At 36.9% G+C, this 144,179-nt stretch overlaps 4 protein-coding genes across 5 annotated transcripts; all 4 read right to left on the bottom strand.

The window, feature by feature from the left end:
- Positions 1-6,331: 6,331 nt before the first annotated feature.
- LOC131159363 (probable glucan 1,3-alpha-glucosidase) lies at positions 6,332-26,743 on the bottom strand. Its single transcript, XM_058114225.1, has 6 exons — positions 24,875-26,743; positions 21,018-21,291; positions 20,810-20,945; positions 19,140-19,350; positions 18,807-19,013; positions 6,332-6,841 (listed from the first exon to the last, which is right to left on the bottom strand). The coding sequence occupies exons 1-6, from the start codon at positions 26,483-26,485 to the stop codon at positions 6,473-6,475; spliced, it is 2,808 nt and encodes a 935-aa protein (XP_057970208.1). The 5' UTR covers positions 26,486-26,743; the 3' UTR covers positions 6,332-6,472.
- A 6,296-nt stretch (positions 26,744-33,039) lies between these two features.
- LOC131159362 (probable glucan 1,3-alpha-glucosidase) lies at positions 33,040-60,366 on the bottom strand. Its single transcript, XM_058114224.1, has 6 exons — positions 58,455-60,366; positions 54,548-54,821; positions 54,327-54,462; positions 52,659-52,869; positions 52,327-52,533; positions 33,040-33,558 (listed from the first exon to the last, which is right to left on the bottom strand). Exons 1-6 carry the CDS (start codon positions 60,063-60,065, stop codon positions 33,190-33,192), a joined length of 2,808 nt encoding a protein of 935 aa, XP_057970207.1. The 5' UTR covers positions 60,066-60,366; the 3' UTR covers positions 33,040-33,189.
- Positions 60,367-74,174: 13,808 nt separating this feature from the next.
- On the bottom strand, positions 74,175-88,117 carry LOC131160348 (uncharacterized). 2 transcript variants are annotated; one of them, XM_058115956.1, is made up of 11 exons: positions 87,520-88,117; positions 85,323-85,420; positions 85,167-85,212; positions 79,369-79,451; positions 79,203-79,267; positions 78,842-78,903; positions 77,560-77,619; positions 77,195-77,227; positions 74,635-74,700; positions 74,468-74,549; positions 74,175-74,385 (listed from the first exon to the last, which is right to left on the bottom strand). In XM_058115956.1, exons 1-10 carry the CDS (start codon positions 87,967-87,969, stop codon positions 74,505-74,507), a joined length of 1,008 nt encoding a protein of 335 aa, XP_057971939.1. In that variant the 5' UTR covers positions 87,970-88,117; the 3' UTR covers positions 74,175-74,385; positions 74,468-74,504. The 2 variants fall into 2 exon arrangements, with proteins under 2 accessions (XP_057971939.1, XP_057971941.1); XM_058115958.1 differs by lacking the exon at positions 77,560-77,619 and having other exon boundaries at positions 74,332-74,549.
- A 4,463-nt stretch (positions 88,118-92,580) lies between these two features.
- Positions 92,581-137,199, bottom strand: LOC131159215 (beta-galactosidase 10). Its single transcript, XM_058113941.1, has 19 exons — positions 136,839-137,199; positions 135,407-135,502; positions 135,177-135,289; positions 134,963-135,029; positions 134,735-134,827; positions 128,900-129,043; positions 128,226-128,314; positions 122,089-122,194; positions 121,849-121,936; positions 121,598-121,716; positions 115,601-115,765; positions 114,635-114,843; positions 102,524-102,633; positions 98,391-98,500; positions 95,515-95,622; positions 94,713-94,823; positions 94,379-94,590; positions 93,276-93,609; positions 92,581-92,966 (listed from the first exon to the last, which is right to left on the bottom strand). Exons 1-19 carry the CDS (start codon positions 137,007-137,009, stop codon positions 92,856-92,858), a joined length of 2,556 nt encoding a protein of 851 aa, XP_057969924.1. The 5' UTR covers positions 137,010-137,199; the 3' UTR covers positions 92,581-92,855.
- Positions 137,200-144,179: the final 6,980 nt, after the last annotated feature.

Below are 144,179 nucleotides of genomic sequence, written 5' to 3'. Positions count from 1 at the left end.
TGATAACAAATGAAGGATGTTTTGACTTATGTTATTGAGTGGCTTTATTTAAGGTCTAAGTAAAAGGACACTCATGGTTAATCATGGAAGTAAGCTAGAAATCAAAGTCAATCAAGTGAAAGCTTCTTAGTATATTGAAGCAATGAACGACAAATGAAGAGCTTAAAGGTTAAGCAGGTCTTGAAGTAAAGACTGAACCTCAAGAGGCTGCAAGACTTAGTGATTAAGGAGATTATGCTTAGAAGGATATGTGTAAGTACTTCAAGTCATTACTATTTAGATACGTGAAGCTCCTTAAAATACATGGACTTAGAGACCTATTTTAAAACCCCGGAAAATATTTTATGAAAGACCAAAACAAGAAAGCAAAATTAAATTTGAAAACCAAAAATGTAAAATCATAAAAAGGACTAGTCAGCCGACTGACCAGAAAACACTATAGGTTTAGTCAGCCGACTGACAGAAAACCTACAGCAAAGTTAACTGTCCAGCCGACTGACTCAATGAACTAAAAAATCCCAGCCGACTGACAATTATTTTTTGAAGAGTCAAAATGATGTCAACCGCTTGTCCAGCCGACTGACCAGTACAAAAATGACCCCGTTGTGTGAGTCAGCCGACTGACTCTGTGGAGATTTTTGAATTTTGAATTATACGAGAAGTTTTTCAAAAGTGATTATATGATTTAATATCTTTTGAAAAGTTACCTAAATACTCCATGTTAAATGAGGAAACTTTTATTTAAGAAGTCTATAAATACCTCCCTTGCTCGATGAAAAAAAGATGCTCAAGTAATACACGCTTTCTACGCTAAAGTTCTCCTAAAGCTCATACTTGCTCACACTTTTGCTGGGGGAAACTCTACGAAATTGTAGATTAATTAAAAAGCTTTGGTTTTGAGTTGCAACTAAAATCTCTATATCAATAAGAAAGAACTATTGGTGACTTCTAAACCTTGAACTTCACATTTTCTATTTAGTTTTGGTTTTGAAGTACGATTAGTGATTTAACTTGTACAACTTGCTCTATTTTTTAGAGTATTTTTGTACGCAGATATCTGTTCCTTTCTATTAGATCTTTGACGGTTCAAGGTATAGTTGGATCATTGCACCAAGCATAGGTTGTTGCTTGGAGAGGTTCCTCTTCCTGAAAAAAAGGTTGGTTGTTGTAAAGGTTTTTGTTCCACCCAGAAGGAACAAGGTATAATGAAATCCTTAGGTGGTTGACCTAAGGCGAGGATGTAAGCTTGGGAAAGCCGAACCTCATTAAAACAGCGGTGTCACTCTCTTTCCCTTACTCTCTTTAAATTCTAGAAAAAATATAAACTGTGTGGATGTTGTTATTCTTTCAATTATAAAAACAACGTATATTGGAAATTAAATAAACCAAAGCCCAATTTGTTCTTGGGCTTGCGGAAACCAAAAGAGAGTACGTTGGTTAATCAATATTTTGCAGAAATCGTAAGGGAGTACGTTGATTGGTTAACAACCCAAACCTATTAGCTGAAGGTTTATTTGAATTCTGATTTTGGAAAGAGTGATTGAATGTTATTTTAATCTTCAGTTCAAAGGCCAACTACAGGACTTACACATTCATATATAGGGCAACTGAATATTGCAAAGCAAATATTGATTACTTGTATTGTGTGTGTTTGGTTTGAACAATTAATCAATTGGTTGTGTATGTTATGGTTGTGGATTGAATAGAAGAAGTAAGTGTTTGTGTGGATTGTCTAATCAAAAAGAATATAAGAAGTCTTTAAAAGATTGTAAAAAGTCAAGAACTCATAAAAAGACTCTAAGGAATTTTAAATAACCCAATTCACTCCCCCCCCCCTCCTAGGACCGGAGTGTTACACCCAGCATATGCCGCTGGTTGAGTTTGCGTATAATAATAGCTACTAGGCCAGCATCGAGATGACACCTTATGAGGCATTATATAGTCGGAGGTGTCGCTCTCCATTATATTAGGATGAAATGGGTGAGAGACGAGTTCTGGGATCAGAATTGGTACAACAGGTGTATGATAAAGTCTGACTTATTAAAGATAGGAACAATGCAACTCAGAATCAGTAGAAAAGCTACGCAAATACTCGCTACCTAAAGTTTGAGTTTGATGTGGGAGATTAGGTATTTTTTAGAATAGCACTGCCGAGAGGAACTATGAGGTTTGAGAAGAAGGGAAAGCTGAACCCTAAGTTTATTGGCATATTCGAGATACTTGAGAGAGTGGGTTCAGTCACCTACAGGCTAACTTTTCCACCAGCTTTATTCAGGACTCATGATGTATTCCATGTTTTCATAATGAGGAAATACGTTCCAGATCCCTTCCATATGATCAGCTATGAGGAGATAGAGCTTAGAGATACTTTAGCATATGAGAAAACACCAGTGCAGATTCTAGATAGGAAGGAACAAAAGTTGTACACCAAGAAAATTCCACTAGTAAAAGTCCTATGGAGGAATCATGCAGTAGAGGAAGCATCGTGGGAGCTTAAGGAGGAAATACAACAGAGGTACCCCCATCTGTTTAGTGGGGATCAGTATTAGTCAGGGAAAAGAAAAGGTAATAGTTCAAATAAAGTCAGTATTGTTTAGTAAAAACCATTATCGTTTATACAGTGCAGGGTAATTAATGTATAAGTTGTATTTTATATTGCAGGATATGTAGTGTTTTTGGTTTTGGGAGAATTTTATTTTATGTGTATACTTGCAATCTCCTAGAACCATAATTGTAACCACGGCATTCCTCTGCCATAAGTGAGGGTAATTAATAAAATAAGTAGCAAATTTTTCTTAAAGGATGGTGTATATCACAAATAACAAATTTCGAGGACGAAATTTTATAAGGAGGGGAGAATGTAGAGACCTAAAATATAATAGCAATTAAATAATAAAGAGAAAGGGTGATAAATGGGAGGGAAAGGAAATCCAAAAGAGACAAAAGCAGGGTTCGTCAACGAACCCCCTGGTTTCGTCGATGAACACCCTTATATGATTTGTGAACGAGTTTCAGTGTCTCATCAATGAAAAGATACCGAGAGGGGAAATTCAAACCCTTTGGTTCGCCCACAAGCTCATTATCTTCGTCGACGAACTCCCTTCATAAGTTCGTGGACGAGTCCACGTGTCTCGTCGATGAAGCCACATGTCCAGCCACCTATAAATATGCAAAAATCATATTTTTGGCGAGAAAACCTTCCTTCCTCCATTTTTTCTCTCTCTAGAATTCAAATCCTCTGCCTTCTCTCTACGATTTCGGCTCCTTTTCTCCCCATTTCAACGATCAGAAGTTACCACGTTGATCCTGAGGAGATTCTCTACAGTATAATCCGAGCAGAATTTTGGTTTGAGAAGTTCAGGTACCATCTCAAAATCAAGCTAAGTGGGTTATTTTATGGTATATATAGTTAGTAGGCTTTTCTGAACCCAAATCTTGTGTTAGATGAAAATATACTGGAGTAGAGTTGATTAAATTGGGGTATTGTGATTTCAGGGTTTGGGTTTCCAAACACCATAAGCATGGGTTGAGGATCCTAGCGGGTGTTTTCTCAGGAACCCAAGTAAAGATAATAAATAATTTATAGTTTAGGAAAGTAAGAATATGCATGTTCGGGAAAAATATGAATATGATAATTATTCTGGATATTCAGTTGATTGACAGGGATACATACATATGTGTATAATTTCAAGGTCATGGAATCACGAACGCCGCAAGCGTAAGTTAGAAAAAATTGTAAATTGACTTCAGTTAGCCAGGTAAGGGAAATATGTTATGCCAGTTAAATAAAAAATTTTTACCAGAAAAGTGTACTATATGTTTATCGGTTTTCAGAGTAAGAAAATATACAATTTTACAGATTATAGTTAATGAGCTTTATTTATTTGTGTGGCATAAGAAATATTAGTATAGCATAGAATTCTACTCAGCTGTTATAGAAATACGATTATACAATTTTATAAAATTATGATTTACACAGTTTATTCAGATATACAGTTTTCATAATATTATGATATACAGATTACAGAACCATGATATACAGATATTACAGAATCATAACATACAGTTATTACAGTTTATACAGATCAGTTTATTACAGCATTATGGTTACAATTTTATAGAATCATGGTTATTACAGTTGAACAGAATCATGGTAAACCAGTAAAATATATAACAGTATTATATAGTATCAGACCCTGATGGATCAGATCAGATTACAGAGCACGATACTGTAACTATTACAGTATAGAGTGAAACTACATATCTCATATAGTGTGTGGATTTTATGGGTAGTCGATCGTGCCTTGGGAGAGATTGTAGGCTCCCCGGTAGTCCGGGTTGAGGCAGCCCGATTTAACGATAGAGGTTTTAGTTGACATATCCTGGTAGGCCAACCAATGTTAAGTCCCGCCTACACAACCCTATCATGAGGGGTCAAGTCATGACATATAGTTATCCATCCAGGAAAGTTTTCATAGTTTTATATATATATATTTACAGAAAACAACAGATATACCTATAAATACTAAAAATATGATTAAATAGAAATTTCAAAAACAGTTGTATTTTAAGCCACATAGGTGTGAGTTATACTGTATTTTATTTTGTGTGTTATCTCAGCTTCGGTTGATTAAAAGTATATTGTTCATGTAAACTCAGTTGTCATATACTGGTAATAACATATTTCGCCTTACTGAGAATTGTCTCATCCTAGTAATTTAAACATTTCAAGTGATCCAGTTAGATGAGTAGATCGGGCTCGAAGATAGAGAGGAACTTGTACTACCTTGTCTATAGGGTAAGTGGATGCTGGAAGATGTATTTTTGTGTAGATTCTAGATGATCTGTAGGAGAATACTGGAGAGATGTGTATATATATGTTTTGGGAAAATACTGAATTCTGGTATTGTAATTATGGTTATATGATTTTATGATTTTCGCTGCATAGGTGTGTTATCTTATGAATAAGAATTTCCCGGTGCCCACTTTGGGACCGTGGCATTATAGTAGATATTACAGGGTATTGGAGTAATATGATTTTACAACTCATATAAAAAAAAAAAAAAAAATGGTATGAATTTTTGGGTCGTTACATTAATAATCAATAGAAAATGAATTTGGCATACGGCTAATGATGAGAGCCATAAATAAACGTGGTGCAACACGTTGTAAAATAATAAGGATGCTCGATCATCGTACACTCAAGAACCTCTCCTGAGCTGTGGCAAAAAGATTTTAAAATTTTCAAAGACCTCTTTTGAAATTTAAAAAATATTACAAATACCTCCTACAGTTTATTAAAAAAATAGAAACTTCCCCTCATATTTTATAAAAAATAAACTTTTTTAGACCAGATATGTGTCTTTTTTACAAACCTCAAGAGAGGTCTAGGAAAATCTCCTACTAAGGTATAAAAAGTAAACATGGAGGCTGTAGCGCAAAGAGCAATTTTGAACAATCAAATATGCTTACTTTGCTTTTAAAAAATATACTCTCAACTAACAGTTTTTAATTTTTCAAGTAATTTAAGTATCGTGTGCTTTCTTTAGTTTTCCAATACCTTGCATAAGAACCCCATAAAATACTTTTTAAAATTTTTCATATAAATGCTATACAACCAAATAATTAATTTATAATTTAGGTATATTTGGTAATGTTGATGATGACAATGAATGCAACCGCGGGGAGGCAGTGTGTTTGGCTAAGAACCAATTCAACTGTGGGATGATTGGGTTGGGCAACCATATGCCCTAGCTACTACCTACTTTAGTCCTATCCTCTTGAGTTCTTCTTTTCTATCCAACAAATGAAAGTTCCCATCACTTGGGACTTCGATTCCACTTTGTCTTGAATTGGTTTTAATTTTTGCTTTTTTTTTTTTATTGATATTTTGATACGTTAGTGGGATTTCCTATATTATTGTTTTTGGAAAATGATGCATTTTAGGGTTACAAATCAAAATGAATAATAAATAGCTCATATGAATTATGAGAAACCTTTCGCATTAATAAATGATGATGTTCGTAGAATGCAATCTTTATTATGAAAAGTTTAAACTACATCAGGTACAAAATTTTATCATCTATCATAATCTTTTATCATCTATCATAATCTTGAAGATTTAAAAATTACAAAATTTCACGTAGACTTCTCTTGGAAATTGGAATCACACTGCTTGTTTAGTAGATGGGGGAACTTTGGAGCATTCTCCAAACGATTCTAGTCCAAAAACAATGAGTGGAAACAAGGGCATAAAACTCTTTTTTCGAAAACATTTCAATCGTTCAAAAAGGTATAGAGATTTGATTGGAAACAAGATGCAGAAATCATCGAACTAAACTGACTTCAGGCATGCTCAATCTTATTCAATAAGACTCCCATTGGCATTTTAGTTCCACTAGGCATGACTCTGATTTTCTGTTTCTCAAGAGTTCTCTAATCGTATACATTGAACAGAAATTTCGAGTGGTTCTTACAAAATTTTTATCGTCCAGTCATCTGCAATTCGAACATTAGGCTTGCGGATGGTGGGAACAGCTGCAGTGTTCCCGCTTATAAGCCAGAGTGGCCCCAATCCAATTTCAACCTTCTGATTCGATGGTTCAATGAGGGCGTTTTTTGCCCTATTAGAGTGTCCTAGCAGTATAATCCTCTCGATCACACAATCTGTGGAAAATTGAGGTTTCCCAGATGTGGTTGCTGCCACGTTTGAGGATGTAAGAATGCCATTTGAAAACACAAAGCGACGATGAATGTAGGCCCCTTGCCCGAATTCAAAACTTTTCCCATCATCAACATACAATTCACCTTCAGCCACTTGGGAACCATTAAGAGCTATCACCTAGAGGAGGCAAGAAATATGTGAGTAATAACCTTATTTTTCAATTTAACAACAGGGAATCCATCACTTAACGCATACGAGAATAACATAGCAATTCTGAAGAAAATTCAGCATGCAAAGATAAAAATGTTGATATAAGACCATGTAGCAAAAGAAAATATAAAGAGAGAGGAATTACAACCTAGGAGAGGACAAGATATCCTCAAAGCAAGAACAGGCAAAAAAAAAAAAAAGGGAAAGAAAACAAAACAAAACAAAATCAAACAGGTTCAACGAAGAAAATCTCACTTTAAACCCTTCCCGTCATAGTCGACTGAGCACTGCATATTTGATGATGCTGCCCTTTCTTCACTTTACTTTCACCATTATCCAAGCAAAACTTCATTGCCTCCAAGATCAGGCAATAACAATCCCATCTTATCCAACTCTTGAGCTCCAACATCCTTTGCACTAACCAATTCCATGGGGGTGGGTAAAATCCTGTCCCTATATTGATTACTCACTGCCAAGTCTTCACCCAAGATCCCTTCCTCAAAAATAGATACATCCTGACATAAGCAATATTACATCAGGACAGTCGGAAACAACCAAATTGTTCACGGAACTCATTGACAACAAACCATTGTCACAGAAAAAATCACTGACACTCGACCATTTTCCAAAAATATTGAACCATGTCATTTTCTCAATATGACTTCCTCCATTATCCTTCTTTAAGCTGGTCTTGCAAAGCCTAATCATCTTTTAAGAGTTTGCTCACCCACATGGTAACAGTTCAATGATTAACAAAAGGGATTTCTTACCTAGCCTCCCCTGCCACACTGGACAACACTTAACACACTTCATATCCACAGCCTTGTTACATCACTTGCCATCCCTGCTATCCAGGGGATTAAGCACCACCTCTGAAACTTCTGCTCTCTCTCTCTCTCTCTCTCAAAGGAATGAGTGCAAGAAGCAGGGCAGTTTACACAATGCTTCTAATGGTGGGAAGATGTCTTACAAAGAGGAGGTAATAGTAATACTAGAGAAGGGTCTCTGGCCGTGCAGGGGAGGCTCAATGTGCTGCTGGTACAGCTAGGTGATCTAGGAGCGATGAATGTTCTTCGGATGGAGACAGAGAGACAGAGAGAGAGAGACCCTTCTCTAGTATTAGTATTACTTCCTCTTTGTAAGACACCTTCCCACCATTAGAAGCATTGTGTAAACTGCCCTGCTTCTTGCACTTATTCCTTTGAGAGAGAGAACTGGAGAAAAGGGAAGAAGAAGAAGAAGAAGAAGGAAGAAGGAGAGAGAGAGGGAGAGAGAGAGAGAGAGAGAGAGAGAGAGAGAGAGAGAAGGATGATGCTGGGAAGCAGTGAACAAAGCAGAACTGGAGAAAAGGGAAGAAGAAGGGAGAAGGAGAAGAATGAGAGAGAGAGAGAGAGAGAGAGAAGGGAAGAAGAAGGAAGAAGGAGAAGAATGAAATATGATGCTGGGAAGCAGTGAACAAAGCAGAACTGGAGAAAAGGGAAGAAGAAGAAGGGAGGCTGCATGGGAGAAAGAAACTGCAACTGATCTGCCTAATACAAACAAAGAAACTACATATTTCCAATTCTATAACTAACACAGATAATTACAAAACAACCCCAACTAAAATAGAAAATAGACAAAATAACCCCAAACTAAAAAAATTTCTAAAATAAGCAGAAACTTCCCCAAACTAAAATAAAAATTCTAGCTACATTCTTGTCTCAAGATTCCTAAGGATCAACAAGCTTGTTCGTGGTGCGATTGAGTACTCGTGTGTTTTGGTGTTTGACATTCCGAACCTTTTGGCAAGCTCGTTTCAATTCCTTGTCTGTGACCATCAAAAACAGCCCCTAAAAGTACCTTGTAAGCCTTGAAACTCTACCCAAAGCCTTGATTGAAAAGCCTTGTTCGTTCTCTTTTAATCTTCCTAGAATTTCAACATGAACATGCTTGCTAGTACCATGCTTAGGGATATTTGATTTGTACGCTAGGACTTGTGATCTAAGACTTCTAATATAACAACTTTTAAAGTGAACTTGATAGCTTGAATGAAATGATCAACTAAGGGCTTTTGAACCAAATCATATATGTTTTCAAAATCTCAAATCAGTAGAATATGTTTGTGATGTTCATGCTTAGTTAATTCAATTCTTCTAATAGATTGTGATCTTGTGCGAGCGTTACAAAGAGGGTTAACTGTAGGACTAGGGCTACTTAGAATCGTCCTACATCATATTGGTATCAAAGCCTAGGTTCACATTTGACCCTACTGTGTGACAAAACACCACTCCAAAGGGTTGCCCTAGTGTTGACTGAATCCTTCCCCAACCCCTAGGATGTCTATGAAAGTGATGGTATAGTCCCAAAAGGGGGGTGAATTGGGTATTTTAAATTTTAATGTGCGGAAGCTTAACTTATTTTAACACTCATTTATCACGTCCCCTTTAAATAATCTCAATCACCACAAATATCTAATCACTGAACGGTTATAGCAATGAACAATCCTAAATATATATATATATATATATATATATATATATATGTAAGTAAAACACAAGCTTTATTTTATTTCCAGCAGATTTAAATAGGTTACAAGATATGCAAATATTAATAGTGTATTTAAACAATGAATATTTCACTATCAAAAAATCCCAACAAATTTAACCAAGCAAATATCCTTCTTGTATTTGAACAATTAATCAACTAAAATGAAGTTATCTCAGCCGATTAAATCAATTCAGAATTTGCAAGTTCATCAATCTCTTCAAATCAATCTCAGCATTCAACAATTCCCAACTCAATTTTCATTTCATGCAAGCAGATACTAATCAATTGATAATTGTAGAAAAGTAAAGAGGTCAAGGGAAAGAAAAACACCCAAATTTTTTACAAAGTTCGGTGGACTACCTACGTCCTTGCCTCAAGCAACTTGTTATAAGGATTTTCCTTACTCTCTCCATTCAATAGGAGGAGTTCCCTCTCTCCATTCAGTAGGTGGTGTTCCCTCTCTACAAGAATACCCCTCTGGCTAGACAGATTCTATCCCCAAATCATCAAGTAACCAGAATACTCTCTCAAATAGAGCGAATTTGTACAATATAAAATCACTATAAACCTCTTAATATGAAGAGGTAATGAAACTCATAAGATTTGAGGGTTCTCTAGACTGGGATGATTGAAAAACGAAGAGCAAAACCAGAGTTTGATTTTTCAACAAAGAAGAATGGCGCAGAACAGCTTTAGCAAGATGAAAATGATTTGATTTGTGTGATTCAATTGATTAGAGTTGCCCTAATGCGATTAGGGTTGCTCCTAAATAGTAGGTTTTGAAATCTGAACGCTTTTCCAAAGTTTGGAAACAATATATTCTCAAAACGATAAGAAATTGCGCTGTTTAAAAACTCAGCTGCGAACCTTCGGTTGCCCAAACCATTTAAAAATTAAATTTCAAAAACAGACAGTAACACTTCGGTTGCCCGAACATGTTCGGTCACCTGGACTATCAATCTGGTAGCCCGAACTTAGACCATCTAGATTTTTTTCACAGGCAATACCAGTTCGGTCGCCTAATCCTTGAGTCCGATTGCCCCAACATACTAATTCCAGACCAGTTTGTTCAATTTGTTGTGAAATTCAATGTTCTTTATTTCAAAACTCATTTGTGTTCTTTTGAAACATATTTCAACATTGAAAAGACATTTTCCGAGTTTTAGACATAGGCCTCTCTAAGTCCAATTGTATCCTAAGAGCTTCATACACAATCTATATATAGAGAAGTACTTACATGAGACTCCTAAAACAATACATATCAAATAAAAATGAAGTCTTTACGTCCTTGAAGCTTTATCTTCATCCAAGCTTCAGCCAATCCTCATTTAGCTTTTGTTCCTCATGACTTTTAAGCTTTAAGTACGATCCAATGTGCTTGTGAGTTATAATACCTGTAAATTTACTTGAAGCACAATTAGAATTCTTAGTTTGTCATCATCAAAACAGAGATGAAGCCTTGTTAGGCCAACAGTCGATTCGAGCCGAGAATCCTTACCCAGGTCGTAGGACTGATGTTAAGAGAGATGCCTCAAACAGATGAGCTTCAAGATCAAGTCCGTGACTTGAATCAAGAGCGAGTTGAGACCCGCCAAAAACTAGATAGGATGGAAGTACAACTAGTCCATAACCCACACCAAGACAATTTAGAGCTGCCCATTAAGCGAGGCAATGATGATGAACAACCTAGAGAGCCACCTATGCCTCTTAGAGAAAGACCTCCTCTTCCTCCACAAAGGTGAGTGAATCGCCAAGATGACTTTGTTAGGACACCCCCACGTCATTAGCCCTATGCCCAACATTGGGGTGATGAGGACTATGGCGTTGATGACTTTCAAGGTAGGAGACCTTACCATAGGGACCATTGTGATCCTTCCGAGGGTGTGATGAGGGAAGTGAAGATAGAGGCCCGACAAATGGACCCTAAAGCCTTCCAAGATTGGTTGACTAAGATGTATTCTTATTTTGACTGGTATAGGATGACTGACCCTCATCGGGTTAAGTTTGCAAAATGAGGTTGACGGCGCAAGCCAAGCTCCATTGGTTGAATGTCGAGAGGCAAGAGGCGAGGTTAGATCATAGGCCCATTGAGCATTGGAACCTAATGAAGGATAGGTTGAGGGAGAAGTATATACCCCTTAACTATAGAGAACACCTTAAGGATCAGCTCTACAGTTTGCGTCAGAGTAGCATGACCGTGTCAGAATACATGAGTCAATTTGATGAGATGTGGTGTCTATGAGACCGTTAGTCAACATATCTCCCGATTTCACATAGGATTAAAGCCTAAACTAAGGAGAAAACTATTTCCCCATCACATTGAGTCCCTTGAACGGACCTATAATTTAGCTTATGACTTTGAGCAAATGAATAAAGGGCCCATGGGAAAATGGTGTGGTGCCTCTTCAAATGAGTCATACTCTCGAAAGGTACAGAGTTAAGACAAGTCCCGACCAACGCAATCAAGTCAAGTCACCTCCCGAGGGAGCAATCCCACAGTCCAGCAACCTATGGAACAAGGGAAAAGCACCCATGACTAGATCCTTTCGCCGGAGTTCTAGCAATGCGGTGTGTTTCAGGTGCCATAGACAAAGACGCTTTGCCAAACAATGTCTCACCAGGAACTTGGCACTTGATAGGGAGGATGGTGAGGACGATCCTGAGGAGGATCAAGTATATGTTCCTAAAGTTGTATGTAGTGAGGATGAGTTGTCAAGTGAGCCAAACGAGAGTACTCAGTTGAGTGTGATAAGACGCATTATGATCATTCCCAAGGATCAGGAGGACTGGTGTCGCACTTCTAATTTCCATGCTTACTTCAAGTGTGAGTAAAAGTTTCAAGATGATCATAGATGGTGGTAGTTGTATGAAAGTTGTGTCTAAATCCACAGCTAAGAAGTTGGGATTGAAGGTTGAGCCACACGCACAACCATGTAAGGTAGCTAGGGTTGATGCCACTACCATGCCCCTGAGCCATAGATGCCTAATCCCCATTAAGATTGGTGATTATGAGGACGAGCTTTGGTGTGATGTCCTTCCCATAGACGTTTGCCCATATTTTTTTAGGACGACCTTGGTTATATTATTTGAATGTCTCACATAATAGGCGTGCCAACACTTATTCCTTTAGGTGTAATGGAAAGAGAATTGTTCTGAGTTCACTAGAGCCGAAAGGTGAGAAAAAAAAGTAGGAAAAGACAAAAACTAGTGGAAAATAATTGAATATCATGAGTAAAAAGCAGTTTGAGCAGGAGAGTCGAGATACACAGGTAGTGTATGTGCTTGTTATTAGGGTGACTGAGGTGCCCCTTCCTGCGCATGAAATGCCACTGGAAGTATCACCCATTCTTTCCGCGTTTGATGATGTCATCTTTGAGCCACCTAGTGAGTTACCGCCCATGAGAGACATTCAACATGTCATTGACCTTGTTCCTAGTTCATCTCTGCCTAATCTACCACATTATAGAATGAACTTTGAGAGAACATGAGGAGTTGATGAAACAAGTGAATGAATTGAGAGAAAAGGGCTTTATTCGGGAGAGCATGAGACCATGTGCCCACCCTGCTCTCCTCACTCTCAAGAAAGATGACACTATGAGGATGTGCATCAATAGTAGAGCAATAAACAAGATCACCATCAAGTATAGGTTTCCCATACCTAGACTAGATGACATACTTTATCAAATGGTAGGATCCAAGATTTTTTCAAAGATAGATCTTAAAAGTGGATACCATCAGATTAAAATCAGACCGGGAGATGAGTGGAAAATTGCCTTCAAGACCAAGGATGGGTTATATGAGTGGTTAGTCATGCCATTTGGGCTAACTAACGCATCAAGCACTTTCATGAGAGTTATGACTCAGGTATTAAAGCCTTCCATTGGACACTTCCTTGTAGTCTACTATGATGATATATTGATCTATAGCCAGATTAAAGGAGCACGTCGTCCATTTCAGGAGAGTGTTTGAGGTTTTGAGGGGATAGAAGTTGAATGCCAATTTAAAGAAGTTTACTTTCATGACTACACACGTCATCTTCCTTGGTTTTGTTGTGTCTGAGCATGGCGTTTCTATTGACCCTGATAAGGTCAAAGCCATTAGAGATTGGCCTACTCCCCGAAACATGCATGATCCAAAAAGTTTTCATGGGTTAGCCACATTCTACAGGAGGTTCATTAGGAACTTTAGCATCATCATGGCCCCCATTACAAACTGCCTCAAGAAAGGAAAATTTACATGGTTGAAATCTACGACAAAAGCCTTTTGGATATAAAGGATTTGATGACTAAGGCACCAATGCTACACCTCTCAGATCTCCAAAAATTATTTGAGGTCGCATGTGGCGCCACAGGTGTAGGCATCGAAGGAGTACTTAGTCAAGTGGGACACCCCATAGCCTTCTTTAGTGAGAAGTTGAATGAGGTAAAACAGCGGTATTCTACCTATGACAGGGAATTTTATGTTGTAAACAAGTCACTGCGACACTGGAGACACTACCTCCTCCCTCCGGAGTCTGTCTTGTACTCAGACCACTAGACCCTTAGGTATTTACATACTCAGAAGAAGCTAGGGCATAAACATATGAAATGGGCTAAGTACATACAACAGTACACCTTTGTACTCAAACACCGAGCTAGTCTTGAGAACAAGGCTACTGATGCTTTGAGCCGAGTTGTTGCCACCATACAAACTCTTCAGGTTAAAGTTGTTGACTTCGATAGCATCAAGCAACATTACTTTCAATGTAAATACTTTTGTGATATCTTTTCTGATTTGCTGCAAAAAATTCCTAGATCTCACCCGGACTTTGAGATTCATGATGGATTTCTTTTTAGAGGGGCCAGACTCTGTATCCCATTCACATCTCTACGTGACCAGCTGATTTGGGAATTACATGCTGGAGGTGTTGCGGGTCACTTCGGTAGAGATAAGACCATAGCAATGATTAAGGATAGGTTCTACTGGCCCAATCTGAAGAGAGATGTTGCTTGGATTGTTTCACAATGTCGTACTTGTCAAACAGCGAAGGGTAGGAAACAGAACTCGGGATTGTATACCCGTTTACCCGTGCCACAAATTCCATGGCAAGATATGGACTTTGAGTTAGGTATCCCCATGACTGCCAAGGAAAATGATACAGTGTTTGTTGTTGTGGACAGAATGTCAAAAATGTCACTTTTTATTCCATGCAATAAAACACGTGATGCCAACAAGATTGCCACTATATTTTTCAGGGAAGTAGTGAGACTTCATGATCTTTCCAAAACCATTGTTTCTGATAGGGATGTGAAGTTTTTGAGCAATTTCTGGAAAACCTTATGGGCAATACTAGGTACCAAGATCAAATTTTCAAGTGCATATCAACCACGGACTAATGAGCAAACTGAAGTGGTAAATAGGAGCCTTGGGGACCTATTGAGATGTTTGGTAGGTGAGAACATCATAGCATGGGATTTATGTCTTCCTATGGTCGAGTTTGCATTCAACAGTTCAATGAATAGGACCACGAGACTTAGCCCATTTCAGGTTGCTACAGGATATAATCCTAAGAAGCTTGTAGATCTCATTCCATTACCACCTAAGTCTAGAGTGAGTGAGCAGGCTGATGCATTTGCAAAGCACATACATGATTTACACTCTCAAATAAGAATGAAAATTAATTTAAGCAATGAGCATTATAAATCTATTGCTGATGTACATCACAGGTTACAGGAATTTTCGGAAGGTGATATAATTATGGTTTGAATTCGCCCCTAATGGATTCCTTCAAGAAAGTTAAGAAAGCTTCGTGCCAAAAATATGGGACCATTAAAGTTCTCAAGAAAATAAGTTCTAATGCTTACATGTTAGATATTCCTTATGATTTTGGTATAAGCAATGTATTTAATGTTGAAGATCTAACGCCTTTTCTGTAAGCTAATTCTTTTGCAAAACCCAGCCATACTAACCCTTTACATGAACCTACTCCATTCATTACTCTAGTTGCACCAGAACAGCCAAATTTACCTTTGCCACCACCATTAGTCCCACCAAAGAAACTTGAGCAAATTGAAGACATTTTAGATGTTAAAACAACAAACACACAAGCTGGAATGTACCAAAAGTTTCTGGTCAAATGGAAAGGGAAGCAGCTATCAAAAAGAAGTTGGATTCTTAAAGATTATGTCCGATGTCTCAACCCGGAGCTATATAATGAGTATTTTCGACATAATTCTCCGGAGGAGAATTCATTTTGGTTGGGGAGAGATGATAAGGATCAACATGCACCTCGAGTATCTTTCGCGGATATTATGACACGTGGACGACCACCTGAAGTCCACCATTGATGTGAACTTTATTTGCAGCAATTAAAGCTTCTCTTAGAAGCTAGCTTGGGAAGAAGCATGACAACGTGCAAGTCAAAGAGTCTTGGGTTTTCAAGAAGCATTTATTTCATTTTAAGTTCCTAGACTCCACTATCATATTTATTCTAGTTCCTAGGCACCTATTTCCTATGACAAACAATTTCCTAGGAACCTCATTACTTATGTTTTAAATGTTTTATTTTACTTTTGTATTTTCTTTAATCTTTTAAGAAGCCATGTGCAAGTCAAGCGCACGTAATGCTATAAATATGCCACCACTTGTATTGTAAAAGGCATCTTGCATTATCAATTAAAAAAAAAAAAAGGTTTTTTCTTGAACTTGTGAAACTTGTTCCTCTCCTTGCGAGTGTGTAGTGTGAGGCTACGTTCCGTCTCCCCAGAGATTGGGTGGGGAGAGACCACGACAACATCAACGTCATCATCAACACTACACACCCACACCTCTTTCATAGCTCACAACCACAAACACCTCAAGCTTCATTCTTGTCTCAAGAATCTTAAGGATCAACAAGCTTGCTCGTGGTGCGATCGAGTACTCGTGTGTCTTGGTGCTTGACATTCTGAACCTTTTGGGTAGCTCATTTAAATTCCTTGTTTGTGACCATCTAAAACAGCCCCTAAAAGTACCTTGTAAACCTTGACACTCTACCCGAAGCCTTGATTGAAAAACTGTGCTCATTCTCTTTGAATCTTCCTAGAATTCCAACATGAACATGCTTGCTAGTACCATGCTTAAGAATATTTGATTTGTACGCTAGAACTTGTGATCTAACACTTCTAATATAACATCTTTTAAAGTGAACTTGATTCATTGAATGAAATTATCAACTAAGAGCTTTTGCTTTTGAACCAAATTATATATGTTTTCAAAATCTCAACAACTTGTGAACATTAGAATATGTTTGTGATGTTCATGCTTGGTTGATTCAATTCTTCTCATAGATTGTGATATTGTGTGTGTGCTACAAAGAGGGTCAACCGTACGACTAGGACTACTTAGAACCGTCCTACATCACTAGGAATAGGTATTCCGTGAACCAAATGTAACCTGGCTTCCTAGTTATTCACATGTGAAGTGGGATTGTAATCGAGCCTGCTTTATGATAAAATTGTGTTTCTTGCTTCTGTGGGCTTGTGCAACTGGGGCCTCTGAAGGACTCCGTTTAACTGATATTCAGAGGGATTGGAAGTCTTTTCTGTACTGACAGCTTTCTTCTTCTAACCCTTAGCTTTTGCTGATCAAGAGGATGTCTTATCTTCCTTTTTTCATACCGTTATCTCCCTCTACTTCATAATAAATTTCTTACTTTATCAAAGAGAGAAAGAGCCAAAGACCCAACCTAATCAAAACTAATTTGTCAGTCATAGCCCATAGGGATATAAATCTTCAAAATAAGTTTCAATAACACCATCCAGAAGTATCAGAAGCCATAGATTTTCTGAACTCCAAGAATTCCTAACGTGGAAAATCATAGCAACAAAAACACAGTGGACCAACAGCACTTGAGAAATTCATAAGCCATGTTGGACAGCCTTTTCTCAATTGATCAAAGTTTCTAGACTGGGGCTTTAAAAGCTAGTGAACAGCTTGAGAAAAACATTCTGGAGCCTCGAACACACAGAACTAATGAAACAAATAAAAATGTGCAAAGGAATATCATTTTTATGGGCTTTCAAATGTGTGGTTTATGAGTCGCCTATCTGCTGTAGTAATCCTCTATAGTATTGTTTATGATCAGCAAACAAAGTTTCATTAAAGGGAATCAAAGGGATCCCACCTAAGTACAAACAACAAGGGAATCACCTGCATTGCAGAGTCAACCAAAAACAAACCACTATGCTATCTGCTAACGATGGAAATCCAATGTTCTTTAATACGTAACATGTAAGGACAAGGATTTACTCCTATCCTTGCTAGAGCAGATACCTTTCGAAGCCCATAACTCTCCTTCCACTGTTTTGGCAGTAACCCACAGCTGTCTGATCAAAAGACATGGCCAAGTCACAAAGAATTCTGGTCTAGGAGCAGTGCAAGAGGACGCAATCAATAGTTTCAGCACTTTCCAAATAGAAGAAGCACCTATTCACAAGGGGCAGCCCCCTTTCTCTGCATGTTATCACGGTAAAAATTTTCCAAGAATTGCCCGCCGCACAAATAAAAGAACTTTTGTGGGGGCTGCTGTTTTCCAGATGAAAAATTCTAGGGGCAGTTGTTGCTAATTCCTGTTGGAGGAGTGAGTTTCCAATAAGAGGGAACAGGGACAAGGTTTTTTTTCCAATCTATACAAGTATTTATGACACTTCAAGCTCATATATCCAGCTACTGCACATGTGTCACGAACCAAGCTTGTCCAATGCTTATGCTCACTTATGGCTACTAGACTCATGTCTTTTGGGTGCAACCATCATGTAGATAGTAATATAGGATTTAACTTTTAAGTTTATTAGCACCTTAGAAAGAAAACGGAGTAAAAAAATGAGAGTATAACTGCTCTGAATAGTGATGTTTTCTAGTACTAGTATGAATTGCACAGAGAGCTCTTTAGGGATGTGGGTGCCATCAGTCACTGACTAGTTATAGTAAATGTTTTTAGCCTATTTGCTTCTCTTGCCCGTCTTTGAAGGCAATAAGATAAATTACTGCTTTGCTATTCACCTTATGACTCCCTTGTTACTTCATGCTTATGACTTGTCATGTATTTCTTATTCGACACTTGTAAACATGTTAATGTGGTGTATTCATGATTGACTCTCCGTTCATTAGTTAAGCTTGCGTGACACAACTAGTGGCCCAACCTTTCACACAGTATAAGCGTTTGGCCTGAAGTATCAAGGGATGACAATAAAAGAAAGACCAACTCCCACAAATTTCTAGTCCAAAGGCAACAGAGAAAATGTGATCTGCTGCATCTTGAGGGTTTCATTTTTTATTAATTTGCTTAAAAAAAAAAAAACTATGGGAGATTGTTAATATATGCATGATAGTCCCTCAAGCTTGCATAGGATAACCCTATTTTTTTTCTTTAGAATCAAAAGCATACCAGAGTGTAAGGATCGTCCAGCATCTGTGTAGAGCTTCGGCGAAACCGGTCTTTCCTTGCAATGATAGTTCCACCTCTTTGGAAACTAGGAATGGCCTCTTCAGAAACATCCAACTCATGGGTCATACCTCCCCTATATGCAGCTCCAGTTCTCAAGTCATACCAGGATTCTTCACCAGGCAAATACACTGAAGCACGTTTCGCATGCTGGTTGAAAATTTAACATCAGTTTGTGAAACACAACCAAAAAAATTGGGAACGTAACAAAAGACAGAACAAAGAAACCAAAATTAAAATATATTAAAACAAAGGAAATGATACAGCTGCACTAACCTCAGTATAGATCCCTTGCACCAAAAGGCTATTTCCAACCATGAAAGCCTCATCATTGCCAAAAGTAGTTTCATCATAAGGGTACTCCATCCACAGTGGACGTGCCACTGGAACACCACTTGTGTTTGCTATTCTGAATGAAGTGTAAAAATGTGGAAGCAAAGCATAACGAATATGTATGGCATTCCTTATAAGTTCAGTCTTCCGCTCCCTGTAACAAACATGGTGTGTGTTTTTATCATGAGTTAAAATAATTGCACAAAAAAAAAATATATGTAGATGGTTGATGCATGTACAGTGACAATTGATACAAAAGAAAGGCCAATTGTTGAACATGTTCCAAAATATCTTCAATCGGTTTTACAACCAGTAGAAAAGATTAAGTAATTCTGAAGCGCACAATGCTCACATATTGTACCCATAAGTTGACAATAACCAATGTTATGGCCTTCCTACTCAGTATAATACAGGCCCAAGACTTGCAGTTTTATTTTGTCTATGATTAAAATTTCAAGCATAATGTACGGCATACTAATATATCATCAAATTGAACAGATAGTATCAGTTAATTAAAGTCACAAGAAAGAAACTTTATCACACTACAGACTGCTCAAGGAACTAATTACCTTTTTTGTATGATCCAAGGCAGAAGCCTCTTGATTTTTAATATCTTTGTATGGAAAGTAAGATAATAATTTTTGTAATTAGGCCTGCAGGGTAGTAGGTGTGATGTTAATAAATGGTTGGGATGTTCTTGCGACGGTCCAGGGTCTATGTGACATGTCCTACTGATGAATCCCTAAATAAAATCATCAGTGTCCACTGGGTGGTATCATTCAGCTGTTGTTAAAGTGGTAGTCAATGGCCATATAATACGGTCATTGAAGTAAATGCTGCCTCTAACAAACGCACATTCCAGAAATAAATTTTGTAAAGCCACAAAAAAGTTTCACTCAAACTGAACAAGAAAAGAAAAGGTTCACTAAATTCGAACAACTAAACCACTTTTTTTTTCTTAAAATCCGTAGTTATTGAAAAATCATTAATGAAGCAACACAAATGTGGGCACACACACAGACGGGGAGTACAACAACAACAAGCCTTAAGTCCCACTAAGTGGGGTCGGCAACATGAATCCTTCTCTGCCAATTCACTTGATCCAAAGCATTTTCCTCTATTAGATTAAGGGCTATTAAATCCTTCCTTCCTTGATACCAAAAACACAAAATTTTGAAAATCTAAAACTATACAAATGAACACATGAATCCCCCTTTTCTTTTTTTCCTACAGAACTCTACAGTCATATTTTTCTTTCAAAAATTTTGGCTCAATCTCATCCATTTGGATTGTCTCAGCCCACATTCTATTCTTCTTATTCTTCCAGCAATGATTGGCACAATTAGCAACAACAAACACTTCTATCTGATAACCACAAACACTTGCAAACGAGGAGGATATATTTACCCTCCTGGTTTTCTTCTTCTTCCTTTTGTTGTACCACTCTTCTACCTCTCAAATAAATTTCTGTGTTAAACAAAAAAACATATATTATAATTTTTATTATAATAGCAGTAATCTAATAATATATGAAGATAATAAACCTCAATATAAATTAAGGTAGTTATGCTGTTGGGCAATCAAGTTCACTTCAACAGTATAGAATATCCTACCCAAATAGCCAAGGTTCCCGCCTTTTGGTATCTTGATGAGAATGGGCCCTAAAGAAAGGATAGTAGGCAGCCAATTGATACCAGCGAACTAACAACTCAGGCTTAGGGTTTCCAAAATATCCACCAACATCCGCACCTGTAGAAATCATATTCACCATGACTTTTGGTAGCATAATTAGAAAATTAAGAAAGGGAAATATTTACTCACCAGAGAATGTGATTCCAGTTAGACCTAGTGTCAAAATCATAGGAACAGAAACCCTTAGATGATCCCAATCAGCTGTGTTATCACCTGTCCAAACTGCTCCATACCTCTGAGTACCAGGAAAGACTGCCCTTGACAAAACAAAAGGCCGGTCCTTCCCATCTCCTCGCTTCAGAAGCCCATTAGATGTAGCCATGTGGAAGTAGTACCCATAGGCATTATGTACCTCTCGGTGTTCTACACCTTCATAATGTAAGGCATCTCTTGGCATCGTCACCTGGTTCCAAGAAAAGAGTTGAGCAAAAACACCAGGATACGACCTTTTAGCTCTTCCTAAAATCAGACTTATGATCTTAACATTTTCTTTTCTGGTTGAAACAATTCTAGTTTCTGTGTAGAATTACATTAAGATAAGAAAACAGGGTACTAATGAACAATTGAAGAACTGAAAAGTAAATATGCAAACACACACACATATACCGGATAAAAAAATGTATCAATGGCTATCCAAAAGAGTGCAACAGGGCGAGGAAAAGAGTCCTCCAAACTACAAGAGTAGAGAAAAGAAAACAAAGATGAAAACAAAGAATTACATTCATGCTGCCTTCCAATCCCTAACCAAGTCGGGCAGCGGCACCCTCCTGGAAAAATCCAATGGAATGGGCCCAAAACGAGGCTAAGTAGACAGCTCTATCCCACAACAAACAGGGAGAGATAGTTCGATCCCTCAATATACTCGCATTCCTCTCTAGCCATACGGTCAACAACTCTGCATAATAGAAAAAACTCCGTTGCGCCAAAGAACTCATCCCTTCATATTCTTCCTTAAATACCAATACTCTCACCAAAAGGAAATTGCTCACCGCCCATGGAGATGCTCAAGATTCACCAGAACCAAAAAACAAAGCACCTTAGAGATGAAATACCACCTAGCAATGAAGGAAGAGGTGGCATTTGTTTCATTAGACTCACAACACATCACACAAATGTCAAGCTTGAGGGCCTTCTGGATTGTAACAAACTGAGTGTTAATCCCATTCAGTTTCACTGTCCACAAGAAAGTCTGAACCTTGAAAGGAACTTTAGCCTCCCAAATGATGTGGTTCCAAGGGAAAAGGCCAGGGAAAGAAGATTTAAGGAGATGAAAAAAGAATGATTTGGTGGAAAAAAGGCCTGAAGAATCACGCTCCCAAACCCTCTAATCTCCCCTATTTGATCAGAACAAAGTGGTTCAAAAAGGTAAGTAAGATGAAAAGCTCATTTATCTCCCTTTTATTGAGATTCTTGAACTAGCTAAGGGAGACGAAAAGACATGGAACTTGGGATAAGAACTCCAAGGGCTTGCATAAGAAACATTGCCACTTCCGAAAGAATCCCACCTATTTTGATGAGCCATAGTACATACTTTTGATCACTTTGTGCATAAAGAGTTAACTTCTAAGCGGAACCTCCACAAGCATTTTCCAATCCAGGACATAGTATACAAGTTATGAGATTTCAGTTTTTATTTTAAAAAAGAAAGGAAAAAAGTTACTTTTGGAACCCAATATTCCACATATATCAGACATCTTACAAGCTAATTGGACCTGAAACCTATCATAGATGTATAGATATATATACACATCATTAATGCAAAAATAAAGAAAATTACAGTGGAAGGAGGATGAGGCATCCTCCAAAAAAATAGCAATGCTGCCTTCCAGTCCCTATGGATATCAGACAGCAAAAGAGCCTCAAAGACCCCAAAAGAATGAGTCCAAAAGGAAGCAATAAAAGTAACTTTCTCCCAAAGTAACTTTCTTACGCTCCTTCTTGTAGCTCTTCTTCTCCTTAATAAAATATATTCTCTTTCCCAAAAAAAAATTCGATACCACCGCCCAAATTTTGTGTTAATTTTTTTAGGCTTTGATGTTTGCCTACAGAGAACATATACTCCACTCCAACTCAAGTTGCTTCATTTACTGTTTAATTCTCTCATATTTTTATGTGAAATAGACATGCCTATTATAAAATTAAATGATTAAAATTTTGCAAATCAAAAATTTTGCAGAAAGTTTCAACAATTTTGTGGGAATTTAAGACCATGGAGTCCACACACACACACAAAGAGAGATTTTTCTCACACAATTGCTCAGCCGTAACTTAACTATGGCTTTTTTTATATTGTGATTTTTTTTATATTGTCAATTTAAAATATGGTGCTATACAATACTATAGTTGATTTTCTTAAAATATTTTTTATAACACATGCATACCACATAACAACCTATTATCTCTTCAATCCACACACGCACAAAGAGATACAATGAGAAATATTTCACTCAAATAATCAGTCAGCCCTAAATTTGACCTTTTTCATATAGGTAAGGATGAATGATCATCTCATATAGTAACATACAACTTTTTCATTTTAAAATTTTATCTTAAGATTTAATATATAAAATAAACAAAAAACTTCCCTACAATTTAAGAAATATTCCTATTTTCAATATAACTTATAAATAGAAATAATCTAAATAATATAGAAATTAAATAATTTAAGCATATTCAATATATTCACTTGCAACCACACAAGTAACACGGGAGAATTTGCATCTATGAATGTGTGTGTAGTTACTTACACCCAGTGCATGGCTAACAAGAACTGTAGCCATAACTTAACTTTCTTTGGGACCTCAATACCTCATTTGACAACAAAATAGGATTTGGCACTAACTAGTCATGCTTGCCAACAGTAAGTATATGTGTATTAAAAAAATTTACCAAACTGTAATTCTAAGCAGGGACAAGATGAAAAAATCATTAATCTTAAATCACTTTTATATTTGACATCCATGACAAGAATAAGAATAGTAGCATCAGATTGACTTACTTTTGGCGATAAGTACAGATCTGCTTCTTTTTCAAATCAGTACAGATTTGCCCATATACACCAACTTACTGATCCTAACACCCCCCCTCCCCACCTTTTTTTTTCATGGATGCATCATCAATGCCACTACTGTGCGATTACCGAAGGAATTTTATAGAACTGTCAGAGATTGACAATAGATTCTAAAATACAATTTGTAGCAGAATATGATGGCACATAAGGCTTTTATCCCCCAATCTTTGCACCATTTGTTATGATGATAGTGCTAAATCCACTACTTATCCTGTCTAGCACTGTTCTATTTCTTAGAATTTGTGGAACAAAAATTTGTTTGGCATGGTTGGAGAGCATTGGGTTGCCCAAACATGATAGATACATTCTTGCTTACTAATTTTTGGGGTTTTGGAAGAGGCAAGGATGCTAATAGGTTGTGCTGCTATTTTGTTTTCACTGTTTTTTGGTGTTGTTTGAGAGGAATGCATGCATGGGAGCTTTTTAGCTTTGTCACTTTGGTGTAGAATAAGTTTCTTGGCTTCTCTTTCGGCTTTTTGTGACAGATGCATCAATGGGACTTGTTTTCCAGATTTTCAATGACATTGGTAGGTAGGCACTATTATATTAATGTTGCTTCTATTTATAATTTTTTTTCTTCCCTTCGAATATTTTTTTCATTTCTTCTTATCTTAGGAGGATATCTCATCTTCCACTTTCTATGTCTTTTCACCCTTAATGAAAATTTTTCTTTCCTCAAAAATAAATAAATTTAATCACATTTTACAGCAAAGGGCTTGGGCCTAATGGCTCGTACAGCCAGGATCTGATTCTCCAACCGAGAGTTTTTGAGCGCTCGTGTAATCTGCTAGTAAGGGGAGGAAAGTGCACACATCTAGGGCATGATAAAAGGCGTCCAGAGTATCTGCCAAGTATGAATGTCCAAAGGAACTTGGAAGACAGGAAGAAATCACACAAATGAAACATAGCTACATACCTCAGGACCATTGAAGACAGAAGGTTCGTTCATATCATTCCAGATGTACAATGAAGGAGTTGATCCAGCATAATTCTCGAATGAGAATTTCTCAGCCCACCATGACCTGATATCCGGGTTTAACATGTCTGGGTATGAGGAGGAACCAGACCAGCACCACCCATCAAAATCATTGCCAGTTGCATCCTTGACATAATATCCATTCTTAGCAGCCTCCTTGTGGATGTGGTAGGACTCATCCCGCTTGATATGAGGATCCACAATAGTAACCATGTGCCTGCCCTTTGCCGCCAGCTTCCTCTGCATCTCCTCAGGGTTAGGAAAAAGCACACTATCCCATGTAAAATATTTCTTTCCATCCGTATGCTCAATATCAAGCCACAATACATCGTATGGAATATCGTATTCATCAAACTTGGAATCCACATGCTCAACATCTTCTTCATCCCTATAATTCCACCTACACTGATGACAAGCTGTGGCAAATAGCTGCGGCATTGCTGGCGTACCAGTCACGCTTACATATTGCCGAACAACATCCTTAGGCCCCGGACCTACAAAGAAGAATGTATCAACAACACCAGCCTCACTCATCCACAATGTATCGATCCTTTTCCGTGAAGAAGGCAGTGAGATCCCCGATTCAGCATCCCAACCAGACCCCAATACATCAATCTGCATCTCAGCTGCATTCAACCAAAAAAACCCAGACGTACCCCGGACTTTACCGTGCGAAAGCATGAACGGTATGGACCCGTAAATCCCAAATGGGGAATCGTGGAGATACTCAAACACATCCAAATTAAACAGTCGATAAGGTTCTGAATCTTCAACTCCAGGCCCTCTTGTGGGTTTCAAAGCAAGACTAGTGGCATGCTCAGGGATACCATAAACAAAGTCAGCTCCATAGAAAGACACATCGAAGCTAATGGACTGCGGACCGTAAGGCCTAGTATCCGTATGCCCCCGAAACCTCTCCTCCCACTCCTCCCCGTCCTTCTTCACCCTCAGCTGCTCAAAATCAAACAGTCCATGCGAATTCAAGGAAACAACGCGATCGCCATTCTTCTCGCGCACGTAGACCTCGAACGGGTCATGCCGAACCACCGCCTCGTAACCGTACGACAAATACACAACCGAAGAAGGACTAGAATCACCATCTACCGTGACCGTTGAAAACCTCTGAAGCCACAGCTTCTTCCCGTAAAATTCCGGCACGACCACCTCGGGAACCTCGAACCGCTTCTTCGGTGGGCTGAGGCTGGGGTCCTCATCGATCTTGAGGCGCAATACCCCATCCTGATAAACGGAGAGAACGAGGATCAAGGGCTTGATCGGATCATGATCTTCGACCTTCTGCTCTTGATTTTCCTGATCGAGCTTATGCGAGCCGCCGGACCCCGGGAGGAGCTTGGCGGTGAGGTCGCCGTCAGTGATGGAGACGTCGGCGACTGTAAGGGAGCAGGAGCCGGGGCGGCGGGCGCGAGCTCGCTTGCAGAAAGGGGTCTGGTTGCAGTTCCTGAACTCGTCCTTCTTCCAGGAGGAGACGGAGGAGAGGTGGGCGACCAGGAGGAGGAGAAGGAGGTGTAGAGTTCTCATTTGCGCGGACATGAGAGAGCGCTCACATGCTCTGGTACGGCCTCTGCGAAACACTAGAAATGGGAGGGAAGATGAGGGAGGACTTGCAGCAAGGTATGCTTACTGGTTACAGCGTTAGTGAAAGGGAGGAGGAGGAGGAGGAGCATCCCAGTGGTCGGGGCACGGTGCGGCTCCTGGCGGAGTGTGGCTCCGGCTTGCCACGTCATTGATGGCCCACAAAACTGGGTCTCAACTTACGTGGCAAAAGTTGGTTGGTCTTCAACGAAACCGGTGTTAGAATGAAGAAATATGTGAATTGTTATGAAAAATAGGTCATGCAAATGTCAGCGTCACCGCCATAATTTTTTCTCATTTCATCTTTTTTATAAATAATATATTAAATAATATCTTGGGTAGGAAAATACTTTTCAAAATAACTTTAATGTAATCTTGCCGCTAAATTCAGCGAGATTCAAAGTGATAAGATAGTTGAGATTGCGACACGTGGTAAGCAAATCTCGTTGGATTGCCTGAAATGTCAAAACTTACTTTCTCTCACAGGTTCGTTTGAAATTGTATATATGCCCTTCGGCCTATGATTTTTGCATTTATCCTGGATTTTGGTTTAATATTGTGATTGTTTTAGCTTATATTTGTTGTGCATTTAATTATAGTGTATTTTGAGTTTGTTGATTCGATTTGAGGGGACGGCTTGCTTAATTTCATCTGAGTGCTGGATCAAATCGATCTGGGTGTTTGCTACCTACTGTGGATCCCAAGTGATTTGTGTTGATTTGACCTCTCTTGCATCCTTGACCTTTCGTGATGACGGGGCTTCCAAAATTTTATTTTAAGTGTGAACAATAGAATTTTTCCAAACAATCCAACTAGTTTACTTATAATAAAATGGAACACCCAAGTTGGACATACACTTTACCACAATGAGCATCTACGTCAATCTTGTAGCAGTTGTAAAGAGCTTGCGTGCTTGGTAATGGGCAAATGTGTCAGGGTGAGAGGAGAGCTAACCTAGAGAACCAATCATGCGTCCGAACAAAACAAAGAACATGGGGAGGGCGGCGCCGGGAACGCAGGCCCCAATGCTTCCGACCAACATCAGGAAGTAGTCCAACGCGTTGGCGGCCGCAAGCAAGCCGGTAAATGAAGCTTTGCTCTGTTTTCTAGGTGGATGTTGTAATTCTTTCAATCATAAAAACAACGTATATTGGAAATTAAATAAACCAAAGCTTGATTTGTTCTTGGGCTTACGGAAACCGAAAGGGAGGACGTTGATTAATCAATATTTTTCGGAAATCGTAAAGGAGTACGTTGATTGGTTAACAACCCAAACCTATTAACTGAAGGTTTATTTGAATTCCGATTTTGGAAAGAGTGATTGAATGTTATTTTAATCTTCAGTTCAAAGGCCAATTATAGGACTTGCACATTCATATACAGGGCTGCTGAATATTGTAAAGCAAATATTGATTACTTATATTGTGTGTGTTTGGTTTGAACAATTAATCAATTGGTTGTGTATGTTATGGTTGTGGATTGAATAGAAGATGTAAGTGTTTGTGTGGATTTCCCAATCAAAAAGAATATAAGTAGTCTTTAAAAGATTGTAAAAAGTAAAGAACTCATAAAAAGACTCTAAGGAACTTCAAATAACCCAATTCACCCCCCCCTCTTGGGACTAGGGTGTTACACCTAGCATATGCCGCTAGTTGAGTTTGCGTATAATAATAGCTACCAAGTCAACATCGGGATGACACCTTATGAGGCATTATATGGTCGGAGATGTCGTTCTCCATTATACTAGGATGAAATGGGTGAGAGACGAGTTCTAGGATCAGAATTGGTGCAGCAGGTGTATGATAAAGTCCGACTTATTAAAGATAGGATCAGTACAGCTCAGAATCAGCAGAAAATCTATGCAAATACTCGCTACCTAAAGTTTAGGTTTGATGTGGGAGATTAGGTATTTTTTAGAGTAGCACCGCAGAAAGGAATTATAAGGTTTGAGAAGAAGGAAAAGTTGAGCCCTAGGTTTATTGGCGTATTCGAGATACTTGAGAGAGTGGGTTCAGTCGCCTACAGGCTAGCTTTACCACCAGCTCTATTCAGGATTCATGATGTATTCCATGTTTTCATGATGAAGAAATACATTCCAAATCCCTCCCACATGATCAGCTACGAGGAGATAGAGCTTAGAGATGCTTTAGCATATGAGAAAACATTAGTGCAGATTCTAGATAGGAAGGAACAAGAGTTGTGCACTAAGAAAATTCCACTAGTAAAAGTCCTATGGAGGAATCATGCAGTAGAGGAAGCGTCGTAGGAGCTTAAAGAGGAAATACAACAGAAGTACTCACATCTGTTTAGTGGGGATCACTATTAGTCAAGGAAAAGAAAGGTAATAGTTCAGATAAAGTCAGTATTGTTTAGTAAAAACCAGTATCGTTTATACAATGCAGGGTAATTAATGTATAAGTTGTATTTTATATTGTAGGATAGGTATTGTTTTTGGTTTTGAGAGAATTTTCTTTTATGTGTATACTTATAATCTCCCAGAACCATAATTGTAACCACGATATTCCTCCGCCATAAGTGAAGGTAATTAATAAAATAAGTAGCAAATTTTTCTTAAAGGATGGTGTATATCACAAATAGCAAATTTTGAGGATGAAATTTTATAAGGAGGGGAGAATGTAGAGACATGAAATATAATAGCAATTAAATAATAAAGAGAAAGGGAGATAAATGGGAGGGAAAGGAAATCCAAAAGGGACAAAAGCAGGGTTCGTCAACGAACCCCTTGGTTTCGACGACAAATGCCTTTATATAGTTCGTGAACGAGTTTCAATGTCTCGTTGATGAAAAGATACTGAGAGGGGAAATTCAAACCCTTTGGTTTGTCGACAAACTCATCATCTTCGTTGACAAACTTCCTTCATAAGTTCGTGGACTCGTCCACGTGTTTCGTTGATGAAGCCACATGTCCAGCCACCTATAAATATGCAAAAATCATATTTTTGGCGAGAAAACCTTCCTTCCTCCTTTTTTTCTCTCTCTAGAATTCAAATCTTCAACCTTCTCTCTACGATTTCGGCTCCATTTCTCCCTGTTTCAATGATCAGAAGTTACCACGTTGATCCTGAGGAGATTCTCTACAACTTAATCCGAGCAGAATTTTGGTTTGAGAAGTTCAGGCACCATCCCAAAATCAAGCTAAGTGGGTTATTTTAGGGTATATATAGTTAGTAGGCTTTTCGAACCCAAATCTTGTGTTAGATGAAAATATACTAGAGTAGAGTTGATTAAACTGGGGTGTTGTGATTTCAGGGTTTGGGTTTCCAAACACCATAAGCATGGGTTGAGGATCCTAGCGGGTGTTTTCTCAGGAACCCAAGTAAAGATAATAAATAATTTATAGTTTAGGAAAGTAAGAATATGCGTGTTCAGGAAAAATGTGAATATGATAATTATTCTGGATATTCAGTTGATTGATAGGGATACATACATATGTGTATAATTTCAAGGTCATGGAATCACGAACGCTACAAGCGTAAGTTAGAAAAAATTGTAAATTGACTTCAGTTAGCCAGGTAAGGGAAATATGTTATGCCAGTTAAATAAAAAATTTTTACCAGAAAAGTGTACTATATGTTTATCGGTTTTCAGAGTAAGAAAATATACAATTTTACAGATTATAGTTAATGAGCTTTATTTATTTGTGTGGCATAAGAAATATTAGTATAGCATAGAATTCTACTCAGCTGTTATAGAAATACGATTATACAATTTTATAAAATTATGATTTACACAGTTTATTCAGATATACAGTTTTCATAATATTATGATATACAGATTACAGAACCATGATATACAGATATTACAGAATCATAACATACAGTTATTACAGTTTATACAGATCAGTTTATTACAGCATTATGGTTACAATTTTATAGAATCATGGTTATTACAGTTGAACAGAATCATGGTAAACCAGTAAAATATATAACAGTATTATATAGTATCAGACCCTGATGGATCAGATCAGATTACAGAGCACGATACTGTAACTATTACAGTATAGAGTGAAACTACATATCTCATATAGTGTGTGGATTTTATGGGTAGTCGATCGTGCCTTGGGAGAGATTGTAGGCTCCCCGGTAGTCCGGGTTGAGGCAGCCCGATTTAACGATAGAGGTTTTAGTTGACATATCCTGGTAGGCCAACCAATGTTAAGTCCCGCCTACACAACCCTATCATGAGGGGTCAAGTCATGACATATAGTTATCCATCCAGGAAAGTTTTCATAGTTTTATATATATATATTTACAGAAAACAACAGATATACCTATAAATACTAAAAATATGATTAAATAGAAATTTCAAAAACAGTTGTATTTTAAGCCACATAGGTGTGAGTTATACTGTATTTTATTTTGTGTGTTATCTCAGCTTCGGTTGATTAAAAGTATATTGTTCATGTAAACTCAGTTGTCATATACTGGTAATAACATATTTCGCCTTACTGAGAATTGTCTCATCCTAGTAATTTAAACATTTCAAGTGATCCAGTTAGATGAGTAGATCGGGCTCGAAGATAGAGAGGAACTTGTACTACCTTGTCTATAGGGTAAGTGGATGCTGGAAGATGTATTTTTGTGTAGATTCTAGATGATCTGTAGGAGAATACTGGAGAGATGTGTATATATATGTTTTGGGAAAATACTGAATTCTGGTATTGTAATTATGGTTATATGATTTTATGATTTTCGCTGCATAGGTGTGTTATCTTATGAATAAGAATTTCCCGGTGCCCACTTTGGGACCGTGGCATTATAGTAGATATTACAGGGTATTGGAGTAATATGATTTTACAACTCATATAAAAAAAAAAAAAAAATGGTATGAATTTTTGGGTCGTTACATTAATAATCAATAGAAAATGAATTTGGCATACGGCTAATGATGAGAGCCATAAATAAACGTGGTGCAACACGTTGTAAAATAATAAGGATGCTCGATCATCGTACACTCAAGAACCTCTCCTGAGCTGTGGCAAAAAGATTTTAAAATTTTCAAAGACCTCTTTTGAAATTTAAAAAATATTACAAATACCTCCTACAGTTTATTAAAAAAATAGAAACTTCCCCTCATATTTTATAAAAAATAAACTTTTTTAGACCAGATATGTGTCTTTTTTACAAACCTCAAGAGAGGTCTAGGAAAATCTCCTACTAAGGTATAAAAAGTAAACATGGAGGCTGTAGCGCAAAGAGCGATTTTGAACAATCAAATATGCTTACTTTGCTTTTAAAAAATATACTCTCAACTAACAGTTTTTAATTTTTCAAGTAATTTAAGTATCGTGTGCTTTCTTTAGTTTTCCAATACCTTGCATAAGAACCCCATAAAATATTTTTTAAAATTTTTCATATAAATGCTATACAACCAAATAATTAATTTATAATTTAGGTATATTTGGTAATGTTGATGATGACAATGAATGCAACCGCGGGGAGGCAGTGTGTTTGGCTAAGAACCAATTCAACTGTGGGATGATTGGGTTGGGCAACCATATGCCCTAGCTACTACCTACTTTAGTCCTATCCTCTTGAGTTCTTCTTTTCTATCCAACAAACGAAAGTTCCCATCACTTGGGACTTCGATTCCACTTTGTCCTGAATTTTTTATTTTTTTTATTGAAATTTCAATACGTTAGTGGGATTTCCTATATTATTGTTTCTGGAAAATGATGCATTTTAGGGTTACAAATCAAAATGAATAATAAATAGCTCATATGAATTATGAGAAACATTTCGCATTAATAAATGATGATGTTGGTAGAATGCAATCTTTATTATGAAAAGTTTAAACTACATCAGGTACATTCACAAATACGAGGAGACTAATTATGATGCATGAAACAACAATCTGAAGAACCAGCGAAAAAATTGAGATTCATTTAATTAAGAATCCTTTTCTATATAAACCCATTTGGTAACCACCACATATACAACCCTTTGAAGTTGAAGTGCATAAATCATTAGCATGAAAGAACTGCGGTAAACCAAAACAAACAAAAAAAAAAAAATTATTTATTTTTTTAGTTGAGCAAAATAATTTTCACTTTTCACTTCTCGATTTCAAAACATTTACAAGAAATGAAAACTTAATTTTCCATTTTTCAAATACTATATAACAAAAATTCAGGAAATTTAAAAATAATAAAAAGATATTTTCCGACTTAGGTATTTGGATTTCAAAATTTTTAAAAGTGGCATTTCTATGCTTATTTTAAAAATGAAAAATGAAAATAAAAATGGTTTTCCAAACCTTTTATCAGCTATCATAATCTTGAAGATTTAAAAATTACAAAATTTCACGTAGACTTCTCTTGGAAATTGGAATCACACTGCTTGTTCAGTAGATGGGGGAACTTTGGAGCATCTCCAAACGATTCTAGTCCAAAAATAATGTGTAAACAAGGGCATAAAACTCTTCTTTCGAAAACATTTCAATCGTTCAAAAAGGTATAGAGATTTGGTTAAAAACAAGATGCAGAAATCATGGAACTAAACTGACTTCAGGCATGCTCAATCTTATTCAATAAGACTCCCATTGGCATTTTAGTTCCACTGGGCATGACTCTGATTTTCTGATTCTCAAGAGTTCTCTAATCGTATACATTGAACAGAAATCATGGAAAATTCGAGTGGTTCTTACAAAATTTTTATCGTCCAGTCATCTGCAATTCGAACATTAGGCTTGCGGATGGTGGGAACAGCTGCAGTGTTCCCGCTTATAAGCCAGAATGGCCCCCATGCAATTTCAACCTTCTGATTCGATGGCTCAATGAGGGCGTTTTTTGCCCTATTAGAGTGTCCTAGCAGTATAATCCTCTCGATCACACAATCTGTGGAAAATTGAGGTTTCCCAGATGTGGTTGCTGCCACGTTTGAGGATGTAAGAATGCCATTTGAAAACACAAAGCGACGATGAATGTAGGCCCCTTGCCCGAATTCAAAACTTTTCCCATCATCAACATACAATTCACCTTCAGCGACTTGGGAACCGTTAAGAGCTATCACCTAGAGCAGGCAAGAAATACGTGAGTAATAACCTTATTGTTCAATTTAACAACAGGGAATCCATCACTTAATGCATACGAGAAGAATAATAACATAGCAATTCTGAAGAAAACTCAGCATGCAAAGATAAAAATGTTCATATAAGACCATGTAGCAAAAGAAAATATAAAGAGAGAGGAATTACAACCTAGGAGAGGACAAGATATCCTCAAAGCAAGAACAGGCCCGAAAACAAAAAAAAAAAGGGAAAGAAAACAAAACAAAATCAAACAAGTTCAACGAAGAAAATCTCACTTTAAACCCTTCCTGTCGTAGTCGACTGAGCACTGCATATTTGATGATGCTGCCCTTTCTTCACTTTACTTTCACCATTATCCAAGCAAAACTTCATTGCCTCCAAGATCAGGCAATAACAATCCCATCTTATCCAACTCTTGAGCTCCAACATCCTTTGCACTAACCTATTCCATGGGGATGGGTAAAATCCTGTCCCTATATTGATTACTCACTGCCAAGTCTTCACCCAAGATCCCTTCCTCAAAAATAGATACATCCTGACATAAGCAATATCCCCAGTACATCAGGACAGTCGGAAACAACCAAATTGTTCACGGAACTCATTGACAACAAACCATTGTCACAGAAAAAATCACTGACACTCGACCATTTTCCAAAAATATTGAACCATTTCATTTTCTCCATATGACTTCCTCCATTATCCTTCTTTAAGCGGGTCTTGTAAAGCCTAATCATCTTTTAAGAGTTTGCTCACCCACATGGTAACAGTTCAATGATTAACAAAAGGGATTTCTTACCTAGCCTCCCCTGCCACACTGGACAACACTTAACACACTTCATATCCACAGCCTTGTTACATCACTTGCCATCCCTGCTATCCAGGGGATTAAGCACCACCTCTGAAACTTCTGTTCTCTCTCTCTCTCTCTCTCTCAAAGGAATGAGTGCAAGAAGCAGGGCAGTTTACACAATGCTTCTAATGGTGGGAAGGTGTCTTACAAAGAGGAGGTAATAGTAATACTAGAGAAGGGTCTCTGGCTGTGCAGGGGAGGCTCAATGCGCTGCTGGTACAGCTAGGTGATCTAGGAGCAATGAATGTTCTTCTGATGGAGAGAGAGAGACAGAGCGACAGAGAGAGAGAGACCCTTCTCTAGTATTACTATTACTTCCTCTTTGTAAGACACCTTCCCACCATTAGAAGCATTGTGTAAACTTCCCTGCTTCTTGCACTTATTCCTGAGAGAGAGAGAGAGAGAGAGAGAGAACTGGAGAAAAGGGAAGAAGAAGAAGAAGGAACAAGGAAGAATGAGAAGAGAGAAGGAGAGAGAGAAGGATGATGCTGGGAAGCAGTGAACAAAGCAGAACTGGAGAGAGGAAAAAAGAAGGGAGAAGGAGAAGAATGAGAGAGAGAGAAGGGACGAAGAAGAAGGAAGAAGGAGAAGAATGAAAGATGATGCTGGGAAGCAGTGAACAAAGCAGAACTGGACAAAAGGGAAGAAGAACAAGGGAGGCTGCATGGGAGAAAGAAACTGCAACTGATCTGCCTAATACAAACAAAGAAACTACATATTTCCAATTCTATAACTAACACAGATAATTATAAAACAACCCCAACTAAAATAGAAAATACACGAAATAAACCAAAACTAATAAAATTTCTAAAATAAGCAGAAACTTCCCCAAACTAAAATAAAAATTCTAGCTACATTATAAACACCTAAAGTTCTCCATTGATTGTTCTCATCAAACTCCCCTTGTTAGAGAAAACTTGACCTCGAGTTTTGACATGTTGTAGTAGCTTTAATTCCATGAGTGGGAACATAATCAAACATGTAGGCAAATCAAGAGGTGGCATGAACTGCATTGCATCGCCAACCGCAATTGGAAAGTATCCAAAAGATTTTCCCACTACAAGTACCATAAAAGGCTGCAATGTGCTCCGATAAAAGAACAAGGCCTCCAAACAAGAAATCAATTTAATAGCCAAATATATCAGTAGTCTAAGAAAATATGCATTCAGTCCATATTCTAGAATGACGGACAATGCTTCACTATATTTGGTTAAGGAAGATGTGGACAGAGAAGAAGTAAGTGACGGAGGCACGAGTTTACGGGATGGAGGAGAAATAATTTCAACAGCATTTTCAACAAACCCTGGAGCAATCAATTGTTCCTCACTCTTTGGGTTGGAAATAAAAATTTGAGGTTGAAGAGCAAGGTCATTGACCAACATATCTTTCCTAATAGTTGGCACCTCATTGACGTCCATTGCAAGTCTCAACAACTAAGTTTGGGACAAATCAAGGTCCATCTCTATTCTCTGGCCTAGAGGCATCAACATTGTTTATGGTCACTAAAGACAAGTCTAAGGTCTTATTTTGATAAGAAGATTCATGACTCAAGTCCACTACAAGCATTCACTTCCAACTAGATCCCCACAAAACTGCAAAAATTGCACACCTCTATAGCATCAGGACATCTTAACTGCTTACAAAACTTGTGAAATAGACAGCCAACCAATTCTCAATCAATGAAGGAATAGGTGAAGCAGATTCTGAATTTTGAAAACAAAGAGAACATACAACCGGAGACACCAGCCAAATAGAAGCCCTAATCTTAGAGAGGCCTTGATATTTCCATATGGATCTATGAAGCAGGAAAGACAAGTTAGTATTGGTTAAATGCTCAAAGAAAGATTACAAGAATACTCCCCACAAAAATCTAGAATCCTAGAACAATACTCTCCTTTCAGAAAGGAGCCTATCATCCAACAAGCTTAATAAGGAGGCAAGCTCCAGAACCACCCTATCATTAAGAGACCTACAAAAATGGAAATGCCAACAGAAACCAGCCCCATTAGAAATAAAGAATGAACGAATAGATTCACCGTGGAAAGAGGATAATCTAAACAAATGGAGAAAAGGTGAGCAAAGCAAAGAACCCCCACCCAAATGTCTCCCAAAAAATGAAAATTGTGTAAGGAATAAAAAGAGGATATAACTGTGAAATACCCTTTTCCAAGGACTTCACAAGAACATCTCAACCCCAAATTAACATTCCACCCATTATCCTGCAAACCAAATGTTCTCTTAATAACTTTGTTCCAAAGGGAAGACTACTCTAAGGGAAAACACCACAAACATACAGACAACAAAATCCTAGCAACGATACAAAACATCTAAAATTCTCCATTGACGGTTCTCCAGAACAAGGGCCCCCAAAACCTGAGCATTCCAACAGATAGCTTTCTTGACGACCCTTTATAACTGGCCTGCCTTCTTCTATTGGCCACTATAATTTATATCAATGGCAACTCTGGCGATCTTTTTTCCCACTTTTTTTTTTTTTTTTCCCATAAGTAAAATGTTACAGAAACTTATACCTAGATCACCTTAAAAGTAAAATTCACCAACTTCAATCCAATCTTCTCCAGAAACATTTGTGAGCCATGAGTACCCACTTCCTCCAGCGATTCTAGTGCCATGTTAACCCTCACAAACCAAAAGAACAGGCAAAAACTGTGGCTCCCTCCCTCCCTTCTCCCTCTCTAACCAATAGAACCATCACAAAGAATAGGCAAAAACTGCAGGACAACATAAACCTAGCTACAATATAAACAACTAAATTTGTCCATTGGTGGTTCTCCATCAAAAGGGCCCCCAAAACCTGCGCATTCCAACAGATGGATTTCATAACAACCCTTTCTAACTAGCTTGCCTTCTTCTATTGGCCTCTACAATTTATATTAGTGGCAACTCCAGTGATTTTTTTTCCCCACTCTTTTTATCATAAGTAAAATGTTGCGGAAACTTTTACCTAGATCACCTTAAATTGAGAACCCACTAACTTCAACCTAAACTTCCCCAAGAGGATTTGTGGGCTGCGAGTACCCACTTCCTCCAATGATTCTAGTGTCCTCTAACCAATAGAATAGGCAAAAACTGTGGTTCCCTCTCTCCCTCCCTCCCTCCCGCACCTTAAATGTAGAATTCACTAACTTCAACCCAATCTTCTCCAAAAGCATCAACAGGGCCATTAGCATTAAAATCCTCCAGTGATTCTAGCGTCATGTTAACCCTCTCTAACCAATATAATAGGAAGAAATTGTTGCTCCCTAACTCCCTCCCTCACCTAGATCACCTTAAAAGTGGAATTCACAAACTTCTACCCAATCTTCTCCAAAAGCATTTGTGGGCCGTGAGTATCCACTTCCTCCAGTGATTCTAGTGTCATGTTAACCCTCTCTAACCAATAGACTAGGCAAAAATTGTGGCTCCCTCCCTCCCTCCCTCCCTCTCTCTTTGTGGGCCAAGAGTACCCACTTCTTCCAGTGATTCTAGTGTTATGTTAACCCTCTCCAACCAATATAACATGAAAATACTCTGGTGCACTATCTCTCTAGGTTACCTTTGCTCCATGGAATATCTATTCTTAAGAATAAAGTGGTTATAACACAAGAATGTGATAGTTTAGACGAAAAAAAGAGTGTTATTGCCATAAAGCAAATACTACAACAACAACAAGTCTCAAGTCCCACTATGGGGGGCCAGCTATATGAATCCTTTTTAGCCAATTCACACGATTGAGGGAATTTTCCTTGACTAACTTAATAGTTGTTAAATCTCTCCTCACTACCTCATTCCACGTAATTTTAAGTCTACCCCTACCTCTTCTAGTACCATTAACAAGAACTACTTCACTCCCCCTCAATGGTACACTACTTGGCATGCATTTCAAATGCCCAAACCATCTAAGCCACCACTCATCCACCTTAGCATTCGCATTTAAACACCTTTTACTTTTTGAATATGTTGTTTCTTAGTTGCCTAGTATTCTATAATCCACATAGCAATATAGCATGGTGAGTCTTATAGTCATAATATAGAACTTTCCTTGGTATTCTACAATCACACAGCACATCGGAAGCACTCCTCCGTTTTACCCTCCTATTTGGACACAATGTACTACATCCTCTTCAATTTCTCCTCCCACTACATAATAGATCCGAGATATTGAATTGTACTAATGCTATTAATTTCTTGATTATCAAGATTAATTTTAGGACAAAAAGACACTCACCTCCCTTGATGTTTCAAAAAAATACAAAGACTTCCCCTGAGATTTCAAAAATGCCACAAATCTCCCCTGAAGTTTGCCAAAAAGACAGCGACCTCCCCTAAACCAACTTTTCTTTTTGTAAAATACAAGGGGACGTTTGTGTCTTTTTTACAAACCTCAGGAGAGGACCTTTGATTTTTTTAAATCTTAAGGGAGGTCCCTAGAATTTTTGAAACCATAGGGGAGGTCATTGTCTTTTTGTCAAATCTCAGGGAAGGTTAGTGTCTTTAGCCCTTAAATTTATTCTATTTTCCTCCTTACATGGCTAAAATTACATTTCATACATTTTGGCTTATTTTTATATCTTAAAACCTCTAGACTCTAAAGTTGTTCTCCATAGACCTAACTTAGATTCTACCCCACAACAGAAATTTTAATGAATCATAACATCAAATAAATAAGGAATAACTATTCTCAAATTTCACCATGGAAAAGTCTACTCCTTTCCTATTCCATGTTGGATGGAATAACACACACTTTTGCATGAGTCACTTCTTCCCAAACCATTACATTTCTATACAACTTTCATTACATTGTCATTGAATTCAATCCTACTCCTAGGTGATGGGGATCAACATGCACCTCGAGTATCTTTCACGGATATTGTGACACATGGACGACCACTCGAAGTCCACCATTGATGTGAACTTTATTTGCAACAATTGAAGCTTCTCTTATAAGCTAGCTTGGGAAGAAGCATGACAACTTGCAAGTCAAAGAGACTTGGGTTTTCAAGCAGCATTTATTTCACTTTAAGTTCCTAGGCACCTATTTCCTATGGCAAACTATTTCCAAGGAACTTCATTACCTATGTTTTATATGTTTTATTTTACTTTTGTATTTTCTTTAATCTTTAAAGAAGCCATGTGCAAGTCATGTGCATGCAAGGCTATAAATATGCCATCACTAGTACTATAAAAGGCATCTTGCATTATCAATCAGAAAAAATAAGCCTTTGCTTGAACTTGTGAATCTTGTTCCGCTCCTTGTGAGTGAGTAGTGTGAGGCTACGTTTCGTCTCTCCGGAGATTGGGTGGTGAGAGACCACAACAACATCAATGTCATCATCAACACTACACACCCACACCTCTTTCATAGCTCACAACCACAACCACCTCAAGCTTCATTCTTGTCTCAAGATTCCTAAGGATCAACAAGCTTGTTCGTGATGCGATTGAGTACTCGTGTGTTTTGGTGTTTGACATTCCGAACCTTTTGGCAAGCTCGTTTCAATTCCTTGTCTGTGACCATCAAAAACAGCCCCTAAAAGTACTTTGTAAGCCTTGAAACTCTACCCAAAGCCTTGATTGAAAAGCCTTGTTCGTTCTCTTTTAATCTTCCTAGAATTTCAATATGAACATGCTTGCCAGTACCATGCTTAGGGATATTTGATTTGTACGCTAGGACTTGTGATCTAAGACTTCTAATATAACAACTTTTAAAGTGAACTTGATAGCTTGAATGAAATGATCAACTAAGGGCTTTTGAACCAAATCGTATATGTTTTCAAAATCTCAAATCAGTAGACCATGTTTGTGATGTTCATGCTTAGTTAATTCAATTCTTCTAATAGATTGTGATCTTGTGCGTGCGCTACAAAGAGGGTTAACTGTAGGACTAGGGCTACTTAGAATCGTCCTACATCATATTGGTATCAAAGCCTAGGTTCACATTTGACCCTACTTTGTGTGACAAAACACCACTCCAAAGGGTTGCCCTAGTGTTGACTGAATCCTTCCCCAACCCCTAGGATGTCTATGAAAGTGATGATGTAGTCCCAAAAGGGGGGTGAATTGGGTATTTTAAATTTTAATGCACGGAAGCTTAATTTATTTTAACACTCATTTATCACGTCCCCTTTAAATAATCTCAATCACCACAAATATCTAATCAGCGAACGGTTATAGCAATGAACAATCCTAAATATATATATATATATATATATATATATATATATATATGTAATTAAAACACAAGCTTTATTTTATTTCCAGCAGATTTAAATAGGTGACAAGATATGCAAATATTAATAGTGTATTTAAACAATGAATATTTCACTATCAAACAATCCCAACAAATTTAACCAAGCAAATATCCTTCTTGTATTCGAACAATTAATCAACTAAAATGAAGTTATCTCAGCCGATTAAATCAATTCAGAATTTGCAAGTTCATCAGCCTTTGATTTTCAAAGGAAATATAAACCATTCACAATATTCACAACTAACTTTAAATCATTCACAATCTCTTCAAATCAATCTCAGCATTCAACAATTCCGAACTCAATTTTCATTTCATGCAAGCAGATACTAATCAATTGATAATTGTAGAAAAGAAGAGAGGTTAAGGGAAAGAAAAACACCCAAATTTTTTACAAAGTTCGGTGGCCTACCTACGTCCTTACCACAAGCAACTCGTTATAAGGATTTTCCTTACCCTCTCCGTTCAATAGGTGGAGTTCCCTCTCTCCATTCAGTAGGTGGTGTTCCCTCTCTACAAGAATACCCCTCTGGCTAGACAGATTCTATCCCCAAATCATCAAGTTACAATAAGCAATAGAAGATTTTTCGTACAACCAGAATACTCCCTCAAATAGAGCGAATTTGTACAATATAAAATCACTATAAACCTCTTAATATGAAGATGTAATGAAACTCATAAGATTTTAGGGTTCTCTAGACTGGGATGATTGAAAAACGAAGAGCAAAACCAGAGTTTGATTTTTCAACAAAGAAGAATGGCGCAGAACAGCTTTAGCAAGATGAAAACCATTTGATTTGTGTGATTCAATTGATTAGAGTTGCCCTAATGCAATTAGGGTTGCTCTTAAATAGTAGGTTTTGAAATCTGAACACTTTTCCAAAGTTTGGAAACAATATATTCTCAAAACGATAAGAAATCGCGCTGTTTAAAAACTCAGCTGCGAACCTTCGGTCGCCCAAACAATTTAAAACTTGAATTTCAAAAACAGACAGTAGCACTTCGGTTGCTCGAGCCTATGCCTTCGGTTGCCCGAACATGTTCGATTGCCTGGACTATCAGTCAGGTAGCCCGAACTTAGACTGTTTGGATTTTTTTCACTGGCAATACCAGTTCGGTCGCCTGATCCTTGAGTCCGGTCGCCCAAACATACTGATTCCAGACCAGTTTGTTCAGTTTGTTGTGAAATTCAATGTTCTTTATTTCAAAACTCATTTGTGTTCTTTTGAAACATATTTCAACATTGAAAAGACATTTTCCGAGTTTTAGACATAGGCCTCTCTAAGTCCAATTGTATCCTAAGAGCTTCATACACAATCTAAATATAGAGAAGTACTTACATGAGACTCCTAAAACAATACATATCAAATAAAAATGAAGTCCTTATGTCCTTGAAGCTTTAACTTCATCCAAGCTTCAGCCAATCCTCATTTAGCTTTTGTTCGTCATGACTTTTAAGCTTCAAGTATGATCCAATGTGCTTATGAGTTATAATACCTGTAAATTTACTTGAAGCACAATTAGAATTCTTAGTTTGTCATCATCAAAACAGAGATGAAGCCATGTTAGGCCAACCGGTCGACTTGAGCCGGAAATCTTTACCCAGGTCGTAGGACTGATGTTGAGAGAGATGCCTCAAACAGATGAGCTTCAAGATCAAGTCCGTGACTTGAATCAAGAGCGAGTTGAGACCCGCCAAAGACTAGATAGGATGGAAGTACAACTAGTCCATAACCCACACCAAGACAATTTAGAGCTGCCCGTTAAGCGAGGCAATAATAATGAACAACCTAGAGAGCCACCTATGCCTCTTAGAGAAAGACCTCCTCTTCCTCCACAAAGGCAAGTGAATCACCAAGATGACTTTGTTAGGACACCCCCACGTCATTAGCCCTATGCCCAACATTGGGGTGATGAGGACTATGGCGTTGATGACTTTCAAGGTAGGAGACCTTACCATAGGGACCATTGTGATCCTTCCGAGGGTGTGATGAGGGAAGTGAAGATAGAGGCCCGACAAATGGACCCTAAAGCCTTCCAAGATTGGTTGACTAAGATGTATTCTTATTTTGACTGGTATAGGATGACTGACCCTCATCGGGTTAAGTTTGCAAAATGAGGTTGACGGCGCAAGCCAAGCTCCATTGGTTGAATGTCGAGAGACAAGAGGCGAGGTTGGATCATAGGCCCATTGAGCATTGGAACCTAATGAAGGATAGGTTGAGGGAGAAGTATATACCCCTTAACTATAGAGAACACCTTAAGGATCAGCTCTACAGTTTGCGTCAGAGTAGCATGACCGTGTCAGAATACATGAGTCAATTTGATGAGTTGTCGAAAAGATGTGGTGTCTATGAGACCGTTAGTCAACATATCTCCCGATTTCACATAGGATTAAAGCCTAAACTAAGGAGAAAACTATTTCCCCATCACATTGAGTCCCTTGAACGGACCTATAATTTAGCTTATGACTTTGAGCAAATGAATAAAGGGCCCATGGGAAAACGGTGTGGTGCCTCTTCAAATGAGACATACTCTCGAAAGGTACAGAGTTAAGAGAAGTCCCGACTAACTCAATCAAGTCAAGTCACCTCCCGAGGGAGCAATCCCACAGTCCAGCAGCCTATGGACAATGGAAAAGCACCCATGACTAGATCCTTTCGCCGGAGTTCTGGCAATGCAGTGTGTTTCAAGTGCCATAGACAAAGACGCTTTGCCAAACAATGTCTCACCAGGAACTTGGCACTTGATAGGGAAGATGGTGAGGATGAGCCTAAGGAGGATCAAGTATATGTTCCTAAAGTTGTACGTAGTGAGGATGAGTTGTCAAGTGAGCCAAACGAGAGTGCTCAGTTGAGTGTGATAAGACGCATTATGATCATTCCCAAGGATCAGGAGGACTGGTGTCGCACTTCTAATTTCCATGCTTACTTCAAGTGTGAGAGTAAAAGTTTCAAGATGATGGTGGTAGTTGCATGAAAGTTGTGTCTAAATCCACAGCTAAGAAGTTGGGATTGAAAGTTGAGCCACACCCACAACCATGTAAGGTAGCTTGGGTTGATGCCACTATCATGCCCCTAAGCCATAGATGCTTAGTCCCCATTAAGATTGGTGATTATGAGGACGAGCTTTGGTGTGATGTCCTTCCCATAGACGTTTGCCCATATATTTTTAGGACGCCCTTGGTTGTATGATTTGGATGTCTCACATAATAGGTGTGCCAACACTTATTCCTTTAGGTGTAATGGCAAGAGAATTGTTCTGAGTTCACTAGAGCAGAAAGGTGAGAAAAAAAAGTAGGAAAAGACAAAAACTGGTGGAAAATAATTGAATATCATGAGTAAAAAGCAGTTTGAGCAGAAGAGTCGAGATACACTGGAGACACTACCTCCTCCCTCTGGAGTGTGTCTTGTACTCAGACCACTAGACCCTAAGGTATTTACATACTCAAAAGAAGCTAGGGCATAGACATATGAAATGGGCTGAGTACATACAGCAGTGCACCTTTGTACTCAAACACCGAGCTAGTCTTGAGAACAAGGCTGCTGATGCTTTGAGCCGCGTTGTAGCCACCATACAAACTCTTCAGGTTAAAGTTGTTGACTTCGATAACATCAAGCAACAGTACTTTCAGTGTAAATACTTTTGTGATATCTTTTCTGATTTGCTACAAAAAATTCCTAGATCTCCCCCGGACTTTATGATTCATGATGGATTTCTTTTTAGAGGGGCTAGACTGTGTATCCCATCCACATCTCTACGTGACCAGCTGATTTGGGAATTACATGCTGGAGGTGTTGCGGGTCACTTCGTTAGAGATAAGACCATAGCAATGATTAAGGATAGGTTCTACTGGCCCAATCTGAAGAGAGATGTTGCTAGGATTGTTTCACAATGTCGTACTTGTCAAACAACGAAGGGTAGGAAACAGAACTCAGGATTGTATACCCGTTTACTCGTGCCACAAATTCCATGGCAAGATATGGACTTTGAGTTAGGTCTCCCCAGGACTGCCAAGGAAAATGATACCATGTTTGTTGTTGTGGACAGATTGTCAAAAATGTCACATTTTATTCCATGCAATTAAACACGTGATGGCTACAGGATTGCCACTATATTTATCAGGGAAGTAGTGAGACTTCATGGTCTTTCCAAAACCATTGTTTCTGATAGGGATGTGAAGTTTTTGAGCTACTTCTGGAAAACCTTATGGGCATTACTAGGTACCAAGATCAAATTTTCTAGTACATATACACCACAGACTGATGAGCAAACTGAAGTGGTAAATAGGAGCCTTGGGGACCTATTGAGATGTTTGGTAGGTGAGAACATCATAGCATGGGATTTCTGTTTTCCTATGGTCGAGTTTGCATTCAACAGTTCAATGAATAGGACCACGAGACTTAGCCCATTTCAGGTTGCTACAGGATATAATCCTAAGAAGCCTGTAGATCTCATTCCATTACCACCTGAGTCTAGAGTGAGTGAGCAGGCTGACGCATTTGCAAAGCACATACATGATTTATACTCTCAAATAAGAATGGAAATTAATTTAAGCAATGAGCATTATAAATCTATTGCTGATGTACATCGCTGGTTATAGGAATTTTCGGAAGGTGATATGATTATGGTTTGAATTCGCCCCTAATGGATTCCTTCAAGAAAGTTAAGAAAGCTTCGTGCCAAAAAGATGGGACCATTAAAGTTCTCAAGAAAATAAGTTCTAATGCTTACATGTTAGATATTCCTTATGATTTTGGTATAAGCAATGTATTTAATGTTGAAGATCTAACGCCTTTTCAGGCAGCTAATTCTTTTGCAAAACCCAGCCATACTAACCCTCTACATGAACCTACTCCATTCATTACTCTAGTTGCACCAGAAAAACCAAATTTACCTTTGCCACCACCATTAGTCCCACCAAAGAAACTTGAGCAAATTGAAGACATTCTGGATGTTAAAACAACAAACACACAAGCTGGAATGTATCAAAAGTTTCTGGTCAAATGGAAAGGGAAGTCGCTATCAGAAAGCAGTTGGATTCTTAAAGATGATGTCCCACGTCTCAACTCGGAGCTGTATATCGAGTATTTTCGACATAATTCTCCGGAGGAGAATTCTTTTTGGTTGGGGAGAGATGATGGGGATCAACATGCACCTCGAGTATCTTTCGCGGATATTATGACACGTGGACGACCACCCGAAGTCCACCATTGATGTGAACTTTATTTGCAGCAATTGAAGCTTCTCTTAGAAGCTAGCTTGGGAAGAAGAATGACAATTTGCAAGTCAAAGAGTCTTGGGTTTTCAAGAAGCATTTATTTCATTTTAAGTTCCTAGACTCCACTATCATAATTATTCTAGTTCCTAGGCACCTATTTCCTATTACAAACTATTTCCTAGGAACCTCATTACCTATGTTTTAAATGTTTTATTTTACTTTTGTATTTTCTTTAATCTTTTAAGAAGCATTGTGATAGTCAAGCGCATGTAAGGCTATAAATATGCCATCACTTGTATTGTAAAAGGCATCTTGCATTATCAATTAAAAAAAAAAAGTTTTTGCTAGAACTTGTGAAACTTGTTCCTCTCCTTGTGAGTGTGTAGTGTGAGGCTACGTTCCGTCTCCCCGGAGATTGGGTGGTGAGAGACCACGACAACTTCAAGGTCATCATCAACACTACACACCCACACCTCTTTCATACCTCACAACCACAAACACCTCAAGCTTCATTCCTGTCTCAAGATTCTTAAGGATCAACAAGCTTGTTCGTAGTGCGATCGAGTACTCGTGTGTCTTGGTGTTTGACATTCCGAACCTTTTGGTTAGCTCGTTTAAATTCCTTGTTTGTGACAATCTAAAACAGCCCCTAAAAGTACCTTGTAAACCTTGAAACTCTACCCGAAGCCTTGATTGAAAAACTGTGCTCATTCTCTTTGAATCTTCCTAGAATTCCAACATGAACATGCTTGCTAGTACCATGCTTAAGAATATTTGATTTGTACGCTAGGACTTGTGATCTAAGACTTCTAATATAACATCTTTTAAAGTGAACTTGATTCCTTGAATGAAATTATCAACTAAGAGCTTTTGAACCAAATTATATATGTTTTCAAAATCTCAACAACTTGTGATCATTAGAAAATGTTTGTGATGTTCATGCTTGGTTAATTCAATTCTTCTCATAGATTGTGATATTGTGTGTGTGCAACAAACAGGGCCAACCGTACGACTAGGACTACTTAGAACCGTCCTACATCACTAGGAATAGGTATTCCGTGAACCAAATGTAACCTGGCTTCCTAGTTATTCACATGTGAAGTGGGATTATAATCGAGCCTGCTTTATGATAAATTTGTGTTTCTTGCTTCTGTGGGCTTGTCCAATTGGGGCCTCTGAAGGACTCTGTTTAACTGATATTCAGAGGGATTGGAAGTCTTTTCTGTACTGACTGCTTTCTTCTTCTAACCCTTAGCTTTTGCTGATCAAGAGGATGTCTTATCTTCCTTTTTTCATACCGTTATCTCCCTCTACTTCATAATAAATTTCTTACTTTATCAAAGAGAGAAAGAGCCAAAGACCCAACCTAATCAAAACTAATTTGTCAGTCATAGCCCATAGGGATACAAATTTTCAAAAAAAGTTTCAATAACACCATCCGGAAGTATCAGAAGCCATAGATTTTCTGAACTCCAAGAATTCCTAATGTGGAAAATCATAGCAACAAAAACACAGTGGACCAACAGCACTTGGACACAACTGCCTAATGCAGTAAAGGTGCAAGCAACATCCATCCCATCTAGATTCCCAATTTAGACCCTATTATGGAACACATACCCATAAAAATAAGCAGGAAGAATTCTGATTTAGCATAGGTGCCTTGCTCTCTATCAAGGATCTGCAACCTTTGAAACACACGTCACCCAAGACAACGGAAGCCCAGATGCAGACTTGTGCTCAGCCCTATTTTGTTTGATTCCATTTTTTTAACTTAATCCAAATTTGTTGGATCCGCAAACCCAATTTTAGGTCCGCCTTTGAGAATAATTGAACAGGATGAGAAATTGGTTTATAAGAATTGGCCCTCCATCTCGCTTCATATGATACCGCCTTGGCCCTTAAACTTGAATAATTGAGCAGGATGAGAAATTGGTTTATAAAAAAAATTGGCCATCCAACTTGCTTCCCACAAACTTAAAACTTGACTTGCTCTCGTATTAATGGGCTCAAATTGGATATGGAAAGTCTTTCTTCAATGGGCCCGCGCAGTTTAAAATCTAAGCCAAAGTTTTTATTTCTTGTTTTGATAACCAAAATTGTTGAAATATGCTCACAGAAAATCTCACCCTTGCCATAATTCTTTTCTAAATTTGGTTAGGTTTGTGATAACGATTCAGCATGTACTCCCATCCTGACCTGTGCAAGCTATCATGGCTAGTCACCAATCAGCTTTCAATCACTGAATACACTGTGTGATTTATTTCAACCAAAATCATCACCCTTCACTGTGAAGCTGAAAAACACAGGCACAGCCTGCTCAAGGCACCTAGTGATACAGAAATAATGGAACCACATCAAAATACCATCATTTTGAGAGTGCAACATTCAATTCCAAATGTTTCCAGCCACAGGAACTCTTTCATTTGGGCCACCAAATTTTCCAATCAGGGAATAATTAACTCAATTCTAGAAACCTTTAAATTTTTAAAATGCTTCATATTCACTCTAAAGATTAACACTTTTTCTCTAGCCATAATGTTTTGTTTACTTGAGGCGGTGTTTTAAAGTGATGTTAATCGTTCTACCCAATTTGAATAATTCACAAGCAGCATTTCCATGACCATGCCTGAATTTAAGAGACAAGTGTGAGAGCCCAAAACCCTGCTTTAATCTTGAATCTTATCATTATTTTCAAACAAAAAATAGGCAAAATAGATTTACAAACAGCACCATAAAACATCTCCCCCTCCATGCCCAATTACCCACACATTCCGCATCCATGTGTGCATCTTCCCATCACTCCCACTCCCTTTCCCCCAGCAAGGATTGGGCCAAAAGCAATGCCAGCAAGGGTGAATATGAGAGCTCAAAGTTCTGTTCTAACACACAGAAACAAAATTTTGTTTTTTTAATAATCCTCCAGAAGAAATTTACAAGCACGCAAGAAAGCCTCTCACTCCATAGTCACAGCACCCCCAAACACATCTTCCCATCTCCCCCTCTTACCCAACTAGTATTGGACTAAAAGCCAAATCTTTCCCTCCTTCTCTCTGAACCAGCTCTCTCGCTCACTTTTTTCTCCCCCGTTTTGTTTGGTATTATAAAGTCGAACTACGAAGTTAAACCTTTTGGTGAAAGCTCTAATTTTTCTTTTTTTCTAGGAGGTATCTATATACTTCTTTAACTATTAGACATTCCTCTTGTCAAGGAACAATGTCTCCATATAGTATGTGATTGTTTGTCATTGCCTAGAAGAAGTTAATATTTTAAATATGTGATTGACTTGTCACTGTCGTGAAGAAAATAATAATTCAAGCATGGTTCGAAATCGCGGTAGCGGGTAACGTTGCGTAACGGTCGCGGGTGTCGCGGGACGCGGGAAACGCGGGTGTTACGTAACGGGAAGCGGGCGTAACCGCTGTGAATTTTTTTCACGCATGCACAACCATGCCAAAATCGAAAAATAAGCATGAAATCCATTAATGCATGATTTTTAATGAATTTTGACAACCTTCATTCAACCTACAAATGCTTTTTAATAGGGATTATGATTTTTATATTAATTTTAGTGCGCTGCTTACAAAAAAAGGCATATTTTTTTTAAAGTTTGCATTAGTTTAATGGGTAAAAAAGATGTAGAAATGAAATTAAATTGAAGAATCAATTGATTAAAGACATAAAGTTACTTAAAATGAGTCAATAGACCCAATAATTTATATTACAATACAATAATTTATATTACAATTTACAATTTAAAAAAATAAATATGAAATTGTAAATCTTACAATTTAATTATTTAAATGGTAGTGTACTTGAGTCACTTGAGGCTTGACTAATTGTGTAGAAATTAGGATTTATTATAAATTTTAGATCTAATATTAAATTATTAATAGTCAAGGTATTTAAAAAAATAATTATGTAGAATATTAATTAATAATTTTTTACCAAATCTGTACACTAACTCTCTATCTTTATAAATTTTATGTTTTAATAATTTTATACTAATTTTTTTATTTTAATTAATAAATTCTACTTATATAATCATTTATAAATTTGCATACTAATTAAATAATAAATATAAACTGAAATTATAAAATAAACTAAATTATTAGTTTAGAATAAATTGGTAATTTACAATTACATTAACCAATGAAATAGAAGAACTGAAGAAACATGCCCACTCCTGAGTCCCCACCGAAGCTGCGAGAGAGCTGCAACCTGCAAGCCCCCAAAATTTGGGGGTATCGAAGGCTTCAAAACTTATTTTTGGAGCTGCGACTGCGAGCCTGCGAATGGAGGCGACCTGCAGAGCACAGCTCCTTCAAGCGACAAATCGAAGATTGGAAAAATCGAAACACCTTCAAGGGAAAAATCAAACACCTTCAAGACGAATTGCCAGTCAGCTGACCTGCGATGGCTGCGAACTGCGAAGAACATCTTCAAGGCAAAAATTGAAGCTGATTTTGGGGATTTTGAAGCTTTAGATCCGTAGATTGAAGCTGTACAAAAGAGACGAAGAGTGACAGAGGGAACAGCACAACAAATCGAAGCTTCGAAGCTGCTTTCGTTTCTTTGGAGGCTTCAAATGAGGAGATCTAAGCTAGAAGATGGAGAGAGACACACAAAAGGTACGCAGTAGTGTAAGGGGCTGTCGGCTGTAATGTGTTGTAACGGACGTTACGGGTCGTAACGTTAGTGTAACGGCTGTTATGGGCCGTTATGGTTCTGTAACGGCCGTTACGCACGTGAATTTTCTGCTCACCGCTAATGTGGGCTGTAACGGAATCGGAGAGATAATTTTCCGTTACGTAACGGCCGTTACGCTACGTAACGGCCGTTATTTAATACAATGAATTCAAGTATCTTAAATCTTAACATTATTGGAACAAATTGAGAAATTCATAAGCCATGTTGGACAGCCTTTTCTCAATTGATCAAAATTTCTAGACTGGGGCTTTAAAAGCTAGTGAACAGCTTGAGAAAAACATTCTGGAGCCTCGAACACACAGAACTAAAGAAACAAATAAAAATGTGCAAAGGAATATCATTTTTGTGGCCTTTCTAATGTGTGGTTTATGAGTCGCCTATCTGCTGTAGTAATCCTCTATAGTATTGTTTATGATCAGCAAACAAAGTTTCATTAAAGGGAATCAAAGGGATACCACCTAAATACAAACAAAAGGCAATCACCTGCATTGCAGAGTCAACCAAAAACAAACCACTATACCATCTGCTAACGATGGAAATCCAATGTTCTTTAAAATGTAACATGTAAGGACAAGGATTTACTCCTATCCTTGCTAGAGCAGATGCCTTTCGAAGCCTATAACTCTCCTTCGACTGTTTTGGCAGTAACCCACAGCTGTCTGATCAAAAGACATGGCCAAGTCACAAAGAATTCTGGTCTAGGAGCAGTGCAAGAGGACGCAATCAATAGTTTCAGCACTTTCCAAATAGAAGAAGCACCTATTCACAAGGGGCAGCCCCCTTTCTCCGCAGGTTATCACGGTAGAAATTTTCCAAGAGTTGCCCGCTGCACAAGTAAAAGAACTTTGTGGGGGCTACTGTTTTCCAGATGAAAAATTCTAGGGACAGTTGTTGCTAGTTCCTGTTGGAGGAGTGAGTTTCCAATAAGAGGGAACAGGGACAAGGTTTTTTTTCCAATCTATACAAGTATTTATGACTCTTCAAGCTCATATATCCAGCTACTGCACACGTGTCACGAAACAAGCTTGTCCAATGCTTATGCTCACTTATGGCTACTAGACTCGTGTCTTTTGGGTGCAATCATCATGCAGATAGTAATATAGGATTTAACTTTTAAGTTTATTAGCACCCTAGAAAAAAAAACGGAGTAAAAAAATGAGAGTATAACGGCTCTGAATAGTGATATTTTCTAGTACTAGTATGAATTGCACAGAGAGCCCTTTAGGGATGTGGGTGCCATCAGTCACTGACTAGTTATAGTAAATGTTTTTAGCCTATTTGCCTCTCTTGCCCGTCTTTGAAGGCAATAAGATAAATTACTGCTTTGCTATTCACCTTATGACTCCCTTGTTACTTCATGCTTATGACTTGTCATGTATTTCTTATTCGACACTTGTAAACATGTTAATGTGGTGTATTCATGGTTGACTCTCCGTTCATTAGTTAAGCTTGTGTGACACAACTAGTGGCCCAACCTTTCACACAGTATAAGTGTTTGGCCTGAGATATCAAGGGATGACAATAAAAGAAAGAACAACTCCCACAAATTTCTAGTCCAAAGGCAACAGAGAAAATGTGATCTGCTGCATCTTGAAGGTTTCATTTTTTATTAATTTGTTTTTAAAAAAAAAAAAAAAACAATGGGAGATTGTTAATATATGCATGATAGTCTCCCAAGCATGCATAGGATAACCCAATTTTTTTCTTTAGAATCAAAAGCATACCAGAGTGTAAGGATCGTCCAGCATCTGTGTAGAGCTTCGGCGAAACCGGTCTTTCCTTGCAATGATAGTTCCACCTCTTTGGAAACTAGGAATGGCCTCTTCAGAAACATCCAACTCATGGGTCATACCTCCCCTATATGCAGCTCCAGTTCTCAAGTCATACCAGGATTCTTCACCAGGCAAATACACTGAAGCATGTTTCGCATGCTGGTTGAAAATTTAACATCAGTTTGTGAAACACAACCAAAAAATTGGGAACGTAACAAAAGACAGAACAAAGAAACCAAAATTAAAATATATTAAAACAAAGGAAATGATACAGCTGCACTAACCTCAGTATAGATCCCTTGCACCAAAAGGCTATTTCCAACCATGAAAGCCTCATCATTGCCAAAAGTAGTTTCATCATAAGGGTACTCCATCCACAGTGGACGTGCCACTGGAACACCACTTGTGTTTGCTATTCTGAATAAAGTGTAAAAATGTGGAAGCAAAGCATAACGAATATGTATGGCATTCCTTATAAGTTCAGTCTTCCGCTCCCTGTAACAAACGTGGTGTGTGTTTTTATCACGATTTAAAATAATTGCACAAAAAAAAAATGTGTAGATGGTTGATGCATGTACAGTGATAATTGATACAAAAGAAAGGAATTAAAAAGGAAGCATATAATTGGCCAATTGTTGAACATGTTCTAAAATATTTTCAATCTGTTTTACAACCAGTAGAAAAGATTAAGCAATTTGGAAGCGCACAACGCTCACATATTGTACCCATAAGTTGACAATAACCAATGTTATGGCCTTCCTACTCAGTATAATACAGCCCCAAGACTTGCAGTTTTTATTTTGTCTATGATTAAAATTTCAAGCATAATGTACAGCATATTAATATATCATCAAATTGAACAGATAGTATCAGTTAATTAAAGTCACAAGAAAGAAATTTTCTCACACTACAGACTGCTCAAGGAACAAATTACTTTTTTTATATGATCCAAGGCAGAAGCCTGTTGATTTTTAATATCTTCATATGGAAAGTAAGATAATAATGTTTGTAATTAGGCCTGCAGGGTAATAGGTGTGATATTAATATACGGTTGGGATGTTCTAGCGACAGTCCAGGGTCTATGTGACATGTCCTACTGATGAATCCCTAAATAAAATCATCTGTGTCCACTGGGTGGTATCATTCAGCTGTTGTTAAAGTGGTAGTCAATGGCCATATAATATGGTCATTGAAGTAAACACTGGCTCTAACAAACGTATATTCCAGAAATAAATTTTGTAAAGCCACAAAAAAGTGAAGAAAAGAAAAGGTTCACTAAATTCGAACAACTAAACCACTTTTTTTTCTCAAAAGCCCTAGTTATTGAAAAATCATTAATGAAGCGACACAAATGTGTGCACACAGACGGGGAGTACAACAACAACAAGCCTCAAGTCCCATTAAGTGGGGTCGGCTACATGAATCCTTCTCTGCCAATTCACTTGATCCAGAGCATTTTCCTCTATTAGATTAAGGGCTATTAAATCCTTCCTTCCTTGATACCAAAAACAAAAAATTTTGTAAATCTAAAACTCTACAAATGAACACATCAATCCCCTTTTTCTTTTTCCTACAGAACTCTACAGTCATATTTTTCTTTCAAAAATTTTGGCTCAATCTCATCCATTTGGATTGTCTCAGCCCACATTCTATTCTTCTTATTCTTCCAGCAATGATTGGCACAATTAGCAACAACAAACACTTCTATCTGATAAGCACAACCACTTGCAAACGAGGAGGATATATTTATCCTCCTGGTTTTCTTCTTCTTCATTTTGTTGTACCACTCTTCTACCTCTCTAATAAATTTCTTTGTTAAACAAAAAAACATATATATTTTTATTATAATAGCAGTAATCTAATAATACATGAAGATAATAAACCTCAATATAAATTAAGGTAGTTATGCTGTTGGGCAATCAAGTTCACTTCAACAGTATAGAATATCCTACCCAAGTAGCCAAGGTTCCCGCCTTTTGGTATCATGATGAGCATGGGCCCTAAAGAAAGGATAGTAGGCAGCTAATTGATACCAGCGAACTAACAACTCAGGCTCAGGGTTTCCAAAAAATCCACCAACATCCACACCTGTAGAAATCATATTCACCATGACTTTTGGTAGGATAATAAGAAGATATAATAAGAAAATTAAGAAAAATAAATATTTTCTCACCAGAGAATGTGATTCCAGTTAGACCTAGTGTCAAAATCATAGGAACAGAAACCCTTAGATGATCCCAATCAGCTGTGTTATCACCTGTCCAAACTGCTCCATACCTCTGAGTACCAGGAAAGATTGCCCTTGACAAAACAAAAGGCCGGTCCTTCCCATCTCCTCGCTTCAGAAGCCCATTAGATGTAGCCATGTGGAAGTAGTACCCATAGGCATTATGTACCTCTCGGTGTTCTACACCTTCATAATGTAAGGCATCTCTTGGCATCGTCACCTGGTTCCAAGAAAAGAGTTGAGCAAAAACACCAGGATATGACCTTTTAGCTCTTCATAAAATCAGACTTATGATCTTAACATTTTCTTTTCTGGTTGAAACAATTCTAGTTTCTGCGTAGAATTACATTAAGATAAGAAAACAGGGTACTAATGAACAATTGAAGAACTGAAACGTAAATATGCAAACACACACACATATACTGGATAAAAAAAAGTATCAATGGCTATCCAAAAGAGTGCAACAGGGGGAGGAAAAGAGTCCTCCAAACTACAAGAGTAGAAAAAAGAAAACAAAGATGAAAACAAAGAATTACATTCATGCTGCCTTCCAATCCCTAACCAAGTCGGGCAGCGGCACCCTCCTGGAAAAATCCAATGGAATGGGCCCAAAACGAGGCTAAGTAGACAGCTCTATCCCACAACAAACAGGGAGAGATAGTTCGATCCCTCAATATACTCGCATTCCTCTCTAGCCATACGGTCAACAACTCTGCATAATAGAAAAAACTCCGTTGCGCCAAAGAACTCATCCCTTCATATTCTTCATTAAATAACAATACTCTCACCAAAAGGAAATCGCTCACCGCCCATGGAGATGCTCAAGATTCACCAGAACCAAAAAACAAAGCACCTCAGAGATGAAATACCACCTAGCAATGAAGGAAGAGGTGGCATTTGTTTCATTAGACTCACAACACATCACACAAATGTCAAGCTTGAGGGCCTTCTGGATTGTAACAAACTGAGTGTTAATCCCATTCAGTTTCACCGTCCACATGAAAGTCTGAACCTTGAAAGGAACTTTAGCCTCCCAAATCATGCGGTTCCAAGGGAAAAGGCCAGGGAAAGAAGATTTAAGGAGATGAAAAAAGAACGATTTGGTGGAAAAAAGGCCGGAAGAATCACCCTCCCAGACCCTCTAATCTCCCCTATTTGAACAAAACAATGTGATTCAAAGAGGTAAGTAAGATGAAAAGCTCATTTATCTCCCTTTTATTGAGATTCCTGAACTAGGTAAGGGAGAAGAAAAGACATGGAACTTGGGATAAGAACTCCAAGGGCTTGCATAAGAAACATTGCCACTTCCAAAAGAATCCCACCTATTTTAATGAGCCATAGTACATACTTTTGATCACTTTGTGCATAAAGAGTTAACTTCTGAGCGGAACCTCTACAAGCATTTTCCAATCCAGGACATAGTATACGAGTTATGAAATTTCAGTTTTTATTTTAAAAAAGAAAGGAAAAAAGTTATTTTTGGAACCCAATATTCCACATATATCAGACATCTTACAAGCTAATTGGACCTGAAACCTATCACAGATACATAGATATATATATACACACATCATTAATGCAAAAATAAAGAAAATTACAGTGGAAGGAGGATAAGGCATCCTCCAAAAAAATAGCAATGCTGCCTTCCAGTCCCTATGGATATCAGACAGCAAAAGAGCCTCAAAGACCCCAAAGGAATGAGTCCAAAAGGAAGCAATAAAAGTAACTTCCTCTCAAAGTAACTTTCTTACGCTCCTTGTAGTTCTTCTTCTCCTTAATAAAATATATTCTCTTTCCCAAAAAAAAATTCAATACCACCGCCCAAATTTTGTGTTAATTTTTTTAGGCTTTGATGTTTGCCTACAGAGAACATATACTCCACTCCAACTCAAGTTGCTTTATTTACTGTTTAATTCTCTCATATTTTTATGTGAAATAGACATGCCTATTATAAAATTAAATGATTAAAATTTTGCAAATCGAAAATTTAGCTCAAAGTTTCAACAATTTTGTGGGAATTTAAGACCATGGAGTCCACACACGCACACAAAGAGAGATTTTTCTCACACAATTGCTCAGCCGTAACTTAACTATGGCTTTTTTTATATTGTGACTTTTTTTATATTGTCAATTTAAAATATGGTGCTATACAATACTATAGTTGATTTTCTTAAAATATTTTTTATAACACATGCATACCACATAACAACCTATTATCTCTTCAATCCACACACGCACAAAGAGATACAATGAGAAATATTTCACTCAAATAATCAGTCAGCCCTAAATTTGACCTTTTTCATATAGGTAAGGATGAATGATCATCTCATATAGTAACATACAACTTTTTCATTTTAAAATTTTATCTTAAGATTTAATATATAAAATAAACAAAAAACTTCCCTACAATTTAAGAAATATTCCTATTTTCAATATAACTTATAAATAGAAATAATCTAAATAATATAGAAATTAAATAATTTAAGCATATTCAATATATTCACTTGCAACCACACAAGTAACACGGGGGAGAATTTGCATCTGTGAATGTGTGTGTAGTTACTTACACCCAGTGCATGGCTAACAAGAACTGTAGCCATAACTTAACTTTCTTTGGGACCTCAATACCTCATTTGACAACAAAATAGGATTTGGCACTAACTAGTCATGCTTGCCAACAGTAAGTATATGTGATGCTATTAGCCATTTGATCTAACAACTTCCATTTTATTAAAAAAATTTACCAAACTGTAATTCTAAGCAGGGACAAGATGAAAAAATCATTAATCTTAAATCACTTTTATATTTGACATCCATGACAAGAATAAGAATAGTAGCATCAGATTGACTTACTTTTGGCGATAAGTACAGATCTGCTTCTTTTTCAAATCAGTACAGATTTGCCCATATACACCAAATTACTGATCCTAACGCCCCCCCTTCCCCCCCCCCCCCACCTTCATGGATGCATCATCAATGCCACTACTGTGCAAATACCGAAGGAATTTTATAGAACTGTCAGAGATTGACAATAGATTCTAAAATACAATTTGTAGCAGAATATGAGGGCCCATAAGGCTTTTATCACCCAATCTTTGTACCATTTGTTATGATGATAGTGCTAGATCCACTACTTATCCTGTCTAGCACTGTTCTATTTCTTAGAATTTGTGGAACAAAAATTTGTTTGGCATGGTTGGAGAGCATTGGGTCGCCCAAACTTGATAGATACATTCTTGCTTACTAATTTTTGGGGTTTTGGAAGAGGCAAGGATGCTAATAGATTGTGCTGCTATTTTGTTTTCACTGTTTTTTGGGGTTTTTTGTTTGAGAGGAATGCATGCATGGGAGCTTTTTAGCTTTGTCAATTTGGTGTAGAATAAGTTTCTTTGCTTCTCTTTCGACTTTTTGTGACAGATGCATCAATGGGACTTGTTTTCCAGATTTTCAGTGACATTGGTAGGTAGGCACTATTATATTGATGTTGCTTCTATTTATAATTTTTTTTCTTCCCTTCAAATATTTTTTTCATTTCTTCTTATCTTAGGAGGATATCTCATCTTCCACTTTCTATGCCTTTTCACCCTTAATGAAAATTTTTCTTTCCTCAAAAATAAATAAATAAATTTAAGTCACATTTTACAGCAAAGGGCTTTGGCCTAATGGCTCGTACAGCCAGGATCTGATTCTCCAACCGAGAGTTTTTGAGCGCTCGTGTAATTTGCTAGTAAGGGGAGGAAAGTGCACACATCTAGGGCATGATAAAATGCGTCCAGAGTATCTGCCAAGTATGAATGTCCAAAGGGACTTGGAAGACAGGAAGAAATCACACAAATGAAACATAGCGACATACCTCAGGACCATTGAAGACAGAAGGTTCATTCATATCATTCCAGATGTACAATGAAGGAGTTGATCCAGCATAATTCTCGAATGAGAATTTCTCAGCCCACCATGACCTGATATCCGGGTTTAACATGTCTGGGTATGAGGAGGAACCAGACCAGCACCACCCATCAAAATCATTGCCAGTTGCATCCTTGACATAATATCCATTCTTAGCAGCCTCCTTGTGTATGTGGTAGGATTCATCCCGCTTGATATGAGGATCCACAATAGTAACCATGTGCCTGCCCTTTGCCGCCAGCTTCCTCTGCATCTCCTCAGGGTTAGGAAAAAGCACACTATCCCATGTAAAATATTTCTTTCCATCCGTATGCTCAATATCAAGCCACAATACATCGTATGGAATATCGTATTCATCAAACTTGGAATCCACATGCTCAACATCTTCTTCATCCCTATAATTCCACCTACACTGATGATAAGCTGTGGCAAATAGCTGCGGCATTGCTGGCGTACCAGTCACGCTTACATATTGCCGAACAACATCCTTAGGCCCCGGACCTACAAAGAAGAATGTATCAACAACACCAGCCTCACTCATCCACAATGTATCGATCCTTTTCCGTGAAGAAGGCAGTGAGATCCCCGATTCAGCATCCCAACCAGACCCCAATACATCAATCTGCATCTCAGCTGCATTCAACCAAAAAAACCCAGACGTACCCCGGACTTTACCGTGCGAAAGCATGAACGGTATGGACCCGTAAATCCCAAATGGGGAATCGTGGAGATACTCAAACACATCCAAATTAAACAGTCGATAAGGTTCTGAATCTTCAACTCCAGGCCCTCTTGTGGGTTTCAAAGCAAGACTAGTGGCATGCTCAGGGATACCATAAACAAAGTCAGCCCCATAGAAAGACACATCGAAGCTAATAGACTGCGGACCGTACGGCCTAGTATCCGTATGCCCCCGAAACCTCTCCTCCCACTCCTCCCCGTCCTTCTTCACCCTCAGCTGCTCAAAATCAAACAGTCCATGCGAATTCAAGGAAACAACGCGATCGCCATTCTTCTCGCGCACGTAGACCTCGAACGGGTCATGCCGAACCACCGCCTCGTAACCGTACGACAAATACACAACCGAAGAAGGACTAGAATCACCATCTACCGCGACCGTTGAAAACCTCTGAAGCCACAGCTTCTTCCCGTAAAATTCCGGCACGACCACCTCGGGAACCTCGAACCGCTTCTTCGGTGGGTTGAGGCTGGGGTCCTCATCGATCTTGAGGCGCAATACCCCATCCTGATAAACGGAGAGAACGAGGATCAAGGGCTTGATCGGATCATGATCTTCGACCTTCTCCTCTTGATTTTCCTGATCGAGCTTATGCGAGCCGCCGGACCCCGGGAGGAGCTTGGCGGTGAGGTCGCCGTCAGTGATGGAGACGTCGGCGACTGTAAGGGAGCAGGAGCCGGGGCTGCGGGCGCGAGCTCGCTTGCAGAAAGGGGTCTGGTTGCAGTTCCTGAACTCGTCCTTCTTCCAGGAGGAGACGGAGGCGAGGTGGGCGACCAGGAGGAGGAGAAGGAGGTGTAGAGTTCTCATTTGCGCGGACATGAGAGAGCGCTCACATGCTCTGGTACGCCCTCTGCGAAACCCTAGAAATGGGAGGGAAGATGAGGGAGGACTTGCAGCAAGGTATGCTTACTGGTTACAGCGTTAGTGAAGAAAGGGAGGAGGAGGAGGAGCATCCCAGTTGTCGGGGCACGGTGCGGCTCCGGGAGTCGCGTGGCTCCGGCTGGCCACGTCATTGAATGCCCATAAAACTGGGTCTCAACTTACGTGGCAAATTTTGGTTGGTCTTCGAGGAAACCGTTTTCATCCAATGAAAAATATGTGAATTGTTGTGAAAAATAGGTTATGTGAAATAAGAGTCTCACCCCATCTTCTAAGAGTATATTAAATAATATCCTATTTAAAAAAATATTTTTCATAATAATTATGACGTAATAGATTCAATGAAATTTATTTAAATCTCATTGGACCAAACAGCGAGATTTAAAGAGATTGAGATGGCGACACGTGGTAAACAAATTTCGCTAAACCATCTAGCGAGATATGTCTAAAATGTCAAAACCTACTTTTTTTCTCACTGGTTCGTTTGAAATTGTATGTGTGCACTTTCGCCTGTGATTTTTGCATTTTTCTTGGATTTGGATTTGATATTATGGTTGTTTTAGCTGGCATTTGTTGTGTATTTAATTATAGTGTATTTTGAGTTTGTTGGTTCGATTTGAGAGGACCGCTTGCTTAATTTCATCTAAGTGTTGGATCAAATCGATTTGTGTATTTGCTACCTACTGTGGATCCCAAGTGGTTTGTGTTGAACTGACCTCTCTTGCATCCTTGACCTTTCTTGATGATGGGGCTTCCAGAATTTTATTTTAAGTGTGAAAACTATGAATTTTTCCAAACAATCCAGCTAGTTCACTTATAATAAAATTTTAAAAATAATAACAATTAAAAAAAAAAAGGACAAATGGAACACCAGAGTGGGACATACACTTTACCACAGTGAGCATCTGCGTAAATCTTGTAGGGGTTGTAAAGAGCTTGCATGCTTGGTAATGGGCAAATGCGTCAGGGTGAGAGGAGAGCTATCTTAGAGAATCAATCATGAGTCTCAACAAAACGAAGAACACGGGGAGGGCAGCACCATGAACACAGGCCCCAATGCTTCCGACCAACATCGGGAAGTAGTCCAGTGCGTTGGCGGTCGCGAACAAGCCGGCGAACAATGCTCTGCTCTGTTTTCCAATGGATGGATTCTCCATTTTGGGAAGTGGGTTCTGGTCAGAGGTGGAAAGATCCATTTCTTCCATTACAGATAATCATTTTATTTTCAGGAAAATCTCGCTAGATGGTCCAGCGAGATTTGCTTGCCACGTGTCAACAACTCAACTGCCTTGACCCTTTAAATCTCGTTGCTTGGTCCAAAGAGATTACGTAAGAGTCATTTTGATAAATATTTTCCCAAATAGGGTATTATTTAATATATTATTTTAAAATAAAGATAAAATGGGAAAAAACTTCATCTTCCACTACTTCGGTTTTCTCTCTTAATAAATGCATTGGTATCTATATTGTCCTATAAAAGGACACCCTACCCATGGTTCAAAATCGCGGTCGCGGGTAACGTCATGTAATAGCCGCGGGATGCGAGAGACGCGAGTGTTACGTAACGGGAAGCAAGCGTAATGGCCATGAATTTTTTTCACACATATACAACCATGCCAAAATCGAAAAATAAGCATAAAATCCATCAATATATGATTTTTAATGAATTTTGAAGGCTTTCATTCAACCTACAAATGCTTTTTAATAGGCATAATGATTTTTATTTTTATTTTAGTGCGATGTTGAAAAAACATATTTTTTTATAGTTTATATTACTTTAATGAGTAAAAAGATATAGAAATGTAATTAAAATAAAGAATCAATTAATTAAAGACATAAAGTTACTAAAAATGAGTCAATAGACTCAATAATCAATATATACATTACACATACATGAATTTGAAAAGTGATTGATATCAAATATCAATAAATAGTTAAAAATACATTAATACAATATTACAAATTTATAACATAACACATGTCACCACTAAAAAGAATGATGTGGAAGGTCTTCATAATTTGCATTTGTATCTAAAGATTGGAATTGGAAATTATCTCTCTATCCTTATGGAAATACATAGCTGAATAAACCCAAGTTTATGTCATTTCATTGTTGCTCCTGAAAATGTAGTGGTGGTGAAAATCCAACTGATATAGGAGGTGTATAATCTCCTTTTTGACCATATCCTAAATAATGTCAATAAGTTGAGGCTTGGGCTGGCTCTGGATAGTGTGTAGAAGAAGACTCACTATGAGATGATGGATATACTAGATGAGATAAATATGATTGTGATGATGAATCATTTAAACCAAAGTCGTCAAAACTACGAACCACACCATATGAATCTTCAGTAGAATCACGATCTCGGTGTTAGCAACTTATTCTACTTTGTGCACTATGACTCTCACTAGGGTCACCACTAGTAGCACTCCTTCTCCTGGGTTGTGAAGATTGATACCCTGGAGGAATACCCAAGTCATAATTTTCAGGTATATCAAGTAGTCCATAACGACTTTGAGGATATGTTTCCCCTACAAATGATGTCCCTGTATCATACCCATAACCATATTCTGCATCGCCACAACCATCACCCCCAGCCCTAGTCCTAGCACCACTAGGTCCACTACCACCGTCATCATCACTAGGTGGGCTCAAACTAAGATTATCATCACTTTGTATACGTTCAAGACTTGAACTTGAATTATGCACATTTATTGTTGGTTGATCATCTCCTTGTGTAGTACCTATAGAGACCCAAAGAATTATAGTAATTAAATAATAAAATAAAATGAAATTTTTAGGGGGTGGTCACAGCAGGATCTCGTTGGCTTATTGGGATCGTCGACGGGGACACATGTCTCGTCGATGAGGAATTACCAAGAGGGCTATTTCAGGGTCTGAAATTCGTCGACGAAGGTTATTAGTTCATTGATGAACTCCCTTCTTGGACTCGTCGACGAAGTGACGTGGGTGGTCAACGAGACCACGTGGACAACATTTTATATATAGCCCTAAAACGGATTTTTGACGAAAAAATTCATTTTATCAATTCTCTCTCTCTCTCTCTCTCTCTCTCTCTCTCTACACGGTTCCTCTTACTTCTCTCTAGAAATTCGGCTTCGTCTCTCCCCGATTCGACGATCAGAAGCTACCACGGTGATCCTGGGGAGATTCTCTACAACATAGTCAGAGTGAAATGTTGATTTTAGAAGTTTGGGAACCATCCCAAAACCAGGGTAAGTAGATTATTTAAGTATTTTCAGTATTACCTAGTTCATTTAAGGCCAAATTCTTTATTATATAGGAATATATTGGAGTTTTGTGAAGTAAAATCAAGGTATTTTATTTTCAGGAATAGGGTATTTTGGGACCCTGCAGGCAAAGGTCGAGGACCCCAGTGGGTGGTATTCAAGAACGCAGGTAAAATGATATATGGATTATAGTTTAGGAATTGACCATTTATGGATTTGGGGAAGTATGTATGCGATACTTATTAAGGTGAATTCACTTGTTTGATTGAGAAATTATGTGTGTATTATCTCAAGATGTTGAAATTATAAATATCGTACGTGTGAGATTGTAAATAGTAACTAGTGTTCAGAAAATCAGGTAAGAAAAATATGCTATGCTAGGAGATTTTAGTATGGTTTTCAGTATAAAATATACGTTTTACTAAATTATTATTCAGATTATAAACTAGTAATATAATAGAAAACACAGATTTCAGAGCATGTGAATCTAATTATTTAAATTGTGTGGCATGAGCTCATAACAATTTAGTACAGTATTTATGCAGTTACAAATACCATGTTTTACAGTATATTAGTAGAAAATATCATGAGATATATATGTTTTATAGAATTATGAATTTTCAGTATATATACAGTTAGAAATTATAGAGTATATTCAGAAACATGATTTACAGTATATGTACAAAAACATATATTTTCAGCAATTTCAGAATACCATGATTTTAGAACCATAACACTCAGATACTCAGATATTCAGATAGATATTCAGTTATATAGATATTAAATATACAGTCAGATATTTAGATTTTCAGATTATTCATATCAGTTTCACAGTATTATGGTTATTTCAAAATCATGGTAAAATATTAATATAAATATATCATTTATATATATATAGTATCAAACCCTGATGGACCAGATTTAGTCAGCAGAGCACGGTACCATAGCTATTTTCAGTTCAAAGTGCAACCACATAACTTAGATAGTATGTGGATATCAGCAGTCAATCGTGCTTATGTTGTGGATAAACTCCCCGTCAGTTAGGATTAAGGAGGTCGATCTGACTTTCAAAGTTTAGTTGACTTATCCTAGTCGGCCAGCCAGTGACAGGTCCTACTCTCAAGGCGCACAACCCCATCATGAGGGGTTAAATCATGACTTCCAGTTATCCATCCAGAGAAATTTTCTCAGTTATTATATATGTATATTCAGATTTACAGAAATCGTAGACATACCTATGAATATTAGAAATATTATGAATAGAAAATTCAGAAAAACAGTTCATGTTAAATAACATAGGCATGTGTTATACTACACATTATACGTGTTTTTCTCAGTCTCAGCTATTTATGGTATTTCTGAATTAGTTTTTACAAATATGTAAACTCACCTACCACACACTAGCAATAGCATATTTCATCTTACTGAGCATTGTCTCATCCCAGTGATTTAACATTTTTCAGGTAACCCAGTTAGGTGAACAGATCAGGCTCATAGATAGAGGGACTATAGTACTGCCCTGTGTAAAGACCCGAAAATTTAAAAGGATTAAAATAATTAAAAATAATAATAATAAAAATAAATAAAATAACAAATAAATAAATAAAAGGAATGACGTGGGAAAAAAATTAAAGAAAAATTAAATTAAATTAAGTAACTAAATTATTAGTTGTTAAATTAAATATTATTACATTAGATTTAAAAAATAATAATAATTAAATAAGATATATATATATATAAGTAAGTTAATATATATATATAAATATATAAGTTAAAGTAATATAATATATATATATAAGTTAAAGTAATATGTAATATATATATATATATATATATATATATATATAAAAGATAAGTATATGTTAAAGTAGTATATATATAAAGTAATCTAAAGAAGAGATAAGAAGAAAAGAAAGATAAGAAGAAAGAAGAAGAAAGAAAGAAGGAACAGCAGAATAGAAACGCACCCCCTTGAAATTTCATTCCTGCGCAGCCGCAGCCACTTCCGTCTCCGTCTCTGTTTCTCTCAATTTCTCGGTAAATTTTTAGCGGATCGGGAAATGGAAGGTGCCGTTGGATTCCTCATTCCGCTGCCGACATTTCTACTGGAACAGGTTGGTCGTGGGAATGACTTAGGCACTACTCTTGGGGAAAGGTAATTTTTTCCCATTTTCTCAATTTTACTTTAAATCTGTTGTTAAATCGGCGAACGGGTACCACCACGTGGTCCTAGTCGTCGTCGTCGTCATTTTCACGTAGGTAATTTTTCAATTGGGATTTTCTAGGCCCTACTCCAAAACGAGAGTGAGATTTGGGAAATTTAGCAAATTAGTTAAATATGCGGGTATAATTGTAAATTTAAAATTATGACCCTAGAAAATATTTAAATAGTATGTTATTTAGAAATAATTTTAATGAAATTAGGGTTTTTGAATCAGGGCTCGGGTAAGCGCCGCGGGTGTAATTTTGGGTCCCGCAGGCATAATTTAGAAAATTAAGTGAGAATGTTAAATATTAGTTTAAATGTTAATTTGAAGTGCGTGGAGCCTAGGGAAGGCTAGATGGGTAGTATTTTGGGGAAATGAATTAATTAATTTGGAAAATTTGGTAATTTGCTTATATTTAAGGATATATTTAATTATTTAGAATTTATGGGTCTAGAAATTATTAAAATAATATTTTATTCAGGAATAATTTATTGGAATTAGGAATTTAATTTCAGGATCCGGGTGAACGCCACAGGCATCTTTTTCGGGGTCCCTGTTGGCGTAGTTCAAGAAACAAGGTAAGGGAGAAATTTATATATTAAATCAGGTTTTTCATGAATTAAAAAACGAACATGTGTTATTTATGTATATTTGTTTTTATGTGAGTTTAACCAGAAATGAAAAATTTTTGTTTTCTGAGTTTAGGATTGTCGATATAGTTATGTATGTGTGAAAGAAACAAACGAAAATGAAAAGAATTTTCTAAGGAATTATGTAAGAAATGAAGTGTATTTTGAGCATGTAAATGTTAAATATGGGTTGACTTATTTTATAAGAAATATGTATGAATTTTACTGCTAAATTGTGTGGCATGAGAATCTGTGCAAATTATATGTTAAATGTATGAGATGCAGGCTAAGTAAGTAAAACAATGATAATAAAATATGATATGAACAATGTTGCCTGTGTTTGTTAAATGCAATCATGTAAATGTAAGACAGCTGAAAGAGAGCCATGTTAGCAGATCTAGCACACTTCTCTGTAGATTAACTGATGACAGCTAAAAGGAGTTGTGTTAGCAGATTTAGTACGTTTCTACATAGACTAACTGATGATGGCTAACGACCAGCTATAGTACGAAATAATGAAATGAAATGTTATGCAATGAAATGACTGATGAAATGGCAATTAAATGAAATGACAAAGGCAAATGATGTAAATGGGAAAAAGTCACTTAAAGTGAAACGAAATGCAAAGTTAAGTTATGAACAGGAATGAATGTGCATGAATGTATAATGACAGAACAGAATGATGTATTATGATAATAGAAGTATGTATGTATGTAGAACATGTTATGATTGGGCGAGACATACTCTTCGCCTGAGGGCTTGCTGAGTAAGGCGAGTGCACTAGTAGCTTCAGATGTGGTAGTAGCTGCATAAAACACTAGGGCAGAGGGAACCTACTTGTATGGGCAGGTAGGATTTCCTATCCTTAGGGCCTTTGCCAGTAAACTATTGTTGAACTGTGTGAGTACGAGATTAATCTACCACTTGAGGGCTTACTGAGTAAGGTAAGTGCTCTGATATGTTTTAATTGTGACCTTAGGGTTACCTAAGTATCAGAGCAGAGGGGTGCTACTTGTATGGGCGGGTAATCACCCCTATCCTTGGATAATCTAGTGGGTTAAATATTTGCATGTGATTGTTTATGTTCAGAAAACGATTTCAATATTATATGATGATTTGCAAATGAAATAAAAATGATATCTATCTATCTCATGTTGGCCACACGGTGTTTTAATAAGTATATTTCTTCCCTTACTGAGATGTGTCTCACCCGAATATGATTATTTCTTTTTCAGGACATCCTCGAGGTTGAGCTTAGGGAGCTCGAGGGTATTTAGCATTTTGAGTGACTTAAAGAGAAAGGGTATATTTTCAAAACACTTTGGGGGAATGTAAATATTTATGTTTTAAGTTCTATGTTTTAATCCTGTTGAGAATAGGATGGTTTTGAAAATACTGAAATGCTTTTGGAGATGTATGTATATATGGGAATGCAGGTGTTGGATGGATACTTTGGATTATAGATAGAAATTAGTAAACTCTGGTATTGTGTTATATGGAGATTATGATTATGTTTTTCGCTGCGTATGTTAGGTTTAATTATGATTTATTAGGGATATGATCAGGTTTAACGCACCGGGCTCGGGTTTAAGGGTTCGGGGCATTACACCTTGTCTGTAGGGTGAGTATTTTGAGAAGTCATTTTTGGGTAGTCCCTAGGTCCAGATTAGGGTATTTTGGGAATGGTTGTGTATGCTTAATTTGGGAAATATTCTGACACTCTAGTATTGTATATATATCAATATGGTTGTATGTATTTTGCTTCCCGCTGTTTAGGTAGTTTATTGTGTCTCAGGTTCCACGAGTCCTATCTGGACCGTGATGATGGTTGTATGATTTATAATTAAAGGTATCAGGGTAGTGAAATTTCACAGTATATATTTATATAAAAAAATGGTATGAAAAATCAGGTCGTTATAGTACCACTGACCTCTTCATCTAACCAATTTGAGTTATTATGATCATCGAGTAATGGTGCCTCTCTTTCCTGTAACCATGGACTCAAAGGATCATATTCTTTAAAAATATAGTCCAAATTAATAGGGTTAAAGTTATCTTCAATGTCCTGTTGGTTTTTTCTCATTATATGCCTCAACTTTAACCTCATGTTGTAATGCACAAAAATAAGTTTTTGTAGCCTCATGCCCTTTAGTATATTTCTTGTTTTCGTATAGATTAGGCTAAATGTGCTCCAATTACGCTCACAATTCGAAGCTGACGTGGTTAGACTAAGAACTTTGATTGCTATTTTTTGTAGCTCAAGAGCACATATGTTATAATGAATCCACCATTCGGCTGCATAAATAATTGAAGAAAAACACATGTCAATATAGTGTATGTTTGAAAGTCAAATTTGGACATAAAAATGGCAAAATAGATCCATTCATCCATTATTTAGCCACATTTACCAGGATTTGTTTGTTTCACTACCCTTTGAGCTAGTGGAGTTCCAAATGTCTACTGTCTATCCCGATATAGCAACAATTAAAAAAGCGAAGATTGTGAAGTATAATTAATTAATTAGATATATATATATATATATATATATATATATTATAGAAAGTATGATAAAATGCTAAAATAATTCATTATTCAACAGAACCAATACTTACTTGATTAATAGCCCGAATATGAGTGTCTATATCAGGCAGTAGCTTGGTTATCACTTTTTTAACTCCATCCATAACTTTTTTAGTAACTTCAAAAGAGAGTGGGGCACCATACAGAAAATTGGGGGTTCAAAAAGTATCGTAAACTTAAATTTACAAATATATTAATCAATATTCCATAATAGTGTATTAGTTTTATAACTTTTAATGCAACTACACATGATTTAAAAGTTGAAATAAAAAGAAATTGTATTTTATTTACACTTACTAGCTGCATGTAAGTCTTGATGCAATTAAAAACTCCACCAATGAACAATAATTTTCCAATAATCTTTGTAAAATTGGCAGTCTTTCTAAATTGTCAACTTTGCCTTATCAATAGCCTCATATATGAAACTTATAGTTGATTTTTCATCACCATCAACCAATTTAAGAACTTTTACGATGAGTTTTTGTACTTTAATTATATCAAAAGTCTTCTATCAAAACTCTTTCCTTAAAATAATCTTGTTTGCATCATATGCTGGGCTAGATTTTGTCATTCCAAACTTTGATTTTTTCTAAGCATCAAATGTGAACATTTCCCTTAATGCTTGTTTATGTCTAACAATGGTCTCTAGTGCAATAAAGTTGATGGCAAATCGAGTTATGGCATGACGAAACAATTCTCTATTATTTGTGAATTTTTTCATGAAATTCACTGTCCACGTGTAGTGGTAAATAAAAAAAATTATTATTTTAACATTTTCTAAAACCTTCTTCACATTACTTTTATTACCAATGTCTTCAAGAATAATGTCTATGTAATGAGCAGCACATGTTGTCTAGTAGAGATTGAGTCTCTTTTGTATTAATAATTTTCCTCCCACCTTCATTGCAATTTCATTATCAGTTACTACTCGGACAACAGTTTCCTCTCTAATTTCTTCAACCATCTCGTCCATTAATCCGAAATGAAATTATAGATTTAACAATTACTACTACTTAATTAAAAATATGTAAGTCAATTAAAATTAGAAAATTACGTGAAATAATATTTAGTTGTTCACCTCGGCACATTAGAGACATCAACTGACTTGTAGAAAACAGTGCCTCTCTTGGAGTAAACTAAAAAGTTTTTTATGTGTTTTATTATGGGCCCTGACCAACCATCACACATAATGGTTACACCTCCCTCCTTCCAAATGTCAGCTGTCGCGACATCCTGGACCCGCCAAACATGCATGAGTGCGGATGCGAACTGTGAAAGATGGGGTGAATTTTGAAAAGAATATATTTTCATGGAAAACATGGTGTGATTAAGTCGTCATTAACCTTTTGAAGTGTGGTTAGAAAACTTGATTACTATCCAATTAAGGGTAGAATTGGCATACATTGCCAAAGTCGAATCGTGAGTACGGTTACGCGAGGGGAATGTATTAGCACCCCCTACACGTCCGTTCTTACGAGCGGTACCAAATTAATTATAAATTGTCTCTTAAACCAAACTTAATAAGCCTTTGAAATTACTCCTTTTCAGAAATCAAAAATATAATGAATATACTATATAGGTATTCCCTCATAATTGGGACATATCGTACTCTAAGAAGTTCATGCCTCCCTTTGAAATCATTGGGATCAAAAAATCGAGAAAATAGTTAGGAAAATATGCTCGAGGATTTTGAAATTTTTGTAGAATGTTCTAAGTATGGAAACTAATATTCTGGGAGGTTTTGGTTTTATTTGGGGGATGGAAAACGTGTGAAAATGAGTTTTCCAACTCAAAAATACTTTTTTGTATTTTTCTAGGTTTTGTTTTGAATTTTTATGTGATTTTCATATATTTTTCCTCAAGATTTTGAAATAACGAAAAGGCAATTAAACAAAAACAATGAAAATCAAGTCTAAAACATTTTTAGATTTTTTTTTAATTTTTTGTATTTTATGTGATTTTTCTGAATTTTTTATGATTTTTTTGGAATTTTTATGAACTTTTGTGGATTTTTTTTTTGTGAATTTTTAGATTGTTAAAATAATAAAAAAACAAAAAACAAAAAAACAAAAATAAAAAAACAAAACCAATCCAAGACCGATTTTGGAGACCCAAACTGTAATGACCCGAATAATAATAGTATTTAAATAATAAAGAGGGAGGGAAATGGAAATAGAAACAGAAGGAGGCAGTAGACGCGTTCGTTGACAACATTGCACTTTGGGAGTAATAACCAAGAAATTTAGATCAAAGACTCGTCGATGAATACAAGGGATTCGTTGACAAAGATAACATAGGGTTTTGTCAACAAGGGTAAGCTTCGTCGACGAGAAGATACCAAGAGGGGCTTTTGGGCAACTCTGAATTTCGTCGACGAAGGGAAGAGTTCGTCGACGAGGAACCTTCTTGACCTCGTCGATGAGGTGACATGGCTCGTCGACGAAGGTTAGTGTATAAATAGCCCGAACTTCATTTTTAAGCATAATTTTCGGCGTAGAACGCTCTCTCTCTCTCTCTCTCTCTCTCTCTCTCTCTCTCTCTCTCTCTCTCTCTCTCTCCTCCCTTCGGTTCTCCACCTTTCTCTCTTCGATTTCTGGCCGGATTTCCACCGGTTCGAGGATCTGAAGCCACCATAACGCTCCTGGAGAAGTTCTCTGCATATCTATCGGAGTGGATCGTCGGTGGAATTCCGTTGAAATTCATCCTTGAGTTGAGGTATGATTTTTTATTTGAAATTTTGTCTTTCCACAGTTGAAGGAAATGATGTACTCGAATAAATACTGAAGTTTAGTTTTAAGAATTATCATTTTCAGGGTACTGTTTAAGGTTTTCTACGGGTGCAAGACTAGTATTATAGAGAGGCTTTTCAGTTGCCAGGTAAGGGGATAAATTAAAACAGTTATTTTCCATTGAAATTACTATTATTTAATAGTAGAATAATTTTCAGAAAACATGTGATCATATATGAGTATAATTGAGAAAATGTAAGTTTAGGAAAATACTGCAATTGTACAGGAAATATGATTTCAAAACGGAATATACGGTTTCATTCAATTCATATGACATGAATATTATTATTATTATTGTATATATATATATTATATCATGTTAAGTTAAATTTACAAGATAAAATATGTTCACGGATATTTTCAAGAATAACATGATAACCACAATAAATTATAATTTCATAATATATGATATATTCGGCGCAAGGCTGTAATTGATGATCAACGCAAGGCCGCAATTATTCATGTTATTTGGCGCAAGGCCGCATTTATTCATGTTTTTCGGCGCGAAACCATAATTATTATGTTAATATAAGATTCAGAACGTGTTATTATTTGAGTTACGATAAACAGTATATGTTTATGTACTATATGTTATCAGAACCCGGATGTTAGTTTAGTTCAGTTTCAAGAGTACGGTACAGTAACTTATAGATAAGATATCTATGATCTATGTTTAGTTTCGGCAATTCTACATTTAATGTTAAATTTTTTTTGTTAGATATTAATAAATAAAATGGAATGTTTTTTTTTTTAAAAAATTATGTCATTTTTTTATATAAAATGTTTTTAAAAATTTAAAATAAATGAATTATATTTTTAAATGGGTGATCCGTTAATAAATAAGTCAAGCCGAACCCAAACTCGTTTAGCCTCGATCCATTTACAACCCGCTCAAAACTGATCCGTTTATGATCCGCTCGAACTCGACCCGTTAATCCGTTTTGCCACCCCTAATAAGATGTTATATCACTATTTGCACCTGCAAAAGTAATGTAGGACTTATAATATTGGGAGCTTGCTAAACAATCCTCTTTAGTTGTATAAATTCAACAACTAACTTGGCATTTTGCAAAGGATAAATTTCAAATTCAAAGTGAAAAAACAACTTTTTATAAAGTTTTTCTTGGCGTGTAGGTCTCTTTTGTGTGGACACAAGTGATTACTCACATAGTCAGCAATGCATTGCAAAACCTTAGAATGGCATTTGAGATGAGGGTTGCACATTGGCAAATATACATAGGGCCCAGTGTGGGCTATGGTCGCCACTAATGGACAAAAATCTCCCTACATTAGTTGTTGTATGAGTTCTAAATTCCAATAAATAAAATTTTGGGGGCTATTTCAAAACCATAGAGAGAGAGAGAGAGAGAGAGAGAGAGAGAGAGAGAACCAAAAACACAAACAAGGAAAAATTAAATATAGCGAATGTTTTAGTATTGTTCTTTCAACTAAAGCTCTAATGTTATGTCTAAATTCATATTACAATAATTTATAATTACAAATGAATAATTATATATTAAAAAATCAATTAATTAATTTTACAAAATATTTTAAAATTTTAAAAGTACTTTATGTATGAGCGAGCTTTAACTCCTATTGACTCTGAATTCTCCACGTTGACGAAGTACTACTACTGCTACCAATAACAACAACAATGGAGGACAAAGATGCTTCATTGATGGGTATAGAATGGTAAGCAAAAAAATTCCTCGCCTATTGTAGAGCACGATTTGGCTTCTATCAGGTGTATGCCCTAAAACCCTATTGTTGATTGTGCCCATTTGTTTTCACCTTGGTTCGTTAATGTTATTATTATATGGCTAAGTTCAGAAAATTTAAGTAGAGAAGATAAACCCTTAACAAGGTTAAGAACGCCGAAACTTAATACTTATTAAATGTTTATAAGATTGTCAATTGAGCGTAAGCTATCATGATAAACCAGCTTATATTATTTCACCCTTTTAGAGGATGGCTTCAAGTCAATTATATAAAGACATTAAGATTACAATTAAATACTCTAGGTAGTAAGTACATTAACTGTCCCTAAACATACGCGTAAAGAATGATATACACTCGGTAAAAAGGGATAGTGAAGAAATTCAAGGTCAAGGTAGAAATAAGAGTAAGAAGTTTTCAATCTCATATGTAGTCATACTTATAAAAGACATGTCAATGGATTTGAGGTCTAGTAAAAATTCCATATCCAAACAGATTATTTTGACATTAGTTATGGATCCATGACACCAAAATTGCAACATGATAGATTTTCTCTGTTTCATTATAGTGCAAATTGTATATATCATGCAAGGAGTCATTCTTTGATAATGAATATCCTAAGATTATTCATTAACACTGCATCAGGTGCTCGATTTCTAGTCTTGAATTTAGATTTGTATCGATTTGAACAAAACTCAGCACAAAATTGTATTGAGTTCCTTTGAAATTCACACAAATTCAAATCCAACATGCACATGTGCTACACCAAGTTGACACAAATTTGTGGGTTTCATCAAAGTCTACACACAAAAACCACCCAAAAATCCAAAAAACCGCACATGCATTGAATTTTAATTTGTGAAAAAAAAAAAATTCCAAAATTCGTGTAGAAAACTTGCATAAGAATTTAATGAACAGGCTTGAAAACCTACATCAACTTGGCTAAGCTGGTTTTTGCAGGCCCCTGCGCACGTACACGCTCTCCCTTCACCCACATATGCACACACCGACACACGCATACATCAATCACCGATTCACCAAACATGTGCCCTCTATCTAATTATTCACTCCATGTGTGCCTGAAGAACTGCAGATGTAAGAAAAATATGATACATATATAATAGTGTTGTCAAGCAGCTACAACTAAATTAGCATCAATATAAACATACAACAGCAGCTCTGCTAACTAAAATTGGCAGCCTGGGGTTATCTTTTTCCTAACAAAGATTCAAGAAGAGCTGCCTCTTCTTCCTGCAAAGAGAACAAAGGCCAGAACAATCATTAGCCCAATTCAGCAATGTGCCAAAGTGTGAGGCTGTGAGCAAAGCAAACATACCACCAAGGCATTGAATTCAGTCTCCTCATCAACGACACTGGTGGTGGCAGGGTCTTCCAAGAGATCCTGTTTCCAAGAATTTAACCAAGTCATGCATTAATGTCAGGTTTGGTTTACAGATGGAATGGAAATAGGATGAAAATTTGAACAGAAAGCATGACAACATCAAGTGATAAATTCGATTCCCTTTCCCTCAAATTTCATTCCATTCCTACGTATCAAACGTGTAAATAAGAGCTTTTATCACCTAGAATAACTATTTATCAATCCATTTCTAGTTTATGAGAAGTCATGCCATGCATTAGAGAGCAAACTTATTTGGGACATCCAAGAATAGTTATGCAGGTTGATCCTTCCAACCCAAAAAACTACAGCGCCATAGCACAAACAGCGGCAGATGATTGTTGACATTAATAAAATCAATGCATATACCTCAAGCATGTATTCACAATAGCAAATAATGTGGCAGACTATTTGTATATTTATTTTGTACAGTGAAAGGGCATCCTATGGTGCCGCTCCCTAATGATGTTGACCTGTATCCCACACTCACCTCACTGGCATCCTGTTTGCAGTCACATTCATCTAAGGCCTCTTGCCTTCACTTTGCCTAGGCAATTCTTGCGATTATTGGACCTTTAGTGCTCCTTGCCCCTTCCAATATAAACACTCTTTTACGCCTGTTTTTGTGCAAATGGTGTCACACTCAAATCTGAAGGCCACTAGCTCAGGTCAAAGAAATAGCCTCTTCAAATTAGAGGTGTACATAGCCATACTGTCCCCAGAACCCTGTGGCATGGGAGCCTTGTGCACTGGGTGTTGTATTTTGTCACTTTTGCCGTAGAAACACTAACGAAGCCAGCTATCGACTTTCTACTACAGGTATTTATCAGTAGCATCCCACAACTGGAACTGGCGAATCATTCAGGGATATTTAATTTTGTCTGATTTTGCAGATTTTTTAGCTTTCCACACTTGACTGGCCAGAGGAAATGAATGGAAAGATTGATTTAGATGAGAATAGAAGGATCTACAAGAAAAAAACACCAGAATTATCTAAACACCACATCCTAAAATCCCACAATGAGAATACGGAAAAGAATCCAAGAAACCCACAAGTGAAGAAAGCTCCTCTGCCTTCCCATCATTAAGATTTTGACAAAACTGAAAATTCTAAGAAATCGCAAAGCAAGACTAAAGATTGAAAAGAAAGCAACTGAAAACATAATTCAGACAGGCATCCAAAACAACAACCATATCCACCTTTATATTTGATACTAGGAAAAAAAAAAAGTCAGCTGCAAAATTAATTTCCATGGGCTTCAATGTGAAAACCGAGCTACAATATTAGCTACTGGCTTCTGCCGGAGAAGTGAGATTTCTGTAGATAGATCTGACTGTAAATCTGCCCTTTTTATCCAAGATCCACTTGAGTTCATTAGAAATGTTGTAACATGGAATTTTGTAGATAGTCAGTTTCCCAATCAAAGGCATCCCTTACCAAGGGAATGTTCCAGAATTTCCCAAGATTTTTTTTAAAAAAATATAAAAAGCATTCACCACAAACAAAGAAGCCCTATTTCTTCATCACAGGCCATACTGAATATGGAAAGGAATTTCATGCTGAGAGGAGAATCAGCACATCAAATACCGTGCAAAAGAAAACATTCTCCCAATCCCCACTTTGATATGAATAAGGAATGCAAAAAACCATCTCATCCTCAGCTGATGAATCTCCAAACTCCAATACCTTCGGATCCTCTTAGGGGCCCAGCCACTAAGCTGAAGAACATATTTTGCAGATTATTTCCCACCAAAATGATACTTCTCCATTTTGAATCTCCAAAGCCACTGAGTGTTGGGGATAAGTTTTTTTTTTTATTTTTTTCACATTGTTGCAGTTTTCCTTGTGCAGCTGTACAAGTTCCCCAGCATCTACAATGCTAGTCTCACCTCCTAAGGAGATGAAGTCGTCCAAAAGTTTTATATGTATGTATGTATGTAGGTCTCAGATATTTTTAGCTTGGGGTCAATTTTATTAATTCTTCCTTCTTATTCCAAAGTAATATTATAGGATAGAATATTTTTTTAATATTTATACTATGAGCATATGTATATAAAATGCTAGTCTCACCTCCTAAGGAGATGAAGCCGTCCAAAAGTTTTAGATGTATGTATGTATGTCTCAGATATTTTAGCTTGGGGTAAATTTTATTAATTCTTCGTTCTTATTCCAAAGTTATATCACATGATACAATATTTTTTAAACATTTATACTACAAGCACACTTCTATTGCTAAAATATGAGTAGTCAATTTCATTTTCTTAAGAATTCTATATATACTTTCAAACTACAGATATTTATCCTACAATTGAATTCTTTCATTAAAACCACATTTTTTATGTAGGATAATGCCATCAGTTTCTATGCATTGCACAAAACTTGGATGATGTAATTAACCATTCATTTAGAAAATGAAAAAGGAAGAAAAAATTATAGCAACAGTGGTAAAGACAGAATACTAATAATAAACTTATCCAAATTTATGAGATTACTTACATCATCAGCAATTTGCAATCGGCCATTGTGGTCCTGCAGAAATAAGCCCAATTTTTCATTTGGAACCAATGGCTAAAATTTAAAGTTCGATTGAAATTTCAAAGGTATCAATTTATGGAAATTTCAAGGGAAAGTTTGATGTCAATTTAAAGCAACAAATGAACATAAAGTAAATTATGGCAAATATAAATGAAACTTTGGAAAATATTAAAACATATGACCGTGACATGTCCTTTTATCATGTCAATGAGAGAGGGGGAGCCTATAACAGCATTTAAGAGCATACACATATTTTTCTAGCAAAATGCAGAAGAAACTTGGAAAGCAGGGTTTTTTTTTTGGGATGGTGAAAGCAGGTGATTTACCTTTACAGCAACAAAAAGAAGTGGATCGGAAGGGGTATAAATCATGTAATGTGCACCATCCTGGAAGAAAAAAAGTGAAAAACAAATATTGATACAAAGACACTAAAATCTAATCATATGTGATTTGAGCTGCTATTATGCAGAACAAATGCTCGTGTATTTTAGAACTTTGTGAAAAATTAAACCAATTTTCCATAATTTAAAAAAAAAAAAAAAAATGGAAGTAATAATGATACAAAGACACTAAAATCCAATCAAATATAATTTCAGCCTGCGATTATGCAAAAAATTTGAGCATATGGGTAGAGTAGAAGCTTTTAACGTATTATTATATGAGAACAATTTTGCGAAATGAACATAGGAAGAAAATGGCATGATAGTCATTACTCATTACTCACTACTCACTACAATTGAGTGTGTGCATGTCTGCGTATATAAGTTTGCGTGTGCGCACAGGCATGGGTTGGGGTGTGTCCCCATGTGAGATCTAAATTTTTCCTTAATTTTATGTCAATGTCCTCTCTACCCTCAAAAGAAGAAAATCAAATGGATTTTATCATTTTTACTGCAATGACGTTCCAGCTTCTATTTTCAAGTCTAGTGATCCAAACCGAAGGTTCAAGATGGAGGATTATAACTCCCCATGGATATAAACAAGGCACCCCGTTGAATGCAACAGAAAGACACTGCAAATGAAAGGCAGCCTCTAATCAAGTTTCTCCACCTATACCTAAAATCCTTCCTTTCTAACACCAAGGAACCTCCAGCAAAGATGACCCAAGGCATTTTCATAGTCTAATTATAAACAATTCCTTTTGTAACTCGGCTCATTCACTACTCATCAGCTACCAAGGCTGCATTCAAAATTTGATGAACTCCAATAGAAACACCAAGTATTAGAGAGTATAAGCCAACACTCCACAAAACTCTTTCTAGATTTCTAATCAAGATCTGTAAACATTAATAACCAAATTAATAGGCCTAAAATCAATAATCTTAATAGAACAATCCTTCTTAGGTGTCAGCATAATAAAAGTAGAATTAATGCCCCTCCCAACTACACCAGCTGGGAAAGAAAAACTCACCACAAATAAAGAGCAAAAACTAGCACAAAAATAACACCCTTTGGAACTTCGGAATAACTCAATGCCCATCTGCTGGCAATTTATTCTTAAGATTATTACAAATGATTTTTTTATGAAACTAAGTTTTGTTTGTACATCTTTTTACCAAATTTAACAAAAAAAAAAACAGTGATACAAATTATGGTCACCCCGTTTACCAGATGAAAGCAAGTAATTTCAACTCCTTCAGTTGGCAAGCCGTCTACATCTTCCCCATCATCTGCATTATTATAAACATGTTTTATGGGAAACTGATCTTAAAATGACAAGGTGTTACCAATGCATAAATAAGTAAAATGAGAGATAAATATCACTGTTTTGTGCCACCCAAAGGGTGGCATTGTTCTTGATTTGGTGGGAATCAACCTTACACGATTGTTTCTCATCACTATATTTAGTTAGAGATCACACTGACCCTTTTCTGGCAGAGTGGGCCTTCAATGCAAAAATGTAACAATTAAGAATTTCAAAGCTACTGCAGCAGTTCAAGAAGCACATCACAGTTAAGGTGGCTTTTACCTGTGCGAAATTCAAATATGTCATCCTCTGAGTAGCAAAATCCTCCTCTAGCTGTGTAACAAAATCTGGTAGAAAACAAACAATGAGCCAAAAGATATCAAGACTTCTGGAAAAGAGTAAATCTGCAGATTCTGAAAAGTAAGAAAACCTGCCAAATTCATCATACCCGCTGTAAACAAAATGCATGTGTATTTTGGCGAGGGCATAAGCAGCAGTGGGAAGGATAGCTTCAACTTCTTCATCACTGACCTAAAACTTGGAAGTAGGTGGAATATAAAGAATGTGATTTGATGAAGATTTATAAGAACTAATAAGTATTAAAGAAAATGATAGTCAGCTCTAAGAATCCATTCAGGTGACATAAAAAGCAAACAAAAATCCATTAAGGAAACAAAATAAAGAAATTTTTCAGAACTCCCACCACACACACACAGTCCATATATCTCACTTCTAGGCATTTACAGTTTCTCGCTGTACATGCAAAAATGCAAAATACTTAAGTGTATGCTTACCGGTAAAAAGCTGAATCATTAGCAATTTAAAGCATTGAATGCTTCAAATTAGGTCTGTGCACCACTCAGTTAAAACCAAATTAAAAGTAAATTTCAGTTAATTTGGTTCAGCTGGTTAACTCAGTCCGTTCAGTGTAATATTTTGAAAATTTTGATTTTTGGTTATGGGTTTGCGTAACAAAATTTTTTTAACCAATTAACTGAATCAGCCAATTTATTATATATTTTATATATAAATAAATATTTAAAATTAGTACGTATTTATATCTTAAACACATGTCAATTTATGTGTTAGAAGAGAACTAATATTCTAGTAATTAGGTTGTGCTAATGGGGGTATCTTTGACCTTAAATTTTATTATTTTTATTAAGATATAAGGAGGCAAACCTGGAGCTCAATTTAGTTTTATGCTTGGGAGATCTACCGCAGAAGCTATTTATCTTTTAAGAAGATTAATGGAAAAGTTGAGGGAAAAGAAGAGGGACTTGCATATGATATTTATTGACCTTGAGAAAGCATATGATAGGATACCTAGGGAAGTTCTATGGTGGGTTTTAGACAAAAAGGGTGTATGTAGTAGGTATACCGACGTCATTAAGGATATGTACAATGGAGTAATGACTAGTGTAAGAACTATAGATAGAGAAACTAGAGAATTTCCGATCACCATAGGTGTACATCAAGGATCTGCTTTGAGTCCTTATCTTTTTGCTTTAATGATGGATCAATTGACTAAGAGTATTTAAAAGGAGGTTCCATAGTGTATGTTGTTTGCAAATGATATTGTATTAATTGACGAAATTAAGGACGGAGTAGAGGCTGAGTTAGAATTATGGAGAGAAGTTTTAGAATCTAGAGGCTTTAGGATAAGTAGAAATAAGACAAAATATATGAAATGTAATTTTAGTAATGATAGGAGGAATATTGGAGACAAAGTTAAACTTGATAATGAAGAAATAAATAGCACTTGTAAATTTCGATACCTTTGATCTATTATGCAAGCTGAAGGAGAAATTGAAGATGATATAATGCATAAAGTTAAAGCAGGTTGGGAAAAATTGAGAAGTGCTTCAAGTGTGCTCTGTGATTGTAGAATACCCTTAAAATTGAAAATAAAGTTTTATAAGACAACTATAAGACCAGCTTTGCTATATGGATTGGAATGTTGGGCGACAAAGAAACATAATATCCACAAAGTAAAGTTGCCGAGATGAGAATGCTTAAATGGATGAGTGGTATAACAATGAAAGATAAATTAAGAAATGAACATATTCGTGGTAAATTAGGTGTAACTCTAATAAAAGATAAGATAAGGGAGGGACGACTCAGATGGTATGAACACTTGCAATGTAGGCCACATAGTGCACCTGCAAGGAAGAGTGACTTAGTTACTATAGGGGGCAATAGAAGGGGTAGGGGAAGACCTAAAATAACTTGGGAGAAGATAGTGAGTAAGGATTTAATATCCTTGAATCTATCAATAGAAATGGTCCATGATCGCATAAATTGGCGGAAAAGGATTCATATAACCGACCCCACCTAGTGGGACTATTTTTTTCTTCTTCTCTTCTTCTCTCCTCCATCTCTAACTTTACAACATATATAAACACACACACACACACACACACATATATATATATATATATAAATTGGTTATACATACATATATGTTAATACACACACACACACTGTTTTTTTCTTTTGGATAAGATAATATTTTATTGAGAGAAGCAAGAATATACAAGGAAGAATAGAAATCCTAAAAAAAAACAGAAAAATATGAAGTGCAGATTTAAATGTGTATATATAAAATTTCATTGATAGGTTAAGAATATACAAACAGGAGTATAGGACAACTCCTTAACAAAATCTAGAAGATCTAGACAAAAACAAAGAAGAAAGATGAAAAAGCAAAGAAAAACAAATTAAAAAGCCAGTGCGTGCTAACAATTCAGCATAAAATGCAATCGTGCTGAATATATAAAAAGCTCACCCCCTTAATGTTCCTGTGATCCACACACCAAAGAGAAGCTAGATAATGAATCTTCTCTCAAACCAGCAAATATGACACTTTCATCCCAGAGAAATACGTGTGTTACGTTCCAGCCAGACCCCAAAAAACTGAAGGAAAAAAAAAAAAAAACACTGCCATAACACTGCTCTTTAGTCTTTCCTTTTTCCTACCAAAACCGACAAAAGAACTGCCAAAAAATCCTCCACTGTCTCTAACAAACCCAACATTCCCCAAAATAACCAAATAGCTTGTTCCAGCTCTAGGCAAAATCGCTACAGATTATGAACTGTTAAAGCATTGCAGACACAAATCTGAAAAGATGGTCTCCTAGTCTACGACATATTATTGGTGTTTATTCAATTAAGCACAACCAACCAAACAAAAGCCTTGATTTTAGGGGGAACTTTGGACAGCTTTATCAAGAGGAAACAAAGGATCAGTATTAATCAAAATATCACAAAAAGATTTGCAAGACTAAACCACCAAGAAAACAAAAACCAAGACCAGCTATCTGCTTCCAAAGACATACGACAATTATTCAACAAGCCAAGCAAAGAAGATATTCTTCCATCTCCATATCATTCAAGGACATCTGAAAATGAAAATCCCCAGAAGGTAAAGGACCAGGCAGATCAACAATAAGAGAGCAAACGGGATCATTCTGCCCAAAGCTCAAACAAAAGAGTTGAGGATAAGAGGTGGACAAAATAACATTTCCCAACCAAAGATTTTTCCAAAAATGAATATCACACCCCCCAGCCCAACTGAAATTTAGAATGAGGAATAAAGAGAGGATAAATTTGAGAGATAGCTTTCCACAGACTTTCTGAAGAACATCTAGATCCCAAATTAGTATCCCACCTATTCTCATCAAGACCACACTAGCTTTTAACAACTTTATGCCAGAAGGATGAATCCTCTAACAGAGACCGCCAGCACCATTTAGCCAGGTGAGCCATGTTTCTGGACACCAAATTTCCAAAATCCAAACCTCTCCTATTTAGACCTAAACACTAAATGATCCCTAATGCCCCTACCCCCGACCACAGGCAATACCTCATAATTTGCTCAATCTTGCTAGAAACTCACACAAGAATTTTTAAAATGGACAAAAAATGCAACTGGATACTAGAAAGACAAGCCTAAATAAGAGTATTTCTCCCTCCTAGAGAAAAAAGATCACTCTTCCATTCATCTAAACGCTTAGACACCGACCAGATCTCAAAAACTAACAGATCTAGGACTATCCCCAAAAGGAACCCCTAAATAGGACAACAGCCAATCCAACACAATGCATCCCACCTACGAGGCCAAACCCCTGACATGCTCAACAGGCACATTAATTGCTGCTATACCACTCTTATCCATATTTATCTAAGCCCCAAAATCTTTACAAAAATGTGGAGAAGACACAAAATGTTCAAAAAAGAAGGCCAATGATCCTCTAAGAAGAAGGTAGAAATTCCCTTCTTCTACGAAGCTTTAGGAGCCATGATATTAGAGAGGCTACATCTTCCACTCGTCTGCAGATTTTGAATCCATTCAACACTTTGTTCATATTATAGGACTGAATATTATGGGAATTAACGGGCCACATGTATTTTGGGCCTTTAAGTTTTGGTCTAGCAGAAGAATGCCAATTTTGATTACCCCAAATGTGGCCTAAATGCAAAGTAATGCTTATAATGCTTGGCCACTACATCTTCTTGCAGCCTTTTTATCTGCCTCTGTAGCAAAAGCCACCCCCCAAATGCTGAGGATCCAATGACCGAGGATGCAAGGCCAGGCATCACAACTCAAGTGCTGCACCCCCACAATGATGATAGATCTGATTTCTTCCTTTTCTCACAAATCACAACCTTGTTCCATGATCAAATATTTCTCTGTGCTCCCTCGCCACTACCAGAATCATTAGCCATAGCATAAGATTCTTTAGCCACTAAACGAAATTCCAGCCCAAACCAGATTCCATAGCCTCCACACCCTCACCATCCATCTCCCTTAGATCCATTAGGACCAGAAGGTAAAAATATCTTCCCTTCCCAAATTCCAAAAAATTCCCCATCCTTATTGAATGAATAACCAGCCAACGTCTGATGCTTCCAATCCTCATGCTTCAATAATCACTTCCTAATCTTACGAAAGCTGATGACATCCCCTTAAGAAGAATTTTTACCAATGAAAAAGACAACCTCACCCATTGATTTTGATTTTTCCGACTCTATCTAGTCTCAGATCCAAAGTTTTCCCTTCGATCTGGACCAATCTCCTGCATACCCCTTCCCTCATGGCTACAATCATCATGGTGATAGGGCTGACTCTCCAATGAGCGTAGAGAGAAGGGGAAAGGTTTCAAGAGACATGGTATTGTTTCAAACATAACACAACAGTATGAGATCAAACTAATGTTCCATTTCAGATTAACCACACACATGCATGCAGATGGGTGGGCAAGAGTGCACGTATGCACACATGTTTCCATCTACAAACAAACACAAACTTTTTCCAGCTGAAATCTCAGAGTCTAAACGAAATTCCTGATTCACCCCAATCTAAAAGTATGATGACAATATCGTTTTCTTTTACCCCAAAAGACACATAAGAAAGCTTATTACACACTTTATCAGGCTTCTTCTGTTTCAGGAGGCTCAAGAGTCAAAGCACAATGGTGGCAAGTGAGGACCAGTGAACGGCAGTTTTTTTTTCTTTCTTTTGGCAGGGGTAGGGAGCTAGCGAGAAGAAGCAAAAACCTTCATGAGTTTTTCCCCTATAATTATGCTGCTTAGGTATAAGTGAAAGAAATTCTGGCTCCCTACCGCTACCCTCTGCACAAGCACACACAAACACCAGCCCCAAACCCCTCCCCCCATCTCAACACACACATATATCTGCCCTGTGAATCCTTAACTGTCTTAAGCCCCTAATACCATCTAAAACTATAGAAATTTCATCAGAAAGGCCCAAAAGGAACAGAAATAAATTATGAGGTAATAACTAGAAAATCTGTACAGTTTCATGACTTAAACTATTTCCACCAAAATGAACCAACACACAAGGAAAGCAACTACCATGACTTGGGCAAAAGCTCAAATCCAGTAAATTTTAATCCTATTTGGATGGCCAAAAATGGATTAATAACAGTAGGGATTAAAATCCATACAATCTACACAATAAAGAGAGTTCAAAGCAACTTGTGAGGAAGACTACTAACTGACTTGATAAATATAATGAACTTTCAAAAGCTCTTAGGGCAGAAAAAAAGCTAATAGAAGAGTAGTAAGAACAAATAAACAAGTTTCCATCTAAATATGCCAGTAGATTAATGCATTTTAGCCCAAAGTTGCATACGTTGCAACTAAACTAAAAACTAAATTTGAGAAGAAAAAAAAAATGCATTGCAACAAAACTAAAAATTAAATTTGGAAAAAAATTCTTACGGCCGACCATCCATCAATATTTGTGCTCTTCAATATCTGGACAGGCCTGAAGCAGAAAAGTTATGCATTATATTAAAAAAAAAAACAATAAATCAACACAAATAAGAAATTTCTTTCAAATATACTCCATAATTAAAAAGGTAAAACCGCACTAACGTGTCAACTGGACAGAGCAGCATACACTCATCCCCTTGTGAACTTCTGAAAACTCTCCTGATAATGCACTCTAAAGGGAAATTATTTGTAGAATCAATCTGTACACAACATCTTTTAGTTAAAAATCAGAGCAATGCCAAACCAAGAAAAGTGGCATGAAGAAATATTAAATAATGCAAAGCAAGCAAGGTATTTGAATAAAATACATGAGAATCAATTTAAATTTTTTTATGAGAAGCTGAGGTAAAATCAAATATAATTTCTACATAAAATATAAAATTTTAGAGGAACAATATTAAACTTTTCATATAGTGCGCGTGTGAGAGCTTCTTGATTTTTAATAATATTTAATTTGCATAGTAAAGTTGTACAAGCAGATCAGTAAGCAGAATTCAATGGTTTTGATATGCAGCATATCAACAGCTTAACAGTTATACGAATTGTAATTCATTAACTAAATCTCTATAGCCACTTTTTTTTACTTAATGATTTATTAGTGAATTTTTTCCAATTTCAAATAAATTTAACCTTTATTATCTCAAGGGCACTTCTACGTCTTTGATTCTATTTCTAATATTTACCTTTTAGAAGTTAGGTTTTTTTTTATTTTTTTAGGGGATAGAAAAAAAAAACTTTCTATCTTTTTTTGGAGTGCCCAAGTGTGTGCCTAGGATCCTTGAGAGGATGATGCATGATTCTCTATCCCCCATTACCAACTTCATACCAAACATTAGGTGAAAAGAGTGGTAAATTTTGAGACACAAATTTCCAAAGATTCAACAAAGTAATATTAGCCTCAAATTTAGCACCCCATCCATTTCGGCAAAGTCCAAATCTACTACAAACCACCATGTGCCAAAGAGAGTTAGGTTCTCAAGGAAAGATTCATGATCAATTACCCACCAAGGAAGCATTTTTGAACACCATTACCTACACCCAATCCTTCCTCCCTTTTGAACCTACATGCAGTCACTCATCCTGCAAGATCAAGATCATCTCTATCTCACCCACCAACTCACGACCACAAGAAACCCATCATCACTAATCTCCAAGCCATTCTCATAGGAATTCCAGAAAGGGTCAAGTAATAAAAGGGAATACAAGAAAGACAAGCATGCCTAAGAGTAATGTGAGCCAAGAGTAAAAAAAGATCCTCCCCACCCATCCAACCTCTGAACCTCCTAGTGACTGTCAAAAACTGGGTCCCAAAAAGATTCAGCAATAGGATTACCACCTAAGAGTAATTTGCCAACTCAAGCCACCACAACCTGCTAACCTAGCAAAAGAACTTGAGCCAATCCCAGTACCCACAATGCATCCTTAGAAAAGTTTATCCTTAGCCCTAGCACTTCTTCAAACACCAGCTTATTGAGGAAACTGCCCATATCCTCCTAAAGAAAAAAAAAAAATAGTCATCTGCAAACTCTAAATAACATATGGAAAAGTTCACATGGCCCACCTTAATCCCTTCCACCAAACCTCTATCAATCATTCTACTCAATGCAGCAACCACAAAAGTAAAGAAGGAAAGGGGATAGAGGAACCAAGGTTTAGCCTCACCATTCACTAAGACAAAAAAAGGCCACAGATGAGAAGCATGCTGAATCCATTTCCTCTGTCCCACTCCAAAACCTTTTTTCTCCATCACTCTATCCAAGACATCCCAAGTTCCCAACTAACTTGATCATAAGCTTTTTCAACATCCGATTTCAAAATCAGGCCCTCTTATTTCTACTAACAGAATCTTCAACAAACCTCATATACTAAGAATGCTGCATCTATCATCTGCCCATCACCAAATGCACTCTGATAGAAGACAATGAGAACGTTTTATCAATTTTTTTTGGATCAAGTCCCACACCACCCAACCCTGCTCCCAAATACTCACAAGCTCCCCACTTCTCCCATTATGTGCAATATATGAATCAAAAAAGAGTATTTATTCTCGTAACTAATGCTATTGCTTTTTTTTTTGGATGGGGGGCTGGGGGTTTAAATATGCTCTAATTTGAGGGCTTGGATTTAGAATTGCGTGGATTTAAAATTAATTTAATACAATTTTATACTGCATGTTGTCCAAATCCAACCTCCAATCCATGCTCCCAAACATATTGAATTGATAACACAAAGTAATATACATAACTTTGAGTTGAAAAGTCGCATAATAAACAGTACAAAGAAACAGGAAGTAACTTACAATGGTGGCAATTCTTTTGGAAGAAGCCATGAGGACCCTTCCCTGTTCGTCCAAAACGAACCCCACAGGAGGCTTCGGCAGCGCCAGGGGTTGATAAGACTGTGAATGCGCAACCGAACCCGAAGACCCATCATCGCCATCTTCAGTTTCCACATCACTGAATGCCGGACTCCTCGACGACTCACCACCACCATCGCTGCCACTCTTTTTCTTCTTCCTCTTCACCGCCGGCCGCTTCTTCACAGGCCCACTTTGCTGCGCGGCTCGGCAGCGGGCGAACTCGAACCGACAAGGGTCCGAAGCACGAATGCCTAGGATTGATACAGAGATTGTAGGAGGTGAAGGGTGGAAGGAGAAGGGAAGGTTCTGCAGGTGGGGTTGAAGTGGGGTGGTCAGATATGGATTGCTCCACAGAGAAGGGATGAAGTAGTGGCTTGAAGCCAAGGCCATGGAATAGGAATTTCAAATTTGTTTTGAGAAGTGTGGAGTGTGGGGAGGGATTGATTTTCTTGTTTCTGTATTTCTCTTTCTCCTGAACTTGCTTTCGCTCTGTGATTTATAATTTATAATCTAAAATAATAATAGATAGTTATCATCATCACCATCTCTCTCTTTTTTTTTCTTTTTTCTATTTTTTGAGTTTTAGGAGGTGTTAGAAGGATTTCTCAAATAATTTTTTTCTTGTCATTGAGATACATTCTTTCTCATTCATATGGGAAAGCATTTTTGCTCCCCCACCCTCTTTTTTTAATCTTTTCTTTGTTACACAAAAGCTTATTTGCTCTAATTTGAGTTTTCTCATTATTGTACTAAGGTCATTTTTTCTTAATATTTTAGGATAAAAATAATATTTTTATTTCTTGATATTTAATTGAAACTATAGTCCCAGACAGGCTTATGCAATCGTCCAATCTCTCTCGTTCTCCATTTTCATTTTTTTAAAAAGCTTTAAGAAGTCCTATAGTCCTACTAAAGTACACCTTAGCATGAAAATTTGACATATATGTGCATTCTAACAATGTACCTACTAAGGTGCTTTCTTCATCCACATAAAGGTGGCATCTACCACCTTTGCTTTTTATGGGTTGTATTTGTATAAGTGTAACAAGGAGTACTCAACTTTGATGAGAGTTTCAGTTAAGATGAGGTCTTTTGTCCACATCCCTTCAAATGCAATCTTTAAGATCCCAAATCTTTTTAATAAGGTTATTTGACATCCACTTGTGAGCTTTGTCTCCTTCTAGATTGATCTGTCTCTTCTCTTGAACTTGTTCTATTTTCCAAATCCTTAGGTATTATAGGATGCGACAAGTTTTCTAATTCTCAATTCATATATAAGCTTTACTATCACTTTTCATTTGGGGAAATGGCCTCATTTGTTATATGGTTAGGGCATGTTTTCAACTAATGCTCCTATAATTGACCAAGTCTATTACTAACTACTTAACCTATGACTCAAACACTAGTTTGTGGTACTTCTACACTTAATTGCAAGAATATGTTTTTGTATGCATCAAGTTAGAAGTTAGAATGGGGATACTGAGTATGAGAGTATGGGTTCTAAGTCATGGATTTGGATTTCTTAGTATACCTTGCCTCTTTTTTTTTTTTCACTCCATTTTCTTCATTCTGTTTTCTCTATTTTCTCTCTTCTTTCTAGTCTACTCTAGCAAGAAACTTCCTTCACTCATGTCCCTTAACACTCCTACTTAGCAAAGATCATTATATTTGAGATAATGATCCACTAAGAAAGACTTTTTCCTCCTTTGTAACACTTGTCCTCCACTCTTATTGTGCCTACATTTGTCTCTATTCACTCTAACTATGGTGTAATCAAATAAAGAGGCGTGTTTTGATCCAAAATTGGATAATCTCAATGCAAGATGAGTTAGTTGCTCTTGATAAGATTAATACTTGAGATTTAGTCCTTTTCCCTGCAAATGAGAATGCCATTAACTCCTCTTAGGAGCACTATAAAGCACAATTGAAAACTAAAATAGTTTCCTATAGAGTATAATGTGGACTATCAAGAAATGTTAAGCCAATAGCAAATATAACTAATCTTTGCACCTTAATTTCTATTTTTTTGTGGTTCACAATGATTACTTATCCATTGTATGTTAAGAATGATTCTTAAATGGATATCTTAATGAAAAAGTTTATATGAATCTGACCGTACCTTTTTCTTATTACCTAGCTATTTTCGTCACTTGCTACATGCTTTTTATAAACATATGCAAGCCCCATCAACTTTGTATGATTGTTTTCAATCCATGGTTAATTAAATTGGTTTGTTGCTTCTTTTGCTCATGACTGTCACTTTATTTATGTTCTACTTTTAGTGTAATAATAACCAAAAAAATGCTTAGGCTTTGCACTAGGCCAATCTGAGTTTAAAAGTACATGCACCAAATTTATTGCACCCCGACCCAAACCCAACCTGGTTAAGTAAATGAATGCAATGGCTCTACATGGCATCCCCTAAAAGTTTGCCTGATATCAATATGAAATCTAGTGGTCTTGATTATGCTTATTATGATGGAGTCCAGTGGTTTTTCATGAATTCAAGATAAAGAATTTAAGTCCTCTTCAATATTTCTTTTTAGGTATGTTAAAGTTACCTTCCCCTCTAAAGGAAATCTTCTACCTTAATTTAATTATGCTAATGTAATCACTTGTCATGGTGGATAAACTCATAGCAAGGTTTGTTGTCATACCTATGGAGTTTAGTGAGGCGTTGTCCACTTTAATCCACTAACCTCGCGAATTTGCCATATAAAAGAGGTTTCCCATAGTTGGAACCCAAACTAATCTTATAAGTCCAAAATTTTCCTAATACACATTTGATGTAGGACTGTGACATTCTCCTATGTCTAATCTCTAACACCCTCTTCAGACTGCTTCCAAGTAAGGTCTCACATGATAGTACCTTTAGGGTGGCTTTGATACCAAATTTAACGATATTAGACTCAACTCTAGTGAGGTATTGTCTGATTTGGCCAACTAGTCTCACGAAATTGTCTTATAAAAGACACCTAATATAGTTAGAGTCCAAACCAACCTTTATTAAGTACAAGATTTTCCTAATATAAATCTAATGTAGGACCGTGATACACTATTATGCAATTTTGTGAGCAAGAAGAGAAATCAAATTTTAATGTTGATTTAAACTCCTTTTTTTATTATTATTACTAAAGGAGGGCGGCACCTCCATTTATTTATTGATATGCCCTCACTTTTGGCAGAAGAAAACTATGATTACAAGATAAGCAAATGGAAAAATACAGATAATAAATTAAAACTCTCCCCAAAAACAACACTAACAATCAACCAAACCAATACAACAAATTCAAACAATGCTAACTAAGAAACAAGTCTAAATGGACCTAAAAAAACTCGAGAATTGAACTAATGACGAAAGGAAGTGAGACCCAATCTATCCATCCAAAGTATTTTTTTCAGAGAACGAGATAAAAAATGTTATTCTTTGCAGATGACATTGTTTCTCATATTTCTTTCTTTAGTGAGAAAATCAATCGCATTATTGTCTTCCCTATATTGATGGATCACCATGAAGTTCACTCCTTCTAACTCCGCCACGAGCTCTTCCCAAAAATCTCAAAAATACCATAAGGTACATCTACCTTTCCGAAGTCAATCAACAATAATTCGCAAGTCACTTTCAATAATGACATTAAAATAAAGAAGTCGTTTGCACAAATGAATTAATTCCATTATTACTTTTAATTCCACACTATTGTTTGTACCATTACCAAAATAGCTTGAAAAATCCGCTTTCATCATGTCATGGCAGTCCCGAATAATTCCCCCACCTTCTGAAGTACCCGAATTGCCCCTACAACTCCCATCACAATTAAGTTTTATCCACCCTGTTGGAGGCTTAACCCACGAAATTATTTTTTTGGGCCTGTCGCGAACTCCCTGATGCTTAATTTGAAACTCCTTCAAAATCTTAATGTCCAACATCTTCAATTTTTGAAAAGAATTAGTACTCTCAGCTATAAAACTAACTCAGTATCGAACACTTCTCTACATCTGATCTGCACTTTAATATAATCCTTTCATTCTACCTTTGCATCTTCGATTCCAGAGATACCACGTAATCAAACACGAAATTAGTTAGATTAAAATAATTTTAATAGACAATTTTCGAGCATAATGGTACCAATTTGCAATTCTGTTTTTCCAAGGAAGGAACCACTAGAAAGGAATCCCCAACACCACACTAGTTCGACGCCAAACCTCTGAAACCAACTCGCCTAAAGAAAGAATATGATCTGTGTTTTCCTGACTTCTCTGCACGCAGTGATCACAAGCCGAAATTATCGATATTCCTTTGACATGAATTCTATCATCTACTGTCAAGCATTTGAACCAGGTTTTCCATAAACACATCAAAATTCTTCTAGATAATAAAGAATGTCAAAACCAATCATTACACACAAAATTATCACTTATGCTCCTCATTGCCTCCCAAGCCATTTAATTTAAACTCAATTAAGCACCTAGTTATGTCTTATCAAGAGAATTTTTACGAATAATAATAGCTAATGGGCAACATTAGTAAGAGGCTCATTCATTGATACGTTTCACGTTTTTTTCACCTGATGCAAATGATCCATCACCAATGGAATTTTTTGTTATTATTTTTTGCAATGGAATCGATTAGTTGATGATTTATTGTGTTCATTTGTTTCTTGATGCAAATGCACGTAGGTAAAAATAATATAATTTTGAGAAAAAAGCACGTAGTATTTAAGCACTTGTTTGGGCAAATCTATGGATAGGTCATCCAATAGGGCAAAGGGAGAGGAAATGCTTTTATTTTATTTTATTTTTGTTAATTGCATTGCGCTACCAAATAGAACAGAAACTCATGCTTTGATCCAGAAAGCGAATCTTGGATGAATCAAATTTATTACCTAATTTTTATATATTTTTTCATTCAATTTTTCATTACATTCCATCCTCCTGTTCTACTTACTAAACCGAATAGGACATAGAGGTCTAAATCATTTGACTGAGAAAGACAATAGCACAGGGTTCAATTTTCTCAAATTTAAAAAGAAAGATTGTTATTACATCACACGCGTAAAAAATTAATATATTACTCGCTATGCCCAGAGATGAACACAAGAGCAAGCATGAGAACAAGCTGCTCTAATTGCTAACGCTATAATTTTTGAGTCTTCAATTAAGAAATGTAAATCCAGCTGGAGAAGTAATAACTTCGCACCTCTGTAGAAAGTCGACGGACAAAAAATAATAATCACTGTGGTTGATTCCACTGTCTTCTATTCCTGGAAGTGGTAATTTCAGCTGCAAACTGCTTCAACGGCAAGTTTTCTAGTCGTGCTGGGACACAAATCCTTATTGAAGTTCTGTTCCGTTAATTCTATGGTACATTCAGATTTATTTAAGCAGTCCTGCAATGGTGTCGAAGCAAATCAGTGAAATTTAAAATGTTTGAAAATAAAAAAGGGAAAATAGGAATTCAGATAAGAAAGCATGCAGTTCCTGATACAGTGATACTAGAGAGGGTATGCCATTTATTGAAAGCTCACATTAGTTGAGAGAGAGAGAGAGAGAGAGAGAGAGTCATTTAATTGGGAATTTCGAATATGCTGAAGCAAGAATTGAACTTGTAATGTTAAAAGAAATTCTATTATGTAGCAGCAGTGAGAAAATAATAGAGGCTATTGCAATACTGGTAAGAGTTAGGCAGTGGTTCTTACTCTTTCTACCATGGAAGTGGAATCAGGATCATGGCAGTCTCCCTTGACGTAGGATCCACACGTTCCGGTAGGAGTTCCGAAGCTAGCAAAATTTACAGAGGAAATCCGAGTACTCTCGGGGCACTTCAAGTGGGCAGCTACTTTGTTTTTGTTATTCTCGGTTCCATTCTGCCAGGATTCAATTTCAAAGGAGGGATGATCTTCTGAGATGAGAGCGCAGACCTTTGAGGTTTTCCGTCTTGAGAATTTAATTTTTGTTGGATCTCCGCCTTTCTCCTCAAAGATCACAAGAGTATTTTTGGATGATTTGAACCAAGACCTTGGAACATGGTACCTGCTCAATGCAAAAACAGAAGAATGAGAAACTTTCATTGACAAATGTAAGCTTTTATACCCAACACTAAAAAAACAAAAAGGATCTTCTGTCTCGTTCATTCTATATATATATATATATATATATACATCAACTTAGAAAATGTCACAGCAAATGTACTAATAGTAAAAGATTACTTCAAGACACAAAATGAAAAGGCACAAGGTTTCAAGATGAGCTGTGGTGCACTTAGAAAACTCAAATGATATGTTGAAGAATGCTAGGGCACATTTGATGAGGTGCGTGGCATGTACAACAGCTTGTGTGCTGAGTATTATTCCGTCACTAATACTCTATTATTAGTGACGATTTTAGAATTTGTCACTAATAAGTATTAGTCACCACCTTGTTAGTGACTAATTTGAAACCGTCACTAATAAGCAGTCCATGGTTGATTATAAGCAGGGAGTTTTTCCCAGAATCTTTTTTTTTTTTAATCCCAAATGCTTGATCCGATACTGGGATATTCCGAGCTTTAAACTTGACCAAGTTGGTGAATAATCTACATCTGCTCTAAATCTAGATAGTTAAGCAAACAAAATTTTCAAATAAGCATCTTGAATGCAGTATTTTTTATGAACATTTCTACTAGAATCAGATTAATCAGCCATTAAGGTTCATCAGTGAACATCCATTAAGGATGCATTTTGCCTGCAAGGGAAATATTGCATTGTCAACACCTACTTCCTCATTTCCATTTATTTATTTTGCATATATCTTTATGACTTACCATCTTTGCGTTGGCTTTCCGCATCCTGTGCGGCATTTGTCTGGCATAAATTTGCCTCTGTAGTTGCATTCTTGGACACACTTACCATGTCTAGAGCTTTTCCTAGGCCAATATCTTCCAATTTCTTCACCATTCAGCCAAGCTAGGCCCTTCCCCATATCAATCATATCCAGGCCAATAGGTTCATTGCCAGATGGAGTCTCCACAACAACCTGCAAGTCCAAGTTATTTTTTTCTCGTGAACACACCGTTGTGTCAGATATTCACTTAAAAAACAAAATAAAAAATGGCTGAATTTTCTCAATTGTATTACTAGTGATCCAGGTATCTATACCTTATACCATGTAAGAGGCTGGTTCTTCGGTGGTTCTGAGGTCGACACCCAGTTTACCTTATTCATACCTTCAGGCTTGTATATGCTCAGATGTTCTCCTTGCAATCCAATCTGGAAAAGGCAAGAACACATGCACACACACACCAACAACAATAATAATTGTTGTAAAATCCTTAAATACGAGAAAATTAGTATGTAATTTTATTTGTTCAATAACTTTGATTATGAAAGATGATAAGAAATCAATTTTAAATTACGTATCAGTAAACTGGAAGAGGTTAACACATCAATTAGTTGCCTTAGACAAATAGAGATCCCTTACAAGGCATGTAGACCATGTGAGCCTTGAAGGGTGAGTCCAGCATTGTGAGTCGCAATGGCTGAACTCAGAACAATTGCCTTGATCTTAGTTTAAGCCTTAAGGTGAATGAGTGGTGCTAGCCTCAAATGCCTTTTAAACCATTGCTACCATCCAAAGTTCATGACATAATTTTTACACCAATCGAACTTATTTTTACTACTGCTATGACATCATTTAACAAATTTGATAACCTAGCTATGGCAGAGTTTGAATCTCTGTTGGTCTAATGTAGAAAAAGCTAGAGAGTGCCTATATCATCAAGGTCACAAAAAAATAATGAAAAGCATGGTTTGAATGATATGCTCAAGGAATTTGAAAAAAAAAAAAAAAGCAGCATTTCCTTTTTGGTAATAGTTCTTACAAGTTACAACTATACTATCAGTAAGCTTTCAAACAGTAGATTACACACTGGTCAGGTATGACAGTAAGTAAAAGATAAACCTTGTATGTCCATGTCTGCGTAGAGAGGTCTTTTGTTCCATTGTTGAAACCCGAAATCTTGACACTTGTAAGTCCTGCTCCAACCCATTCATAAAATGGCCCTGCATTCTGGAAGCACGAAGAAGAAATTTTGCCATGTTGGAAACACCTATCTTTTATAAGTAAAAGATTATATTACTGAAGGACTCCAAGGAGGAGCCAGCCAAGTACAGTCAAAAAATTATACACAATTATAAGCCACAAAACAAACTCTTTAAAAAATCCACGGAAGGAACAAAATCATCACAAAGCGACCCATTCACCCTAAAATGCAACACGAAAAACCAATTCTATTTTACTGTTTGCAATGAAATTTCCATATCTTGCATTTCTCTCAATAAGTGATCCAAAACATGGCAAAAGGAATCAACATCACACCTGTCCTTAAATTTACTTTGCATTTGGAACCTCAGCAGGCTTGCAATTCACCTCCTACTTTTCTATTGCTGCTCAACTGATGCCTAGAGAACAATGGACCAGACCCCACAAGCTTCTCACCCAACTATGATGTAAAAGGTGGTCAAATGTTACCTAGAATGTGGAATGTTCTGGTTTGTGGAACAGGAACGGAATCACAGTACATGCACTAAAATGTGGAATGTTAGGGGTGTTCTTAATTAGATATATTCACGAAAAAATTGTAGCGGCACTTGCATATTTTGGAGAGGGTGTTGAGTTATCTATAAGAGATTTTCTGTTGTGGAATAGATTAATAATGACAGAAACATAATTAAAATGTGATGATTCCCCACTTTTTAGCTAATAAAAAGTTATATGTGTAAACATTGAACTAAAACTTCAGATTTTTAGGTTTAGCATTACAAAACGAAAATGTACCAAATTTTGGAACATGAATACCAATTCGCTAGGGTGTTAGCATTTTCTGGTTACTACAGGTCAACTCTCTGGAGTCAAATACAACAAGCATCTATCAGGTGTACACAGACCTTATATCATCAAGTTATAAATGGTAAGATCTTTTTCCCAAGTTGCCCCCCCGCCCCCAAGTGCAAAAAGGCAGCCCTAAGGGGCTGCTTGGTTCATGGCATCTTTCAATATTCTCAGAAATGTGCCCGTTCTGATGTTTGTTTTGGGGTAGAACTGTAGAAGCCTGGTGTGACAAGAATTCCACATTCCTTGGGAATGAAGGATTCCCACAAAAGATAGGAATCTAATTCCCGTGCTCATCATGGCAACCCCACTCCCATGGGAATTTTATTTTATTTTTTTTACCGAATTGCTCCCACTATTTTGATGGGTTGAACACTACTATTATTACATGTAATTATTACATTTATAGTAATAAATTATTATAATAAAAATAATAGATATCAAGAAAAAAAATAATATTAATATTATGTTAGGATAATTTAACAATTTAACAAAATAGTTGGAAATTCGAAATCATATTGCCTCCATTATTTGATAAAAAATGTTGTTAAAGCTTGATATACATCGTTTGCCTACAACCTAACAGCTTAAGCTTTTAGGTAGAGTGGTCATCTAACATGGTATCAGAGCCAAGGTTTCCAAGGGCCCTATAATGGGCGTTATTTATCATTTATTTATCTCTCCATGTGCTATCGGCTGCATGTGTGGGGGAATGTTAAAGCTTGATATATATTGTCGGCCCACAACAAAACAACTTAAGCTTTTAGGTAAAGTGGCAATCTAACAATTATTATGTGTAAAAAAAATATATATATTTCTTTTTTTTGGTAATGATAGTTGAAAATTTTAAGACATGGATTTCATTTGGTACAGATTCTTAATAGGTTTTTAAGTTGGAAGATATTATTCAAGAGTATACAGGAAATCTTTTTGAAATGCCTTTAAAAGTTCCACATCAGACACCGCCCAAACAAAAATTTTCTCGTGATGCCAGCATCACATTCCCACATTTCTCTCCATGAGAGACTAGCAGGCCCTCTTGAGGTTGATCCTCTTTTCTCATTATGAAATTTCTAAACAGGGAATCTTTATTAATACCCAATCAAAAAGCCCTTGTTAACATCATGCTAAGAGATAGACCTTCCATCTCAACTTTAAAGACTACAAGAAAAAACTCCTCCACAAGCACCTCGCATGCAACCTACACCATCCCACCCATTATAAGCCTCTCTCCATAATGTTATTAGGTTTTTGTTCGCAGGGTAGTCATAAGAGTACAATTCTAAATGTACAGCCCAGAGCAAACAACTCAAATATATGGCTTTTTCTAACAAAAAGAAGAATTATTTTAGGAGAGAAGTAACAAATATACACTAAGAGAGACCAGAAAACTTTAAACACACACACACACACACACAAGCAAAAAATTAACAAATTTAAAGAAGGAAGCCACCTCCCCTAAACTCTTTCCATAATGAATAATAGAACACTGCAACGTTACTAATCCATGCTGGCCTTTTTTCACCTTATTTTTACTATCATCCAATTGAAGTTCCCCCTCCCCCCCCCCCCCTCCCCCCCCTCCGCGCCGTCTTATCCAATAATGTCAAGCCTCTAGATCCTTCCCATTAAGCTCCATCAGAGGACTTCAGTGTGGGAAAAAAACCATCCCTAATATGCTCTCTCACCTATATCCCTCTACCCACTCCATCATCCTCAAAAAGAGTACCTTCTAAGTCTTCTAGTATTGTAGCTAGCAAATGAGAATATCACCCACTAAATCAGATGAAGCAAATTCAAGCAAATTCACCCATATTGATCACTAAACTCATCCAATAATAAACCACCATTACAAGAAAATTCACCATCAAATTCACTCTCATTAGCTTTTCTTGCAAGCAAAAAAAAAAAGGCACTTGTGCATATAGTTATAGGGTGCAACTTACTTGTAGACCAACAGTCATACTTAGAAGAGCAATTTCATTTTTTCCTCCCTTGAGAGAGATAGGTTTTTGGAATTTGAAGGTTGAATTTGTTCCATTCCCAGATGCAGTAGCTGTACACATATAGATATTAACACTATTCACAGAAACTTCTGAAGATGAATTTATCCAACGAATCAAGGACATGCTGCATACAGTATAATACAGTACCATACATATGCTCATTGGTGGGATCTTAAAAACCACATGCACGCATACACATACATGCATATACAGTGAACAATCATATTAGCCATATATTCAGAACTTTCGAATATACTGCAAATTCAACAGAACTACAACAGCATAAAAGACCTAGAAAGAACATTAACAGGCAGTGTTGTGAATTCTGAAATATCTCAAGACAGCTCAACGAAAGGATTGTTGTTTAAGAGGTCTAGCTCCTTGGATAATGTTCATTTTTCTGATGCTGATTGAGCTGGTGACCATACATAAAAAAAAAAGGACAATTTCAGTGCATTACACATTTGTTAGAGGGAACTTGGTTACAAGGAAAAGTAACAAGCAATTGTAGTGGCAATCCCAGGTGGAGGCATAATTTAGAGCTGTGGCACATGTACAACATATGAAATGATAAAGGTCAAATCCCCCTTAAACAAGATGAAGTCTTATAGTAGCAAACCAATGAAGATGAACAACCAGGAAGCCATGTACGCTTCTAATCTAGTGTTTATGAATGGGCAAAACAAGTAGACTGTCACTTTGATAGAGATCTAGTGAAGAAACAAATTTTAACTGTTTATGTTAAGCTAAAGCACAGATATGTATCATGCCCAGCTTGTTACAAAGCACATAGAAGGGTCCTAACCAAAAACTTCAGTGAAGGTATCTCTCAGTTGATTCCCAGACATAACATAAACATTTATAGTTTGTTTTTCCATCACTAGATCTCTAAGTGATAATCTACTTTCATATGTTTAGTCCATTCCTGAAACACAGCATTAGATGGTCAACTAGGAGTTATCATTGTTAAAAAAGCTTTTGGTTAGGGTCCTTCTTTGAACTCTGTAACGACCCGGGGGCATGATACACAAATATACTCTCGTTTGAGTTTCAAAAGTACTATTAGTTAATAAGGGCAACTATTTAATTTTATTATTATTATAACACGTGGTGTGTGCCTCACCGCTTAGACCTCTCTTTAACATCTCTCTCTTCCATCAACCCTAACCTTTTTTAACACATGTACACAAGAATATCATTAATAATAGATATCATATTATTGCGTACACGTGCATGAGCACCTTACCATTGGAATCAGACACAATCTCACCTCAATTGTAATATCTAGGTGCTAAGAAATTGGGCAAAGCATTAGCGAAATAGATGTTGAAAATGCTAATTTCAAAAAAATTTAAGAATGTTTCTTTGTTGTTGATCCAGGTGGTCCTTTACCTTCTTGAGATCTTCACTTTTGAAGGTTGTTGAATGATAAGGAGGTGGTAGAGTCATCTTCCTTTCTACTCTTGTTGAATAACTGTTGGTTTTCTTTGGAGGAGGATAGTCTTTTCTTTTTTCTTTTTCTTTTTTTTTTTTTTTTTGGGAAAGAACCGGAAGCCACCCACATAGCGGCCCCGTCTCAAGTTTATTAATAACCCTCACTTATGGCAGAGAAATACCATGGAAACAAAAAGACACTTGGGGCTTACAAATAACCAATAAAACACTCCATGCATCAAACCAAACAAAAGAAGAAAACAAACTTATACCAAAACCAAAAGGAAACCAATTAAACATACCTCATATAAGTCATACACATCTTATCCAATCTATACAAACTTTTGATAACTGTAGGAAGTTGACTATTATTTGTAAACAAACTATTCCTCCCAACCAAAGCATCTGCCACTTTATTACCTTCTCAATACAAATGACTTAAAGAAATTTACTCCCTCCAATAAACCAATAAGCTGCTCCCAAAAATCCCACAAATACCATAAAGAGCATTTACTGGATTTTATCCAATTTACTACAATATTCGAATCACATTCAATGTCAATACTGGTATGACCCAATTGTTTGCAAAGTTTTATTCGTTCCATCACTGCTCTCAATTCAGCTTCATTATTAGAATAAGAACCAAAGTGTTTTGAAAAACCAAAAATAAAAGAACCTATACAGTCTCTAAGGACGCCACCACCACCTACCAACCCTGGGTTCCCCAAGCTGCTCCCATCCAAATTTAGTTTCAACCTCCCTTGCCTCGGTTTTAGTCATCTCACACCTTGCATAATTTTATTCTTTTTATTCACAATCTGCACTTCCAAATTTTGCAATATCCGAACATCAGCATCATTTAAATTAGTCATAACTGTCATGTTCTTACTCAAAACCCCCACTCAATTATTAATGGACAGTCACACATCTGTACTACTCTCCAATTTTCCCTCCATTCTAGCCACACATCTCCTTCTCCACAACCTCCAAGCTACTAAACAGAGAATCAAACTCATCATTGTTCCCAATTGAAATTATCGGGAAGCCCTATTAAACCACATTTGGACTCTTTCTTTCCAACTTTTGTGCTTAAGGAAAGGTACACCTACCTCTACCGAAACCTTCCTCCATACTTCAGCAGCAAGATCTCCCTCATTCAAAACATGCTCCATATCTTCTGATTGTCTCATCTCATAACAATCACATGCCGAAACAAGTGATACCCCCACCCTTCTCACTTTTTCATCAACACTTAAGCACTCAAAAGCAGCTTTCCACATACAGATAGCAATTTTCTTCGGTAACCATTTGTTCCAAACCCACTTTGCCCAATCAAACTTTGGAACTCTAACTCTGATAACATCCCATGCCAACTTTGTATTAAAGCAGTCATTTTTTTCCAGGAGCCATAGCAAGATGTTCGAAGAGTTTCTAAGTTTTCCACCTCTTTCCATCACTTCTTCTGCTTTATTAAAACCTAGAATCCTTTGCAAATTTTTCACATCCCACACATTATTAATAACCAAATCTTTTAATCTGATATGTGAATGTGCACCATCTGAAAATTCTGAAAACAAAGGTTCCGAATCCAGAAACTTATCATAACATAATTTTACATCTCCTTCTCTAACCTTCCACTTAGATTTACTTAACAGCTCAGGCATACACTGCAGAATTTTCCTCCAAAAAGAAGAATATGATCGATCTTGGTTTTTGGATCCTTTGGTGATTTATTCTTGCAAATCTTTTTGTGAATTTCTAACTAGATCAAGGCTTTTATTTGGTTGGTTGTGCTTGATAGAACTAACACCGGTAAATTGTTGCAGATCAGGAAACCTTTGAAAGCCCTCTCTCTCCAGATGTCTTGTGTACTTCCTTTTAACAATTCAGTATCTGCATCGCATTTCTTTAATGTTGTGATTATGCTTGGAGGGTTTGGAATAAATTATTTGGTTTGTTTGGTGAATGTTGGGTGGGTTCAAAGGCAATGAAGGACTTTTCGGCAGTTTCTATTGTTGCTTTTCGCAGAAAAAAGGAAAGGGCAGCACTCTGGAGATGTGCTTTCTTTGCAATATTTTGGGGGCTGTGAATGGAACGTAATGTGCATATTTTTTCATGGAAGAAGTCATCACATTTGCTGGTTTCGGAGAAGATACATTATTTGGCTTCTATTTTGTGTGTGGGTCATGGGAATTTTAAGGGGATGAGCTTTTCAGATATTCAGCGCGACTGTGGTACTGGTTTGATCGTTAGATTGTGCTGGCTTTATTTGCTCTTTTTAGTTTTTGATATTTCTCTGTTTGGAATTTTCCAGCCTTTGCTAAAGATACGTTTTGTTCTCCCGGTCGTAAATTCTTAATCTGTGGATGATATTCTTCTTTTGCTACAAAAAGAAATTGGAAATGTTCATTCTCAATAAAAAGCAAATATCACTGAAAGAGTTGGAGTTATCTATCGAAGTCAATGCAGATATGCAGAGGATATACGAACAAAAAAAGTGAGAATGGCTCATAAGTCATAAAATAACACTTGCAACTATGCATACTGTTTTATAAACTGCTGAAGACTGAAAATTACAAGTTCCATAATAAAAGAGGAAATGCTGCTGAAGTAGAACATTGGGAGAGATAGACACAAACCTTTAAGCTCCCGATTCACAAAAGCATGGAGAGCATGACCTTTTGATTCAACAAGAAGAAATGGTTGGCTTCCCTTCTTTAAGAATCCTTCATTTTCATCAACATCCAAACTGCCATGAAGATGCACGTAAGAATCCAAAATTAGTCCTTCAACATCAGAAAAGCAGCCTTTTTAAATTCATAGTTAATTCATTGTGTGCGATCTGTGCCCTGTTTACTTCACTAAGTCCAATATATAAGAAAATCTAGCTCAAGGACAAGCAAACTAAAACCTTGTAGGCTAAATTCCTGGAGTACAACAATATCATGTAAAATAAGAGTCACTGTGAGAAACACTGAACATGAACATGAACATGAAACCACAATACTTGTGTTGTCACAGTCTTCATTTGCAATTTCATCTGTGTTGTTGCTGGTGCTAGTCTTTAGAATTTTAATGATCTGTAAAACAGTTGAAATTTGATTTGGACCCAAGCATCCTAAGGAATTAATAATATAGCAATGGGTTTAGACCTCACATTTTAAATATCATTGAATACAGGAAGCTCTATAAGGTACAAACCTAGTAGTCAATAACAACAACCAAGCCTTAATTCTGACTAGGTGGGGTTGGGTCAGCTACATTAATCATCTTTTGCCATTAGGCAATATCCTCCTGCAATTGTAAAGTTGTCAAATCCTTACACACAATCTCAGTGAAAGCTATTACAGGTTTACCCCTCCCCATCCTACTCCCACTAGTATTAACTAGCTCACTCCCCAAACTCATGTAATATTTGGATATGTTGTAAGTGCCCAAACCAGCTTAATTGTCCTTCTCTTATCTTATCTTCTCAAGGTGCTACACCTAACTTACCACGGATTCATTATTTAATTTATCTTTTAGTTATACCCCTCATCCACCTTAACATTTTAATTCAGCAACTTTTCAACCTTTTGGATATGTTGTTTCTTAGTTGCCCAACATTCTAACCCATATAATATATCCAATCCTACAGTTGTCCTATAGAACTTCCCTTTTAATTTCATGGTATGCTATGATCACACAACACAACCAAAACACATCTCAATTTTACCTTAACTTGCTTTAATTCTATGTATTGCATCTTCATCAATTTCTATTTCAGCCTACATACTGGATGCAAGGTATTGAAGTCTACTAGTGCTGACAATTTATTGAGCATTAAGTTTAAATATTTTCTTCAATATTCCTCTAAAATAACAAATTTCAAATTTCACTTATATTGTCTTATTTATACTTATTCTCGCACTATCCATCATCAAGTTTAACTCTTTTTTCCAACATTTTCGTAAAATGACTCAAATCTCAAGGTAAGTGCTTATGCTTTTAGGACCTAAAATCAAATCAAATTTTTATTTCAAGATAAATATGATGACTTCTAGAATTTCAACCCAATAAGATTCAAAGAATCCAAAAAAAGATTCAAATAGTTCAGCATTAGCAGCTACTCACTTGAATCTTCCCTCAGAAAGTGATGACCAGGATCACCTCAGAGGTAGTGCTCCCAATTTAACAAGGTTGATGATATAAGATGGTGCTCTCAGTTGTAAGGCTGTAAACTGCAACCCCCTTCCCCCCCCCCCCCCCCCCCCCAAAAAAAATAATAATAATAATTCACCACTTACTGCAACAGCAAGAAAGAGGGTGGCTGATGTAGGATAAGAGGCAAGACCTTGGGAGGGTCACTGCTGGAAAATAATTAAGAGGAGTAAGGTTAAGGTATTGTAAGGTTAAGTTAGTAGTTTATTATGTGTTTACTATTAATTGGTATAGGATTATGTGTATTCACGGGTTGTTTGTGATATTTGTGTAAAGTAGAGGTATGTTTGAAATGTAATGTAGTTATAGGGGTTTATGTGTAATTTATGTAAAGAGGCTTTCTTATAAATAGTGTGTGAAATTCATGATGTAGGCAGTTGTTGATGAATTTGAATTGTTAATTGAACATAAGTTCCCCCCCTCCCCCAGTATCTCCTCTCTCCTACCTTCCCCTTCCTTCCTCTCTTCTAATTTCTCCATGGACCATGGCTGTAGAACCTTGATGCCGCCCCTGCATCATTTGGCATCAGAGCCCAACCACAATCTCCATTCTTCCATTTCAGTCCACCCATTCTCCCTCACTCTTCTCCTCTTCTCTTTCTCTTCTACCTTCTCCTTTCTTCTCTGTTTCTGATCTCCTGTTCTGTCCATAACTCCCTGCTACCTAGCAGCAGTCTGCCCTCTTCTTCTTGTCTGTTTCTCTTCTCCTTCTCTTCTTCTTTTTTCCTTCTCCTATGTTCTGTAACCTCTCCCTCCCTCTCTGCTGCTGCTTCTTCTCCTTCTCTTCTTCTTCTTTCTTTCTCTTGCTCTGTTCTGTAACTTCTCCCTCCTCTCTGCTGCTGCTTCTTCTTTGCTCTCTGCTTGTTCTCTGGTATTCTTCTTCATCTTCTTCTTCTTCTTCCATTACCTCCATTATTCTCTCCTTCTCCATTACTCCCATCTTTTAGTTTCTATTCTGAAATTTCAGTATTAAAATAAAATAAAATAAAAAAAGGGAATAGCAGTTCTACAGTTTCAGAACTTTTCAGAAAATTCCAGTCATGTCCCCATTTCTTCAAACACCACCTTCCAGCCACCATCCTGCAACACCACCCATACCACCAAAAACAGAACCCTCAACCTTTCCCCACAAAATTTCATCACCAACCTCAGTAGCTGTGACAGCGACTTCATTACTGTGAACCGCAGGGAAGAGCTCCACAAAAGGATACAGAAGAGGAAGTGAAGTAACCCTAGAAGCGACGGAGACGTAGTTTCAAGGTGAACCTGCAACGGCGAACCTGCGATGGCGACGTAGTTTCATGGTGACGGTGACGACGTACGAAGCGCTCGCACCTGTGGCTGCGACGTCCAAACCTCAGTAGCTGCAACGGCGACTTCGTTACTATGAACCACCGGGAAGAGCTCCACAAAAGGTTGGTTTTTTATTTTTAGGTTTTCAATATGGAAAACAGGTAGCCGCTAGCCATGGTCGCGCCGCCTCCAGTAGCTGTTACCGGAGGGTTGAGGGGAGGTGCCAACGGTGGTTCACGGGTTGCAAAGAGTGGTTCGGGGGATGATATGGTCGGAAAGGGGGAAGTTTTCCCTGGTGAAAAATCATTTGCGGAAGCATTGAAGAGGCCAATTCCATCTTCGAAATTCAAAACCCTTTCAAGGAAGCCGGAACTGATTAATGAGGAATTAGGTTTTGTTTTCTCGGATGTGGAGATGGAAAGGGCTACTGAGGATCTGAAATTTGCTCTGGTGCTTAAATTTCTTTCTGCAAGGCCGTCTATCGATGTCCTTCGGAGACATATTATCCAATATTGGGGTCTTTCTAAAGTTCCAATGATAAGTTTTATGGACAACTATCATGTTTTGTTACATTTGGTAAATGAAAAAGACTACATTCATGCATGGGCACGAGAAGGAAGATGGGTGGCAGGGTGCCAATTTCGGCTATTTAACTGGTCTGGAATTTTGATGTCAACAAGGAGCCATCGATCACACCACAGTGGATTTTCTTACCAGGTTTGCCTTTACATTTATATAGACTGGACTGTTTATAGAGTTTTGCCACTAGATTTGATAGATTTTTGGGTACGTATAATGCCACATTATATAAAACACAAGCCACTGGTGCAAGATTGTGTGTTGAAGTGGATTTACGGAAGGATCCTGTGGAGAGTTTTCCGTTGGTGGTAGGACAAAAGCAAACTTGGCAAAGGGTAATATACGAGAAAAGGGGTTTCTATTGCAATAAATGTTGTAGGCAAGGTCACACTGATGTGGTATGCTGGTTTAGAGTAAAGTCTAAGGATAAAAGGAAGGTAGGTATGAGAAAGGAGGGAGATGGGATGGTTTGGAAAGAAGTGGGTAGAAAAGAAAATGTGATAGTAGAAGAGGAAGGTCTTGTTTTGCGGATTCAGGATCAGAGTGCGGAGGAGAAAAAAAATGAAGATGTAAGTGGTCCTTTGAATGTGAATGAGAAAAATAAAGAAGTTGTGAATGAGGTTAGTAATGCGGGTACACATAAAGTGAATAAAGTGAACTTGGTAAAGAAGAATAGTGGATAGAAAGCCGAATTTTTTCAAGATCATAAGTCAGGGGTGTTAGGGGTGCAAGTAGAACTGGGTGGTTGTTCTAGGACTGCCCAGGAAATCATAGATTTTGATGAATGGGGGGGAGAAGTTGAAAATGATAAGGATGCGGAGGAGTTTCTTGTGGAGGAGGTGGATGAGAGAGAGGGGGAAGAGGAGGGTGTGGTGTGTAGGGATAATTATGATATGTTATCTGAGGGAGATATGGAGGCTTGCATTGATACTCAAAAAGAATATTACTCTGATCTAGGTAATGTGCCAGTGGGTGTATCGGAAGGAAGAAATAAAGAAGATGTGCATGTGAGAAAGTATAAGAGGGCCAAGGCAGTGCCTCAAAAATTGAACTTATGATTGACAAAGTTATGTTTTGGAATATAAGAGGGTTGGACATGTCAAAGAGAAAATTAAAACAAATTTTGAAAGATCAAAAAGTTACGATTTTGGCTATTTTTGAACCTTTTCAAGATGTGGAGAAGATACGAAGGTGGGCGGTGTATTTGCAATTTACTAATGGGAAGATTTGGCTGTTCTGGAAAGATGATGTTCAAGTTGATTGGGTGGGTACTTCAAATCAATGTTTGACAGTTTTGTTAACAGAGGATAGAGGTTCTCTGCTTTTTACCTTTGTATATGCTAAATGTTATCATATTGAGAGAAGAAAATTATGGGAACAACTTCAGGGGATTTCGAGTTTTGATGTGGCTTGGGTTGTTATAGGAGATTTTAATGTAATTCGGTCTGATGAGGAAAGGGTGGGTGGTCGACCTCGCTTGGGTTTGTCTATGGCTGAATTCAATGGTTGTATTAATAGATGTGGATTATTGAATCCTAGATTCGAAGGAAGTCAATTTTCCTGGTGTAATGGTCATCAAGGATTGACGAGAAGTTGGACGAAACTTGACAGGATGCTGATTAATAATGTTTTTTTTGTAAAATATGGTGAAGCTAAGATATCATTGTTGAAAAGAAATACTTCAGATCACTCTTCTATCATATTACAGGTGGATGCGAGTATGGAGAGGTATGGGCCAGCGCCTTTTAAATTTCAGAACATGTGGACGTTGCATGAGGATTTTTTGAAAATGGTTGAAACATCTTGGAGAGAACATATAGTGGCGGATTCAAGGTTTTGTAAATTGGCAACAATGGCGGGTAAATTGAAAAGGCTAAAACAAAGGCTTAGGGTGTGAAATAAATAGACTTTTGGTCATGTTGGTGGTATCATACAAGAGTTGGAGGAAAGGGTGGAAAATATGAGAATTAGTACTCAGAATCAATTGAAAAAGAGTTCCTTATTTCTGAGACTAAATTGGAGGTATGGTATAGAAGGGAAGAGACAAGGCTGACGCAGCAAGCAAAGAAGAAATGGCTAACTGATGGTGACAAAAATTCAAAGTTTTTCCATGCGGTGATTGTGCAAAGAAAGCGTAACTCTTGTGTGAATTTAATGGTGCTTCCTGATGGTTCGGTGTTAGAAAATATGCAGATGGTTTGTGATGAGGCTATGAATTATTTTGAGCAATTCTTGGGGCAAAATAGTTCAGTGCAAAAGCCAAATCTGGACAGTATTATCCAATCGTTGGTTTCTGAGGATTCTATAAGACAGTTGAAGGAAGAACCAACTGAGGATGAGGTATATGCAGCTATTTCTTCTATTTCTATGGACAGTAGCCCGGGACCGGTTGGTTTTGGGTCTTCTTTCTATCTTACCTGCTGGAAGATTATTAAAAATAATGTGATGAAAGCAATAAAGGCGATCTTCAAAGGTGATATGTTGCCTCGGTATTTTTGTTCCTCTTATATAGTTCTTATTCCAAAAGTAAAAGATCCTCAGTCTTTTGATAAATTTCGCCCGATAAGCCTTTGTAGCGTAATCTATAAAATTTTCTCCAAAATCCTTATTGGCAAGCTATCGTTGGTGATGGGTGATTTAATATCACTTGAGCAAGGTGCTTTGTGAAAGGGAGGAGTATTTTTGAAAATACAATGCTTGCTCAAGAGATGACAAAATTATTACATAAGCGGGTGAGAGAAGGTAATATGATGCTAAAACTTGACATGAACAAAGCGTATGATCGAGTGGGGTGGCAGCTGGTAGATCAAATTTTCCATGCTTTTGGTTTTCTAGATTATTTTTGTAAGTTGATTCAAAATTGTATTTCTACTCCATGATTTTCTGTTATGATGCAATGCACTTACAGGGGTTTCTTCAAGTCAAAAAGAGGTTTGAGGCAGGAGCATCCATTGTCCCCGTATATTTTCATCATCATGGAAGAAGTTATTTCTAAATTAATTCAAAAAAAGATGACTGAGAAGTGGATTTTACCGTTTGTCCATCCGAGTGGTGCACCTATTATATCACATTTAATGTACGCAGATGATGTTGTTATATTTGCTAATGCGGTAAAAAATATGTTAGACAGTTAATGGAGGTGATCAAGGAGTATGAAAGTTGGACTGGCCAAAGGGTGAATAAAGATAAATCAGCTATTTTTTTCTCAAAGAAGTTGGGTGCTCAGAATAAGGGAGAAATTCTACAAGAGACTGATTTTATTGAAGGTAAATTTCCTTTTACGTATTTGGGAGTGCCGATCGTGGATGGTAAATTGAAGGGCTGTCATTTTGACCCTTTAATTCAAAAAATCAGTAAGAAAATTGAGGGCTGGAAAAGTAGATTGTTTTCTCAAGGAGGTCGTCTAGTTTTGTTAAGACATGTGCTTTCGAGAACGTCACAGCATGTGTTAGCTGTTCTAAATGTCCCGAAGCTAAGGATAAAAAAGATACAAAGTATATTTACCTCTTTTTTCCGGAGATTTAAGGATGGGAAAGAAAAAATGAAACGGAAGGCTTGGAAGAAATTGTGTGTTCCTGTGGAGGAGGGGGGCATAGGAGTAAGGGACATTTCGTAAGTGCAACGATCGATGTTTATGAAATTTGGTTGGCAGTTATTAACAAAAAATTCTTTATGGGTTAGATTTTTTAAAACTAAATATGTTAAAGGAGGACATATTGCTCTTTGCAGGCCACACGGATCGGATTTTTCTTTTTGGAGGAAAATTCTGCAGTGCATGTCTGATCTGTTAAGTAAATCTAAATGGAAGGTTAGAGAAGGAAATGTAAAATTGTGCTATGATAAGTTTCTGGATTCGGAACTTTTATTTTCAGAATTTCCAAATGGAGCACATTCACATATCAGATTAAAAGATTTGGTTATTAATAATGTGTGGGATGTGGAAAATTTGCAAAGAATTCTGAGTTTTAATAAAGCGAAAGAAGTGATGGAAAGAGTTGGAAAACTTAGAAACTCTTCGGACATCCTGCTATGACTCCCGGAAAAGAATGGTTGCTTTAATACAAAGTCAGCATGGGATGTTATCAGAGTTCGAACTCCAAAGTTTGATTGGGCAAAGTGGGTTTGGAACAAATGGTTACCGAAGAAAATTACTATCTGTATGTGGAAGGCTATTTTTGAGTGCTTAAGCGCTAATGAAAAGGTGAGAAGGGTGGGAGTATCACTTGCTTCGGCATGTGATTGTTGTGAGATGAGGCAATCAGAAGATGTGGAAGATGTTTTGAATAAGGGAGATCTTGCTGCTAATGTATGGAAGAAGGTTTCGGTGGAGGTAGGTATACCTTTCCTTAGGCACCAAAGCTGGGAAGAAAGAGTCCAAATGTGGTTTAATAGGGCTTCCCGATACTCTCAATTGGGAGCTTTAATAGGTTTGATTCCTTATTTAGTAGTTTGGAGTTTGTGGAGAAGGAGATGTGTGGTTAGAATGGAGGGGAAATTCGAGAGTAGTACAAATGTGTGGCTGTCCATTAAGAATTGGGTGGGGGTTTTGAGTAAGAACATGACAGTCATGGCTCATTTAAATGATGCTGATGTTCAGATATTGCAGAATCTGGAAGTGCAAATTGTGAATAAAAAGAATAAAGTTATGCAAGGTGTGAGATGGTTAAAACCGAGGCAAGGGAGGTTGAAACTAAATTTGGATTGGAGCAGCTTGGGGAACCTAGGGTCGACGGGTGGTGGTGGCATCCTTAGAGACCATACAGGTTCTTTTATTTTTGGTTTTTCAAAATATTTTGGTTCTTATTCTAATAATGAAGCTGAATTGAGAGCAGTGATGAAAGGAATAAAGCTTTGCAAACAATTGGGTCATACCAGTATTAACATTGAATGTGATTCGAATATTGTAGTAAATGGGATAAGATCCAGTAAATGCACTTTATGGTATTTGTGAGACTTTTGGGAGCAGCTTATTAGTTTATTGGAGGGAGTGGATTTTTCTATAAATCATTTGTATAGAAAAAAGAATAAAGTCGCAGATGCTTTGGCTCGACAAGGTGCAATGGGGAGGAATAGTTTGCTTACAAATAGAAGTCAACTTTCTAAAGTTATCAAAGGTTTGTATAGATTGGATAAAATGGGTACGACTTGTATGAGGTATGTTTAGTTGGTTTCCTTTTGGTATTGGTATAGATTTGTTTTCTTCTTTTGTTTGGTTTGATACATGGGGTGTTTTATTGGTTATTATGTAAGCTCCAAGTGTCCTTTTGTTTCCACGGTATTCCTCCGCCACAAGTGAGGGTTATTAATAAACTTGAGACAGGGCCGTTATGTGGGTGGCTTCCGGCTCTTTCCAAAAACAAAAAAAAAACCGACTAGCTGTGAAGCTCCACGCACCACCTGAAGTTCTCCAGCCACTGTCCCCTTCAAATCCACCATTGCCAAAGTTCTTTTGTCAAACAGCCACCACCACTGCATTCCCCACCCCCTGATCTATTTTGCCTGAAAAGTCATCACCAGAGCACCATTGCCGGCAGCCCACACATGCCACAGGCGGCAACTGCGAGTGAGAGTGTCTGCTAGCATCTCCAGTTTCCAATCTCATGAGAAATTGCCCAGTCACGATATTTTGGATTTTTTCTGCGATATTTTGAGCTGCAAGAAGATATTTTGATTGTGGGCATAATATATTGCAAGCATATGCCATAATTTTTGGCACGGAACCCTATAAATTGTCACTCCAGCACTAAAAAACAGGTTTTGTTGCTGTAATTTGTGAGTTTTCTTTGTGAATTTGTTTCATTTCAGCAGGACAATCAATATCAAGGTGAATTGAAGATAGTTTTTGAGAAATTGGGAGTAAGGCTTGCGGAAAATTGTGTTGGAGGGTTGTTGGTGACATCTATGTTGCAGCATATATATACATAAATTCAGCCAAATGGTGGCAAATTATAGGAACAAATATGCCATTTATCATACCTTGGGCACAATTTCAAGCTCTTCAACACCTTTCTCAAATGTGGAGAAAAAGTTTGCAAAATCATTATTGATGGAAGATGTCCAATGAATTTGGTTTCCATAAAAGGAGTCACTCAAATGCAGCTTCATCCGAAACCTCACCCAGAGCCTAATAAGATATTTTGGGTTGATAGCTCTATTGTACATGTTTATGAAAGATGTTTGGTTCCCATCCACATGGGTGAATATTTGGCTAATGTTTGGTGTGATATCCTACCTATGAAGATTGGCCATGTACTTCTTGGTTCTCCTTGGTTGGATGATTAGGTGTGACTCAAGGACATGAGAACACATGTCTTCCGCTATAATGGGAAGAAAATCATTTTGAAGTCTGCTGTACTAGTAAACCAGGGCAAAGAATCTGAGATTATTGATCAAGTCAAATTTACTCAACTTGGATACACTACAAGCAAGGAAATGAATGTGTTTGAAGACATCCAAAGTCCTTCAAACATTCCAATTGAGTTTGTCATTCCCGATGTGCTTATTGATGCCAACTCTAAATTTAAGTCTATGATGCTGCCAAAGGATCCTGGTTTCTTGTATCACTCAAGTGCTGGCTTTCAAAGAATCCAAGTTTGCTTCTCCCTTTTGATCCTAACATTTCAAAATTTGAGGCCGAATTTTTTCTAACTAGGGGAGAGTTGATGTAGGACAAGAAGCAAGACCTTGGGAGGATCCTTGCTAGAGAATAATTAGGAAGAGTAGGGTTAAGGAATTGTAAGATTAAGTTAGTAGTTTATTATGTGTGTTTAATATTAATTAGTACAGGATTATGTGTATTAGGGGGTTGTTTGTGATATTTGTGTAAGGTAGAGGTACATTTGTAATGTAATGTAGTTTTAGGGATTTATGTGAATGTAAAGAAGCTTTCTTATAAATAGTGTGTGAAAGCCATGATGTAGGCAGTTGTCAATGAATTTGAATTGTTAATTGAACGTGAGTTCCCCCCACCTCTCTCCTCCCTTCCCCTTCCTTCCTCTCTTCTAATTTCTTCATGGCTGCAGAACCTTGATGCTGCCCCTGCATCAGGGGGGGAGACCACTTGTTCAGGAATGAGCCTCAAACAATCAAGTCAAGATTGAGGAGAGAAAGGAGCCGCAGCTGCTGGGTCTGCCAGCTAGGTTTTCTTTGGAGTTTGAGGAAGAGGAAGAAGATGATCACTTGATGAGGTAATGCTTAGTTCAGGGATTCCATAGTGAAATTTATAATGGGGAATTGGGTATTGCATTGTTGATTTTCGGTCTGTTTGTTCAACTTGTTGACAAAAAAGGGGTTTGGGGCCTAGAGCATCATGGTGTTATTCCTGCAGAGATGCTCTGCATGTCTACTCAAATCTGAAAGAGAAGTTAGGGCCTTATTCTTGCAAAGAGCCAGAAATGCTCTGCTCCAATTTGAAAAGGAGGAAAGAACCTCAGTTACTGCCTAATATACTCCCTAGTGTGACAAAAGGGAAGACTGAAGACAGTCCTTGCACAGCCTGAGTTCCTCCATTCAGTAAGTCCTCTTGCACAATTTGCAGCTGCGTATTGCAGATCAGCTGGTGTCCACTCATTTTTCTACAAAAATAAATATTTTATTTTTTTAATTCTTGCATCAAACTTAAAGCAACAGTACTGAATTCACTGAAATTTCTAAATTTCAGTCAAAAAATTGCCAGAACGAATCTAAAGTTGAGTTTCCATTCAGTACCCTCCAAAACTCAAGATTTCAATCAAAATTTTGATGTTTAGACTGAAATTAAGTTCTTGGTGCCAACAATTATATCAAGCCTTAACATTCCCCCACAAATGCAACCCAACTACACGTGCAGCCTGATTACAAGTGGAGAGTTAAATACCTTACAAGGAATAAGATAATTTTTAACCACAAGGAACAAGATTAGAACCCAGGACCTTGTGATAACCATGGCTCTCAATGAAGAGAACACAGCACTTAGGGTTAGGAAGAAGAAGAGAAGAACAGAAGGAGAGAAGAGAAGACACAGAGGTGAGAGGCAGAAATTGGCAGTACTGGAGAGTTATGTACGGCTCTGGGTCTGTTCTCTTCAAATATTGACAATATAGAGATACGAAGGACAAGAATACCCTCACTCACACTACCAAACTAATAAAATAGTATATAATTCTAACATATTTCTTTTGTTCTGTTTATTCCATTTTCACTCTTAGTTTTGTCCTGTTCCATCTTTTCTTGTCTTAACAAAATTGTACACAGGTTTTCTTCAAATCAACACTTTCATGTTGGGTTGAAATACCAGCTTTGATGACCATGGAAAGGAAAATAAAATAAAATATGGTTTGAGGAAGACTATAAATGAATACCTGTTATAGTTAGAAAGGGCAAAACATTGTTAAGTTAATGAAATACCAACTCATACAGCATTTTGTGATTCATGCCCCCCAAAACATAGATAAATTGTTTTTCACATACAGTGGTAGCATAATCTACAAAGTGGATTAATTACCATTAGCAAATAGTAAATTCATAAAAATAAAAGCATTTACATCTGAAAATAGTTTTTCAACCAGCAGATATAGGAACTTAAAATAAGTTTATTTATCCTGTCATCACCAATTTCTGAGGAATATACTTTAAGGGGAAAAAACTGCATAATTTAGTTGATAAAGTAGGCTACTATTTTTCTTCCAAGCAAGACTAACCTCGTTGTATACCAGAGGTAGTCAGTTGTATCTTTTGTGGTATTAATGTGATCTACAAAGCCATTTTGAACGAAGTCAGCCTCTCCCCATACCCCAGCTTTCTCCACAAATACTTCCCATTGAAGAACTTTCAAGCCTTCATCTGGTGAGATCACTGATGCCTGCAAGTTCTCTGGTATCATTTCAACCATAGAAGTTTGGGATCCCACCTGTAGAAATTTTCAGTATCTCAGAGGCTAATTAAGATAGGGAATCATTCAACATAATAAAAGACAAGCAGAAACCTCATTCCACCACCAATGTATCAACAGCTTTTACATTATAAATTCATGATACATATAACCATGAAGGACAATTATAATGCATCTCAAAGTAAAAAGAGGACTCGTACTTTATCAATTTTTGCTATATTAGACAAGGCAAACAACCGAACATGTGATGCAAGTCTGACTAAAAATAGATAAATAAAAAAAATGTGTCTTTGTTCACATTCAGTGAAATGTTGACAGCAAAATTTATGTCACTGTCATTGTTACATACAATTCACATAAAAATTAAAGGTACAAACAATACGGTTGTTATGAATTTACATGATTCCTGTAGAAATGATATACTAAATTTGTGAACCAGAGAAGAATTTACAGAAGCAAAAAACCAAAAAAACTGATTTGCCATGGCTGAAAATTTCCATCAAGTTTTACTTATCAAGTCTGTATCATTAAAAAAAAAATCTATCAAGTATTTTCTATATTGGATACCCATTTTTGCTGCCGATCCTTTCTTAAAATGCATTCCTCTCCATGATATTTGTGTATAAATATATAATGCAAAGTGCTCTAACCTATAACACTGTAGAATTGAAAATATCATCCAAGATGCACGTTGATAGAGCACAGAAGAACAACTTCTAGTGATTGTGCTATAATTAATAGCAGAATGCAAGTATATCAAAATGTAGAAGGTCACCTTTGCTGTGTTAAAGACTACATTCTTACAATCTGGCAGAATGCTAACGGACCAGGCTGGCAGGTTATACGACACATTCCGAAACACTACAACATGGTCATATTTGTCATCTGTGTTGGAAATAAAGGCTGCGCATGCTCCAGATGAGTCAGTATAGACATCAGCCTGCAAAGTAACAATTATTCAGCAAAAATGTTCCCTAAAAAATTCAAAGATCGGAAGCAACTGAAAATTAATACATCACAGAATGTCTAAAAAACAGCTCCAATAAAGTAGATTTAGAGGAGATTAACACTCTGATACCACATTGTAAAGTTAGAGATGGAGCAGGGAAGGAGGAAAAAAAAAAGAAAAGAAGAAAGCATGAGAAAAAAGTAGGCAACAGTTTCCAAGAGCCTTATGTACAGCTCCAGGACTGCCCTCTTTTATATTAATAAGATTAAAATATCCTTAAGGACAAAAATACCCTCACTTGTACCACCTAATTACTAAAATAACATATTATTTTCTGAAAAATACATTAGAACATGGTAATAATATGAGGCTCTGATGGTCAGATTTTAGCTTTCCTGGTCTTTGTAACAAGGACATTGAAACAGATACTAACGCAATCAATGCTTTATGCCTTTTCTTATCTTATATGTAGCATAAAAAGGATTTTATGCAAGCATTCTCCGTGGATCTGTTAAGCTTGATTTTAATCATGCCATGACTTGCTTATGCTTGGTATCTTTATTCTGGAAATTCTAATTTCGAGCTGTGTTATCTTGATTGATGAAACTAGGGGTAGAGTAGGGTCTAAGTTAGAACTATGGAAGAATTTTTAGAATTTAGAGGCTTTAGGATAAATAGAAATAAGATAGAATATATGAAATGTAATTTCAATAATAGTGGGAGGAATATTGGAGACAAAGTTAAACTTGATGATAAAGAATACAATAGCATTACTAGATTTCGATACCTTGGATTTATCATGCAAGCTGAGGGAGAAATTGAAAATGATGTAATGCATAGAGTTAGAGCAGGTTGGGCAAAATGAAGAAGTGCTTCAGGTGTGCTTTGTGATCCTAAAATACCTTTAAAATTACTCAAGGATCGTGATTTCTTGTATCACTCATCCACTGCCTTCCAAAGAGTCTAAGTTTGCTTCTTACTTCTAATCCTCTAGCATTTCAAAATTTTGGATCAATTTTTTTCTAACTGGGGAGAGTTGATGTAGGACAAGAAGCAAGACCTTGGGAAGATCCTTGCTAGAGAATAATTAAGAAGAGTTGGATCAAGGAATTGTTGGGTTCAGTTAGTAGTTTATTATGTGTTTAGTTCAATTAGTAGAGTAATAGGTGCATTTGGGGGCTTGTTTGTAGTATTTGTGTATTTTAGGGGTATGTTTGTAATGTAATGTAGTTTTAGGGGTTTTATATGTAATTTCATGTGTAGAGGCATGTTGTAGGGAGTTGTTGAATTTGAAATGAAGTGAACGCGAGTTTTCCTCTTGTATCTCCTCTCTTCCTTTTCCTTTCTCTCTTCACTACACATCCTTGATGTTGCCCCCTGCATCACTCTGTTTCTCATTATTTTTTTCTCTTATATTCCCTTAATTACTTCTCAAATTTTGTTTCTGGTTGGTTTGAGTCTTTTAGTGCCACTTTTCATCTTGGTTTGGCAGTGCAGCATTCTTTTATGTTTATGGTGGATATCTGATATGAAGCAGTTATACTCTGTTCTGGTATACTGCCAGTGCATTCTGCTGTTCACTGGCTGATTGTCAAGTGATGATGCTGTTTTAATACAGTGTATTCGTGATTGCTTGCCCATTTTCAGTCTTGTATCAGTTGCCAGAGTTTCCAATTGGTGTTCAATGACTATTTCTTGTTTTTGCCTACACTCACTTCTAGCTGCTGCCAGCAATAATACCTGCAGCTGCTGGGCTGCCATGTTGTTTATTAAGTGCTGTGGTACTTCTTGTGATCTGCCATCTTCTGCGAGTAATTCCTCATCGAATTGTAAATTCATTTTTGTGATCAGAACTACCACGTGAAGTTTTGCATCTTTCAAGTTCTCAAGTGCTGCTCTCTGCCTGTGTGTGCTGCCTGATTCTGCATAGTTTCTGTGTTATACATTCCATGACACTAGTGTGCACTGATTGTACGGTAGAGGGTGGTTTTTGTGGCCTCAGAGAGAGCTTCAGCTTGTGTTAACATGCATATCACAGCCATCAAATTGGTTGGATTCTCCAACTACATATTGCTGTCACTGGCAGTACGCGTGTATATGCTAAAGGGAAGTCCATGTATTTATGGCATTCTCCTCTGTCTTCGGACTCCAAGGATTATGAATATTGGATGAAAGAGAATGATATATTACTTGTGTGGTTGTGAACAGCGTGGAGCCATGAATTGCTGTGAACATCGTGTTTCAAGGAACAGCTAAGACCATATGGAATGATCTCTGTGAAAGCTTCTCGCAAGATAAAAATCGAACTCAGTGTTATTGACCTATAGAGAAGTTCTTCCAAGTATGACCAAGAAGGTAGATCCATTAGTGAGTATTACAGCACTTTGAAGGGAGTACGATAGGAACCCAACATTTTGATCCAAGTAGCTCCAATATTGAGATTATTAAGGGGCAAAGGGCAGAGTTTTTGTTGCCAATGCCAAGTTTTTGTTTGGGTTGAGTCCTAAGCTTCAACCCATCTGCAATCAGTTTCTTGCCAGTGAATCCATACCATCCATGAGCGAAGCTCTTCTTCTTAAGCTTATTCCCATGATAATTCAGCCTTGGTTAACAATGCCTCCAGCCATGGTAAGGGAAGTGCTGGAGAATAAGGACAAGGACGGAGTTTGGTTTGCGGCAATTGTCGCATTTGCACATATATGGCAAGGAAAACTTTACTTGATCACTGTTGGGATCTCCATGAGAATCCGACTTGGACCCAAAAAGTCTCTTGCCAAAGGTGATTCAACTGTCGAAACTCTGAGTACACCTAGCCACAATACATCATTTACTGTGTTCTGCATGGTTTTAAATAATGGCCGCGACCATAACGTAACGGTTTTTTGGGTTACTGATACCGTTACACATTGCGAAATCGGTGGGAAGAAAAATCACGGCTGTAGCGGCCGTTACGGACAGCGATCATTATGTAAAGGCCGCTACGGCCGTTACGTAACCGCTACAGGACTGTTAAACCCAAAAAATTATTTTATTTTTTTCTTTTCTTCTCGCTTTTTCCCTCTCTTTCATAAATCATATACCATGTGGCGAGAGAGGGAAAATATTATAATGAGGATGACAATGATACAAAATTTACTATTTCTTTAAATACTCATAAGAGATGCATTAATTAATAATTTAAAAATACTAACTTGTTAGCAAAATATTTTAATTTGATAGTATTAGTAATGTGATATTTATGTCATATACTTTTCAACTTCAGCCTTCTTTCTTTTCTAGCTATTTTATATTTGTATTATTCGTATGTCTTATATGTCTAATAGATTAATGGAGTGTATAATGTATTTTGCTTTAATTAATTAATTTAGCACACATAAGAATTTATCACAGATAAGAACAATGAGAAGTATAAATACGCACACACATGTAATTTTTCTATCAATAGGGGTTTAAAACAAATGTAAACTTGTTGCCCTTACCAAACAACTTAGTTACTCAAACTAAAGGATCCAAAATATACTAAAACTCTTTCTAAAAAGGGCTAAAAGCTTAAAACATGCAAGTATGCTAATATGCACAAGGTTGTGCGTGCTTCAAAAAAGTTCACAGCCGTAACACCCGCTTCCCGTTATGTAACATCCGCTACTCCCGCTTCCCATTACACCAGTTACCGTTACGTTACACTACCCGCTACCGCGATTTAAAACCAAACACAGAGAAGTCTTATAGTCTTGTCCACATGGTTCAGCGACTCCAAAGTCAATCTTCCTAATTCTACAAGGGCAATTCAGGTACAACCAGGCTTCTTGCCTCTTCATCCTCTTCACTGTGGGTTATTAATTACAGTCCTCCTCTCATGTGACAGGTAATCCTAATCCTAATTTATTCAGTCCTTAAAACCCACTCTTTACACTCTAAGGTTACTCTTGGTCATGGTTCAGTTACACCTGTCTCATTGTGACAATATTCTTTTGTTTCCTTCTATGCCTCTTTGCTCTTTGCAATACATGCCTAAATTCCCCATGAACCTATTATCAGTTAGTCAACTAACTAAAGATCACAATTGTTGTGTGAGCATCTTTCCTTCTTGTTGTGTTGTTCATAATCTCTAGACAAATAAGGTGAGAAGGACGAGTTGTACTATTCCGGTGGTGGTGGTGGTAGATCTAGTTTTTGTCATACCACTTCCTAAAGTTCTACTATTCTAGCCACGGTGTTTTTCTTGATTAGTGGGCATGCTTGGTCATCTATCCCTTCAAAAACTACAACAAATTTTTCCCATGTTCAAGTATGTTTCTCGTTTTGAATGTTTTGTTCGTCAGTTCGGAGAGCATGCCAGGATATTTTTTCCCTCAAAGAATTGAGTCTTGTAGTAAATCATAATTTTCTCTTATTCATTCAAATATTTGAGGGCCATGTTGATTCAAGAATTTGACTCATCATGAATATTTTGTGTCCTTAGGGGAAGATTTCTGTGCAAGACTTAGATCTATTTGTTAAAAAACAGGTTTGACTGCATTTACCATGAAATAAAAACTCAATTTGGCATTAGTATTCAAATTTTTTGACTAATAACATACTTGAATTTGTTCATAATGTCTTCAGTATTTTTCCTTATCCAAAGGGATTATTCATCAAACATCATGCATACATACCCCTCAAGATGGAGCAGCTAAAAGAAAAAATTGACATTTGTTTGACATAGAATGGTCTGCTTCATATGCATGTTTCTAAACTCTTATCTACTAATGCACTTCATCAGCCTTTTTTGTGTTCTAGGCAGGCAAATTCCCTTCTCCACCAGGTACCCCAACACACCCATGTTCTCTCTTGTGCCTCGTGTCCTCAGGTGCACATGTTTTGTTTTCCACATACTCATTAGGACAAGTTCAACTATTAAATGTGTCTTTGTCAAGTATTCAAGAACTCAAAAAGGCTATAGATGTTATGATTCTCACACTTGCAAGACATGTGTCATGTCACCTTTTCAGAGGGAAAACTATATTTATCTAGTGCAGGGTCCTCCTTGAATGAATGCATTTTGTGTCTATCCACGATTTATATTCCCCCACTTGTGTTGATCCTCCTATTCCTACCGTTGCCCCTTTCTAGAAATCTTTACTCTTTAAAATTCAACAGTTGTGACCTAGAGAAGCAATTGAGGGTTTATGAACAGCGGAAAGCAAGTACAGACATCAGTACCACCACGCAGCCAGTTACTCTGCTGATCACTAATTCAACTTTTGACTTGGATTTGCCCATTGCTCACCAGTAAGGTACTTGAACATGTACGCAGCAGTCCTTACTTGCTTCTCCCATTGCTCATTATGTTTCATTTCTTCACTTTCCTAGTCCTATGCATTCTTTTGCCCTGTCTATTTTCCCCTGTTTCTATCCCATCCTCAAAACAATCAAAAATCACCGCAAAATAATTCAATATTACTGAAATAAACAAATATCCTCCATCACAAATCAATAAAGAAAAACTTGATACCAGCTTGATCCGTATTCCCTTTGTTAAGCCTTGGCTGACGTGCTCACTAAGGTTCTTAATTGCAAAGTTTTGCATCTTGTACTAAGCAAGCAGAGTTTGAGAGATATAATTGCACCAACTCTCTCTTCCTTGAAAAGGAGTCTTAGTTCAATCCTAGATTGAAAAAACAACTATACAGCAAAATGTAAGGTGTGTGAAAATACTAATGCCTATATTAAATCAAATGCAATAGGATGAAATGCAGGGAATAAACAACCTGAAAATATGAAATAATAGTTGGAATTTAATTACAGCAAAACAGTCCAAAGGTCAACATGTAAGAAAATAACCTCCTGTAAAAGACCTAGTTTCAACGAAGTTGGCTCACTGTTGAGCAATGCCTGCTCACATAACTTTATAGCTCTGTGAAGATCCTTAAGGTGTCCCCATTTTGGATTCCTAGGTAATCCTGAAAACCATATAAGAATCAACGAATTGAAAAAAAGATCACTACATATTTACAACTTACAATAATTGTTAACAATGCTACAAAACAAAGAGAGAGGCAGGTTGAGAGAAAGGATGAACGCAGATATCTCACCATATTCATCTATTGGTGCATCATAATCATAACTTGTTGTAATGAATGGTCCGCCTGAAGTACGACCAAAATTTGTTCCCCCATGATACTATTGAATATAATTAATTATCAACACAACAGTCGACACATATAGCCAAAAAAAAAATCCATGATGAAAGAAAATATCATAGAAGCCTGCCTAGCAAATGACAAATTTACATCAGAAGCATAACAAGTGCATGAGCTAAACTTTTGAAGTACCATGTAATAATTTTGCACACTGCCAGATTTTTGGAAAAAGCGAGCAACAGAAAATGCAATATCTTGAGGTGGTCTGTGAGGGTTTGCAGTCCCAAATGTTTGAAACCTGCAGAAGAAGAATACAGATTTCATCATTGTTGTTAAGGCATATGTTACAAAGTATTCATGTTTCAACAGCATTATATCTGTAAATATTTTATAACTCTTCCAATTTCATGCATCAGGATACGAAATCATATGAAGTTCTTAGACGTACCCCAAGGAGTATCTTGAGTTGATTCAACACAAGATGCCTGCTTGATTACATATCCATCCACACACTTCAAAATCTAAGATTTGACTAAATTTTGTGTGTATCTTCATCCTTTTGGATGTATATGTGCAAATTTCCTCATTATAATTTCCTCATTATAGGTGCAATTTAGTATGGAATAAAGAGTGCTCACAGATTCCAAAAGGATATCACCCAATTTGCTGCCTCCAAAAATTACTCCCCAAAGGTTGAATGGTACTGATCATAGACAGTGGTGTAAGGCTGTCAGAGTTATCTGTCTGTCCTGAGTAATTACATATTATGCTCCACTATTGCATGAACATTGGTGTGGGGGTGCCCCCCTTTGAAAGCCTAAATTTTGAATTTCTTCTCTTTTTTCAAAATAAGGAAGCTTTGCCTAGTTGCCTTTTTTCCCCCCGAAGAGAAACTTCATTGGGAGAAGAAGAGAACTACAAATGGGAGCATAAGGCATCCTACTAGGAGAAGAAAAGTGTGAGAAGGGAATATATTATTTTGGTAATTAGGCAGTGTAGAGGGGGGGGGGGGTATTTTCTCTTTGGCTCAAAATAAGAAGCTTTGCTTGGTTTTTTGTTTTTTTTTTTCTTTTCCCTACTAGAAAAAGAAAACTTGATTGAGAGGAGAAAAGTACAAATGGGAGGGTAAGCCATCCTCCAAGAGAAGACATGAGAAAAGAAAAGTGTTAGAAGGGAACGTATTATATTAGTAATTTTTGTGGCGGTATTTTTGCCCTTTTGAGTTTTTTATTAATAATATATTGAGAATGCACATCTGAAGCTGTCTGCAACTCTCCTGGAATGCTGACTGCTGCTTCTCCCTCTCAAGTCACCTCTCCATCTCTCTTCTTCTCTCTTCTTCTCCTTCTCTAACCCTAAGAGCTGTTGAGAATAACGAACAAATTCCCGAAACCTGTGAGAAACAAAATAGAAGAAAAATAACGCCAAAGAAAATCAATCTCTACGCACAAGACAATATTTACGTGGTTCGGCAATTTTGCCTACGTCCACGGAGTTGCAGAGATTTCAATATTATCAGGAAGAAAACACAGAGAGTGAGGCGATACAATGCTCTCCCTCTCGCTCTCTCGCAGATACAACCACCCGAACCCTAATCACTCGAAAGCAATCCCTTTTATATGTTGCGCCTAGGGTTCCGTTCCGAATGGGCTCCAAAATTTTCCCGGGGGCAGACCCCCACGAGTACGACTTGTACGGCCCAAGCCTTCGCTCCATGGACTAAGTCTTAGGATAGAAATCTCTAATTAAATAGGGGTCAAGTCGGCATCCAAATTAAAACACAACTAGACTCCACAAAAGCCCAACAAGAGCTGTATTTTCTTCATGAAATATTCAATTTTAAATATCAGATTTCTAACTTGGTATCAGAGCATTGATATCCTCTAAATCTGATTTACCTGAGTTGATTGCGGACACTTTTGTTTTCTTTTCTCTTATCTTTCCCTACTTGGTTCTCAAATCAAACGTCTGTCAGTCATTTCCCAAAATCAACTTCACTTACAAGGTTATTAGTGTGTCCAATCCCACATCATCTTTGTGAGCAGTTTCAAAGTCAATATAAGATCCTCTTAGTTCTCTCTCCTTGACACCTAGGTTTTGAGGATGAGTTCTCTAACATGGTATCAGAGCTGGGCCTTGGACTGCTTGGCTCCTCCGTGGGTTGGACTTCTCCTCTCCTCATTTCCCCCATGGGCTTGAGGAGGAGTATTAGTGTGTGTCCAGTCCCACATCATCTCTGTGAGCAGTTCCAAAGCTAGTATAATATCCTCTTAACTCTCTCTCCTTGACATCAAGGTTTTGAGGATGATTTCTCCAACAAAGGTTTATTTATGAGTCAAGTTCCAAATTTTTAATGTCTTTTTGAGTCCAGAGAAGTTAAAAACAGCAGAAGTCAAAATAGTCATTGGCCAATGCACATCTATAGAGCTAGTTCTGATATGTACTTGTATTTATGGTAGCCCAGTCAATGATGAGGTGGTACAGAATTTTCCCCTTCTATTCATTTATCAATTATCAATTGTGACCTGTTCAGAATTTCCTGACAAATGGAAGTGTGTGGTGAGGATTCACCTAGCAGCACCCTTCCACACCCCATTCCCCACAGCGTTTCCGCACAAGAGGATCTCTTTTTACCACAAATATAGTTGCAATTAATCCTAATCTCTCAGATTTCTAATCTGACGAGCCCTACAATCTATTTCCATCTTCCATGCTGCATCCTTTAGGGGCACTCTTCCTCTCAGTTAGATGGTGCAGCAACCTTGGTTGGACACTGTTTGCTTCATAGAGTTGTGCTCGTGAAAGCAGTTGCATACTGTTTCTGATGTACAGCTGTTGTTGTCCTGATGTTCCATTAGCTTGTGGCCTGACGATGCTGTTCTTATGTTGCGTACGTTCATCAATTCTTGTGATCTTGTCTTGCTTACTGGCTGGTTTCGGATTGATGTTCGATGATTATTTACTGTTCTTTCCTGCATTCACTTCTAGTTGCTGCCTGCGATCATGCCCTGTAGCTGAGTCATTTTCTTGTTCCTTCTATTTCCTCTGGTGTGTGGTTCCTGTTGTTCCTACTGTGCAGTCCTCGTTGGTATTGATGGGTGCTGGATTGTGGTGTATTGGGAGTAGTTCTAATAGCATCTAAGTGAACGATTCACCTGATAACGTGCAAATCAGAGTCACCAAACTTGGATGCATCCTTTTATTACTTGTGGTAGTCTCAAACTATTGCACGCATAAATAATTGCAAAAGTGAAGTCCAAGTACTGTATTCCCCAAGAACTTCAAACTCCAAGGATTAGGGAGATTGGATGACAGAGGATGGCATGCTCATTGTATGGTTGAATACCATGGAGCCATGAATTGATGCAAATGTGATGATTCATAGAACAGCAAAAGTCACATGGGATGATCTTTGCAAAAGCTTCTCAAAAGTTAAAATCAAACCCTTTTTTTTTTTTTCTTATATGAAAAAAAATTTTATTTTGATCAAGAAGGTAGGACTACCAATGAGCACTCTCAAGGGTATGTGGGAGGAACCCATTACATGTTGTCAAAGCTTGATATACATTTTTGGCCCACAACCTAACAGCTTAAGCTTTTAGGAAAAGTGGTAATTTAACATGGTATCCAAGCTAGTTATCAGGAGGTCCTAGGTTCTAGTCTTGTTGCCCATATTTATTGTGTGGTGTTTAAAATAATATTACTGTATTCCTTGTAATGGGTGTTATCTATTGTGTGTATATCTCTCCACGTGTTGTCAGGCTGCACATGCAGAGGAGTGTTAAAGCTTGAAATACATTGTTGGCCCACAACCTAACAGCTTAAGCTTTTAGGTAAAGTGGTAATCTAACATATAGCATCCAGTTAATTCTGACATGGAGATAATAAAGAGGCACATTAATACTTATATACAAAAATCAAAGGTAAGATTTAAAATTGTAATTACTATTGCTGAATTAAACTTGTGAATCATACAATGACACTGCAGGAAAGAGCAATTGAACAAAGAATAAAAACAGAAAGAAATGTATCAAAGAATCAATTTGGTTTTAGATAAATAACAGAAGCTATCAATCTACTAAGAAGAATAATGGAGACGCTCAGGAAGAAGAAAAGGGACTTGCATATGGTTTTAATTAACTTAGAGAAAGCATATGATTGAGTACCTAGGGAAGTTTTGTGGTTTGGGGAAGCAGGGAATATGCAGTGGATATATTGAGGTTATTAAGGATATGTATGATAAAGCAACAACTAACGTTAGGACTACAAGAGGAGAGTCTAGAGAACTTCCAATCACCATAGGTGTACATCAAGGTTCTATTTTGAGCCCTATATGTTTGCTTTAGTGATTGACGAGCTCACTAGCAATTTCCAAAATGAGATCCCATGGTTTGAGCTGTTTGCAAATGATATTGTTTTGATTGATGAAAATAGGAACAGGGTAGAATTTTAAGTTAGAATTATGGAAAATAGCTTTAGATCTAAAGGTTTTAGAATAAGTATAAACAAGACAAAATATATGATATGTAACTTCAGTCAAGTAAGGAGGAATATAGAAGATAAGATTAAACTTGATAATCAAGAAATCAATAGTACTAGTAGATTTTGATATCATGGGCATTGAGTTAAAGTAGGTTAGAAAAATGAAGGAGCGTTTTGTGTATGCTGTGCGATCATAGAATATCATTAAAATTAAAAAAAAAGTTCTATTTATATGAGTCAGAATATTGGACAACTAAGAAACAACATATTCAAAAAGTCAAAGTGGTTGAAATGCGCATGCTAAGATGGATGAGGGGTATAACATTAAAGGTTAAATTAAGGAATGAACATATTCACATAAGCTAGGCATAGCACCAGTAAAAGACAAGATAACAGAGAGGCGGCTTTGATGGTTTGACAATTTGAAACACAGGCCAAGTAGCGCACCTATGAGGAGGAGCGAGCTACTTATAATTAATAGTACTAAAATAGGGAGGGTAGAACTAAAGTAACTTGAAATGAGGTAGTAAGAATGGATTTATCCGCTCTTAAGTTAGTCGAAGAAAATGTCCTTGAACGAGTGGATTGACAAAACAAGATTCACATAGCTGACCCCACCTAGTTGGACCTAAGGCTTGTTATTGTTGTTGTCGTTGATGTGTTCTAACTTTACAAATATTCTAAAACTGCTTATTCAGATATTGTTGAAGATTTATATATACGTCACCCGAGATATTCAAGAGAATTAACAACCTCATTTGTCAAACATCCACAAGTGAGTTCTTTTTCTAGTAACTTCTTTTTATAGGGATGGGGGAGCAAACAGTTTTAACAACCACCTGATCAACTCCTTTTTTTGCCATATAGCTTCATATACGATTATATGTTGTTGGTTCACCATCTAACAGCTAAAGCTTTTAGATGAGGTGGTGCTCTGGCATTGTAACAGAGCTCTTGTTCCAAAAGATCCTGTGTTCAAATCTTGATATTTGTGCCCTCCCCTTACCCTCTCAAAGCGGGGAGCCTTATGGCCTGGGGACGCCCTTTATAGTGCACTTCATTCTTTTAGTGTTTGTACGCCTATTCAAGTTAGAGATGTCCTCCTCACAAGCAAGACACAATCACAGATGAAGGGGAGTGTTGGACAGCTTGGTAGTTGGTATATACATTGTTGGTTTGCCACCTAACAGCCTAAGCTTTTAGGTTAGTAGTCATCTAACATTTTCACAGTACCTTTTCCGTCGCTCCTTTTCACCACCCACTGGGGGCCAAACAAAGCCTAAGACCCTAACAAGAAATATAGCCTTCCTAGTACAGTACTACAACAACAACAGACCAAGTTTTAAGTCCCACTAAGAGGGGACGGCTATATGAATCCTTTTCTGCCAATTTACATGATCATGGGCATTTTCCGCCTATCCTTTTTGATACAGTGGAATGATAACAACAGATTCGTACAACAGACCCCCAATTGATCAAGAATATTGCTCAATTGAATTGAATTGAGTTGAGCACACACCTACGTGCACGCATTTATGATGTTTGGGCATGTGCACATGCAGATACACACACAAACACAAATGCCATTCAATTCAAAAGAAAGTCAGTTCAGATACCATTTTTCTCCATTTAATTCTGCTCTGGTACTTAATGGAAGCCCTTATTTTATCAATGCAATATACATCTAATACATTTTGCCAAAAAAATGTCAGTAACTTAGATCAAACTATCAAAGTAGATGTTAATCATAGGAAGAGAATTAGAATAATTAATGGCAAAGCCAACATAATCCTCTAAATGCAGATTTAACACAGAAATAACAGAATAAAGGTGAAGTGCAAACATACCATCCAGGCCAGTTCTCCGTCCAAAATTTAGGCTTGTTCGGAGAATTAGGGGTGAAGTGATCACAGTAAAATGAATTGCAAGTATTAATCTGCAAATGAAACAAGGTACCGGCTGCTGTGAGATGAATGTCCAAATACTCACTTGAGCAAATGTCGATGATGAACATTAACCGAACAAATTTAACAAGCAGGGAGAGTAAATTTTTTTATGTATTCAGCAACTCTAAGGAGATCATATTTTCTCCATCGAGCGCACACAAACAAAACTTAACTAGTAAAAACCCAATCCACTGCATAAGCCAATCAGAATGTACAGAAATTTTATTCCCTTTTGTTTTTGAGATTTTGTACTCAAAAGGGAATGAAAAACAAGGCAAAATGATCCATAACCATACAGAACAAAGTTACAAAGTGAATAAATTTCAGCTCACTTTAAAAAAGACAAAAGGATAAATATTTCTGTCCATGCCAAAGGGCATGCACACATTTCAATTCCTTATGTTGATTTGTTATACACTTAACAAGTATTGATTGATTACAGATTTCGTAATCTAAGACTAAATAGGAATTAAAAAGATACATAGAACCTCCATACTTCTTACCAAGTTGATTTGCATGTGAATAAACTATCGTTCAAATAAGCAAACTAAATGTTGTTAGTTATTAAATCTCACCACAGGATCGGGAGCATCATACTGCTGGCACATTATCCAAGGTACACCAATATTTTGAGAAAGAGCCATTTGAGCAGCCCACATGGCATATTTCTTCCCCCCATCTCCATAAATCGATTCACTGTCTCCATATTCATTTTCTATCTGCAATAAAGAGAAAGGTGCTTAATGAATTTCCATCCCTTCTCATATAGTGACACCAAAAAATTAAGCAACCATATTGAAACAAAAATTCTGAAAAAGAAGTAAATTTTAATTTATTTGTAAGGATAACCACCACACAGAAGCATATGTGTTATTAAACATTCAAGCCACCAAAATTTTCGGGACATAATATTTAGAGGCCGTGCCTTGGTGCGATGGCAAGTGCCTCCACCTCGGTACGGGTGGTCTCGGGTTTGAGACTTGGGAGCGGCCTCTCCAAAAATGGGGGTAAGGCTTGCCGACATCCACCTCTCCCAGACCCCACTCAAAGTGGGAGCCTTGTGCACTGGGTACGGCCTTTTATAAGAAACAAATTAATAATTTTCCATAACATAATTTTTCAGATATGCCTCCTAGTTTCAGATAAGTTGTAAAGTTAATGAACTAACAAAAAATGCACGCACACATGCATACACAAACTTGAGTTCCAGGATATTAGTCACTGTTAGATTACCGCCTCTCATAAAAAGCTTAGGCAGTTAGGCTTTGGGCCAACAATGCATATCAAGCTTTAACAGTTAAAAGAAAATGACTAAATTATATTATCATGAAATTGAGAACAAGTACAGTCCATACAAGATATTAATCAAATTATCTAATATTTTTTCACACAAGCAACTACTGTCTCTAGATTTGGAACTCCAAAAATATTATAGAATCTCTAAGTAACAAATTAAAATTTAGAAGCAGATTCTTAACCTGACAAGGATATGAGGAAACAAATTATTTCAAAAGCTTAAGCTTTTTGGTGGAGTGTAGGCTTAATGAGGTAAAAAATAGAGCAATTATTGCCTCAAGATCCTAAGTTCTATTCTTGTTGCCTGAGTCTGTTTCCTGTTAAAAATTATCATATTCCTCGTAGTGAATCACATCCCAGTATTTGGTAAATGACCAACTATGACTCCATCCACATTAACTCAGTAGATGCACTAAGCCTAGGAAGGAGAATATCTTGTAAAATGCTTTTAACTAGAAAAACAATCTCAGAGCTGATGCCAAAAGCTTTCCTTCCGCATAAAACAAGCTTTTCAAGAGAGAACCATAATAAACAAAAAAAAACTTAACTATCTCATAATACATCAGCATTCAATCTCACAATCTCATTCACATTTCCCTTCACTTGCTTATTAGCATGAGTTATATCACAATATAAAAAAAAAATACATTGGTCTTCTTGCCAACCTGCAATACATACACACAAGGATAAAAGACCTATGAAGAAAATCAGCAAGCATTACTTTCTTCCAGTTTGGTGAACCTCAAATTGTTCGAAATGAAATGAGATACCACGATCAGTTTAGCCTACTTTTTTCACTAATTTATGTCCATTTTATGAAGAATTCTTGCATATAAATATATCACATAGCCGAACTTAACCAGTTTAAGGAATATTAATTGCTAGTATCACCTCGACAAACTTTTCAAGTCACATATTCAATTCGTATTAGTTAATACAGAAACTAGGTAAATTCATGATTATTGAAGTATAAGTTATATAAGGAGGAATGTGCACCTCAATAGGCTATACTCATTCATTTGCTTCAATGTATCTGCCATCGGCAGCCTTCTACCTCTTCTATCAACCCTAACATGGCTCTAATACCATGTAACATTGTTGGCCCACAACCTAACAGCTTAAGCCTTAAGCTTAAAGTGGCATTCTAACATGGTATCAAAGCTGGTTACCACAAGGTCCTGGGTTCTAGTCTCATTGCCTACATTTAATTTGTGGTGTTTAAAAAATTTATGGTACTCGCTGTAATGGGTGTTATTTATTTTGTGTTGTCACTCAACTTGCTATCAGGCTGCACGTGCGGCGGAGTGTTAAAGCTTGATATACATTATTGGCCCACAACTTGACAGCCTAAGCTTTTAGGTAAAGTGGTAACAGAACAGATCCTTTGAGACGCTCAGACCTCTCTTCCCTATCTATTCTCTTTTTTTCTATATTCTTTCTCACCTCAACAAAGCAGAAACCTCAAAACAAGGGAAAGCATCGGAGAAGGAATAAGGGCACAGTAGGACTGCGATCTGCACCAGAAGTCTGTTCGGTCCAGAGAGTCATGAGAAGAGTTTGATACGACTTATTTGAGTCCTTCAGTCAATCTGTTACTTACTTCAATGCTCTACTGGATTTTCTGCAAAATTTCCATAATCTATACTGTCCTGCCCAAGTATGCTCATGCTTTTGGAAGTTTCCCCTGTGATGTGTTCCAGACTGATTCAGGTTGGATTTTTGGTATTTAAAATTTCTAAAAGTGTCTCCTTGTGGTACTTTGCAAGCAGAATAAATATATTCAGTGTGTCTTGAGTATTTAGCACAGAAGATCCTGATTCTCATAAACCAGACTCTCTCTCTCTCCCTCAATGTTGTCTCATGATCAAGGTAGAGTTCAGATTACAAATGTCTAAATTGTCCATAACTTCGTGCTTTAGGAACAAACCATAATGATCATTCTTGGAGCTAGGAAGAAGTTAAAGTTCATTAGTTCAGATCCTCCTGCTGGTAATAGCAAGGATGACAATAAGCAGTAGTCTGAAATTTTTGTTGTTGTGCCATGGCTATGGAGAGTGTGGAGCCATGAAGGTTGCTCTTGAAGCTTGCAAGAGGCCAAAGTTCATTAGATCAGATCCTTCTACTGATAATAAAAAGAATTATAGTGGTAGTCTGAAAATTTTGTTCTCTCATGGCTACAAAATAGCATACACCATGGAGCCATCAGAGAGTTCCAACGTTATGTTTGAACATTGCAAATGAGATCTGGGGTGCTATTGCTGCAATTTATTGCATGGATAAAAATGCGTCTCAGGTTTATAATCTGTGCAAGAACACATTTAAGCTGCGGCAAGAAAGTATATCAGTTGCTGATTATTATGACACTCTCAAAGGAATGCTTGATGATTGGACACCCACCCACCAATAACTTGGATAAAATGAAGAAACAATGTAAAGACTAAAGAGTTCAATGTTTTTGAAGTTTTGGAGTGACTGGGATACTAGTCTCCAACCTATCAAAAGTCAGATTTTAGCTGGAAATTCCATCTTTGAGTTGTGTATGCTAGAGTACTCTACGACAGTTTCTGGTACAGGTGGATATAGTTCTGCTTTGGTCAATTCGACCGATTATTGTGGTGATACTGCATACTATAGACTCATTGTGGTCCGCCCCTTCCCTGGACCCCGCATACGCAGGAGCTTTGTGCACCAGGCTGCCCTTTAACTAGTGGCATCCATGGCAGGAATTATGCTGATAGAGGAGATTTTGGAGGAAGCCGCAGTGATACAGGAAGAAATTAGTGGATAGATCGAAGCAAAGGTGGTCACTATCGGGGCAAAACAGTGTTCAGTGGTGAACTTATTGTGGAAGGTCGTACTGCCAATACTTGCTATGACTAACATGAGAAGCTTTAGGAGAAACGGAAATTATCTGATGCACCCATCAGAACGAAAAAATAGATCTTACTTTTATTCTGAAATCATGAATGATGTATTCACAAAAATATGGTTATATTATTATTGTATGTCCAATTTTTTAAACTTTATAATGCCAATTTTTTAAAATTTAATACTTGTATTATTGTTCTGACTAATTAAACACCTTTTGTAATTAATTTGAAGGACAATCTGTGCATATTTGGGGGGAAAAAAAAAAGCAAAAAATAGCAGTTATAATTGTGATAAGTGGTTCCAAAAATTACTGATTTCACAATTACTGAAAAGTGAAAACCAGTACTTATCTTCTCACACAACCAAACACTACTACATTCAGCATTTATCCAATACATCACTTATTATCAACACCTATTAAATTCAAAAAAAAATCCAAATTCAGCTCTAATCAATAAATTCTCCAAGCAATACCTAATCAGTAAGCAAGCTATCGTAACATGAACAGTGATATGAACCCAAACTATATTGCATGATTAGCAACCATAAACAGTGAACATGAACATTGACATTTTTTAGCCAAGTTCCTGTCCAACCCCACTTCTCCTCAAGATGGAAGGGAAAGAAACTCACTCTCAAGTTTGGTTTCTGCCTCCCACAATCTCTATTGAAATCCCATATGATGCTCTCCAACCCTTTTTATGATGTCCCAAATGGAAGAATAGTAGACTCATGTGCCTGAATATATTTGTCAGAGTTCATGCATGTAACTTCATGCTAATTGTGTTCAGTTGACTTCACAAGCAATCCTACCTTGCTGTACTTCACATTTTTGTCCTCTAAATGTTGGGGTATCACTTCCTTCGCTTCTTAATGATTTTTTAAAAATAGTTTCACATACCATTAAATCTTCCCAAGTCTGAATGTATATATTTCCCTCCAATTAAAGGATGTCATGTAATGCCAAGTCATGTAAAATTCACCTCTCTTCCCTGAATTATGAATACAAATTTCTATCTAACGATGCACAATACTCCAAGAGAAACAAATATGCTGAGCACAATCAACTGAGTGAGAACTTTCATTGAGCAATTGATGGGTGCCCTCTTTTTTTCTTTTTTCTTTTTTCTTTTTTTGAGCAATGGATGGGTGCCCTCTTCTTGAAGGACTACTTGACCATAAAGTGAAGAAAATTTGATTATGCTTTAATATGCTGCTTGTCATATATTATTAAATCCAAATCTTGAGAAGATTATTTGTTCCTCTTCATCCTCAAAATCATTGGTCAAAATGTCTTGAGAGTTCAAAGTCACCTTTTGGAGCCTCATATGCGGCTACTAGTTCATCAATCCACATAAATCCAACCTTAATTCAATCATTATCAACTTTTGGTTCTCTTTGAAGCAAGGTAAAGAGCAATGTTCAGCTTCAGTAGAAAATAATGCCAGAAGAAGCTCTGAGAGACAAGGTTTTATTTTGTGTTCCATCAAAGCCTCTATTTGTTAGAGGAAGACATAGGTAAACTTCTTCTTAGATTTGTTCTCAAGCTTGGTTCTCTTTGAAGCAAGGTAAAGAGCAATGTTCAGCTTCAGTAGAAAATAATGCCAGAAGAAGCTCTGAGAGACAAGGATTTACTGTGTTCCATCAAAGGCTCTATTTGTTAGAGGAAGACATAGGTAAACTTCTTCTTAGATTTGTTCTCAAGCAAACCTTAAGGTCTTTAAGAGAACTTGGAAGCTAAAGGCTGAATGCAATTGATAACGAAAGTAAAAACTCCCTACAAAAATTTACAAGCTTCTGTTGTAATAAGACCAAATTCAAAAACCCTAGAAACAATAGATCACAACCCCTAACTTAAACCAACGACAGCTATACAAACTAAATAAGCCAAAAAAACTCAAATACTCCCAAAAAAATCTCAGGGCTCAAGCTAATAAAGTAACATAAACAGTAATCATGCTACATTAACATGTAGAACAAAGTAAACCTAGGCTGCTGCAGTGCATGAACAGTGACATGAATATCAACTTTTTCTCCTGGGTTACTGTCTTGCACCACACAACCAACCTATTTCTGGAAAGCACCATCCACTAAAAAGGACAATTGAATTAACATTGGCAAATCTCTCAATTTTTGGAGAACTACAAAAGTTGTTCCAAATAAAGCATCGTCTGTCAAGAACTTCAGGATCTAATTCAAATGTGCATCGTGGAACTACTTATCTAGTTTTAAGTTACACTTGCCTGGGCCAATATGATGGGACCTCCTTGTGATGCAAAAAACTTCTCTTGCTTCATTAGGTCCACTATGTATGTTGTGAAGTTCTGCATATAGTACTGAATCCCACAAAGAAGAAGAAGAAGCATTTCATTCAACACTTGAAAAATTATCAGATAGGAAACTATTGAATTGAAGCATTTTTGTTTATAACCTTTTCCATCTCTCAAACATCAAAAGTCTCATTCCCATACCTTGAAGTGCTCATTGTTCGTTCGGAAGACAGTGCCAGGTACATAATGCAACCAAACAGGTACTCCACTGTGCCACACATCAGTTAGGATCTCAGGCAACAATTAAAGTCTCAAAGAGCTCCAATTAATTCATAATTATTGAAACAATATTTGCCAGAATGTAAAGTCTGATTATATACAGCAAGATTAGAATCTTGATAAACTATCTACATACCCAAAATTCCATTCAGCTGCAACAAATGGACCAATACGAAGAATCAAATACATTCCGGCCTGCTGAACAATCTTCACAAACTTGACCAGATCATAGCGGTCTCCAAAGTGATACTAAAAATTTCCCCATTTTTAAATTAGAAAAGAATAACAGATCAATATAATCTTCAAAGATAGAAACTGCACTGTTGTGAATGTTATTTGTTGCTAAGCACGTTTAATCTCACTCACTTTGCCTGGAGAAGGTTCGTGACCATTCCAAAACACGTAAGATTCAATCACATCGATGCCTCCTTCCTTCGCTGTTTGGACCAGTCCTGGCCACATCTACCATATTCCACATGAATAGTTAGAATATAACCATTGAAAACAGATTACTCTGTTTGGTGGCTATCAAGGGAAAGAATAAGATAAAGAAAAAGAAAAGCTACACATTGTCTTAGCATTTTGTCTACTTCCTTTTTTATTTCCAATAACCACGGGAAGGTGATTTAAAGAATAAAAAAATGTAAACTAACAACAAATTTCAGATCCAGAAAGCAGAAGAGTCAAAAATTGATCAATCCCATCAAACCCTCACGAAAATTTTAAGAAATCAGAATCACGTATCGCAGATAGGAGAAAATTCCAAACCAAGAAAAAATTGCACACCATTGGTCGCATGCAGGAAATGAAAGAAAACAAATGTGTGAATAAGACATTCTTGACATTATTCATAGTTTAGAAGCGATGAGAACAAATAATTGCACTGAACTGACTCTTACGCCAACACTCAGCTTGGCAAAAATTAGGCTCAGCAAAGCCGATCCTTAGTTTTATCAGAAGCCAAACAAACCCCCCCACCACCAAAAAAAAAATCAACGAACCAAATGAACACACGATAACAAAGACTATTCAACTTCAAATGTGCATTGAGGCTATGTTCGATTCCTAAGAAAATACAGTTCCCATTGCAACAATGTTGAAAAATCAGAATCGCACAGTTATTGCTACAATCACAGGTTTCAAATTTCAACATTGTTGTGTAAAATTAAGCTTTTCTCAGTTTTCTCGGCATCCAAACAAGCAAAAAAAAATCTACGAATCAAATGAACAGCCAATAACAGAGTCTCTTCAACTCCAAAATGTGCATTGTTGCTATGTTTGGCTCCTGAGAAAATACAGTTGCGCATTGTTATAATGTTGAAAAATCATAAACGCATATAGTTATTTACTCGGAGCTTGAATTAGCCCAGTGGAACTTTTCACTTTTCACCAGCACGAGTCTCAAGTTTGAACATTGTTGTGTAAAATTGAGCTTTCCTCAGTTTTTAGGCATCCAAACAAGCCAAAAAAAAAAGGCAAGGAATCAAATGAACAGAGAATAACAGAGAGTCTTCCAACTCCGAAAATGTGTGTTGAGATTATGTTCGGTTTCCGAGAAAATACAGTTTTGTAGCAACAACGCTGCAAAAACATAATTTACACGGAGCTGTTTGGATTAGCCGAGTTGAATTTTTCACTTCTCGCTTTTTACTTTTCGCCAGCATGAGTTCCAAGTTTCAACATTGTCGTGTGGCGCCTGTTTTTTCTTTTCTGTTTACTTTAATTAACTATACTGGTTTTCTCGGGAACCAAACAGCGACAAGTCGCGCAAAGCAAATGCGGGAACATGAAGCCTTACCTCAGGGACGCTGCGAGGGTAGTGTATGGAGGCGGAGATGAGGAGCTTGCGGCGGCCGTCGATGATGAGAGATCGGCGGTCGTAGGTGACATTGGCGGCCTGCGAAATCGCGGAGAAGAAGAGTAGAGAGGAGAGGAGAGGAATGAGCAGCGACAATGGCTTCTCCTCCATTGCGAGCTCTCAGGTGATGGAGTCACAGTAGAGAGATCGGTGAGTGACCGTAGCTGGTTCGTCGGATTTATACCTGGCTTTGATGGTAGTAGAGCGGGACAGCGTGTTGCGGTCAGTCAAGGGCATTTCTGTCCAACCATTTTTACAGACTTCGGACAGCAGGGATGAGGAGAGAGACGCGCCAAAGATTAAGACTCCGTTTGGATCGTAGATTTTATTTAAAGAAATTAAAAATGATATTACTTATATTTTTTTCCACATCAAAAATATTTTTAAAATACAATACTTCGAAATGTGATTAAACATGTTAAAACTAACTATTAATAATTTTAAAATTATAATTTGCTATAAAAATATATATATTTTCTCGTATTTTCTTTTTTACTTTTTGAATTAAATGTAACAAAAAATTTTACTAAATGCTAATTTATTTTTCAGTTTTCTAAGGCTTATATTAAAAATAAAAAATAAATAATTTATTTATTTGGTTATCAAAATTAGTTTTCATTTTACTTCTCAATTTTTAAATAATTATCAAAAACATTTTATTTTAAATTTATAAATATATAAAAGATAAGAAATTTATAAAATAAAAAAAATTCTTACTTTCTTATGTAAATTTTAAAAACTCGTACTACGATTGTAATTTTTTAAATATTTAAAAATAAAAAATTATTTTCTGACATGTAATTGTGATCCATATTTTAATTGTTTTCTAGTTTTTTACACAGAGGTTATAAAGCAAAATTAATTTTTTTGTATTTTTATTAAAAAAATATTTTATTTTCCACAACTAAATGAATTTTAATATTTTAATTTTAAAAGTGAATAATACTTTATTAAATACTAGGCAATATATCATTGCCACGTTTTAAGATATATGATAAGATGAGGTTTTGGATTTTGTGAAAAAAAAAATAGATTTGTCTGTTTTGGTAATTAATTAATTAACTCCAACAGGTTTGAAAAAAGGAAAAAGAAGAGTGGCCTATTATTACTAATTTGACTATTATAATATATTAATTCTATTTTTTTGTCATATTTTTAGGTGATTATTTGTGCCATTTGTGCCGTTAATATTTAAATAAATATTATTAAATGCCAAAAACTAAATTTGGACCCCCCACATTAAAATTTACAAAATAAAAAAAAATGGTATGTGTATAAATTAAAATTATAAAAAATGATAATAATGCGAATAGTTCTTAATTCTACCGTAAATTTTAATTCTATCTTTAAACTTTAACTTAATTCAATTAAATTTTTATAAAACTATTTGGTTTGGCGTGCGTAATGCGATTTAAGGGGCTATATGTAACTCTATTTCAGTATTTTTGCTAATATAAAAACACAATAAACACATGGGCAATAGACAATATTTTGCGTAAGTAGGTCAATTAATTTGTGAGAAAATTTTAGGTTTTGTTTGACTTCTCAGTAGTCTTAATTTTTTAACCGAAAAGGAAAAAAAAAAAAAAAAAAACCCTACTTGTGAGTATTTGACAAGAACATTATGACTCAATTAAAGCGTTAAAAAATTATCCCAATGATTATATATAGTGTGGAAGGAACATTAAAATTAGTGAGTTGTGATGTGCTCTAAAAATATTTTAAAGGATAATTGTTAGGCATTTGTATTACATCAATCAACTCTTATATTTTACATCTACATTGGGTTATATGAGCAAAAATATAAATTATTCTTTTAAATTATATTGATTGTGATATAGATTTATGTTCATGTGAGATGCTTTGTTGCAAAACTAATCAAATGAAAATTATTGTGAAAATCTAATGCACAACGGAATAGATTGATCTTACAAAGCAGCACTTAGTGGTGAAAATACAGAATAACAATCACGTAAATTATAATGAAAACAATAACAATAACTAGGGGTGTACAAAATTTATCGAAAAATCGCAAACCGAACCAAAACCAAACCGTTTGAAACTTTAGTTCGGTATTTCGGTTTCGATTTTTAGTTTATAAAAAACCGACTTTCGGTTTCGGTTTCGGTTTCACTTAAAGACCAAACCAAAAAAATCGAAAATCGATTATAATTTTAAAATAATTACTTTTATTACTACATATATATGTCCTATGAAAATATTATTTCTTTAATTATATTATTAAAACATTTAATATGTTATTTTACTAATAATTTATTTGACCAGTTAAATTTATCTCTGGTTGAACTTGTTGGGGGAGTGGGAAAAGATTTTATATAAGATGCGTCCCGAATCTAAGTGGGGCCCGGGGTGTTATGTGTTTCATTCACCTATCTCTGATACCATAAATATCATCAAAGTAGCGGAATATAATTAAGCATCATCAAATAAAATATTAAAGTACTATATTACAGGACCAAAAAGGAATTTCCATCTGTCCATATTACATAACCAGAATTTTAAAACAACATAAACTTAACGACTTTAAAGTTTTTACAAACACTCACACTACACTACGCTAACCAACCCTATCCTGAGCTCGCAAAGCTTGATCACGTGAAGGTCCTGAAAAATGAATTGTATATTGGGGCGAAACACTTCTCGGTAAGGATGAAATAAATTATTATCAGTGTATGGTAACATGAGTTTTAGTGTATACAAAATATACTCGTTTATTAATTAACAGCATCAGTAAGGACTCTTGTAACTATACTCACACACATTCAACATCAATCATAGCCACAAAATCTGCATACACATACAATACCACTGCACATTCACATTTATCATACATTCAATCTTCATTCATGCACTCACACCCATAATTGAAAATGCATATTTACTTCACAACTCGTGGTTCTCAGGGCATCCCTCCCCATCGTCCCCCCCCCCCCCCACGTTCTTACTTCACACGCTTTCACAGTCACAACACACACAACCTTATTCATAGTAAAATAGTAAGACGACGAAAACCTTAACTTTGTCGATGATCCCCAGAAGGGCGCTTGTCGACGAAAATTGGGATTCTTCTACGAGGTTATGTTGCCCCTTTTTCCTAAATTTTTCATCCCTCTCTTTATTAATTTATTCCTTTATCTCTTAGTTAGAGCTACTACACAATTTCTCCTCGATTCCCTCCGTTTTTGCTGATTAATTCCCCCTGGTCTAGTTTCGTTAATTTCCTCGTGATTGCTCAACTTTCCTATTGATCTTCTCTAATTTTTTACATTTTCTCTGGTCTGAATCACAAGGTTTAGATGTGGTGGTGGAGGTGAATATTTGTCCCACATAGGTTGGAGGAAGAATAGAAGGTCCCTCCCTTTTACTATAAACTTCCATTATTGCATTACATCAATTAAACCCACCGCTCGGGTTATGTGGATGGGCCACCCGTAGGCACTATCTACGTTCAGATGGGAATGATTTGGGTTGGGCTTTTGGTTTTGTAGATCTTTAATTATTATTTGTAAATATAAATTTTATATTAAAAACTGAGTTGAAACCAAACTGAATCGGAAAAATTCGGTTTATGGTTACTTAAAACTGTCGGTGTACGGTTCGATTCTGATTTTATATTTTGAAAATCATTTTTTTCGGTTCGGTTAGTGGTTTAGGTCCAAACTAAACCGTGTACACCCCTAACAATTATACAAAGAATTACTTGGTTTAGCAATATCTAGATCCATGAAAGTAATTGGCAGTGTTTTTCTTACTATCTTGTGTCCAAAGACATGAACAATATATTTTGATACAACATATACATCGCATATGTAAAGTTCCCGAAGGCTTTCCCTCTAAAACCTAACAAACCTAACGTCCCAATTTAAAATTTTAAAATATACGCTGGGTTACCAAGCCAAACCATCGACGGTTTCAAGCATACTGTCGACGGTTTAATACCAAGAGCAAAACCTCTTTGAAATTAGACCAAACCATCGACAGATGCAGGGCAATCGTCGATGATTTCCTCAACAAACACCAACATTCTGTTTTCACCATGTTTTCTCTTTGTGCATGTCTTCCACTCACTATATGAGCCACATATCACAACAATATCCTCCTTGGAAAATATATGCCCCTTAGGAGAAAATTGAAAATATTAACCTACTACTCCACCTTGGGACAATTGGGTTGGGACCATCTCCCTTCTAGAAACTGGATACATTCAGCAAGTCTAAGCAATGCTTGAACTTATCCATGGCATATTCGGCTTCTGCCATGAACCCCGATTCTGTTATAGATGTTACATCCAGAGACTGCATCCAGGACTTCCAACAAGGCCTTCCCACGACAATAAACATAAACCCTATTGTAAATCTTCTGTCATCAAAGCCTCCTGCATAATTTGCATCAACAAATCTTACAATTGACAGATCACTCTGTTGCATGTCGAAACACCCCATTGCACCAACATAGGGGGCCTTTGACATATCTTGAACATCACCGTCAGTCATTGGGTACCAAGCGGTAGACAATTTACATTGATTCTCCACAAAATCACCCTGAGATGACAAACAAAATCTCCTTGTAGTTCTGTCCACAAAGCCACCCCAAGATAACCCTAATCTCCGTGTAGCTCTATCCTTGGGAATCTCCAAACCAAGACTCTTCTTGGTCGTACTCAAAATCTTCATGTCAAAACCTTTTCTTAACATAGTTCTCAATTGATTAGCCTCAATCAATGCCTTCCCAGCAAATAACATGTTATTTACAAACAACATAAACATCACCCCCCTGCATCCTATCACCGCTTTCCATCGTAGAAGGTCTACCAACTCCCATATCTGACTCATATACAATGACTTCATCTCCTCCACTATAGCACCCATCCATCTATTTTTCCCTTTATTGTGCACTCCATTTTGAAAAATTATAGGAATCTTACTGGTAGCAATGAATGCATAAAACACCAGAACATCAAATTTATACCTAAGTGGTGGCCTCACAGTGCATCTAGGTATACTGTTATCATGTTGGTATCCCAAGTTATAACTCCCTACATTATGAACAATGTCATCTATGCGCCCTGATTTTGTAACTCTGCCTGCATCACATGTTCATTGCTGCTGCATTTTTCTAGCATTTATTTCTCTTCCTTTACTTAAGTACGCTGCACCATAACTTTCTGATCACCAACTTGTTTGCCATTAGATCACCCAACTTGAACCAACTTTTCTTATACCCTAGAAAGATGTACCGTTCAGACATTACACCAAGCTTAGATCTCACCTCCCTAAAAACGTGCACGGTTAGACATCCAAATACTCTCACACTAAAGTGGTCTACCGCATAATCTATCCAAACCTATCATACAACTCTCCTATCTAGTGATACCTTTGGTGATCGGTTTAACGATAAATGCACCATACTCATTGGCTTTAACAAGAAGTTCTTTGCAAGCCCTACATACAACCCGCTATGTTGCTAAAAAAACTCATTGAACAAAACTAGCGTACTCAGTTCCAATGTATGACCTAAGGATTCTCTCTCAGTTTGGTTTTTCACCTTAGCCACAAGTTAAACCTAGCAAACATCTCTTGTAAGAACCCAAACCGTGATAAATGGGATTAAATATTTAAAGAGAGGGACATTTTGGTAATATGGCAAAATTCGTCGAAGAAGCCATTGTTCTTCTCATTGATGAAATTCAAAGACTCATCGATGAGGAGAAGCCGAGGAGTCTCGGAAAAACCGGCACTCTCAGATTCGTCGACGAGGCCACCAATTCATTGACGAAATCAATGAAAGATCCGTTAACGAGAACACTATTTCGTCGATGAATTGGGCCGGGTCAAAGGGCTATATGTAATGACCCGAATTTAAAAAATGAAATTTAAATAAAAAGGAAAGGGAAATGAAAATCGGAAACAGAAGGAAGCCGTAGACTTCGTCGACGACATTGCATTTCGGAAGAGAAAAACAAAATGGGGGAGTTTTAGGGCTTTGTTGACGAATCCCCTGTATTCGTCGACAAAGGCTTAAGAGAATTCATCGATGAACACAGGGCTTCGTCGACGAGAAAATACCAAGAGAGGTTCAGAGGCAGCCTGAATTTCGTCGACGAAAACAGGGCCTCGTCGACAAAATTTATGAAGGACTCGTCGACGAAGGTCGGGCTCGTCGACGAAATCCTGTTTTATAAGGGGGGAAAATCAGAGGAAAAATATCATTTTTGACGAAACCTCTCTCTCTCCTCTCTCTGTCTCTCTCTCTCTCTCTCTCTATGGTTCTCTCTCCCTTCTCTCTACTTTTTCGGCCCCACCAGTCGTCAGATCGACGATCCGAAGTCACCACGACGCTCCTGGCAGAGTTCTCTCCAAATCTGCTGGAGCGGATTGTGGAAAAAAGCTAGTTAGAAATCATCCCAAAGTTGAGGTAAGGCTTTTTAAGCCATATTTGGTCTTGCGCTAGTTAGAAGAAGTGTCATACGCATGAAAATACTAAAATTTAATACTGGGGGTTTTTAGTTTCGGAATATTGGTTAGAAAACCGCTCAAGTGTTAAACTTGAATGCTTTTGGGTGAAAACTTTCTACCCAATATTTGAATTTTTAGCAGTTGAGGAAAATATTGTATGCTTTGAAATACTGAACTTTAATTCTGGAATTTTTCATTTTCAGGGTGTTGAGTTAGGAACCCTGCGGGTGCGGGGCAATTTTATTAGGGACTATTCAGGAATCAGGTAAGGGGATAAACTAAGCTAGTTCTTTTTGTAATATGTATGTATATATTTATGACACTCGTTTTCAGGAAAAATACATATGTTATGTATATGTTTTATACTTGAGAAAACCCTGTTGAAAATAATGATATGTTGTATACGTGGAAAACTAGTTTAGTGTGGCATGAGTAGTAATGATTGTGACATACTGTTGTTCTGGGAATGTGGTGATATGGTTATTATGATGGGAAAACCGGCTTATGGGCTGAGATTTTTATGATGAGACTTTGTGTGATTTACTGGTGTACGGGCCGTGCCATGTGATGTGAGTTGCCGGCGTATGGGCCGTGCTATGTGATGAGATTTGCCGGCGTACGGGCCGTGCGATGTGATGTGATTTGCCAGCGTACGGGCTGTGCTATGTGTAGCTGGTGTACGGGCCGAGCTACGATATAATGTGTAATACCGGCGTACGGGTCGATAATTTTCATGATGCACATATATATGTAAAATGATATGATTAATGTGAAAATGAGAGATATGATATATCTCTGTATCATA

The sequence above is a fragment of the Malania oleifera genome, chromosome 7, assembly GCF_029873635.1.
Source record: "Malania oleifera isolate guangnan ecotype guangnan chromosome 7, ASM2987363v1, whole genome shotgun sequence".
NCBI lineage: Eukaryota > Viridiplantae > Streptophyta > Magnoliopsida > Santalales > Ximeniaceae > Malania > Malania oleifera.
Note: the sequence above shows the minus strand (reverse complement) of the source record. Positions and strands in the feature narration are given on the sequence as shown.

What these genes read in the sequence shown, in the direction of transcription:
- LOC131159363 (XM_058114225.1), bottom strand. Translation starts at nt 26,485, where the DNA reads ATGTCCGCGCAAATGAGAACTCTACACCTCCTTCTCCTCCTCCTGGTC. An exon ending in AACTGGAATCACATTCTCTG is followed by an intron (nt 20,946 to 21,017) that starts GTGAGTAAATAT and finishes TGATTTCTACAG; the next exon opens with GTGCGGATGTTGGTGGATAT. An exon ending in TGGACGATCCTTACACTCTG is followed by an intron (nt 6,842 to 18,806) that starts GTATGCTTTTGA and finishes TGCCTCCTCTAG; the next exon opens with GTGATAGCTCTTAATGGTTC.
- LOC131159362 (XM_058114224.1), bottom strand. Translation starts at nt 60,065, where the DNA reads ATGTCCGCGCAAATGAGAACTCTACACCTCCTTCTCCTCCTCCTGGTC. An exon ending in AACTGGAATCACATTCTCTG is followed by an intron (nt 54,463 to 54,547) that starts GTGAGAAAATAT and finishes TGATTTCTACAG; the next exon opens with GTGTGGATGTTGGTGGATTT. An exon ending in CGGGAACCTTGGCTACTTGG is followed by an intron (nt 52,870 to 54,326) that starts GTAGGATATTCT and finishes CGTTTGTTACAG; the next exon opens with GGAGCGGAAGACTGAACTTA.
- LOC131160348 (XM_058115956.1), bottom strand. Translation starts at nt 87,969, where the DNA reads ATGGCCTTGGCTTCAAGCCACTACTTCATCCCTTCTCTGTGGAGCAAT. An exon ending in CCAAAAGAATTGCCACCATT is followed by an intron (nt 85,421 to 87,519) that starts GTAAGTTACTTC and finishes TGTTGTGTACAG; the next exon opens with ATTGATTCTACAAATAATTT. An exon ending in CATATTTGAATTTCGCACAG is followed by an intron (nt 78,904 to 79,202) that starts GTAAAAGCCACC and finishes ATAATAATGCAG; the next exon opens with ATGATGGGGAAGATGTAGAC.
- LOC131159215 (XM_058113941.1), bottom strand. Translation starts at nt 137,009, where the DNA reads ATGGAGGAGAAGCCATTGTCGCTGCTCATTCCTCTCCTCTCCTCTCTA. An exon ending in CGCAGACATGGACATACAAG is followed by an intron (nt 94,824 to 95,514) that starts GTTTATCTTTTA and finishes TGCCTTTTCCAG; the next exon opens with ATTGGATTGCAAGGAGAACA. An exon ending in GGAAAGCCAACGCAAAGATG is followed by an intron (nt 93,610 to 94,378) that starts GTAAGTCATAAA and finishes TGCATTGAGCAG; the next exon opens with GTACCATGTTCCAAGGTCTT.